Source organism: Juglans microcarpa x Juglans regia, chromosome 1D (assembly GCF_004785595.1).
Source record: "Juglans microcarpa x Juglans regia isolate MS1-56 chromosome 1D, Jm3101_v1.0, whole genome shotgun sequence".
Taxonomy (NCBI): domain Eukaryota; kingdom Viridiplantae; phylum Streptophyta; class Magnoliopsida; order Fagales; family Juglandaceae; genus Juglans; species Juglans microcarpa x Juglans regia.
Window position 1 is genome coordinate 4,355,624 of NC_054594.1, and position 144,179 is coordinate 4,499,802.

Sequence of the window (144,179 nt, forward strand, 5' to 3'; positions counted from 1 at the left end):
CATATATATAACAAAAACACAAGAAAAATATCATAAAATTCAAGAAAATACAAAAGACAAATAATTTTTCCTTACCAAAATCAATGGAACTAGAGGTGCAAAATATTAATAAACCCTCCCTCACTCAACTCTCTCTCACTCTAACACTCCCTCACTCTAACTCTCTCTCTCTAACTCACGACCCTCTCTCACTGTCTCTCACTGTCTCTTTCTCTGTTGTGCGCACGGGAGACGCAGAAATGAGTCTGCTGCCTCCCGTGCGTGTATTCATTAAATCACAAAATCTTTAGTAGTCTTAGTTAGAATTGTCAGTGTAAATGATAGGCTGAAAAAATTACAGTGACCCCAGTAAGAACTGTAAATGCAATGTATAGCCAAAAGACCACAGTGACCCCAGTAAGAACTGTAAATGCACTGATGGAACAAGAAAAATGGATTGTAATGGTCTTATATAAACCATCTTTATAGACTGGCCCAACAGGTTGCTGTGGTTGGAGTAGTTGTCCTTGTAGACTGGCCCAAAAGGTTACTGCGATTCTAGTAGGTTATGTCTTTACATGTGACTAGGACTAGATGACAATTTAAGATAGTGGGAGTATGGTTGAGATTTATGATGATTAATTCTCCCATATTTTTTTTAAATTTGCTCGGGAATTAGGTTAGAAATTTAATAATTGGATATTGTGGCGCAAGAGATGATTCTGAAGCCTAGCAATTTTTCAATCTTGCGACATGTCTAAATTATTCTTTTTCTAGCTTGAATGGACGTGGCAGATTTCTTAGGTGTGTGTGTAATATCCTTTCTTTGCGTATTGTAGTGAAATGGCATCCAAGAGTATAGTTGCCGATTTAAACAAAGGGGAGAAATTGGATGGGAAGAACTACGACCTTTGGCATCGCAAGATCCAATATGTCTTAGATGAGCAAGACGTCTTGGGGGCCTTATCTCACTCCCTTACTGCGCTCGGGGAAGGGACCTCGGAACAATACAAGATAGATCAACTAGCCTATACTCAATGGGCTAAGAAAAGTCAGTGCACGCGCATAATAATGTTAAGCAGCATGCACAATGATCTAATGTGTGAGTTCGAAATCTATGACACTGCCCAAAGCATGTGGAAGGCTTTGAAGTTAAAGTTTGGTGGAACTTCAACCACTAGGTTGCGTGGGTTAACCATGAGGTTTGATTCCTATAAGATGCGCTCTAACCACACGATGAAGCAGCATCTTAGGGCTATGTCGACCATGATCCGCGAACTTAAGTCGATAGGAAACAACCTCACTGATGAACAGCAAGTCCAGGCAGTGATAAGATCACTGCAGAATTCTTGGGAGAATATGAGCCAGAACCTGAAGCATAACGAGAATATCAAAGACTTTGATGATGTCTCGCGTCACTTGGAATTGGAGGCTGAGCGCCTAGAGGCTGCTAAGCTCAATCATACGGCCTATGTGGCTGATTCTGGTTCGCGTAAGGCATCAAGGCCTAAGCGCAAGAAGTCCAAGAATGGGGTAGCTGCTGGACAAATTAAGAAGGTGCCAGGAACTTCTCAGCGCAGCAAGAGGGGCAAGCGCGGGAAGAACAAGTCAAAATTAGAGTGCTTCAACTGTGGAAAGAATGGCCACTTCGCTCGTGACTGCACTGAGCCGAAGAAGATACACTCTGACTTTTCTCGCATTGTTTTTGTAACTAGCCATGTGATGGTTGATCACTCCTATCTTGTGTGGACTGTTGATTCAGGAGCGACCGAACACATAGCGCGAGATAGAGTCGGATTTGTGGAGTATCGCCGGATTCCAGCTGGGAGCCGTGATATCAAGGTGGGGAATGGAGCTAGCGTGGAGGTACTGGGTCTTGGTACCTACAAGCTGGCGGGGTGGCCGCACTCTTTTCCTTCATAATGTGCTATATTCTCCCCAGATCCGACAAAACTTACTATATGTAGTCACTCTATTAAGACTTGGTTTTCGAATTGTATTTGAAAACAATTATGTTTCCTTTTATTTGGGCCATGTGTTTTATGGCAATTCTTTTCTTCAAGACGGTTTTATGATATTAAATTTGGATTATTCAAATATAAATGAGTCTATTGCTTTTCTTTCTACATCTGATAATTTGGATTCATATAAATGGCATGCTAGGCTTGGCCATATAGGGCAAGATAGAATGGCTAGGTTAGCTAGAGAAGGCCTTATAGGTAATCTCGCTAAGGTCATCTTGCCCACATGTGAACATTGTCTAATGGGAAAAGTTAAGAGAAAACCGTTTGGAAAAGTCACTAGGGCATCTTTTCCATTGCAATTAGTCCACTCAGACATCTGTGGTCCAATGAGTGTGAGGGCAAGACACAGAGATGTCTACTTCATCACATTTATAGATGATTTTTCACGTTACGGTCATGTCTACTTAATCTCCCGCAAGTCTGAAGCATTGGAATGCTTTAGGCGATATCTAAAAATGGTTGAGAATCAGTTGGACAAGAGTTTAAAAACTCTAAGAACTGACCGAGGATGAGAATATCTCTCTGAGCAATTTAAAAGGCTCTGTGATGAAAAAGTAATCAAAAGACAGTTGACGATGCTAAGTACGCCGCAGCAAAATGGCGTGGCAGAAAGGAGAAATCGAACACTGCTTGAGATGGTTAGGTCAATGATGGCGCAAGCAAACCTACCAATTTCTTTTTGGGGGATGCACTTTTGACTGTTGCCTACATTCTTAACTGAGTGCCTTCCAAATCAGTAACTTCCACCCCATATGAACTATGGACCGGCGAGAAATCCAATTTGAATAACTTGTGGCCATAGGGTTCAACGGGTTTTGTTCACGATCTTTTTCATAAGTATGGGGAGTTAGGCCCTAGAGGAAAGAAGTGTATATTTATAAGGTACTCAGAACACTCTAAAGAGTATGTGTTAATAGGTGAATAATCTGATGGAAGTGTGACTGAAATTGAATCACGAGATGTGGATTTCATTGAAGATGAGTTTCTAAGTAGAGGTGAGGTTGATAGGAGCTTAGAACTTCATGAGATTGTGGAACAAGAGGAAAGTGCTCCAAAGAATTTAGTTGAGAATGAGAAAGAAATTCTTCAAGCTCCTACAAATTATAAAAAGGATTTGAATCCAAGTGGGAGCACACTATTTGTCAATCAATCACAACAACCTCAGCCGCATAGAAGCACACGTGAAAGTATTCCCCGTCGTCGTTTTGAGATTGAAGGGGAAGCTTTTATGGTAGCTCTGCATGATGATGACGAGCCTAGGACAATTCATGAGGCTCTCTCATCTTCTACTAAAGATGAGTGGATGAAAGCTCTTAATGATGAGATTGAGTCTATGAAGACTAACCAGGTCTGGGATCTGGTTGATCTACCGACAGGGTGTAAGACTATTGGGAACAAATGGGTTCTTAAGGTCAAATGCAAGTCGGATTGATCAATAGATAAGTACAAAGCTCGCTTAGTGGCGAAAGGATATACCCAACAAGAGGGTATAGACTATGAGGAAACTTTTTCACCAGTGGTGAGTTTTGCCTCAAGTCGCCTAATTCTAGCTATAGTAGCAAACATGGATTTGGAACTCTACCAAATGGACGTTAAAACAGTATTTCTCAATGGAGAACTAGATGAGGAGATCTGTATGGATCAACCAATGGGTTTTGTGGTCAAAGATCAAGAGCACAAAGTGTGCAAACTCAAACGATCTATATATGGCCTAAAGCAATCATCTAGACAATGGTACCTCAGATTCCATCAAGCCATTCTCTCGAATGGGTTTACGATGATCACAGAGGACCATTGTGTCTATGTCAAAAGGTCCAAGAAGAGTTTCATTATATTGTCATTGTATGTTGACGACATCCTACTAGCTGGAAATGATAAAGAGTTGATAGTCGTCACAAAAGAGTGGTTATCCTTCAATTTTAAGATGAGGAATATGGGTGAGGCAGAATACATTTTGGCAGTTAAAATCTACAGAGATCGCTCAAAATCTACTAGCTGGTCTTTTTTTTATCTCAACATCAATATATTCGTGACCTGCTGTCCACCACGAATATGCTTGGAGCCAAGGATGTGTCCACCCCTTTATCCACAATTGATTCTCTGAAATTGATTGATGGCACAACACCAATTGACAGCACTAAATTTCATCGTGTCATCGACAGTCTTCAATATCTCTCATTGACGCAACCGGACATCTCGTTTGCTGTCAATAAGCTATCTCAATTCATGCACAAGCCGACCCAACATATTGGACAGCCACAAAGAGGCTGCTTCGCTACTTGAAACAAACCATCTTTCATGGTATTCAGCTAAATAAAAATACAACTTCAGTTTTAATAACTTTTTCTGATGCAGATTGGGTAGGGAATGTTGATGACAGGACCTCTACTTCGGCTTATATTAGTTTCCTTGGCACAAATCCCATTTCCTGGAGCTCAAAGAAACAACGAGCTATTGCACGCTCATCGATAGAAGCTGAATACCATGCCCTTACCAATGCAGCATCTGAAACAGTGTGGCTGAATTCCTTACTCCATGAACTTGGATTTCCATTAAAGGTGCCACCATTGTTACTGTGTGATAACCTTGGTGCTACACATTTGAGTTTTAATCCAGTCAATCACTCTAGAATGAAATATATTTAGATTGACCTACACTTTGTTCGAGAACTCGTTCAAAGTGGGACCCTTCAAGTTCGGCATGTTCACACTCAAGATCAACTTGCTGATCTGTCGACAAAGCCTTTGTCACGACAACGGACTGAAATGCTACGCACCAAGATTGGTCTTGCCGATGGAAGCTCAATCTTTAGGGGGTGTATTAAGGAAGATTGCAAAATCAAGATCAAGTCAAAATCTCATGATTCTTGCCTCAAATCATGCCATGTGAATAAAGTCTCTGATCTATTATGATTGTGTAATCAGTAGCCAAGATTCTTGTATAGATTAATTGTCGAGTAATTGCTGTAATTGTTTCCTAAAATAGCTTTCTAAGGATGTTGTATATATACACATGCTGATCATCAAATGAAATAAGTGAGTGAATATTTTTATTCAATTGTGCATTGTATTTCCTTAGAATAACTTGCTGGCAATCATTGCCTTTTCTCCGAACGGTTCTAAAACCAAATTTTAAAATCGGAACGAAAGCTCCCATTGTTTCATTCTTTGTGACTCATTTGCTTGTCGGGGATCAACCACACGGCTTTAAAATTTTAGATTGAAAGAAGTTTTTCTATTGATGAACAATGTTAACGACATTCACTACAACAAATTTTAGTTTTAGGGATGAAATTATTTAGAGACGAACGAAATTTCATCCCTAAAAGTAATTATTGGAGACGTCTCAAAAAATGGATGACTTTATAAAAATGTTCAAGCGCTAAATATCCTTTCGAACTAGATCTTCTGTGACGAATTAGGTCATCTCAAAAAGTCAAACTCGTTCGAATGGCAAAAAATCCGTTCGAATATAGAATTAATGTTTGTTCGAATGGTTTATAATTTGTTTGAATAGTAATCTTGGTGGGGAAGTAATTTATTTTTCCGGAGAAAGTTCAAATCCATTCGAACCTCAATTGGTTTGTTCGAACGGAAAAGATTTGTTAGGAAAATTTGGCGGGAAGGTTGCAAGATTGTTTGAACTACACATATTGCGTTTGAACACAACACTTATGCATTCAAACAGATCATTTGGTGGGAAATTAAATTAAAATTGGCGGGAATTTTTTTAAACCTTGTTTGAACGGAACATAAAATATTTACGAATTCATAACTTAATTTTATGTAATTAATGTAAAAATATTTTAGTAATTTATTTAATGTTAAATAAGATTTTTAGTTAAATAAATATTACTTATAGTGTCTTTTTTTATATTATCGTGAACGTTAAAATGAAAAAAAAAACATAATTAACAATAAACAAGCTAGCAAACATTAAAAATAAAAACCATACATTAATTGCATCCCAAAAATATAATGTATGGCGGGTATATAATGTATGACTATTTGAATATTTAAATTAATGATACAAAATACAAATAGTCATGATTGTCCATACAAAAAAGCTCATTTAATGCAAATAAAAGATATACACTACTGGGCCAGATCGTGTAGCACTACCTCGACTCCAGCAAGGCATGTCTCAATATTAGTCACTCGAGACATGAGCTTTAACTCAGTCTTTGCGAGGGTGACCCGGACTGCATCAATGATCTTTGATGTCTGTGCACGTATCTCTACACACGATATCTGCAATCTCCTCACGAGTAGCACTATGTGATGCACCCTATGTAGATGCCTCGCCAAAAATGCCATGTGCACCTCCCTGAGTGTTGATTGCCTCTGTAGTGGATGCACAAATACGAAATCTGGAGTGTCCGGTGCTACGAGACAAGGTTATCAAGTTGATCGGTCTAATCGGCTCCTGAACACGCTCAAACGCATCTGTCATGACTCCTTTTGCTAAAAGAAATCGTGTGAGCAAGACTCCGAACGACAATATATCTATCATAAAATCTTTTTCATAAGTAAAAGTACTATATATATCAAAAGGAGTAACCAAGTATACTGAATAAAATAAAACTCTACCTGTCGTAGTATAGGTGGCCTTTGAAATTATCCTACTGAATATATGTCTCACTAGGTCGTTAGGCACCCTACGAGCGACCCGAACATAAATCATGCTCGGAACATGCTCACCTCAGTCTTGTGCAGTCGTGGATCGATGTTGTTGGCTATTATAATGTTCATAATCTTGAAAAATTTAGATAAGTCCACCTGTTTGATGCTCTTGCTCCCATCATAGGAAGGAGCATCTGGACCCACAACCAACTGACAAACCTCATGATCAGCAAGGCCATCTATCTCATCAGGCATCACAGTATCTCATCAAGACAGTTATGCCATTTGAATGGTTTCCATAAATATTTTATCCGTTTGAACATCTTACGAATATTGTTCCAACAGAAAAAAAAAAATATTAAGTTAGTTATTATTATATTTGTTATATAAAATAGTATATTTACTTATACTGCTTATATATATAGTTATATTACTTATATAATACTTATGTAATACCAATATAATTATATACTACTATATATATAATATACTTGTATATTTATAACTATCATATAATATAGTATATACTTTTGCTAATACTATATAGTATACTTATATATAATATACTTATATAATACACTTATAATACACTACAATATCCTTATCTTCTACTATATATTTAGACTAATATATATTCTTAACTTATATTATACTTATGTATACCTATACTTTTATATATATAGTTATAAAATTAGATATATAATATAATTAGATACATATATATTGTACGTTCAAACGGCCTATTATTACTGTTCGAACGGTTTAATTACATGCAAATGGAAATTTATAGCATTTGAACTTATAAAATATGTTGGCGCCATTGATAAGCTGTGGCGGGACCAATTTGCGCCATATTACACTTTCAATTATCAGTTCGAATGTATATAATTGACGTTCGAACAGGTGTGAGCTGAATTGATCCAAGTAGGAAATGTTTCACGCTTCTCTGTTTTTGGGTTCGAATGGTTAGTAAATTTCGTTCGAACGAGAAAATAAGAAATAAGACGTCCAGAAGCACAAATGTGCTAGACATTTGGGAAATTTGTTTTTGAGATACAGAGAGCATGAGAGAGATCATGAGCGTGAGAAAGGGACAGACCATGCTAACATCAACTCTTTATTTCTCTTCAATTTGCTAAGTTTTTTTTAGTTTGATATTCTATTTCCATGGAATTTTTTTTATTAAAAAAACTCAAATTTATGTCTTCAATTTAATTAGTTCTTTTCCTTTTTGTTTTTGAACAAAAGATTAAGGTTAGAATGATATATTTGTATTTGGATGTGAGAAACATGTAAATATATTTGTATTTGGATGTGGGAATATATTTGTGTTTTTGAACAAATATGAAAATATATTTGTGTTTTTACAATGTTTGTGAAATATGCATCTTATGAGATTGTGTTTATCCCATGAATGTATTCTCTGAGATTGTGTTTTATCTCTGTTTCGTGTTTGGAATCTGGGTTGCAACCGTTCGAACATAATGATTTCCCGCGAAGGCATTATCCTGTAGAACAGAATTTGAAGTGTTCGAACGGTTGTAATCCTTTTTTTATTTTAAAGAAGACAAGAAGTCACATGTCCAATAGTGACTCATTCTCAAGTTTATTATTAATGCCCTCACTTATGGCGGAGGAATACTATGGTAACAAAAATGGCCCATGGGAAAACCCATCAAGACCGTAACCAAGAAAACAATCTATGACAATCTTATGTAATGAACGGTTGTACTCCTATCTTGTAATACTTAAACTCAAATTTAATACTTAAAAGATAATTTATTAAAAACTATAAGGTATAATTAAAAAATAAGTAAATTTAAATTATAATTAATACTTAAAAAATAAAAAACATAAGATTTATTAATACTTAAATTAGAATTAATACTTAAAAGATAATTAGGTTAAAAGCTATAAGGTATAATTAAAAAATAAGTAAATTTATATTATAATTAATACTTAAAAAATAAGAAACATAAGATTTATTAATACTTAAATTAGAATTAATACTTAAAAGATAATTAAGTTAAAAGCTATATGGTATAATTAAAAAATAAGTAGAGATAAATTATAATTAATACTTAAAAAATAAGAAACGTATGAATGATCTCCCACTTAAACATAAGAATTAAAAAAATACGTAATACTTAAATTTAAATTAAAACTGAAAATATACTAAACATAAGAATTATTAATACTTAAATAAAAATTTGTACTTATAAAATAAGAATAATATTGGTGATTTGGAATGTGATTTGATTTCAAATGTAATAATTGTAAGAGTTGGTTTACTAGTGGCATGGTTTACTAGTTAAGAGTTAGATGGATTTCAAAGTTATTTTTATATGCAATTGAACCTTAGACCCGTTTTAGAGTTGTGGCCAAATATTCTCTTAAAGAATGTTTGGGTACAACTCTTGAATTGTCCAAAGTGGACAGTTTGTGATTCTATCATCTATATGGCAGATATATTCAGTTTAAACTCTTGTGTTAGTCAATTAAAATTTGGTTCAATGGTTCCTTACATTTTTCGGGTATGTGGTCTATAAGTTTTTCAGCCCACGAATAGGGTTGATGACTTATCGTGACTAGCATACTTGGAGAATTGTAGGGAAATGCTACCTAAATTGTTACTAACATTAGAATTTAAACTGAGTATATATGCGATATTGATTATAGTCTCTCGAATGGGATATGACTAACTATCTTATCAAAATAGAAGTAGTAAATATGAAAAGACTCTTGTAAATATTTATCCCTTGAATTAGGTTTTTTTGATAGACAGCCGACGAGTAAGGAAAATACAATGGAGAAGAGTTGGATGCTGTTGGGAGATGGACTTTGGTGAGACTATAAGGAATATGCACAAGGGGTGAAGGTTTTTATAGAGTTTGCTTGCATGAGTGTTGGCAGTTGAGGATTTATAAGATGTCCGTGCAAGAATTACAAAAATCTTAGTTCTTATAATTTGGTAGCAGTGGAGAAGCATTTATTTGTAAATGAAGTCGATCCTCAATACTCACCTTGGGTCTTACATGGCGAACCATTTCCTAAAAGAGTTAGATTTAGTAGCCAGTCCAATCAAATGGTGGAAGATAATGACATCGACATGGACGACATAAATATGAATGCTTCTGATGACAGTGATGATAATGGAGAAGATATGACTGAGATGTTAGGCGATCTGGGTGCAGGAATATTTGGGACAAGAGATGGAGAAGGAACATCTACACAATCATTTAAGGGCTATGGAAACTTTGGAAGACTGTGGGTGGATGCAAAACAAGAGTTGTACAAGGGGTGCACCCTTCATAGCAAGTTGTCTTTTATGGTGAGGCCGCTCCATATTAAGTCTATTTGTTGTATTTCTGCAAAGGCCATCGACATGTTGCTAGAATTATTTAAATAGGCTCTCCCTCAGGATAATGTAGTACCGCGTAATTTTTATGAAGCGAAGCAATTGAAGCGAGGGGTAGGATTTGATTATAATATCATCTACGCTTGTAAAAATGATTTTGTTCTCTTCTGGCAGTAATATGCAGAATTTGATTCATGTCTAGTATGTCATGAGTCAAGACGGACATCCAATAAGCGTAATGTATCCCAAAAAGTGTTAAGACATTTTCCGTTGATTCTTCGACTTCAAATATTGTTTACGTCCAAATTGACTATGAAAGATATGTCTTGGCATCACACAGAAAGAGTCAAAAATGAAAACTTCCTTTGGCATCTTGTTGATTCCTTACAATGGAAGGAATTTGACGTTGAGTATCCACGGTTTTTCGAAGAACCTCACAATATACGTCTTGGTTTAGCAACGAATGGTTTTAATCCATTTGGCAACATGAGCACTTCTCATAGTACTTGGTCTGTCATATTAATGCCCTATAACTTGCCACTTTGGAAGTGTATGAAGGATCCGTATTTTATGATGACTTTACTAATATCAGGGCCAAGGTTACCAGGGAACGAATTAGATATATATCTACAACCACTGATTGCAGAGTTGAAAGAGTTGTGGAATTAGGGTGTCAGTATATATGATGTGGCCTCGTCACGAGAGTTTAAGATGCATGCTGCAATGATGTGGACAATAAGTGATTTTCCAACATATGGAAACTTGTCTTGGTGGAGCACAAAAGGTAAAATGGTTTGTCCTGTTTGCAATAAAGATACACAGTCTCAGTAGTTGACAAATGGTAGGAAATTATGTTTCATGGGACACCGTCGATATTTACCACATGATCATATATGGCGTTCAAATAGAACGATGTTTGTTGGAAAGGTTGAGCGCAGGTCATCACCACCAGAGTTGTCTGGGAATGATATTATTATGCAGTTAGGGATGTTTCAGAAAATAGATTTGGTAAAGATGCAAGAGTTTGAAAAAGAAAACGACAAGCATTAGAGTTTGTACCATCCTTCATTCTTTGATGTAATGGTTCATTTGGCTATGCAATTACCTCGTGAGGCTTTAGTCGCTGGCCCGGTTCAGTATAGATGGATGTATCCTATTGAACTATTTTTGGAAAAACTTAAGCGATCTATGGGGAATAAAGCTCGTTCAGAAGATCCAATGGCAGAGTCATACATTGATAATGAGTGGTATACCTTTTGTTCAATATATTTCCATGGGGTTGATACTAGATTTACGACACCGGATCGAAATTATGAAGGTGAATAAATGGGAGTCTTATCAACATTTACCGTATTTTTCCAAATTGTACGTCCCATAGGCGCACAAGGGGACTATGACCTATGTAGACAAGAGTTTGAAAAAGTTTGACGGTATGTCTTGAATAATTGCGTAAAGATTGACCACTACTTGAGGTTAATGATGATCCTCTAAATCAATACTATCTTTAAGTTCATGTATAATAACATAGTAGAACTTGATAAAAATTAATAATTCACATGAACATGCGTAGCGAACATATACAACTACTTCGCATGAATGGTATAACTGAACATACGGTATTACTGTAAAACCCCATATTATAATACAAACTTCATACCACTAAACTCCACTTTTTTTCTATCTAACATTGAGATAACTATAATAATATTTATTGATGTAAGTTGTATTGAAATATGGTGAAAATTCAGAAGAAATCTCATCAGAACTTATGTTCTGGCACGTGGTCCATCCAGGCAGGCCATCCAATACTTAGGATGTTTGATGCGTGGATATAGATTTCACACAACTGACAGAGAACGATATAGGAAAACTCAAAATTGTGGGATTGTAGTCGAAGGAAGCCTATCAAGAAAATGAATCAGACATTAATCTATTTGTTGATCTAAGCCAATATGACATGGTCCCATTGAGGGTGAAATGTCGGAAGAACATGAATCAACTGAAGTGTCTAGTGAGGATGAGGGCGACCGATCCAACAAAACTGATAGTGAATGAATTTCAAATCGATATTTGTATAAGTATCATTGTGACGCCCCAACTCCCACATACGGAAACGCGGGACTCATGACGTCGAGATAATGACAACACGGGTCAAGCATCCCTACGATAAGTGCTAAGTGTGTGTACATGCAGAAAGTGTGCAACAAAAATGCACCGGATAAAATAAATAAGTCAACTAAATACCAAAATTTTAAATACAAGACTACCAAAATAAAAGCATTATTGAGAATTATACAGTTATCCGTGAAAATAAAGTAAAAAGCCAAATACATAGACAGAAGGGAAACAAATCCCATAAAAAACATAATAATACCAAATACATAATTCAAAACGGGAACAATTCCCAAACAAGCGAGTGATCCCAAATCACTCCTCCGACAGAGCCAATTCCTCAGGCTCAACGTCAGCATCTATATCAAAATCTGCGATACCATAAAACGGTACCGCAGGGTATGAGATGTGAATTTCAATAAGTAATCACCCAAACAAACCAAGAGATAAAAATACAATAATGCATCCAACAAACATGTGTACACATGACGAAACTCGAATGTGATCCAAAACCCCCATTTTCCTGAAAATGATTATTTTTCAACGCACGTAAAAAATCTCATTTGACCCAAAACACGCCATGAATCATATATACCATTTTCCTAGAAAATGACCCAAACATAAACCAACTATTTTTCCATAAAATGGTGCTCGTAATCATTAAATATGCCATCTTCTAGGAAAATGGCCCAACATAATCATTTATTGGACACTGCAATCGAGAATCACAGGCGGGACTCTACCACCATCCCTACCGCATGCACCGTAGGCAGGAATCACAGGTGGGATTACCACCATCCCTGCTTACCACCATCTCTACAGCTCACGCTGTAGGCGGGACTACCACCATCCCTACCGCGTGCACCGTAGGCGGGAATCACATGCATGACTCTACCACCATCCTTGTTTACCATCATCCCTACAGTTCATTTCCACACAAAGGGTACCTATCAGAGCATTATAGGCGGAAATCACAAGCATGACTCTACTACCATCCCGGCTTACTACCATCCATACAGCTCGCACTACAACAGAAGGTACAAAAGTTCATTCCATGCAATGCCACCAAACGAATGAGAGAAGATTTGTGATATGTTTGAAAATCCTGCTTATCAGGTAATTTCACTGCTATCTTTTTTTAATAGTGTATAATAAATGTATTAAACATATAGACATAATATGTTTTTTAGCAACGGACTATTGTTAACAAAGTAAATAGATCAAATTTAACGATACATCATCATGCGGGTTCTCGATCTTTTCATCGTTTGTCTAATAAAATGGTAAGTTATTATAGTCCCTGTTAAAATATTAACATATAATACACTTTTCTGATTTAAGTTCTAATATAGATTTTCCTTTGGCAGAAAGAAGAAAATCCTGCTGACTATGATCTGATCCAATTATATGCTAAAGCACATAAAAATCGTGATGGTATTTGAACCAGTCCCGAAGCAGAGGCAAATTATGTAAGTTTAAATTTCTTTAATTCCATTGTCTAATAATATTTTTGTTACTTATACTAACTTTAATGTTTTTATTTTTGTAGGACAAGATGATTTCTCTTAAGAAAACTGATGCGGATCCATTTGATGAATCATCTGTTGACAATGCTCAGATCTTTTTGCAAGTTCTTGGATCACGTTTTGGATATTTGAGGAGCTTAGGACGTTGCGTGAAGCCATCATCAACATCATCATCCTCTTCTCGAGGTAGATCGAATGACGATAAGACTAAGGAATTGGAAGAAGCAACACTTGAGATAGAATGATTGAGGTCTAAGGAAAAGGAGTTGCTGACCCGATTAGATCAAACAACGGATCTTAAGGCGAGATTAGAAAAGAGGCTATAGTTGAATAACCAACAAATGTTTGAACAGTTCCAGTCAATCGTGATGTTCCAAAACTCTATGCCACCACTACAATTTTAAAATTTATTTTTTCTTTAATTGTCTTTCTATTATAATGTTCCAAAACATTTGAATAATTGTGATGCTTGAATTAAAATTTGTGTAATATTAGTATGAGATTTTTAATAAAATTCTATTATGTATGATTAATACTGTTCGAATGGTAAATAACCTGTTTGAAAAGTTAATTACTATTTATAAATCCATTCGAACAAAAATTAACGCATTCGAACGACAACTGAGAAATACAGTCCGTACATCCGTTTGAATAATAAAATATTTGTTTGAACAATATTTATATGTAAAACCTCGTTTGAACGGAAAGAATTTCAAAAATAATTAGTCGGTTCAAACAGTTGTAGTTTATGTTCCAACACAAATTATTTAAAAAATTTATTTGCTCAAATGCATAAAAGGTTGTCGGAAGAAGTGCATGGATTAAACAAGCTGATTAGAAATCAAGACTAAGAAAGTTGACCATATATATATATATATGTATGTATATAAGAAAATTACAGATCTTCGGGTCCACCAAATATTGGTACTTGACTTCCGGTAAAAAGCTTGTTGAGGCTTGATTTCAAGCAGCTTCCTATTGTACTGTATCTCGATTCTTTACAGCTTGCTCCTTTGACTCTGTGTCAATATTCTTTAATTTACAGCGTTGATCAGACTTTTAAATATACAACAGAATCTGATCTGGATCCATCTCAAACTACATGCACTTCAAGCCTCATCAGTCATGATCTAATCCAAATTCTAATCCCCTAATTGCTTTTTCGAGTGACTTAAGAGTCTAACCAATTGCCGCACATAACACGATAATATTAAAAATGGAGTCGATCACCAAAAATCTCATTTATAGTCTTTGGCGCCGTAGTTGTGGGGTCATTTGAATAACTTTCAACAAAATATTGTGATAAGAGTTATTGTATTCTTCGATTTAGCAATCTTACACCACACAATCGTTAAAGAAAAGCAAGTAGGCGGTGATGTAGAGCTTCTGATTAAGTTTCTTCTTGTGCTAAGGACGTATGAAAGCCCCATCCCAAGTTGCACTTAAGCCTCAGTCAACTAATCCCCTACATGGCTGCAACTACGTCATACGGCTCCAAATACTAATTAATGATCCCCTAATTTCTACTCATTTTTAACAGTGCTTGACTTAGATCGACTAACTGGACCCCGGCGAGATAGCTTTCTTAAGGATTGGCTGTCCTACTTACCAAGCTTTCCATGCCTGATTGATTGGTCGACTGACTTGCGTCTGTTTTGGGCCATTTGAATCACCAAAAATTTCATTAGTCTTTGCCGTAGCCCGTAGGTCATTTGACTGACTTTGACTGACTTAAAGTGTGCTCATAAGAAAATTATAGATTTTCGGGTCCACCAAATATTGGTCCTTGACTTCCGGTCTATCTGATCATAACTAAAAGGGTAAATTATTACAATGTATTATTTCCACACATATTCAAGTGGAAAGACTAAGAAAGTTGACCACATATATATAAATATAAATATATATATATATATATATATATATATACACACTATACTAGGAAAGTAGATAGCGTAAGCCGTGTATCTTTACTGCTTCCTGCTTCCTCCTTTGACTCAAAGTCTTGAAAAAATATGTACATATATATTATTATTTAAAATATTAAATAATATTAATATAAATTCATTATTTAAATATTATGTATCAAACAATGTTTACACTACAAAAAATTACTTATTTGTGATCTGTTATATCTTGCAGAAATTATTATTTCCTACTAAAATGAATTTGTTTTCGTCGTAAATAATCATTATTGTCTCAAATAATCTGTCGCAAATATTCATTTTTTCTTGTAGTATTATTTATAAGTTGTTTCACATGTTGTGGTAATTTATGCTCTCGTAGCCAAAGGTACTCAAGTCCGTATAATTTTCTAAAGTAAATTACAATATTAATTAAAAAATAATATAAACTTATTTCAAGCGAGGTTGGCATGGATCGAGGAGATTTATGATATGGGTCACTTGTGGCATTCTGATCAACCTCGTGGGGTATATATTTGAGAGGATCCGATCAGAGATTCAGTACATTACAACAGATATACAGCCGTTTGGAATCCTGATGACTCGATTTTTGCTATATTTCGGGGTTGTGACAGAAGTTGCCGAGCGTGCAAGGGAGTCGATGAGACCAATCAACAGCACCACCCTGTCACGGAGCACGGGACACTCGAGATTTCATTTTTGTGGACATGTTCCTGACAAAGCTGATATTTAGAGAGATGTATAGTCGGGAGATACTGGAGTATCGACTGGTGAGGTATCTACACAGGCCAAGGCATCACGCATATTTACTCGTGAGGAGATGGCTGACATACTGCATGCTAAGATCGGCATACACACATCAACGTTGATCGATGCAGTGCATACTGCCATGTCTGGGTTGCATACAGAGATTACTGCTAGCGTCTCTAAGTTACGTACAGAGATTAATGCCAATAATGCAACTCAGGTCACGCTCAGTACTCGACTGACACAAGTACAGAGACAATTAGCTACAGTCGATAATGTGTGCATAGACCTCGCATCACAGTAGTTTCTATTTTTTATTTTTGTTATAGTTATGGACATTATATATGGTGTTTTCATAATTTGTTTTAGTTGTAAATTAAATATTTTATCTTTTCTGGAGTAATTATTGATTTATATTATGTGGTGTATGGCTGATAATATTTATTTAACTAAAAATCTTATTTAACAAAAAAGAAATCATTAAGATATTTTTAAATTAATTACATAAAATTAATTAATAAATTTGTATATATGATATATATATTTTATATTTTGAGTTATGTACCGAGATTAATATTATACGTTCAAATGTATAAATATGGTGCTTGAATATGTTTGAACTAAATATATTCCGTTCGAACAGTTTAGAAACCTTCCCGCTAGGTTTTGCCACCAAATATTTTCCGTTCAAACAAAAATAATTATCGTTCGAACTGTTTTGAACTTTCCCCAGCATAATAAATTACTTCACCGCCATGAATTTTCTGTTCAAACGTATTTTTTTTTCAGTTCTAGCGAAAAAAAGCTTTTTGAGATGATTTAATTCGTCACAGAAAATACTGTTTGAACGGATATTTATCCGGTCGAACGGTTTTGTAAATTTATTAATTTTTTGGGAAGAAATTTAAATTTCACCCCAAAAAATGACTTTAAGGAACGAAATTTAGTTAATCTCTAAATAATTTCATCCCTAAAAATCAATTTTGTTGTAGTGACTTCCGGTCTATCTGATCATAACTAAAAGGGTAAATTATTACAATGTATTGTTTCCACACATATTCAAGTGCAAAGACTAAGAAAGTTGACCACATATATATAAATATATATATATATATATATATATATATATGTATTCACTATATTAGGAAAGTAGATAGACGTATGCCGTGTATCTTACTGCTTCCTCCTTTGACTTAAAGTCTTGAAAAAATATATACACATATATTATCATTTAAAATATTAAATAATATTAATATAAATTCATTATTTAAATAATACGTACCAAATAAGTTTATATATTTATAAGTTATTTTACATGTTGCGGTACTTTATGCCCTCGTAGCTAATGGTACTTAAGTCTGTGTGAGAGCACCCACATGCGATGGAAGCGAAGCTGCTTGTTGTTCCTTGCCTCTAGTATGTTCGATAGGAATGTTAACATTCGTCTTACCCACTTTACGATATTTCTCCAACGTCACGCCTCTAGTAGTGTCTCGACCTTGATGAGATTGTACTGTTAACTCTATAAAATATTTAGTTATTTACCTTATATCAATTATCAATTATCTTAATTGAAAAAAATGAGTATTAGAGTAGATATTTACCTTGTTCTATAGAGTCAATTTCTAGTGGTGAATTAGATGGAGAGCTAGGAACAGATGGAGATAGGATGAGAATTTCCTTCCTCTTCAATGACATAATTTTGAGATACTGCGTAAAGTGAACACCAAACCGGTCAATCATCTGTATCAGTTTCATTTGTAGATTCGCTCTCATCATCTTTAGAAACTTTAGATAACTCAACGTTTTGCTCAACTGTCGCATCAACAATTTCAACCTCAATGTATTCCCTATGTAATGGGATCATCTCATTGGATCAAATCTACAAATAAGTTAAAGATGGGTTGACTCTCTAGGTATGCTTCTTGAGTATAGGGATCATCTTTTTTATCATCTTGTCACTCCACCTTAGGGATAACGTCATATATATTTATTGGAGAAAACTTTTTTATTACTCATCATTGATTTCCTAACTCAGGATCTTCTAAGTAGAACACTTGAGATGCTTGGAAGTCAAAATAAAAAGATCATCTTTATACTACTTTTTTGATGTATTAATACTTACAAAATATTCAACATGACGTTTTTCCCTTCAATGATTGTTTAAATCCCACCAATCACACTTAAATGGATACACCACAAGCTCTCCCAAATATCTCATTCCAATTATATCGACAATAACCTCATAGAAATCAACGTTGTCTCCGTCATGACTTCATTCGACTAGGACACCACTATTCTGTGTTTTCCTATAGCGTCTTCGATCCATTGTGTGATACTTACTTCCTCGAGAAATACATACAGAATATTGAGTAGCGCGTCTCGAGGGGCCACGTGCTAGTGCATACAGTTCGTCCGATACATCGTTTGGATTACTTGCATGCATTTGTACAACCTACATATTAAATAAAGGATAAACATCCAAAAATAAACAATCCAATGTATTTTTTAATTTAGTGCAAACTCGCATCTGTAATGTCATTACCCGTTATTCAAACCATTCGGGAACTCATCTTCATGTTTCTGGTCTATATCATTTACTCACAGTTCTTTGAGCATGTTAATATGATCACTGAAATTAAATATTACCAAAAAATTATATTCGTATAATTTTCTAGAGTAAATTACAATATTAATTAACAAATAATTTGAACTTACTTCAAGTGGTTTTCTATCTCAAGGCAATTGTTTATCACGTATCACTGAGCTTTCTTGAACTCTCTTCCACACAAATCATAATCACACATTGCACTAACTAGACGTACTTGTTGGGAAAATACAGAAAATCCGTTTCGTTGTCTTGTTTGGTCAACTTCAAAGTTTCTTACGGCCGATCAAATCTCGTGTCAATGCCTTGGAAGTATTTGGAACAAAATGTATGCCACTCATCATCAATATATGTTTATGCAATTGATTCTTTTGGACGAGCCTTATTTTTTAAATATATTAATTATAATTTTTTCGATAATTATTTTTTTATACTATTCTTATTTTAAGTATTTTATATTTTTACTATGGTTTTATACTATTTTCATATTTTCATATTAAGTATTTTTTAAGACTATTCTCATTCTAACTATTCTAATTAAATATGTTAAGAGTTTTTTAATATTTTTTTTTTACTATTACTATGTTTAGTTTTTTTTTTAAGTAATTATTTTAATTTAAATATTAATAATTCTTATGTTTATTATTTTTTAGGTATTAATTATAATTTAACTGCATGAATTAAATGTTTTTGAATACTCAAAAGCATTTCGGAAGAAGTGCATGCAGGACTAAACAAGATTAGAAATCAAGACTAAGAAAGTTGACCATATATATATATATAAGAAAATTACAGATTTTCGGGTCCACCAAATATTGGTCCTTGACTTCCAGTACTCTGTCTGATTATAACTTTTTGTTTTTGAAAATAAACTATTTCATTCATCATAGTAGTTGCTTGATACAAGGGGGACAGTCCTCAATCATTATGCAATCCTCCTGGCAACTAAGAGCAAATTTTGCCAAGTGATGTGCAATTACATTAACTTCCTTATGGACGTGTAAGACAGACCAAGAGAGGAACTTAGAAAGCAAAATCTTAATATCTCTAACGATAAGGCCAGAATCACTCCAACTATCTTCCTTGATTTGGATTGCCTTCACCACCAGCAAGGAGTCACCTTCGAGTATGACATGCTGAAAACCCAGATCTGCACAAAAGGAAGAGGCTCTTCGAGCTGCTATGGCCTCACCAAGAAGTGGATCCGGGAACAGGTCCATCGAAGAACATAAGGATGCCATAACAGCTCCTTCTGAGTTCCTAACAATTACACCAATCCCCACCCTTGAATTGATTTTATCAATGGCAGCATCCCAGTTGGCTTTGAACATATCTAATGGTGGAGCAATCCATCTGTTAACTCTAGCAGCTTGGGTTACTTTCTGTTGAGTACCATTCTCAATCCACAATTTAATAGAACTCAGTTCTGATTGGATAAGATTTGATAACTGATAAGGGGATTGGAATTGCTGTTCAAAGAGCCAATTATTCCTCCTACTCCAAATAATTTTTGCAGTAACAGCAAATTCTATGAATTCCAATGGAGAAAAGTGATCCAATAAAAATGATAGAATATCTTTAAAAGATCCTTCATGCAGGCTTGATTTCTGAATTCTTTTTGAACTCATAGACCATACATCCATTGAAGCACCACAAGACCAAATAGCATGAGAGACTGATTCTGGGTTTAAAGAGCAAATTGGACAGAGGGGTGAATCTACTATCTTTCTTTTATGCAAATTCAGCTTAGTGGGAAGGGACTCACAAGCAGCTCTCTAGAGGAAAGATTTTATTGCTTGAGATGCTTGGATACCCCAAACTTTGTTCCAAAATCTTGAGCTTGAACTTTGAGCTGAAGATTGCCCCACTCTGTCTTCTATCAAAGAGCCTTGAAGGTGATAAGCACTCCTTACAGAAAATTTTCCATTGCTCGAGCACCTCCATTATCACAATGTGTTATTTCCACACATTAAAGTGCAAAGTAGATAGACGTAAGCCGTGTATCATTATTGGTGCGGCTTTATCTCGTGGCTTCATTCTTGGCAGCATTGATTGGGTTCACGAGGAATAATTAACACTTGGAAATTAAGAAAAGAAAGAAAAAGTTAATGTAGTGGACAGCGCATTTAGAAAAATATTGGCATGATTGGATTAAATATTGTAAGCATTTAGATGGCCCCGTTCTTTGAGAGGCCACGCGTTTTTAATGCTAAACCTTATTAGGGGCCACGCGTTTTTAAGGCCAAAAAAAGTAATTTTTTTACACTGAAAAAAAAGTACTAAAAAGTGTCATACGCTTCTACACTTTTTTCCGGATTTTGGAGTCCATGCACCGAATATAGGTCATTGACTTGCGGTAGTCTATCCGATCTTAATTAATGTTTGACATTGTAACACTAGAAAATTAGGGAAGGAAAGAAAATTTTTTTATTTTTTATTTTTTATAAGAAATAGACTTCATTTCAACCATAAAGGAAGTTACAGCTATGACAAGTTAATACAGAGAAACTCTGAATATATACAAGTCAAACTACACATCTATTATACGCCTTCCCGCACAGAAATTTCTTTGCGACGGATATTATCTTAACCTCTAGAGACTCTCATAAGAGATTATCACTCTCTATAATAAATAGAGATAAAGCCATCTCCCACCTCCAAAAGAGATGGAGTATCCAACCACCCCATCCGAAAGGAGTTTCCCTGCTATGAACATAAGTTTAATAGCCTATTTCTTTTATTAATAAATAAACAAACCAACAATACAAAATTACAAAGAGCCATCATCCTCCTTGGAGGAGAAGGAGATAAAACACACAAACTCTAAATAAACTACACATGGGCTGAAGAAACACATGACCCTTTTGTTTAGGAAAGAAAGAAAAAGTTAACGTAGTGGACATCGCATTTTAAAAAATATTGGCAATATTGGATTAATTAATGTTAGCATTTAGAAGAAGCTTACATTATCGATCGTTAACTTCTCTGACTTCCATCAGCAATGGTTCACTTCACTTTCCTTATATAATTAGTAGCTTAACACCGGCCCGTTATTATCCTCACTACTGTCATCATTTCACGCTTCTTCATAAACATTCTCCTAATTCTCTATACTGCACTCATGGTGCTCATAGGAAATCTGTTCCCTCTATTGCTATTGGGTTTTCTGTTTGTGCAGTACTCATGCATGTTTCAATTGATCCAATCTTTAAGCAATTTTACTGACCAATCTGCTCTCATTGCATTTAGATCTCGAATCAGTTCTAGTCCAAATGAAACCCTCTTGGCTACTAACTGGTCCACCGCACCAAACTCGATCTGCAATTGGATTGGGGTCTCGTGCAATCGACGTAGGCAAAGAGTCACTGCTTTGCACCATTCCTACATGGGTCTCCATGGCACCATTTCTCCTCATATTGGTAACCTCTCATTCCTAGTCTCACTTGATCTTTCTAACAACAGCTTCTTTGGTTTTATTCCGCAAGAGATCAGTCGTCTACATCGCTTGAGAATACTCTTGTTGGATTCCAACCAATTGGAAGGAAGCATCCCTCCTACTATTCAGAATTGTCGAAAGCTTCTCAAGGTAAGTTTTGGCATGAACCATCTTATTGGTACAATTCCATCGTCCCTCGGCAACCTGTCCACATTAAAGGTCTTGGATTTGCAGGACAATAGTCTCACTGGTCCACTTCCTTTAGTCATCTTTAACATATCTTCTCTAAACGTTTTTGCTGTTACGTCTAATCACGTCTTGGGAGCTCTTCCGAATGATCTTTGTAGCCACTGTCCCAATCTTAGAGGACTTTATTTCTCTTATAACAAATTTGGCGGTCAGCTCCATTCTCAATTTAATAATTGTGGGGAGCTTGTAATTTTATCTTTGTCATTCAATAAATTCGATGGGAGTATTTCAAAAGCTCTAATTGGCAGTTTGCAAAAGCTTGAAGTCCTATATCTTGGAACTAACAGTTTCACCGGTATCATACCTTCTACCATATGTAATTTGTCAAGGTTGCAAGAATTTGGAATTGAGCAGAACCACATCCAAGGAAGCATTCCGACTGATTTGTGGCATCTTTCGAAATTAACTTCTTTGTATTTGGGAAGGAATAACTTCAAAGGGGCGGTACCTCAAAAAGTCTTCAACCTTTCTTCTTTAAAACTTATCTCCTTCCAGGAAAATTCCCTATCTGGTTATCTTCCATCACTAGATTCGGGGCAATCTTGCCCTAATCTTGAAATAATCGCACTTGGTATCAACAAACTCAGTGGTCATATCCCATCCTATCTTTCGAATTGTTCCAATCTCATCGTTGTAGACTTTGCTGGAAACTTCTTCTTCGGACCAATTCCCAAAAGTCTTGGAAACTTGAATTACCTCCGACAACTTTCTTTGGGTGGAAATCAATTAATAGGCGGAGTGGCTAGAGATCAAGAGCCGAATTTCATTTCATCTTTATCCAATTGTAGATCTTTGAGAGATTTAGACATAAGCTATAATCCATTGGATATAATAATTCCAGATTCCATTCAAAACTTTTCGGCTTCCATTCAAATCTTTGTTGCAAACAATTGCCAAATAAGGGGTCATATTCCTATGGGATTGAGTTTTTTGAAAGGCTTGAGCTGGCTTGATTTGGGAGGTAACAATTTGATTGGAAATATCCCTTTCACATTCGGTGGTTTGGAAAGATTACAAAGATTGCATCTTTACAGTAACAGGATTGAAGGATTGATTCCACAAGAGATATGCCAATTAAGGAATTTGGGAGAGCTAGATCTCTCAATCAACAGAATCTCTGGAGTCATCCCAAATTGCATTTCAAACCTCAATCTACTAGTACAGCTAAACTTGAGTTTTAATAAACTCAAATCGTCAATACCATTAAATATATGGGGCCTCGAAAATCTATTTTTCTTGGATTTGTCATCGAATTCCCTTAGTGAACATTTGTTTTCGAACATGACAAAATTGGACACTCTCGAATATCTGAATTTGTCAAGAAATGAAATTACTGGAGAAATTCCAAGTATCATTGGATCATTTGAAAGCTTGAGGTATCTTGACTTTTCAAACAACTCCTTTCAAGGAGGCATTCTGCAATCTTTTGGTAACTTAAAAGGGTTAGATATCTTATATCTTTCTTACAACAATCTTTCTGGTGTCATTCCTAAATCTCTTGAGGCACTTCCATATCTCAAATACTTGAATTTATCTTTCAACAAGATAGTAGGAGAGATTCCATCCGGTGGTCCTTTTGTGAACCTCACGGCGGAATCATTTTCAAGAAATAGTGCACTTTGTGGGAATCCAATTTTGGGAGTTCCACCTTGTCCAACGATTCCTACTTACCAACAATCAAAGATGAAAAATATTTTGATCAAATGTATTCTTCCTGTGATTGCGTCAATTATAACCGTGGTAATGTTGGTTTATTTGTTGAGAAGACTTCGGAAGAGTAACATGGAGATACCGACTTCACTTAATGCATTTCCTGCATTGGAACATAGAATGATATCATATCAAGAGCTTTGCCAAGGGACAAACAACTTTTGTGAAAGCAACTTGCTTGGAGTCGGAGGTTTTGGCTCTGTGTACAAAGGAATACTTTCTGATAGGACAATTGTTGCAGTAAAAGTTCTAAGTTTGCAATTGTCGGGTGCTTTCAAAAGTTTTGATGCAGAATGCAAGGTGTTATGTACGATTCGACATAGAAATCTTGTTAAGGTCATCACTACATGCACTAATCCCGAGTTTAGAGCGTTGGTGCTAGAATACATGTCGAACGGTAACCTTGAAAAATGGTTATACTCTCATAACTACTGCTTGGATCTTCTACAGAGAATAAATATTTTGGTTGATGTTGCGTCAGCCTTAGACTATCTCCACCATGGTCAGACGGAATCTATATTACATTGTGATTTGAAGCCTACAAATATCCTTTTGGATGAGGGCATGGTTGGACATGTGGGTGATTTTGGCATTGCAAAGATTTTAGTCAAAAACAAAGACGCAACATACACCAAAACTCTTGGTACCATTGGCTACATCGCACCAGGTACGTACCTACATGAATTTAATTTGCTTTTTTAATTATCAAAAGGATAAATAACAGGATGCTGATCTTACAAATTTTTGGTAACAACTTGCTTGGCAATTTTCCTCATCTTAGTATAGTCGATAAACTCATATGAATATGAACTAACATATATATTCATATGACACGAATCCCAAACAAATTTAACAAGGTGAATATATGTTTTCATAAGGTAGTTTTGGTCAAACATCACCTAGTATGCTATGAAAAACTCTGGTTTAGCTCCATGTGCAATTGTTTTTTAGTAATAAACCTATGTGGGATGCTTTTATTAGGAGGATACTCTGTTAATTTTTCCATCCATAATTAATATTCATATACACTGATCAAGACACATGTGAATTATTACTTAATTCCTATGATTTACCCACTCGATCTCTATCTACAAATTAATATAGTTATCTATAAATTAATATTGTAGGCTTAGCTTTTAATGCTTTACATGTCACAAAATGTTCTCTCATGCATAAAAAATATGCATTTATTTACTTATACGCATGAGTATATATACACTGATCAAGACACATGTGAATTATTACTTAATTACGTCATTTTATTAAGACACAAATCTCTAACTTAAATGCCTTCTTGACAATTTGTGAGTATTTTTAGAATATGGATTTGAAGGGAAGGTATCCATCAAAACCGATGTCTACAGCTATGGCATAACATTGTTGGAGATGATCACGAGGAAGAAACCCACAGATGACATGTTCGCTGGAGACTTTACTTTGAGGCAGTTGGTAAATGCATCCATTCCAGATAGAATGATGGAAGTTGTGGATGAAGGTTTACTAAGAATAGAAGATGGAAGAGACACCATTGCCTTGCAAAGTATCCTTTCATCAATCTTGGACTTAGGCTTGAGGTGTTCTGAAGAATTACCAGATACAAGAATGGATATCAAATACGTGTTGGTCAAGCTTAATAAAATCAAGTCGACTTTCTTTGAGAACAGAAACAGGGTTACTAGACATACTTGACCTTAACTAATTTGTTTCGCATGTTTTATGTCTTTTTAATATCGTGAAGTAATTATGAGTGGTATGTATGCAACAAGTTTGTATCAACATTTATGCTTAAAGTAATGGCTTGAGACTCTACTCTTCTTCCATCTCCGTACACTTTTTATTTAGCTCATTTCGTTTATTACCTTACGTAAATCCCGGCCAGAAGGTGCACAACCAACATTCTTTTGTTTAAATTATTTTCTGTTACTCTTAGTTACCAACGTTCATTTGCTTGTGAAACTTCTTTAACCAGGAGAATCGTCTTCAAATGGATTGAAACTTGAAAGTGGTAATCTTTACGCTACCTTCTACTTCTTGTTTAATCCTATAACTCTCAGAGAACCAAACAAAGAAAAGGAATTGAATTGGAAAAGAGTTTCCGAGAAAATAGTAGAGGAAATGAATCCAAATTGAATGAGAATATTGAACTTTCAAATCAGTAACAGTATGTTGGTCATGCTTAATAAAATATACAAGAATGGACATCAAAGACTTGTTGGTCAAGCTTAATAAAATCAAGTCAACTATTTTTTAGAACAGGAATAGGGCTACTAGACATACTTGACCTTAATTTGTTTCGCATGTTTTATGTCTTTTTAATATCGTGAAGTACTTATGAGTGGTATGTAACATGTTTGTATCTTTAAATTCTGTTTCTGTTATTCTTAATTACCAACATTCATTTGCTTGTGAAACTTCTTTAACCAGGAAAACTGTCCTTAGATGTGTTGAAACTTGAAAGTGGTAATCTTTACGCTACCAGCTTGTACTTCTTGTTTAATTCCAAAATTCTCAAAGAACCAAACAAAGAAAAGGAATTGAATTCGAAAGGAATCCAAATTGAATGAGAATAATGACTATTGATCAATTTCTTATTTCCAAGTGACAGAGCAAAAAGAGAGAGAGAGAGAGAGAGAGCACCGACTTGAGAAGAATGAGAAAATGGTCCTTTTATTCAAAGAATCAAAATCTATCAAAGTACTTTTATTGGGAGATTGTTAGAGATTGTGTTGTTAAAATCATAGGGATGAGATTCTCAATTTGTCAAAACCGATGGATCTGACTTGAGAATACTTAGAAAATAGATGGAGCTCACCACGTTTTCTCCCAACGGTTTGTAACAAAAAATTTCAAATCGGAACATAATTACTAGTTGGAAAATGAAAAATATAGTACTAATCTCAAATATGTCTACTAAATGTGTCCACTGATATTTTTTTTTTCTTAATGGTTAAAGAAGTGACTAGGGGTGAATTTGGTCGGGTCCGGTCCGGTCTGTCCTAAGGAGGTTTTGTGGACCGGACCGGACCAGACCAATTTGTTCCAGGGTTTTCTCACCTTGGACCGGACCGAATAGGCATAAGGACCGGTCCGGTCCGGTCCTATGTGGTCCAACCCTATACTAGATGGGCCAATAGCCCAACCTTATTCTTCTATTTTTTCGGCCCAATAGCGAAAGCCCACTAACATTTTATCCAATTTGAAGCAAAAAAATACAACTTATAAAGCCACCCACAAAATGCTTATAAAAAAAAATGCAAGTTACAAAGCTCTTCACCGATAGTCTAAAAAGGAATAAATTACAAAGCAATATGCTAACTAAATTACAGTGAATAAATTTAAATAAAAGGTTTTACTACAAAAAATAAATTTTATCTATATCCATCATAAACTTCAAAAAAGGAATAACTACTTGATTTTCTTACTACTAATCTATTCAAACAATTTAAACATGGTTAAAACTAAAAATTATACTAGATAATGAAAGAAAATTGAAAAAACATTCCCAAGCAAATTTGGCTTCTAAAAGAAAGAAAGAAAAAAAAAACCATTCACAAGCATAGATAATAAAAACTAAAAATTATACAGGTCCCAAATAACTAAAAAATTAAAAGCTCTAAATACAAATTACAATTTACATCAATACAAATTATACAATTATTCTCCTGGCAGCTCCCAAGTCCTAGCTTCCTACATCTTTTGGCTTGGCATACTTTTCAGTTTTCACAATACGCTGTAAAGTGTAAACAAATGAATTATTAGCAAATAGCAAAAATGAAAGTTGAAAACTAACGAGCTAAAATACAATTCACCTCATTAACTTGCATTGGTTGTAGACATTGTATTTGAAGCCTCCATAGAATTGTCACCATCCCGAACAAGTTCTAAACAATAAAGAAATAAAACAAATTATATAAATTTACATAACATATAGTACTGTAGATCATAAAAGTTATAAAATGAAGTACTTATAAAAAAAAGTTATAAAATGAAGTACTTGTAAAAAAAAAAAAAGTTATAAAATGAAGTAAGTAAGAAACATACCCAACTGCCTCTCAAAATCCTCCACCTCATTCATTAAAGTCCTAAGGTTGATTGGAGTAGAAGAAGAACGAAGTCAATTCTGTGTACAAATGAGAGCCTCAACCATAATCGGAGATAAATTACTTCGAAAAGGATCAAGGACAGGACCCGCCGTGCTAAATGTAGATTCAGAGGCCACTCTAGATACCGGTATTGCGAATATATCTCATGCAACTTTTGAAAGTACACGATATCTAACTGAATTAACTCTCCACCAAATAAGAATATCAAAACTTGGGAATGTCTCCTTACAACTTTCAGCTAAGTATTTATCAACCTCGTTCTTGCTCCCCAAAGTGTTTTCTGACTGTAATCGTTGCTTGAATATGGTCATTCTTTTTGCCATCCTATCAACTCTATCACTACCAGTACCATCTGTAGAATTTACTTCTTCATGTGCGGGAATTGTGCGCTGCGGTTGTAGATCAGAATTGTTGCCTCCCTCATTATCAGCGTATGCCTCATACATGCGAATTAAAGCATTTTTAACCTTCCAACTCAAATCAACAGCTTTTGTGGGATCATTGGCATACATGCATTCTAATGCAAAGTTAAAATATCGCATCTTATACCGAAGATAAAGAATAATCCCAACAAACAACAACATATTCATATTATCTAAGTCGCCCCAATATTTGTCAAATTTTTTCTTCATATTTGTAGCCATTAATCCCACCACAGGGCTTCCTATTTCACACTCCACTTTAATTACATAAGATATTTTAACTAACTCCAGAAAAAATGAGTTGCAAGTTACATATTCATTCCCCGAAAAAGATAAAGTTGCATCATGAAATAATTCAAGAAATCTTACAAACAACTTTACCTTATCCCAATCGTTATTATTGGGAGGCCCTAACTTCTTTGATGTTCTCCTATTCACCACATCACTAATTTGATCATCATCGTTTCCAACACTACTAAGGAACTCCAAATCTTCTTCTTCCAACCGTTCAAAATCTTTTCGAAATTTTAAAACCCCTTCCAACATAAGATAGGTGGAGTTCCACCTAGTCGGTACATCTAAATAAATGCCAGTTTTGCTTGCAATTTCTTCAAACCCAATACATTTCTTAAATGTAGTCCACCTTTGAGGTGAGGACTTAACATATTTCACAATACATCTCACCTTCACAATAGACTCATCAAATTCCTTCAACCCCTCTCGGACAATGAAGTTTAGGATGTGGGCACAACACTGAACATGCAAGAATTCATGTTCCAAAATAGTGTCCTTCCTATACTTGATTTTTTTCTTCAAATAAGAAACTGCTCCGTTATTAGAACTTACATTATCAAGTATGATTGCAAGTACTTTCGGTCTCCCCCAATTATGCAAGCACATCTCTAAGGCCCTACCAAGTGTATCACCCTTGTGATTCTCAACCAAACAAAAAGAAAGAATTCTTTTGTGTAGTTTCCAATTGTCATCAATAAAGTGTGCCATGAGACACATATAGTTGAAGTTTTGCACGGATGTCCATGTATCCCTGGTGAGGAAAACTTGTTGCCCTTGAAGAGTACTTATTAACTTACTTTTTTCCTTTATATACACACTAAAGTATTCGCAACCGTAACACGGGATGAAATCCCTACCCACTTAGGGCAAACAATGAGTATAAACTTTTTGAAACCCTCCATTTCAACGAACCTAAAAGGTAACTCATCAAGAATAATCATTTCTGCTAAGACTTGTCTGCAAGCCTCAACACTAAATGATATGGGCACAAATCCTCCACTATCACTTCCTACACCCGCCTTCCAATCGAGAGTAGTTTGGGACTTATCCGTCTGTCTCAATGGACATTTCTTACATTGTTTTTCAATATGATACTTCATGGACTTTGTACCGTTGGTTTTCATATCACATGCATACGAAGCACCACAATAATTACATGCAACCCTATGTTTACTTGGATTACCTTTTGGTATTATTGTAAAGTGATCCCAAACCATTGACCTATGTCTACCACTACCACTTAGTTTAGTATTAGCACTTACATTGGGTGGAAATGGAGAAATGTCTTGCCCATGTGTAGCCTGTGTTGACTCTACATCATCTGTAGTAGAATCCTGTGGAATCAATTATGGAATAGTGTCTATCTAGAAAAGAAAGAAAGGGAATTAAATGAAAATAACATACTGACTTGGCAAAATAATTGCCAATGATAACCCATTTTGGCTACAGAATAATCAATAATGCTGATCTATAAATAATTTTGATGCATCATGTTGGCTCCTAATTAATATGATTTGGACAAATGAGCCTGCCACCCAGCCAGCCAGCAGGCCGCAAACATATATACTCAAATCATGGGATCCAAGGGGTGAACTACGTACGTACAGATATTGTTTGTTTAGAATTAATTGATCATTTGTAGGCTTATATTAATAAATCCAATCCCAAATAGCATATTTAAATTTGAACCATTAACTTCATTTTTAATTTTTTTTATATATACTCTTAAGAATTCTAAAAATATGATAAAAAAATATATATGATGCACCACAAATTAATTAATACACACATGACACACAAAAAATTGGATATATATTTCAAGTTGAATTTTCTTGTTCTTTGTCATTTGTCGGCCTCCAATACTAGAAGTTTAGAACTAGAAGAGTAAAGTTGACGTTTTATTTAAATAAAAACAGTACATCCAGAGGATCAGAACGGATCGGTTTTTTTCTTCCAATATTGCACCCAAATTTATATTGTTAATCTCATATATAAGTAATTCTTATAAATCAGTAATCCTAAAATTACAAGTAGATGAAATGAAACTAACATACCGAGAGTGAGGCATTGAGGCAGCACCGGACCGGTTGAGTGGGGCAGATTACAGAGACTAGAGAGACAGAGACAGAGATGAGGTCACGGACTCACGAGACCAGTGACTCAGTGAGGCAGAGACGACTCAGACGAGGGACTGTCAGCTGGAGGGCTGTCGCTCGGCTGTTAGGGTTTTCGAATTGGGACTTTAGTTTTCAGAAAACTGGGGATGTGTGGCCTGTGGGGTGAGGGGTAGGGGGCAACTGGGGGAAGTGGGGGTGACGAAACGGCGCCGTTTAAGTAAGCTTTAGTTTTTTTTTTTAAAAAAAAAAAAGGTTACGTGAAACGATGCCATTTCACGCAACCAGTGAATACATTTCATCCGGTTGGGACTTAAACGGCGCCGTTTGATGTTTGGCATATTTGATGTGTTTTTAACTTGTGATTTTTTTATCTTTTTGGTACATAAATTAATTAAAAAAATTATTTAAATTAGTAAAATTAATTAAACTATTTAATGGTGATTATTCTTTTAACTCATTAAAAAAATAATTAATGATAATATTATATATTATACTCTAATAGTGATACTAATAATATATGTTATATATTATGGAATAAATATTATATATTATATAATAAGACGTTGATATTAAATTATGGACTATACTATACTAAATTACTGATAGTAAATTAGTAATATATGCTCGTAGAGTCATAGTGAATCAGTGATATAGTCATTACTCATTACTCATTAGTCATTAGTAATACTCATTAGTCATAGTATTAGTGGTATTGATATTATATATAGACTTGTAGAGTTGTAGTTATAATAACTTATAGACTTACATTGATTTAGCTATAAATTTGGTTTAGTTATAATTATATTGATGATGTTAATTGTTACTTTATTACCAACATTGAGCATGTCAATGTATTATAATTTATGATAGTTCTAACTTATAAGTTAAAATGCATAATGAGTTAGTCTTGTAGATGTTTAGTAATTAGTTAGTGGTGAATTGATGATAGGTTAATTGGACCATGGGGTAGGTTAGATGAAAATTACCTAATTTATTATACAATTATTATATAAAATTTAAAATTTTATTTTATTTTTTTCGGTCGGTCCGGTCCGGACGGAAGACCGAAAACCCTATTTTGTGAGGACCGAAACCTAGAGTGCCTATTTTCAGTTCGGTCCGGTCCGGACCGTACCAGTCTGTCTGATTAGTTTTCTCGGTCTGGACATGCCAACTTACAACCCTAGAAGTGACTATTAGTGAATTTATATTTTTTTTTCTTAATAATTAAATATGTTTAAAAAAAAAAAAACCTCATTTACATATTTGGAATGCACATTTTTTGTGCACCCTAGAATTATCCTTTTATTTGAGCCCCGTATAGCCATGGAGTTCCATTTACCGACGTTAGCTGGGGTATATTGTCAAGATCGCCCCGACACAGGCAAGGCCCAATTCAAGGCCCAAGCCCAATATTTACATAGAAACATTCTTTCTAGCAGCGTTTAATTGACAAGTGTACAAACTACTAGGACAAAAGAAAAAGGAAAGCTCCTTTCCTCTCTCTACAGCCAAGTCTTGGAGTACTCGAAAGCCTCATCTACAGGAGGAGCGTGAAAGAAAGAAGATATAAGAAGATGTCTACCAACAGTTCCGCATTTACGGTACATTTCTTGCACCGTACATGATTTTCCCAACCTCTTTGTCTGTCTTCCCTACATGACAATAGGAAAAGAAAGAGAGGAAAAGAGTGCCCAAAATACCATTGTTGTTGTGCCGCAAAAGTATCGTACAATATTGTCTATTCGTTTGAACTTATGTAGCTTCTATAAAGATACGACAAACTCTTTTGTTATGATTATTGTACTTCTTTTCGCTAACGTTTTCCTGATTTCAAAATGGTCGGATTAGCCAGAGATTAAAGGCTGTTACTTTTTTTTTTTTTTTTTGTGTCTTTTGTTGAGCCCCCGGGGGGGGGGGGGGGGGGGGGGGGGGGGGGGGGGGGGGTGGGGTGGTGGGGCGGGTTTATAAATGTTATTTTTCACTTGGTTTTATGACAGATAATTTTGGGTTCATCGTCGATGGCTCGCCGACAAATTTTAACGGAGATGGGATATGAGTTCACTATAATGGTATGGTCATATTAGTGAAAAAAAGCTTTCTTTATCTGGGATGGAGCCTGTTAGAATATTTAATGAACTGAATAAATTTATTCTTCCATATCTTGTAAACTTGAGCAATGAGCACGGTACAAAGCAGTTTCCTATGTTTTGATCCTTTCTCTTAATTTATTATTCCTTCCATTCAGTTAAGTAATCGATAAATTGAGTTGATTTAACAGAGCTTCACAAGATTAACCGGGCTTGTGAATTAGAGTGCAGACATAGATGAGAAAGTTATTAGGAGGGAAAAGCCAGCAGATTTGGTAATGGCTCTAGCTGAAGCGAAGGTATATTTAATTCTTAGCTCTCTCTAGCTATTGAACCTCTAGGAATAGGAGCTCAATGTTAATTGTATGCATCTGTGTGTAGTTACCCTGTAGTTGTATAATTTGAACTCCTTTCCCTGTAATTTCGTTTACATAAATTAAAGTTTTCAGCCCCCATAAATTATCATGGGAACGTCATTTGTTCCCCATCTTTCTGTGATTTTGGGTACATTATTTGTGTTATATACTTGTATGATGATTTTCTTCTTAGGCAGATGCCATTGTATCCAGGCTCAAAAGTACAGCTCAATTTGAGGTGGAGGCTCATTCAACACTGTTGATAACTGCAGATACAGTATGCCTTGATTCCCCTTTAGTTACTACCTTTTTGATAATTTAACTGATTTTAGCATAAACTAGATCCTTCTACTTTCTCTCAGGTAATACCTGAACAACTGGTTTTCTTATTTTTCTGTGCCATGATTACCCATAAGTGACAGTTCTAGTAATTGATGAATCTATCTACTTTTAAGAGCTGAATGGGGACCAGGTCTTTTGATACCTACGTACTTGAGTTGCAATGCAGTTGAACTTGCACTGAGCTTGATTTATAAACTACTTGATACCACACCTATTATATGAGATGGCTCTGTAAGATGAGTATGGGAAGAATATATGTTTCGAGCCTATTCTCCCTGTCTTGTTCATGCAGTTTGTCTAAATTGCCAAATTTTATTGGTTTTTCATGAATAATCTTCTTGATAAGTTTTAATCATAAATCCTACTTCTAACTGCTCATTGTTTTTCAAACACAATTAAAACTTTAAGGGGTTATAATCACCTTATAACCCCTTAAAGGCGTCCAAGTTACAAGAATGTATAATAATCCAGGCAATGGAATTTTCCTCAATCCCATGCAAGATTGACACTTCTTTTGAACATATTTTCTCATATCTAATCTACACACAACCTGCTGGGTTTTGGGCTAGCATATTCTTCTCGTTCCTCACAACATATACATCCTTTGCCTTTTATGATTATGAAGATGCCCCTTACTATTTATAGAGCCTCTTTGGCTTCTGTATTTTTTGCATGTAGAGATCATTCAAGGTTATTTCTTACTGCTCCATCTAATTGATTTTGAGGTGGTGGTGTATGAAGGGATAATCAGAGAAAAACCATCCAGCAAGGAAGAAGCGCGGGAGTTTATCAAAGGTTTGCTTAATGCTCTTCACTCTCACCATTTCTCATTCAAAAGTTGAGCTCGATTTGATGGTCACATTCCTGTGGGTTGCAGGATATTCTGGCGGTCAAGCAGAGGTGGTAGGATCTGTTCTTGTAACCAATCTTAAGACGGGAAAAAGAAAAGGTGGATGGGACAGAGCCGAGGTAATGGTTTCTAGCACTTTTATTTGGATGTGCTCTTCCTGATGAGTGAATATTACATGATTTTAAGCCCACCTAATCTCAGAACAAGTTAAAAATGTATTTATCTACGTATGAAAAGGGTATTGCTGCTGTTTTACATCATATCTCCTTTTCTTTACTCAGTTTCTGTCGGATTCACCTGGGTTTTTGTTATTGTAAAAAATTCCGTTATTGTTTTGCATATGGAGATCTAAATTTTAGCATGTCTATTTACTTCCCTTTTGAAGTAACCATGTAAATTAGCTTTGGAAAATTAATATTTTTCTGCATGGTGATATAGGTTTATTTTTATAACATACCAGATGAGGTCATTGATAGCCTGGTAAAATTCTTAAGATCCATATTCTCTTTGCTATTTGATATTTTTTGCCAGGAATCTTTCTTTTCAAATACTGTTTATTAACTCCGTCCTTGACTTCTTTGTTGACGAACGAGCTGCCCTCAGATCAACGAGGGATTTACACTCAATGTTGCGGGAGGTTTGATGCTGGAACATCCAATGACATTGCCTTTTGTGGAAGCAGTGGTCAGCAGAGCTTCCTGTCTCTCTCTCTCTCACACACACACATGCCCACACTTTGGAGGAGCTAGTTTTAGGCACCACACTGTTGTGGATGGCACCCAGACTATTCAAGTCTTTCTGACACTTAGCCACTCCAAAGAACTCGCCTGACTAGTGATCCACATCCCCAGTCAAAACCTTCTTCCTTATGCTCCATCAATGAGTTCTAACATTCTGCTTTATATTTCTGGTGTTCTAACTAACGGAGTTTCTGCCAGTCTCTCTATCAGGCATTGGCATGTTAACTCTTAACCAATGTTGTTGATTTGGACCATATTATGGTTTTGTTTGGTCTATCAAGGAGGCTGAACTGATTTGCATTTCTTCCTGAGCCGATTATAACATGCAAACGCTACGATACATTAAATAATTTTTCTTGTCACTTGCTAGGAGTTGTTGCCTTCCTCCAATTCTTGTGACATAAGCTCTGCTTTTGATATTTGGCAGGTGGGGACAACTGATACCGTTATGGGACTTCCTAAAGCTCTCACAGAAAAATGCATACTCGAAGCCCTATGGTTGTAGTGGCCATAGATTCTCTGTCAAAACCCCTCGTGGGATGGAGCTGAATCTGTAATGTTTTCCACCAGCATTTCATAGTGGTCTTCAAACCCTGTTCTGATACAAAGCTACAGATTGTTTGGTCATCAATTTTAATCTAAAGTTATAGTTGAACTTTCAACTTGAACGCACGGTATGTCTTCTGTTTCCTGTTCACGAGGCTCTGGGCTAAGCCAAACTTCAGAAAATGTTTGACTATGTCATCCATGGGATCATGAAACGCGTGGCACTACACCCATAGGAGGACCCAGGAATCGAGGGGCAGTTCACTTTGGTTTCCATAATGTAACGAAAATGATAATTAGAAAAGAGAATAATTAGAAAATGATAAAAAGAAAAACATTTAACAAAGCTTTTCAATGTAACGAAATTTGTGCATCAAGAAAAGAGAATAATTAACGTTTTCGTAGGTGGATTTCTGAAACTAAATATGCTCTTTATCAAGGTATATTTAGATGAAATATGGATAAATTTAGTTCTGCATTTTAGAAGAAAGGATTAGTTTTGTAGGATACAAAATCAAAACCCAAATAATAGGTTTAAACATCAACATTGACGGACTAACCTAATAATTAAGAATAATGCTATAATGCCTTTTAATTTGTACCACTCATTTTGCCTATTTGATATAAGATGGTGCTCGAAACACAAAAAGATGAAGACGAAAATCCTAAATTTGCTCTACTATTATATGTTTGTATTTTTACTTTTTTTAGTAAGTCATGTGACAGTGTATTAACACTACAAGAAATAAGGATTTTTGAGGCCAAAATTATTTCCAGCAACTAGTATTTTGTCACAAGAAGTAAATAATTACTGTTGCAAGGCTTCATTTCCGGTGAGTGGTTGAATCGCCGCAAAAACCACACTTTTCCCTGCATAAATTTAGCACTGCAAATACAATTGTTGCAAAACGTCAATACAATTGATGCAAAAAGACATTTTGCGACAATTTTTATTTGTGGCGATTCTAATTTTGCCACAAAACTCAAGTTTTGACATTTCCGTTCCTTTATTTCCAGTGAACAAAAAGTTGAGGCTAAAAACCACTTTTTGAGGGCAAGTCTATTGCGGCGGAATAAATTTTGGTCGCAAAAAGCCATTCTTCTTATTTGTGCATCCTTTATTTGCAACGATTAGGAATTTGTACCCTACTAGCTAGCTTGCGCGCATATCTTCAGCTAGCAACATATCTGATTGATTCTTTGAGGGTCAGTTCGATTACAGTAGCTTACAATCCCCAAAAATGAATCCTTTTCCCCGTTCCACTTTCTCCTCTTCTACACCGAGAAACTCAGGCTCATTTATCCATTTGGTATCAAGAGTCCGTCACATGAGCATTTTCTCAATCAATTTGAGATAATTTATTTTTTTAGATGACTAGTTTGGTTATCATAGGCTTGAATCCCCTTGATTCTATCCTCTCTGAATATTTCAATTAATGTTTAATAGTTTGACATGACTTGTAATCCACTGCTTGCAACTTTACTGTCTATATTCATTTCTTGGCTAATCGTAAACTTATTAAAAAGTCATTAATTAGAAGCAATTTGGTTTTGCTAAATTGGATTATTTTATAAAAAATGGATTATTTTATAAAAACATTCGAACGGCTAAATATTTGTTCGAACTAGATCTTCTGTGATGAATTAGGTCGTTTCAAAAAGTCAAACTCGTTCGAATACAAAAAATCTGTTCGAACGTAGAGTTAATATTTGTTTGAATGGTTTATAATTTATTGGAGACGTCTCAAAAAATGGATTATTTTATAAAAACGTTTGATCGGCTAAATATTTGTTCGAACTAGATCTTCTGTGATGAATTAAGTCTTTTCAAAAAGTCAAACTCGTTCGAATGCAAAAAATCCATTTGAACAAAGAGTTAATATTTGTTCGAATAGTTTATAATTTATTCAAATAGTAATCTTGGCGGGAAGTAATTTATTTTGCCGGAAAAAGTTTAAATTCGTTCGAACCTCAATTGGTTTGTTCGAACGGGAAAAATTTGGTGGAAAAATTTGGCAGGAAGGTTGCAAGATTGTTCGAACTACACATATTGCGTTCAAACACAACATTTATGCATTCGAACGGATCATTTGGTGGGAAATTAAATTAAAATTGGCGAAATTTTTTTTTAACCTTGTACGAATTCATAAATTAATTTTATGTAATTAATGTAAAAATATTTTAGTGATTTATTTTATGTTAAATAAGATTTTTAGTTAAATAAATATTACTTATAGTGTCATTTTTTATATTATCGTGAACATTAAGTAAAATGAAAAAAAAAAACATAATTAACAATAAACAAGCTAGCAAACACTATAAATAAAAATCATACATTTATTGCATCCCAAAAATATAATGTATGGCGGGAATATAATATATGACTATTTGAATATTTAAATTAATGATACAAAATATAAATAGTCATGATTGTCCATACAAAAAAGCTGATTTAATGCAAATAAAAGATATACACTACTGGGCCAAATTGTGTAGCATTGCCTCGACTCCAGCAAGACATGTCTCACTATCAGTCACTTGAGACATGAGCTTTGACTCAATCTCTGCGAGGGCAACCCGGACTGCATCAATGATCTCTGATGTCTGTGCACATATCTCTGCACACACGATATCTACAATCTCCTCACGAGTAGCAATATGTGATGCACTCTGTGTAGATACCTCATTAGACACGCCCTATGCACCTCCCTGAGTGTCGACTGCCTCTGTAGTGGGTGAACGAATTCGAAATCTAGAGTGTCCGGTGCTACGAGACAAGGTCGTCGAGTTGATCGGTCCAATTGACTCCTGAACACGCTCAAACGCATATGTCCTGACTCCTTTCGCTAAAAGTAATGGTGTGAGCAGAACTGTAACGCCCATCCTTGTGGTGGGACTTTTTATAAAATATTTGTAAAAATGACGACGGGAATTACCGTCCGATTTAAAACTTTTCACTTGCATACCGAGGGTGCAAGACTTTACGTTTATAAGATAAAATGTACTTTTAGAATTTGAGAGGTTTACAGCGGAAAACATTAATCTTAAAATAAAAGGCCTTATACATTTAAAATTCATGCCTAGTCTTACGTGCTCTTCCCCATGGGCCGCGTCCGTCCTAGCGCGTGCTTTTCATTCCGTCCTTTTGAGGGGGGAAGGACATGTATAAAAACTAAATGAGTCGATGACTCGTAAGCATTACTTCATACAGTTAAAATATAACAATATAGGTTTTCAATCATGCATTCATCATTCCATACATACTATACATACATGCATATGTGCGTTCTTTTGAAAACATCACTGGACGGGATTTTCTTTTAAAATGAGCTTTCCTTTCTTTAAAACGTGTCCCCCGTCACTGCCTTCATTTCTTCAAGAATACGTGCATTGATACATTCATGCATACATACATTCTTTCTTATCACTTTCATAGGCCGATACACACTGTTACGTCCCGTGTGTTAGGGTTAGCGGCCCTATGGCCAATGGATCCGCCCGTGGCCGTAGGTTGGAATCCCATTCTGTTAGGGTGCAGCACTGGGTGCACTACCAGCACTACTACTCGGCATTGCAATCTGCCCATTCATTCATTGGGTACCCTTTTCTATTCATTCATATGGCCGTTACGTATTTTCATACATTAAACGTTCAGTTCTTTCAGTCCTTTCTTACAGTCCATTCATTCATTCATGCCAGCTCGAATGAGCTGGAGCTTTCATTCTTTTCTTATATTTCATTTAACAGTCCTTTCATGAGAAAACATCGTTTCATGAGCATGGGTTTAAACTTCGTCTTTTCATGACATTCGTAAAAAACATCCGTTTATGACATCGTAAAACATTTAAAACATCGGCTTTCATGGCATCCATAAGCATCACCTCAAACGTCGTCTCTCATGGTGTCCACGAGCATCACCTCATAGTATCCATAAGAGCATCGGTTCGTAGGATCCATAAAAACATCCGTTTTCATGCCTTTCGTGCATTTACATCAGTTCGTTGATTTCTTAGAAAATACATACAATAGATAAATCGTATAGTCATCCATTCACATACGTACAATTAATACTTTTGGTTGCGTAAACAAGGGCTGCCAAGGAGGGCCGTACATACGTATACCATTGAACACTTAGCATTTTCTTCGGTAAAACTTCTTTCGTTTCGTGTCGTAAAGCATATTTAAGGAAAAGTGTTTCGTTTTCGTTTCTTTATACTTTAGAAGACTGTAGAAGAGTATGAACGTAATACTTACCTGGACTCCATGCTATTCGCATATCGTACAGTCCATTCATGTGCTTGTCAGATGGCAACCTACATACATACACATACCTTAACGTCATTCTCTATCTAGTACATAAATAACTTAAACTTAGAAAGCACAAGCTACACTTCACTTAGAACACTCTCCTTCTATCCCGTGCACTTACGTGCTCTTTACAATGTTAAAACCTTCGAGGACCACTTACGGTCACCACATCTTCCAACTCAACGTCTTGCCTCGAGTGCTCATTCACTAAAGTGGACCCATGATTTACCTTAGGATTAAGACACTAAGACATTCGTCTTATTCTTCTTACTAACCACATTCAACGCATGATTCCGACCGATGGAATCACGCATTTCAATCCTAGATAATACACCCATCACTGCTTTCATGCATCTTAGCCTATACTAAATTCTCATTCCCATCCATACAAGCTACACGGCTCTAAGCCAACCCTGAGGCTTAAACACCGCGTAACTATGCTTATGACAAATCACCCATTACATATGGTGAATCCGTCTAGTACATGTGTCTCACCAGTTAACACATGTACCTTACCCCCTTTATCACCTAAGATCAACATATAACACGTTGATCACCTGCTTGTGTAAACAAGTACCATACTCTGATACCAACCTTCTCTTAACTCGGCTAGCATGACTCCCCATGCTACCTGTATTTTTTGACAGTTCATCCCAACACTTGACATGACAAGACTCCATTCACAACCACGCCTTATGTCACATCATATAGCTCAAAACTATTCCCAAGCTACACAGTGACCTTGTCACGTTACTTGACATCCCACTACGTCATTTATCGCCAACTTCTAACTCATCACGAGTACGGTTCCTCACGTATTCTTGTCACATCGTGACATCTCTTCACGATCCTGCTACATCATTTCTACACTAATTCCTCACCTATCATAAGCATGACTGTCAGTAACCACGTCACTTCGTGACGTTGCCCAGTCATGCTTTCGTTGCGTACTCTTATACTTGTTCTGCTACTTCACGCGTACTCTTAGCCATAAGTCCATCACGGTGACACTTGTCACCTTAGACTACAGGCTACGCCATAACTACTTCGGGACACTGTCCCACAGTTCCCGACACTACTCATCACGTTCCACGCCCATCAATCATATAACCATCCTTATTTTTGCGACACGCCATACGGAGTGTCACTGCCTCGTGGAGTACACTCCACGTATACTCCATTTTCACACACTAGGTCACATCACCATTATGGCATACCCACCATATGGTGGTGCATCATTCCACTCCATGGAGTACACTCATCGTGTACTCCCTTCATACACACTACGCCACATCACTATTATGGCATATTTGCCATATGGTGCATCACTCCATTACATTGAGTACACTTCACGTCGACTCTATTCACATGCACTACGCCACATCACCATTATGGCATATCTGCCATATGGTGCATCACTCCACCATATAGAGTACACTCCACATGTACTCCCTTCACATACGCCACATCACCACTATGGTATACCCGCCATCTAGTGCATCACTCTACCATAAGTGACAGCTCTAGTAATTGATGAATCTACATTCTATTTTTAGAGCCGAATGAAGACCAGGTCTTTTGATACCTACATACTTGATTTACAATGCAGTTAAACTTGCACTAAGCATGCTTTATAAATTACTTGTAAGATACCACAACTATTATGTGAGATGGCTCTGTAAGATGAGTATGGGAAGAAGATATGTTTCGAGCCTATTTTCCCTGTCATGTTCATGCAGTTTGTCTAAATTGCAAAATTTTAATAGATTTTTCAGTCAATAATCATCTTTATAAATTTTAATCACAAATCCTACTTTCTAACTGCCCTTTTTTCTTTCCAAAAACAGTTAGAACTTTGACGGGTTATAATGACCTTATAAAGTTTATCTTCTGGACAATAATCTCTATGTTCATTGAGTAAAAGCTTCCAAGCTACAGGAATGTAGAATAATCCAGGCAGTGATTTTTTCCTCGATCCCATGCAAGATTGACACTTCTTTTGTACATAATTTTTTATATCTAATCTACACACAGCCTGATGGGTTTTGGGCAGGCGTATTCATCTCGTTCCTCACAGCATATACATCATTTGCCTTATATGATTATGAAGATGCCACTTACCATTTATAGAGCCTCTTTGGCTTTTGTATTTTTTGCATGTAGCGATCATTCAAGGTTATTTCTTACTGCTCCGTCTATTTGATTTTGAGGTGGTGGTGTATGAAGGGATAATCAGAGAAAAACCATCCAGCAAGGAAGAGAAGCACGGGAGTTTATCAAAGGTTTGCTTAATGCGCTTCACTCTCACCATTTCTCATTCAAAAGCTGAGCTGTATTTGATGTCACATCCCTGTGGGTTGCAGGATATTCTGGCGGTCAAGCAGAGGTGGTAGGATCTGTTCTTGTAACCAATCTAAGACTGGAAAAAGAAAAGGTGGATGGGACAGAGCCAAGGTAATGGTTTCTGGCACTTTTATTTGGATGTGCTCTTCCTGATGAGTGAATAATTCATGATTTTACGCCCACCTAATCTCAGGACATGTTAAAAATGTATTTATCTACATATGAAAAAGGTATTGTTGCTGTTTTACATCATATCTCCTTTTCTTTAATCAGTTTGTGTGGGATTCACCCGGATTTTTGTTATTGTAATGAATTCCGTTAATGTTTTGCATATAGAGATCTAAATTTTAGCATGTCTACTCACTTGCTAGGAGTTGTTGCCTTCCTCCAATTCCTGTGACATAAGCTCTGGTTTGATATTTGGCAGGTGGGGACAACTGATACCGTTATGGGACTTCCTAAAGCTCTCACAGAAAAATGCATACTCGAAGCCCTATAGTTGTAGTGGCCATAGATTCTTTGTCAAAACCCCTCGTGGGATGGAGCTGAATCTGTGTAATGTTTTCAACCAGCATTTCAAAGTGGTCTTCAAACCCTGTTCTGATACAAAACTACAGATTGTTTGGTCATCACTTTTTAATCTAAAGTTACAGTTGAACTTTTTAATCTAAACTACGAAATTTGTGCATCAAGAAAAGAGAATAATTAACGTTTTTGTAAGTGGATTTCTGAAACTAAATATGCTCTTTATTGAGGTATATTTAAAAGAAATATGGATAAATTTAGTTCTGCATTTTAGAAGAAAGGATTATTTTTGTAGGATACAAAATCAAAACCCAAATAATAGGTTTAAACATCGACATTGACGGACTAGCCTAATAATTAAGAATAATGTTATAATGTCTTTTAATTTGTACCACTCATTTTGCCTATTTGATATGGCACTACATAGCTTATTAAAAGAAGTTTAAAAATATATATTCAATATAAGATGGCGCTTTTTTTTTCTTTTTTATTTTTTTTTTAAATAGCCGGTAGCCATTCGCGACGTGACCCCAACCCAAGTTTATTATACAACCCTCACTTCTGGCAGAAGAATACCGTGGTAACAAAACAGACATAAGAAAAACGAACCAAATACAGATCACCCAAAAAATAAAACCACTCTCAAACAAGAAAGAAAACCACACATGCTCACTAAATAAGCCTATTTACGAAAGGATGGAAGACCCCATCTATCCAAACGAAGAATCCCCTTAAGATAAAGGGGTAACGAGTGCCTGTCTTCGTAAATCATGCTCTTACCCATTTCTCCCTCTCTAGCAAGAAAATCAGCCGCACTATTACCTTCCCGATATTGATGTATCACCATGAAATTCACCCCTTCTAGCTCCGCCCATAAATCCTCCCAAAAATCCCAAAGATACCATAAGGAGCATGTGCCTTTCCGAAGCCAGTCCACGACAATGCGCGAATCACTTTCAATTATCACATTCAAATACCGAAGCCATTTGCACAACCGAATTCCGTTCAAGATAACTTTTAATTCTGCACTATTATTCGTGCCTTGCCCAAAATGACTAGAAAAAGCCAATCGTACCTCACCACGACAGTCTCAAATGACACCACCACCTCATGAATTACCGGGATTTCCCCAACAGCTACCATCACAGTTCAGTTTAACCCAACCAGAAGGAGGCTTAACCCACGAAATCAGTCTACTTGGTCTCACACAAGTAGGACGATTCGGTAATTGGAGTTCCCGCACAATCTCCAAATCTGGCTGCATGAGCTTTCGCAAGGCTTTAGAGTGCTCTGCAATAGCACTAACCCAGTATCTAACTTGCCTCCAAACCTAGACCGCATTCAATTTCACACCCTCCATTCTTGCTTTACACCTTCTCTTCATATACACCATGTAATCACACACGGTATCACCCAAATTAAAATGCCTTTAATAGTTTATTTCCCGGCATAAGCAAACCGAGATCCCCAACAGCACACTAGCCCGACGCCAAACTTCCGCAACAACTTCACCTAATGATAAAATGTGATCCATATCCTCCTGACACCTCTGCGCACAACAGTCACATGCCGAAGCCATTTGAATTCCTTTGGCCTGCACTCTATCATCTATAGCTAAACATCGGAACCATACTTTCCATAAACAAATGGAGATTCTTTTAGGCAGTAAAGGGTGCGACAGCCAATTATGCCAAACCAGATTTTCTCTTCTACTTCTCACTGCCTCCCACGCTATTCTTGTGGAGAATTTCCCATCAAGAGCTGGCTTCCAAATGCCAAAATCCACACCTCTTTTACCAACCAGGACATTTTGCAAAATTTCCATTGTTTTTCCAGCTCCAACCAACTCTAGCAAAAAATCTGAATTCTAGGTGTTCTGCTGCCAGCAATCACGAATGCAAAGCTTCGTATTTGACATCACCTGAGTGCTTACCGACAGCTGGCCCGAAGCCAACCACCTATCAAAGCAAAAAGAAGAGTTCCCACTGTTGAGTATTTGGAGTCTGGTTCACGCCGCTCGAGCGAAGCGTCTAGCCGCTCGAGCGAATACAAGTCAGAGAGCTTCGCTCGAAGAGAGCTCGACAGACTGCTCGAGCAGAAGCAAGTCAGAGAGGTTCGCTAGATGACCGCTCGACTCACGGCTCGAGCGGAGGGAATTCAGAGAGCTTCGCTTAAGGAGCCGCTCGACTCACGGCTCGAGCGATTGCGGGAAACAGGTTCGCTCGACGCGGGCTCGACACGCCGCTCGAGCGAACATCATTAATTCTGCTATTTTAGGGTTTCCGCCGTATAACATATATATAGTGTTGTTGTTTGATTTGTACAGTATGACAGTGAACAGTAGCCGTTCTACACCATTGTATTGTGATTCCTCAAGTAATACAAATCCTCTGCAACTCCCGTGGACGTAGGCACTTTGCCGAACCACGTAAATATTGTGTCGTGTGTGATTGCTTATTTTTCTCGTGTCTATATTCACTTTATTGTCATCGTTTTTCACAACACCCACCGCACACCACGTTTTCATATTGTCCATAACTTCCGGGATTGTAGCCACCATAGCTCTCCAAAACCTCGAGTCAACTAGCCTCTCCATCCGGGTAAGAACATGGTTATTCCTGCAATATTTGGCCCTAAAAAAATCCGCCCATAAATTGTTAGAGGTGAGTAATCTGAAAGCAAGTTTCATATGGAGCGATTTCTGAACTTCTTTAAGATCTCGTACGCCCAAACCCCCTTCCGAAGTTGGTTTACACACTTTCCCCCAAGAACGCCAATGGATTTTCTTTTTTCCTTCCATCTTTCCCCACCAAAAATTAGCCAAAAGAGAATTAATGTGAGAGAACATGCCCAACGGAACATTAAGAACCGACATCAAATGAATGGGCAAGCTAGATAGGACATGTCTAAGCAACACCAAACGTCCACCTTGCAAAAGCAATTTATATTTCCACCCGGCAATTTTCTTTCGGATCTTATCCACCAGCGGCTCCAATATCCGAGATGTTAGCTAGCTTGAAACCAAAGGTGCACCCAAATATGTAACAGGGAAACTGCCTTCCGAGAAGCTTGGGGGCCATTGAAGGGCCTGAGCAAAAGTACGTCCACCCCCCCCCCCCCCAATGCAAAACTCGCTCCTTTTCCACCCCCATCCTCACCAAATCCATCTCCTGACCCCTCTCCCTTACCCCTCACAAGACTCACCCCTCCAGCAACACCCCCACTCCAACACGCCAAAACCCTAGCAGAGAAAATAAAATCGCCCGCCACGTCACTATTAATTAATGTTGAAGTATATTTCTCCTAGATTATTATATAAGATGGCGCTTGAAAAACAAAAAGGTGAAGACAAAATCCTAAATTCCCTCTACTGTGTTATGTTTGTATTTTTAATTTTTTTAGTAAGTCATGTGACAACGCATTAACAATATAAGAAATAAGGCTTTTTGCGGCCAAAATTATTTCCTGCGACTAGTATTTTGTTGCAACAAGTCAATGATTACTATTCCAATGCTTCATTTCCAATGAGTGGTTGAATCGTAGCAAAAACTGCACTTTTTCCGGCGTAAATTTAGTGCCGCAAATACAATTGTCACAAAATTTCAATACAATTGACACAAAAAAGACATTTTGCGACAATTTTTATTTGTGGTGATTCAAATTTTACCATAAAAACTGAAGTTTTAACATTTCCGTTCCTTTATTTCCGGCGAACAAAAAGTTGAGGCTAAAAACCACTTTTTGGGCCGGAATAAATTTTGGTCGCAAAATGTCATTCTTCTCATTTGTGCATCCTTTATTTGCAACGATTAGGAATTTGTACCCTACTAGCTAGCTTGCGCGCATAGAAGCAATTTGGTTTTGCTATGGCAAGAAGAAATTAGTTTTTGAAGATTTTATATCCACTAAATTCTCATGTTGTTGACATCACATATTTTCCAAGAGTAAACATAGGGAATTGAAGCCTTTTGACGTAGATAAGGATCAATATGTAACGTAGATCAAAATAAGTAATCATATCAAACCAGACCTTCTGATCACTTGAGTCTTGAATGAATCCAACAAATGATGAATGTTACGAACTTAGTCAATAAGGTGATGCATGAGAGCACGTAAATTTCTAAAGGCATTGGTTCTTCGAGATTTATATTAGTGTATTTTTACTTAAAAGTGGGGATAAATAAACATATGGATCGAGTGAGTTTTGCAGTATTTATTATTGTTAGTCATGTGAGTCTCACAAGGAACATTAAATAATCAATAAATATGGTGAACCAATTTTATATATGTATTGATGATCTTGTTCATTTACTCTAATCATGCTGTGAAAGTCACCAAAAATTCATTTAGATTCTAGCTAGCAAGCTTGTAGAACAATGTTAACGACATTCACTACAACAAATTTTAGTTTTAGGGATGAATTAAATTTCATCCCTAAAAGTAATTATTGGAGACGTCTCAAAAAATGGATGATTTTATAAAAACGTTCGAACGGCTAAATATCCATTCGAACTAGATATTCTGTGACGAATTAGGTCGTTTCAAAAAGCCAAACTCGTTCGAATGGCAAAAAATCCGTTGAAACATAGAATTAATGTTTGTTCGAATGGTTTATAATTTGTTCGAATAGTAATCTTGGCGGGAAAGTAATTTATTTTGCCGGAGAAAGCTCAAATCCATTCGAACCTCAATTGGTTTGTTCGAACGGTAAAGATTTGGTGGGAAAATTTAGCAGGAAGGTTGCAAGATTGTTCGAACTACGCATATTGCGTTTGAACACAACATTTATGCATTCGAATGGATCATTTGGTGGGAAATTAAATTAAAATTGGCGGGGATTTTTTAAACCTTGTTCGAACGGAACATAAAATAATTAGGAATTCATAAATTAATTTTATGTAATTAATGTAAAAATATTTTAGTGATTTATTTTATGTTAAATAAATATTACTTATAGTGTCATTTTTTATATTATAGTGAACATTAAGTAAAATGAAAAAAAAAAACATAATTAACAATAAACAAGCTAGCAAACACTACAAATAAAAAACATACATTAATTGCATCCCAAAAATATAATGTATGACTATTTGAATATTTAAATTAATGATACAAAATACAAATAGTCATGATTGTCCATACAAAAAAGCTCATTTAATTGAAATAAAAGATATACACTACTGGGCCAGATCGTGTAGCACTGCCTCGACTCCAGCAAGATGTGTCTCAATATCAGTCACTCGAGACATGAGCTTCGACTCAGTCTCTGCAAGGGTAACCTGGACTGCATCAATGATCTCTGATGTCTGTGCGCGTATCTCTGCACACACGATATCTGCAATCTCCTGACGAGTAGCAATACATGATGCACTCTGTGTAGATGCCTCATCAGACACGCCATGTGCACCTCCCTGAGTGTTGACCGCCTCTGTAGTGGGTGAACGAATACGAAATCTGGAGTGTTCGGTGCTACGAGACAAGGTCGTCGAGTTGATCGTTCCAATCGAGTCCCGAACACGCTCAAACGCATCTGTCCTGACTCCTTTCGCTAAAAGTAATGGTGTGAGCAGGATTCCAAACGACAATATATCTGTCATAAAATATTTTTGATAAGTAAAAGTATTATATATATCAAAAGGAGTAACCAAGTATACTAAATAAAATAAAACTCTACCTGTAGTAGTATAGGTGGCCTCTAAAATTATCCTAGCGAATATATATATCGCTAGGTCGATAGGCACCCCACAAGCGACCCGTAACGTAAATCGTGCCCGGTCCATTCTCACCTCAGTCTTGTGCAGTCGCTAATCGATGTTGTTGGCTATTATAATGTTGGTGATCTTGAGAAAACTAGATAAGTCCACATGTTTGATGCTCTTGCTCCCATCATAGGAAGGAGCGTCTGGACCCACCAGCAACTGACGAACCTCATTATCAGCGAGGTCATCGATCTCATCAGGCATCACAGTATTTCATCAAGATAGTTATGCTGTTTGAATGGTTTCCATAAATATTTTATCCGTTCAAACGTCTTACGAATACCGTTCCAAAGGGGAAAAAAATATTGCGTTAGTTATTATTATATTTGTTATATAATATAGTAAATATAAGCTTATACTACTTATATATATATACTTATACTACTTATATAATACTTCTACTTAATTATTATACACTTATATTTATACTAATATTTATATACTACTTATATATACTAATATACTACAATATATTATACTTATATATACAACTATATAATTATATACTACTATATATATAATATACTTATATATTTAATATACTTATATAATATACTCTTATATAATATATTTATAATACACTGCAATATCCTTATCTTCTACTATATATTTAGACTTATATATATTCTTAACATAATAAATATTATACTTTTTTTTTTAATAAAGAGTTAGGGCCACATGTCCAAGAGTGACCCATTCCCAAATTTATTAATAACAAACCCTCACTTATGGTAGAGGAATACCTTGGTTATAAATCAAGCATATCCAAAAATACACAACAAGCAATATGCCACAAAAAAAAAAAAAAAAAACCAAATCTTCCCAAGAAAGACTAAAAACAAGAATGATATAATAAGACCAACAATTCAAAGACCTCTCAGATAAGGCAATGACAATTTATCTGTGCGAAGCAATCCTTTCCAATGCTTTGGAACTCTCAATAAAGAACGCCAAACATAGGTCGAGCCTTGAGCTCCCATTTTAGCTAAATAATCCGCTGGTGCATTTCCTTCTCGATAAATATGGGTTATACCATAATCTCCACCTTCAAACAAGCCCATAGCCTCCTTCAAAAAATCTTCTAAATACCACACTCCACAACGCTTCTTCTGAACCCAGTATACACAAACCAAAGAATCAGATTCAATGTCCACATGAAGCAAGCCCAAAGAACGGTAATATTTTAACCCAATTAATAATCCCTTCAACTCAGCAAGATTATTGTATCCAACCCCAAGATGACACGAAAAAGAAAGCACCATATCACCCTTAAAATCCCGAATTACTCCTCCTGCACCTAAACTCCCAGGGTTGCCAAGGCTGCTTCCATCAATACTTAATTTGAATCTATCATATGTAGGCTTCACCCAATAAACCAATTTAACCGGCGTCGATTTGATCGGACTAACTGGAATATTCAATTCTCTCAACCTCTCCTCGTCAGCAAAAGCAAGCTTGCTTTGTAAAACTAGACATGCTACTTTGTATTTTCCTTATCTGCACACAAATAGACCTCCAAAGCACTTCCACCGATAAGCATTTATCTTCCATCCTTGCCTTACACCTACGTTGCCACAACTTCCAAATAATAATAGAAGGTAGCAGGCCCAACATACAACCCACCTGGGATTTGGTAGATGCACGTCGAAACCAAAGTAACACCAACTCAAACCAACGTTTATACCTATACTTTTATATATATAGTTATAAAATAAGATATATATAATATAATTATATATATATATATATTGTACGTTCAAACGGCCTATTATTACAGTTCGAATGGTTTAATTACCTGCAAATGGCAATTTACAGCGTTCGAACTTATAAAATATGTTGGCACCATTGCTAAGCTGTGGCGGGATCAATTTGCGCCATATTACACTTTCAATTATTAGTTCGAACGTATATAATTGATGTTCGAACGGGTGTGAGCTGAATTGATCCAGGCGGAAAATGTTTCTCGCTTCTTTGTTTTCGGGTTCGAACGGTTAGTAAATTTCGTTTGAATGAGAAAATAAGAAATAAGACGTCCAGAAGCACAAACGTACTGGACATTTGGGAATTTTTGTTTTAGAGATACAAAGAGCGTGAGAGAGATCGTGAGCGTGAGAAAGGGAGAGACCATGCTGACATCAACTCTTTCTTTCTCTTCAATTTGTTAAGTTTTTTTTTTTTTACTTTGATATTCTATTTCCATGGAATTTTTTTATTCAAAAACTCAAATTTATGTTCTCTTCAATTTAATTAGTTCTTTTCCTTTCTATTTTTGAACAAAAAATTAAGGTTAGAAGGATATATTTGTATTTGGATGTGGGAATATATTTGTGTTTTTACAATGTTTGTGAAATATCCATCTTATGAGATTGTGTTTATCCCATGAATGTATTCTCTGAGATTGTGTTTTGTCTCTATTTTGTGTTTAGAATCTGGGTTGCAACCGTTCGAACACAATGATTTCCCGCGAACGCGTTATCCTGTTCAAACAGAATTTGAAGTGTTCGAACGGTTGTACTCCTATGTTGTAATACTTAAACTCAAATTTAATACTTAAAAGATAATTTATTAAAAACTATAAGGTATAATTAAAAAATAAGTAAATTTAAATTATAATTAATACTTAAAAAATAAGAAACATAACATTTATTAATACTTAAATTAGAATTAATACTTTAAAGATAATTAGGTTAAAAGCTATATGGTATAATTAAAAAATAAGTAGAGATAAATTATAATTAATACCTAACAAAGAATAAACATATGGATGATCTCCCACTTAAATTAAAACTATAATGTATAATAAAAATTTAGTGAAATTAAATTATAATTATTATTTAAAGGATAATAAACATAAGAATTAAAAAAATACGTGATACTTAAATTTAAATTAAAACCTAAAATACACTAAACATAAGAATTATTAATACTTAAATAAAAATTTGTACTTATAAAATAAGAATAATATTGGTGATTTGGAATGTGATTTGATTTAAAATGTAATAATTGTAGGAGTTGGTTTACTAGTGGCATGGTTTACTAGTTTGGAGCTCGATGGATTTCAGTGTTATTTTTATATGCAATTGAACCTTAAGCCTGTTTGAGAGTTGTGGCCAAATATTTTCTTAAAGAATGTTTGGGTACAACTCTTGAATTGTCCAAAGTAGACAGTTTGGGATTTTATCATCTATGTAGTAGATATATTCAGTTTAAACTCTTGTGCTAGTCAATTAAAATTTTGGTTTAATGTTTCCTTACATTCTTCGGGTATGTGGTCCGTAAGTTTCTCGGCCCATGAATAGGGTCGACAACTTATCGTGACTAGCATACGTGGAGAATTGTAGGGAAATGCTACCAAAATTTTTATTAATATTAGAGTTTAAACTGAGTATATATGTGATGTAGATGATAGTCTCTCGAATGGGATATAACCAACTACCTTATCAAAATAAAAGCAATAAATATGAAAAGAATCTTGTAAATGTTTATCTTGTAAAAATGATTGTGTTCTCTTCTGGCAGCAATATACAAAATTTGATTCATGTCTAGTGTGTCATAAGTCAAGATGGACATCCGATAAGTGTAATGTATCCCAAAAAGTGTTAAGATATTTTTCGTTAATTCTTCGACTTCAAAGATTGTTTATGTCCCGATTGATTGCAGAAGATATGTCTTGAATCACACAGAAATAGTCCAAAATGAAAACTTCCTCTCACATACTACTGATTCCTTACAATGGAAGAAATTTGACATTGAGTATCCATGGTTTATCTAAGAACCTCACAATGTACGTCTTGGTTTAGTAACGGATGGTTTTAATCCATTTGGCAACATGAGCACTTCTCATAGTACTTGACTTGTCATATTAATGCTCTATAACTTGCCACCTTGTAAGTGTATGAACGATCCATATTTTATGATGACTATACTAATACCAAGACCAAGGTCACTAGGGAATGAATTAGATGTATATCTACAACCACTGATTGCAGAGTTGAAAGAGTTGTGGGATCAGGGTGTCAGTATATATAATGTGGCCTTGTCGCGAGAGTTCAAGATGCATGCTGCAGTGATGTAGACAATAAATGATTTTTCAGCATATTGAAATTTGTCTTAGTGGAGTACAAAAGGCAAAATGGCTTGTCCTATTTGCAATAAAAATACACACTCTCAGTGGTTGACAAATGGTAGGAAATTATGTTTCATGATACACCATCAATATTTACCACATGATCATAAATGACATTCAAATAGAACGATATTTGATGAAAGGTTGAGCGCAGGTTATCACCACCAGAATAGTCTGGGAATGATATTATCGTGCAATTGGGGATGTTTCAGAAAATAGATTTGGTAAAGATGCAAGAGTTCGAAAGAGAAAACAACAAGCATCGGAGTTTGTACTCTCCTTCATTCTTTGATGTAATGGTTCATTTGGTTGTGCAGCTACCTTTTGAGGCTTTAGTTGTTGGCCCAGTTCAGTATAGATGGATGTATCCTAGTGAACTATTTTTTGGAAAAATTAAGCAATCTGTGGAGAATAAAGCTCGTCCTGAAGGTCCAATTGCAGAGTCATACATTGATAATGAGTGTCATACATTTTGTTCAAAGTATTTCCATAGGGTTGATACTAGATTTACGAGACCGGATCAAAATCATGAAGGTGAATAAATGGGAGTCTCATCGACATTTACCTTGTTTTTCAAACCGTACGTCTCATAGGCGCACAAGGGGGCTATGACCTATGTGGACAAGAGTTTGAAAGAGCTCAACGGTATGCCTTGAATAATTGCGCAAAGATTGACTACTACTTGAGGTTAGTGATAATCCTCTAAATCAATACTATCTTTAAGTTCATGTATAATAATATAGTATAACTTGATAAAAATTAATAATTCACATGAACATGCGCAGTGAACATATACAACTACTTCGCATGAATGGCGTAACTGACGTAGAAAAGGCGCACGAAGAGGAATTCGCCTCGTGGTTTGAACATACATATTACTGTAAAGCCTTATCTTATAATACAAACTTCATACCACTAAACTCCACTTTTTGTTTCCTATCTAACATTGATATAACTATAATAATATTTATTCATGTAGGTTGTATTGAAATATAGTGAAAATTCAGAAGAAATCTCACCAGAACTTATGCTTTGGCACGTGGTCCGTCCAGGTGGGCCATTCAATACTTAGGATGTTTGGTGCGTGGATATAGATTTCACACAGCCGACAAAAAACGATATAAGAAAACTCAAAATTGTGAGGTCGTAGTCGAAGGAAGCCATGGAGATTATAACATTGATTTCTACGGAATTGTATAATATATCATAGCGTTAAAGTACGTGGGGGGATAAATAATCTGGTTGTTTAAATGTAATTGATGGGATGTCTCAAATCCTAGATTGGGAGTGCATAACAATGAATATTTTATGTGTCAATACATCTCGCACATGGTATGAGGATTATCTTTTCGTTCTCGTTTGCCAAGGGAATCAAGTTTTTTGTTTAGATGATTCGGAGTACGGGAACCCATGGTGGGTAATGAAGAAGTTTGCACCAAGAAATGTATATGATTACATTCCAGAGGTAGACAAACCATGTGAAGAAGTTGATAATTCAACAAATGAATAAGCCTATTAAGAAAATGAATCAGACATTAATCTATTTGTTGATCTAAGCCAATATGACATGGTTTCATTGCGTAGAGAAGATGTTCAACCCGAAGTAATTAAGGGTGAAATGTCGGAAGAACATGAATCAACTGAAATGCCTAGTGAGGATGAGGGTGACTGGTCTAGCAAAACTGATAGTGAATGAATTTCAAATAGATATTTGTATAAGTATCATTCTTATAAATATCCGTAATGTTTGTTTGAATAATAATTTATTACAATTTCAAACAGATATGACTCACAAGCGCAAAGCAACACGTGCGCCATCCCCATCCATTACCGACTCCTCGTGTGGTTCATTTGTCATCAATAGTGGGCCAACATCACCAAACTGAGAATAAGGTATTTTATCAAATTAAATACCTTATTTAATGCTCGATTTAAATAATATATTTCTATAAAATAAAAATAACTTAATTAAAATATGTACTTTAATTACTGTAAATATAGCTGTTGTAAGTCAACCCCGAGGTCGAGGCACTACAAGGGGTGTCTGCATAGAAAAAGTAAGGAAAGTAGGTAAAATTAAAGTTGATATTCCTAATGATCACACCGATGGCTCCGGAGATTCGACAGCGTGGCTTGCTAAAGTTTCCCAAGACGTGAAAGACCACATCAAAAATCGTTGCGTGGTAATAAGCTACATCCCAAGAAACTGAGTATAACATGTTAATTTAAAGTTACTGTGTATTTATACTAATTGTTTATAATTTTTGAAAGGACGAGTTTGAACTTAATTTTGGCCTACGAGAGATCGAAAAATGGTTAAGGAATTGATGTCGAATGCATTCCAGAGGTATAAAGGTCGATGCCATGCATACTATCAAAAGTTCAGTACTACAATAGAGGCGCTCCAAAATCCATTCCATGCAATGCCTCCAAACGAATGAGAGAAGGTTTGTGATATGTTTGAAGATCCTGCTTATCAGGTAATTTTGCTGCTATCTTTTTTTAATAGTATATGATAAATGTATTAAACATATAGACATAATATTTTTTTTAGCAACGGAGTACTGTGAACAAAGCAAATAGATCAAATTTAACGATACACCATCATGCAGGTTCTCGATCTTTTCATCGTTTGCCTAACAAAATGATAAGTTATTCTAATCCCCGTTAAATATGAACATATAATTCACTTTTCTGATTTAAGTTCTAATATAGATTTTCCTTTTGCAGAAAAAAAGAAAGTCCTTCTGACTATGATCTAACCCAATTGTATACTAAAGCATATAAAAATCATGATGGTATTTGAAACAATCCTGAAGCAGAGGCAAATTATATAAGTTTAAATTTATTTAATTCCATTGTCTAATAATATTTTTGTTACTTATACTAACTTTATATTTTTATTTTTGTATGACAAGATGATTTCTCTTAAGGAAACTTATGCGGATCAATCTGATGAATCATCTGTCGACGATGCTCAGATCTTTTCTCAAGTTCTTGGAACACATTCTGGATATTTGAGGGACTTAGAACGTTGCGTGAAGCCATCATCAACATCATCATCCTCTTCTCAAGCCATATTGAATGACGACAAAACTAAGGAATTGGAGGAAACAACACTTGAGATAGAACGATTGAGGTCTAAGGAAAAATAGCTGCTGACCCGATTAGATCAAGCAGTAGATTTTGAGGCGAGATTAGAAGAGAGGTTGCAGTTGAATAACCAAAAAATGTTTGAACAGTTCCAGTCAATTGTGATGTCTAAAAACTCTATGCCACCACAACAATCTTAAAATTTATTTTTTCATTACTTGTCTTTCTATTATAATGTTCCAAAACATTTGAACAATTGTGATATTTGAATTAAAATTTGTGTAATATTAGTATGAGATTTTTAATTAAATTATGTTCTATATGATTAATACCGTTCAAACAGTAAATAACATGTTTGAATGGTTAATAAACATTTATAAATCCATTTGAACAAGAACAAACTCATTCGAACAAAAATTAACGCATTCGAATGACAACTGAGAAATACAGTCCATATGTCCGTTCGAACAATAAAATATTTGTTCGAACAACATTTATATGCAAAACCTCGTTCAAACGGAAAGAATTTCAAAAATAAATAGTCGGTTCGAACAGACATAAATTATGTTTGAATACAAGTTATTTGAAAAATTTATTTGTTCGAACGCATAAAATTTTTTCGAACACTCCGTCTGTTCGAACAGGTTCAAATATAGTCATTTGTTTGAATGAATTTCTTTTAGTTCAAACGGTAAGTATCGGTTCGAACTGTACATTATTCCATTCGAACAACTTACTGAGATGAAAATGGTTCGTTGAAAAGAAATCTCGTTCAAACAATTTCGACTGATTCTATCCAATTTCATCCTTGAAAATAATATTTTGAGACGAAAATTTTGGAAGAAGTGCATGGATTATACAAGCTGGTTAGAAATCAAGACTAAGAAAGTTATATATATATATATATAAGAAAATTACAAATTTTCAGGTCCACCAAATATTGGTCCTTGACTTCCAGTACTTTGTCTGATCATATCATTACAAGAAATTAGGCTTTTTCTAGCGATCTTTAGATCGTCGCAAAAAAAATAGTCGCAAAAAGTCATTATTTGCGGCGATTTTTAATTCGCCGCGTAATTCCAACACAATTCATAAAACAATCTGAAGCTGAAATCACTTTTATTTATTTGCGGCGATTTTTTACCTATTGCGGCGACTTTTCTCGTCACAATAAACTATTTTAATTGTAGCAGCAATTTTATTTCCATCAAAATCAAAATCGCTGCAATATTCTCTTGTGGCGGAAAAAATAGTCGCCATAAAACTCATGTGTCCAAATTTATTATACTATTTGCGGCGAAGTTTAGTCGCGGTAAATGAGAATTCGCAACATTTTCTAAATTGTCGAATGAGCCTCGCATATTTTGCAGCGAAACTTTTAGTTTTTGCGGCGATAATAACTCACCGCAAAAAACTGCCAAAATTTAATTCGCCCACATTTTGCCCTTTTTCATTTCCTTCCAGCCGCTCCCCCTTCTCTCCCCAATCTGTCTTCGTTTCTCTTACGGTAAACAAAAAACCTAGAGGTATTTCTCACCATCTCTCTCTCTCTTCACAGTAGACCCTCTCTCTCTCTCCACTGCAAATTTCTTGTGGGTTTGCTGCTTCGCGTTTGTGTTCATTGTTGGAGTTCTGAGTTGCCAGTCGGTGGTAAGTGCCTTCTTCTTCTCTGCTTCTCACGAACCCACCCACATTCACTTCAAGTTAATTTCCACTCCCATGAAATTTCTGTGAAATGAATTTTATTTGTGCAGTCTGTGGGTTTTGGGAATTTTTCCTACGTTTTGTGAGGTAAGCTCCCTCCTATTTCTCCTCTGCTCACGCAACACTCATTTAACTTTATCTTATGTTTATCCTTTATCTTGATATTTCCCATGTTAAATGGCTAGGTACATACGGAGGGGAAAACAAGAATTTGGTTTTCCTCTGTTTGAGTCCGAGTCTCTGAAATGGCCCGGATAGAGTTTGATGATGATAATGGAAAGATGCTAACCTACTCTGCACAAGACAGGTACTTTGTTGGTGTTTATACAGTTTATTTACGGTGCCAAATGCACAATTAAATTGTGCATTTGGCACACAATCCCTTAAAATGAATATTGTCAGTATATACAAGGTGTTTGACTTGAGAATTTGGGTTTTGAGAACTTTTGGTTGAAATTGACTTGAACTTTATAATTCTTTTTGTTATTTGTTTTGCTTGCTGTTTTTATGTTATGTCTACCCAAAAATCATGCTTATTTCCAATTTTTAGTTTGAAATGTTTGAGTTTGTCATTTGTATTTATTTGTTTGCTTTTTTGGGTCGATGAGTTTGTGCTTTTTTATTTATTTATTTTGTTAGTTTGTCATTTATATTTATTTGTTTGTTGTTTTCCGTTTCAAGTTTTACGTGAGAAACAAAGTAAATTTATGAGTCTGTGTTGAAGTTGGTGTGATGATTGTGAGCACCAAATGTTCTGTTGTCATGTGTTGGTATAGCTGAAGTTGAAGTTGGTGTCACGAAATTCTGCTTGGAGAGTTTCATTGTCTGGTGCAGTTGTAGAAGTCTTAGGTTTGATTGGAGCAAGTACATGATGGGTATGAGACTTGAGTCTTATTCTTGGTCCCGTGCTATTTCTTTTTTATCAATCAAAAGAAAAAAAAAAAAAAGAAGCATGAATATGAATGTGGAAAATGCCATGGTTTTAATTTAGAGAAAAGTACATATGCCATGGTCGTTAGTTTACATTGGTATAACCAATCAATGTGAGCTTGTGGTTATGAAATCAAACTTAAAATTCATCTCTTTTGCGGGATGAATTTTGTTGACAAACACTTTCCAAATTAATTTAGAGTTGAATAGACTGTCATCAACCAAAAACCAGTCATATATGAAGATGTGTCTTTGGAGAGAGGGGCTTTCTGGGTGCAACAAGCCATGAGGGTATGTTTTGCTTAAATTCTATTATTGAGTTTCCCTTTAAGATTATATTAAATAACTTATCACATTGTTTCAAAATGCAGATTTGGTGCTTTCAAATAAGCTAGTTTTATATCATCTTGTAGAGCTGGCGATTGGATGGACTAAATACAACTGTGAGTACTATGTCGTGATTTAATTTTGTATGATTTTATGTTTATGGTTTCTTCCCCTATAATTTTTTTTATGTTATTGTCTTATGTAAATGTTCTTATTTTCATTTTCATGCCTGAATCTTTAACTTATATCTTCATTTGAGTATTTATTTTCGTTGATAATCTAAATTAGTTCTCTTCATCTTGATTGCACCCTATATTGAGAGAGATTTGTGTGGTAAAACTATCATTTGTCCCCTCTCCTTGAAGAGAGTTTATGGATTGCATGTCCATATATAGCTTGGGCATTGTTCATCTCTATTTTTGTGCTTTTTTTTTGCTTTTTGGAAAACTATTTCTGGAGAGTAAAATTCGCCGGAAATAAGTTAAATTTTGTCAATAGTACTTATTTGCAGTGAATTTTAATCGCCGCAAATAATCCATTTCCGCGACATTAGTTTTAATCGTTGAAAAAATATGGAGTCTTTTGCGGCGATTTTCAAGTTTTTGCAACGATATATATCGCCGTAATTAATTTTTCTCAACGATTTAATGGTCAATGGAAAAGCCATTTCCGTCGATTTTTTGGACAGTTGCGATGCACAAAACTCGCCGGAAATTGTTGTTTTTTTGCGGCGATTTTTGCCTATGGCTGAAATTGATCAAAGAATGCACTTTAATTTCGTCGAAAATGCAGCAGATTAAAAATCGCTAAAAATAGTTAAATGTAGCAATTAATAGAAGTATTTGCGACGATTTTGCACGCTGAAAAAAACTTGATTTCTTGTAGTGGGTAAATTATTACAATGTATTATTTCCACACATATTCAAGTGCAAAGACTAAGAAAGTTGACCACATAAGTAGATAGACGTAAGTCGTGATTCACGGATGCTGGTCTGGAGGAAAGTAGATAGACGTAAGCCGTACGTGTATCTTTACTGATTGCTCCTTTGACTTTAAGTCATCCTTAAAAATATATATACACAAATATTATCATTTGAAATATTAAATAATATTAATATAAAATTATTATTTAAATATTACATACTAAATAATGTTTACATTAAAAGAAAATTGTCCTAAATACTCATTTTTCTTATAGTGTTATTTATAAGCTTTTTCACATCTTGTGGTACTTTCTACCCTCATAGTCAAAGGTATTCAAATATGTGTAAGAGCATCCACATGCAATGCAAACGAAGTTATTTATTGTCTCTCGCTTCCAGTATGTTCGTCAGGAACAATATTAAACGACATTAATTTTAAATAGCTAGCCATTAGGTGAAAACATAAACAATAGGCCAGTAATTGCATGCAGTGGATAATTGCAAGTCACGTAGATCCAGAAGTACTAATGATCATACTTTAGTTAATAAAAAACTGTTTACCGATAAAAAAAAAAAAGTTAATAAAAAACTGTGGCGCATTAATTTAAATATTTTTTAATACTCAAAAGCTTGTTGGAAGAAGTGCATCCAGGATTATTAAACAAGCTGATTAGAAATCAAGACTAAGAAAGTTGACCATATATATATATATATATATATAAGAAAATTACAGATTTTCGGGTCCACCAAATATTAATCCTTGACTTCCAGTCTATTACAATGTATTATTTCCACACATATTCAAGTGCAAAGACTATAAGAAATTATTTGACCTATAATAGGAAAGTAGATAGACGCAAGCCGTGATTCACGGATGCTGGTCTGGACTCTGGAGGATGTCGAGGCTTCGTCTAATTTTCTTATAATTCGAAGAGGGCAGGTTTGAAGAGCGACGTAAGAATTTTTAGTTTTAAATAAAATTTTTTAATATTATTATTATTTTAAGATTTGAAAAAATTAAATTATTTATGATATTTTGTATAAAAATTTATGAAAATTATAATGATTAAATGAGATGAAATGAGAATTTTATATCTTATCCCATACCCCAAATTATCTGCCGCGTCTAACCAACTGCCGTACATAACACGATAATATTAAAAAGAGTAATTTTATTTATTATTTCAATTTTCATCATGTTTTTATTATTTACGATGTAATATTAGATGATTTGAGATTATTTATTATATTTTACTTGTGAACCTATCATCAAATACACATCATAGAATGATAAAAAAATAGATGATAAATAGATTAATTACTCTATTAAAAATGGAGTCGATCACCAAAAATCCCATTTATAGTCTTTGGCGCCGTAGCCGTGGGGTCATTTGAATGACTAATTTCAACAAAATTTTGTGATAAGAGTTATTCTATTCTTCGAGTTAGCAGCCTTAACAACACACATGACTTGTTGAGAAAAAGCAAGTCATGTGTGATGTAGAGCTGCGGATTAAATATTTTTTCTTGTGATTATAATTGCAGATGAAAAGTTAAAACAGACTACGCGTTGGCCGGAGTGGAAGGTGACCTAATAAATCACCTTCAACCATTCATCCCTGGCTAGATAGACAAAGCACTGACACACAACTTATAATATTTTTAAAAGTAGAATATTTATGTTATAAAAATATTTTTTATTAAATATATTGCATGTCTATTATTTTCTAAATAAAAATAGAAGATTTTAAAACAGCCTTACATACTTCATATCTCCATGCATTCGATCCACTTTTATATAACGTTATCAGTGTTGACTTCATGATTGTTAAAGACAAGCTTAATTATTTTAATTATATTTTAACACTTCTCGGATTAGACTACCATAAATAAATAAGTTATTAACATAAGAAATATTTAGTTTAACTGAATAACGTCGGGTAGAACCAAGATTCGAACTTTGTATTTTTACTACGATACTTTGTTAAATCATCACTTTATCGATATAATTAATTACTTAAATTACACCTTAACAATCACGAAATTAAATCTTAAATTTCGTTTAAAGATTCTAAATAATCTAATTAGTTGTATGTTCAGGAAACGTTGAATATGATAAATTATGAATCACTTATGACCATAGGTTGTATCCGACTAATTATTATGTCCAATGTTTTATAAGAAATGCCCGATCTAAAAAAAAATTATAAAAATAAACTTATAAATTAATGTGGCTAATGTGGCTCAAGTTGTGTCACATCAAATTGTAAAATTCTTTTCATAGCAATACAGATGTTTTACATTGAGTCATATTAAATTCTAAATTTATTTTTGTAAGATCTAATTAGAAAATGATAAAAGGAAAAACATTTAACAAGGCTTTTCAATGTAACGAATTTTGTGCATCAAGAAAATTAGAGAATAATTAAAGTTTTTGTAGTACGATTTCTGAAACTAAATATGTTCTTTTTCGAGGTATATTTAAAAGAAATATGGATAAATTTAATTCTTTAACATTTTATCAGTTTTTTACCTATTTTGGAAAATTTAGTTCTGCATTTTAGAAGAAAGGATTATTTTTGTAGGATACAAAATCAAAACCCAAATAATAGATTTAATTAAACATCAGCAATGACGGACCAATCTAATAATTAAGAATATGCTATCATGCCTTTTAATTTATACCACTCATTTTGCCTATTTAAATGGCTCTGCATAACTTATTAAAAAAAATTTAAAAATATATATTCATTATAAAATGGTGCCCGAAACACAAAATGAAGATGAAAATCCTAAATTTCCTCCACTATTTTATGTTTGTATTTTTAATTTTTTTAAATAAGCCACATGACCGTGCATTGTGGTGCCACATTATAAAAGAATAAAGTGAATTATATAAATTAGGAAGAATAATAGCATTACTCAATGATAAAAGACAAGTCATTTAAAAAAAAAAATGATGAAAGACAAATGACGGCTAATAGCCGGACCTATATTGACTTGCATGAACAATGGTTGACTTCACTTGATCACATATGTTAGTAGCTTAACACCCATTATAGTCCTGATCACTACTGTCATCATTTCACGGTTCTACATAATTAACATTCTCCTAATTATTCTCTCCCCTGCACTCATGGAGCTGATAGGAAATCCATTCCCTCTATTGCTATCGGGGTTTCTGTCTGGCCTTACTGCAAATTGTTGGTGAGAATTTATTAGCTTCTCGCATTTGATTTTCTATGAGTTTAGACGTGGCAATATATATATATATATATATATATATATATATATATGTACTAGGTCAAAACAACGTGCAAAACACGTTTGTCTAGTTAGATCAAACAGTTGTTTTACAAAAATAATATATTTTTTCACAAAACTTGTAAAAATAGTTGATGGCATGTATAGCTTAGAATAATATAATTAATAGAATATTACAAAGGAACTTTAACAAACAAATTAACTACTACGATCCGTACTTTAATTCTTGCTAGCACACATGCAACAAGAATTTGTTTGTTGCCCATCCTGTCCCAACATAGTAAAGTTCAAGGAAAACTGTACCAACAGGTTGGATTAGTGCTTCCTTGCCGTCCCAACATAATCGCTTCTTTTGTGATATTTGGTATTTTCGTGTGTTTTAATTAAATAATTATTTTATTTATTAGTAATATTGGTTCTCTTATTTTAAATTTAACGTGATTTTCGTTATATTATTTTGTGATAATGAAATTGTGAAATTTATTTTGATGTGGTTTCTTGATATTAATTATTATTTAATATTTAAATTGCTCTCCATTTTAATTTATTTCACTGTTGGGCTTTATTGTTTTATTTTATTATATATATATATATATATATATATATATATATATACCGATTCTTGGAAAAGAGATCAGATAGAACGCGGTACATACGTACGTGCCTTTATACTTGATCTTGACTGTTCAATTTTGCGTGGAACGTCGTATGTTGATGTGGACACAAAGTCCCAAAAATTTATTTACGGACGTGTTGGCAAAAGTTAACGGCCAGAGTTAACGGAAACAAGAAAAATTAATGGAAAAAAGTACTGTATCAGTTAGATAGACACTTATATAATAGAGAGAGATAAGATTTGCATATTTTCGATGACGAACACGTTAGGAAGAATAAGAGAAAAAGGTAAATAAAAAATACGGAATCAATCACGTACAACATATGGTTTACCTGGTTTGGTAACATGCCTATATTCACGAAGCTATACAGGATTTTATTCAAATAAAAATTAAAGATACCGTGTGGCCATACAAGGGTTTAATACAATATGTATATATATATATATATATATTTATATATAGTAAACCCTAATTATTTGGTCAGAGGATACTAATAAACCCTAGTCAGTGGGTCGGGTCAAACCAAGAGCTAAAACGGACAAAAGAAATTATCGACCCAAGTCTTCGCTCCATGACTCAAGTCTTATTGAAAATCTATCAAAATATCGTAATGCAACCTTATCGGATTTAGTCATCAAACTGAACCGTACACAAACAGAACCTATTTATAAGCTCCATACAAAGAAGCCCAACAAAACGATGGATATATGGCGTGTATATATAAGTTCTATAGCCTGGTCTCTACTCCCATGAATCACCCCCTACCCCTTTTATTATCTGTTCCTTACCATCAAGTACAACCTTGAATAACAAAATTTGCAGAGGAAAAAAATAGTCAATTGGATTACAACTATAGGATAATATCATCAATCAGGCCAACAATACATTCGCATTTCTCTTTCCGAAAGACATATTATCATTGATTTATTATTCACTTTTTTTTTATTAATTTATTATTAATTAAAAAATCCAAAATTAAAAATAGCTACCTTTCATAAAATTCCCTAAAACCAAACTGCACGCATTCGATTATTTCACATGTCAAGAGAAAAACATCACTAGTACTCATATTTCATGGGGTTATTCAAAATAAAAATAATAAAATTATAAAAAGTCCAGAAATAATACACAATGCACAATTTGGCAAAAGAGATACTTAAGTTAAGGATATCAAATTAATCTCACATGTCTAGGAAAAATTTGCACATATAGTGAGAGAATGATGTATAGTTAAAAGCGTGCATGACTCCACTAGCTTATGCCTACGAGTAGTACTACGTCATACGGCTTCAAAATTCTAAGAATCTAATCCACTAATTTGCTTTTTGAGTGTGTTTTGTAGTCAATGGAGTCAATCACCACGGGCGCACATCACACGCGTACGGCGTTTAAAAGCGTGCATGACTCCACTAGCTAATGGCTACGAGTACCACGTACGTCATACGGCTCCAAAATTCTAATCCACTAATTTGCTCTCTCGAGAAACTTGAGTGTGTTTTGGAGTCATTTATCACCGCGGGCGCACATCACACGCTTCGGCGTACAATAATATTACTATTAAATAATCAATATATATATATCGAAGTTTATTTATTTTTTATTTCGAGTCCAAAAAAATGAAAAATAAATATGGATAAATTTAATTCATTAACATTCTGTCGAATTTTTTACTATTTTGGAAATTTTCGTTCCGCATTTTAAATGACATTAATGACGAACCAACCTAATAATTAACGATAAATGACTGGTAATAGCCGGACCCATATTGACTTCCACGAGCCTTAATGGTTGACTTCACTTCCCTTATATTAGTAGCTTCACACCAACCTGTTATCATCTTCACTACTTCATTTCATGCTTCTTCATAAACATTCTCCTAATTCTCTCTCCTGCACTCTAATTCTCTCTCCAGCACTCATGGTACCGGTGCTCATAGGAAATCTGTTCTCTCTACTGCTATTGGGTTTTCTGTTTGTGCAGTACTCATGCATGTTTCAATTGATCCAATCTTTAAGCAATTTTACTGACCAATCTGCTCTCATTGCCTTCAAATCTCGACTCAGCTCTAGTCCAAATGAATCCCTCTTGGCTACCAACTGGTCTGCACCAAACTCGATCTGCCATTGGATTGGGGTCTCCTGCAGTCGACGTAGGCAAAGAGTCACCGCTTTGGACCTTTCCTACATGGGTCTCCATGGCACCATTTCTCCTTATATTGGTAACCTCTCCTTCCTAGTCTCACTTCATCTTTCTAACAATAGCTTCTATGGTTTTATTCCGCATGAGATCAGTCGTCTACATCGCTTGAGAATACTCTTGTTGGCATCCAACCAATTGGAAGGAAGCATCCCTCCTACTATTCATAATTGTCGAAAGCTTCGCAAGGTATATTTTAACAAGAACCGTCTTATTGGTGCAATTCCATCGTCCCTCGGCAATTTGTCAATGTTGGAGTTCTTGAATTTGGACTACAATAGTCTCACTGGTCCACTTCCTTTAGTCATCTTTAACATATCTTCTCTAAACTTTTTTGGTGTTACGTCTAATCACATCTTGGGAGCTCTTCCGAATGATCTTTGTAGCCACTGTCCCAATCTTAGAGGACTTTATTTCTCGTATAACAAATTTGGCGGTCAGCTCCATTCGCAATTTAATAATTGTGGGGAGCTTGCTGTTTTATCTTTGGCATATAATACATTTGAGGGGAGTATTTCAAAAGCTCTAATTGGAAATTTACAAAACCTTGAAGGCCTATATCTTGGAGGTAACAGTTTCACTGGTATCATACCTTCTACCATATGTAATTTGTCGAGGTTGCAAGAATTCAAAATTGAGGATAACCGCATCCAAGGAAGCATTTCGACTGATTTGTGGCATCTTCCGAAATTAACTACTTTGATTTTTGGAACGAATAACTTCAAAGGGTCAGTACCTCAAAAAGTCTTCAACCTTTCATCTTTACAACTTATCGACTTCCAGGAAAATTTCCTCTCTGGATATCTTCCATCACTAGATTCAGGGCAATATTCTTGCCCTAATCTTGAAGAAATTATACTTGGTGGAAACAAACTCAGTGGTCATATCCCATCCTATCTTTCGAATTGTTCCAACCTCATCACAGTAGACTTTGCTGAAAACTTATTCTCCGGACCAATTCCTAAAAGTCTTGGAAACTTAAAGTACCTCCAACATCTTTCTTTGGGTGCAAATCAGCTAATAGGCCAGGAGGCTACAGATCAAGAGCCCAATTTCATTTCATCTTTATCCAATTGTAGATCTTTGACAGTTTTAGAATTAAGCTCTAATCCATTGGATATAATAATTCCAGATTCCATTCAAAACTTTTCGGCTTCCTTTCAAACATTTCATGCAGAGAGTTGCCAAATAAGGGGTCATATTCCTATGGGAATGGGTTTTTTGATAGGTTTGATTTGGCTTGGCTTGGGAGGTAACAATTTGATTGGAAATATCCCTTTCACATTCGGTGGTTTGGAAAGATTACAAAGATTGCATCTTTACAGTAACAAGATTGAAGGATTGATTCCACAAGAGATATGCCAATTAAGGAATTTGGGAGAGCTAGATCTCTCAATCAACAGAATCTCTGGAGCCATCCCAAATTGCATTTCAAACCTCAATCTACTAGTACAGCTAAACTTGAGTTTTAATAAACTCGAATCGTCAATACCATTAAATATATGGGGCCTCGAAAATCTATTTTTCTTGGATTTGTCATCGAATTCCCTTAGTGAACATTTGTCTTCGAACATGACAAAATTGGACACTCTCGAATATCTGGATTTGTCAAGAAATGAAATTACTGGAGAAATTCCAAGTATCATTGGAGCATTTGAAAGCCTCAATTATCTTGACTTTTCAAACAACTCCTTTCAAGGAGGCATTCCGCAATCTTTTGGTAACTTAAAAGGGTTAGATATCTTAGATCTTTCTTACAACAATCTTTCTGGTGTCATTCCTAAATCTCTTGAGGCACTTCCATATCTCAAATACTTGAATTTATCTTTCAACAAGTTAGTAGGAGAGATTCCATCCGGTGGTCCTTTTGTGAACCTCACGGCGGAATCATTTTCAAGAAATAGTGCACTTTGTGGGAATCCAATTTTGGGAGTTCCACCTTGTCCAACGATTCCTACTTACCAACAATCAAAGATGAAAAATATTTTGATCAAATGTATTCTTCCTGTGATTGCGTCAATTATAACCGTGGTAATGTTGGTTTATTTGCTGAGAAGACTTCGGAAGAGAATCATGGAGATACCGACTTCACTTAATGCATTTCCTGCATTGGAACATAGAATGATATCATATCAAGAGCTTTGCCAAGGGACAAACAACTTTTGTGAAAGCAACTTGCTTGGAGTCGGAGGTTTTGGCTCTGTGTACAAAGGAATACTTTCTGACAGGACAATTGTTGCAGTAAAAGTTCTAAGTTTGCAATTGTCAGGTGCTTTCAAAAGTTTTGATGCAGAATGCAAGGTGTTATGTACGATTCGACATAGAAATCTTGTTAAGGTCATCACTACATGCACTAATCCCGAGTTTAGAGCGTTGGTGCTAGAATACATGTCGAACGGTAACCTTGAAAAATGGTTATACTCTCATAATTACTGCTTGGATCTTCTACAGAGAATTAATATTTTGGTTGATGTTGCGTCAGCCTTAGACTATCTCCACCATGGTCAATCGGAATCTATATTACATTGTGATTTGAAGCCTACAAATATCCTTTTAGATGAGGGCATGGTTGGACATGTGGGCGATTTTGGCATTGCAAAGATTTTAGTCAAAAACAAAGATGCAACATACACCAAAACTCTTGGTACCATTGGCTACATCGCATCAGGTACGTACGTACATGAATTTAATTTGGTTTTTTAATTATAAAAGGATAAATAACAGGATGCTGATCTTACAAATTTTTGGTAACAACTTGCTTGGCAATTTTCCTCATCTTAGCTAGTCTTATAGTCGATAAACTCATATGAATATGAACTAACATATATATTCATATGACACGAATCCCAAACAAATTTAACAAGGTGAATATATGTTTTCATAAGGTAGTTTTGGTCGAACATCACCTAGTATGCTATGAAAAACTCAGGTTTAGCTCCATGTGCAATTGTTTTTTAGATAAACCTATGTGGGATGCTTTTATTAGGAGGATACTCTGTTAATTTTTCCATCCATAATTAATATTAACAAAAAGCAAATCGCCCAATCAGTGACCGGCGGCTCGCTTTTTTTTTTTTTTTAAATGTGATCAGTGGCTCAATTCTGGCCATCTCACAACCACAAAGGTGGCCTTCAAGATTTTCTTAACATTTTTTTAAATGTAAGATATTTTTTCTTATAAAAATTTAATTTCCTCTTTTAAAACAATCAAACTAAAGTTTTTTTTTTTTTAAAAATAAAAAATAAAGTCTATATGTCATTGCTGCCTAGGATTAAGTTATGTGCTTTCTGTTAACGTGTATGGCTGGAAAAAGTAACGAATAGTTCTATAACTCTATTTCTAACAAAAATATACCAACGAGAATTATTTCTCAAAAAAAAAAAAAATACACAAGGTGATAAACCTAAGTATCCCATATCACAGAGACTGTTTGACCATAATTCCCTTTTAATAAAAGAACAGTGAATTTAAAAATATAGCACATCAAAGTATCAAAGAAACCATAAATATTAAACCAAGATCTATGAAAGCAAGTAAAATAATGAACACGGATTTTGGTTATTTCTCAATCACTGCTTATAAATTCCTATGATTTACCCACTCGATCTCTATCTACAAATTAATATAGTTATCTATAAATTAATATTGTAGGCTTAGCTTTTAATGCTTTACATGTCACAAAATGTTCTCTCATGCATAAAAAATATGCATTTATTTACTTATACGCATGAGTATATATACACTGATCAAGACACATGTGAATTATTACTTAATTACGTCATTTTATTAAGACACAAGTCTCTAACTTAAATGCCTTCTTGACAATTTGTGAGTATTTTTAGAATATGGATTTGAAGGGAAGGTATCCATCAAAACCGATGTCTACAGCTATGGCATAACATTGTTGGAGATGATCACGAGGAAGAAACCCACAGATGACATGTTCGCTGGAGACTTTACTTTGAGGCAGTTGGTAAATGCATCCATTCCAGATAGAATGATGGAAGTTGTGGATGAAGGTTTACTAAGAATAGAAGACGGAAGAGACACCATTGCCTTGCAAAGTATCCTTTCATCAATCTTGGACTTAGGCTTGAGGTGTTCTGAAGAATTACCAGATACAAGAATGGATATCAAAGACGTGTTGGTCAAGCTTAATAAAATCAAGTCGACTTTCTTTGAGAACAGAAACAGGGTTACTAGACATACTTGACCTTAACTAATTTGTTTCGCATGTTTTATGTCTTTTTAATATCGTGAAGTAATTATGAGTGGTATGTATGCAACATGTTTGTATCAACATTTATGCTTAAAGTAATGGCTTGAGACTCTACTCTTCTTCCATCTCCGTACACTTTTTTATTTAGCTCATTTCCTTTATTACCTTACGTAAAGCCCAGCCAGAAGGTGCACAACCAACATTCTTTTGTTTAAATTATTTTCTGTTACTCTTAGTTACCAACATTCATTTGCTTGTGAAACTTCTTTAACCAGGAGAACCTTCTTCAGATGGGTTGAAACTTGAAAGTGGTAATCTTTATGCTACCTTCTACTTCTTGTTTAATCCTATAACTCTCAGAGAACCAAACAAAGAAAAGGAATTGAATTGGAAAAGAGATTCCAAGAAAATAGCAGAGGAAATGAATCCAAATTGAATGAGAATATTGAACTTTCAAATCAGTAACAGTATGTTGGTCATGCTTAATAAAATATACAAGAATGGATATCAAAGACTTGTTGGTCAAGCTTAATAAAATCAAGTCAACTATTTTTTAGAACAGGAACAGGGCTACTAGACATACTTGACCTTAATTTGTTTCGCATGTTTTATGTCTTTTTAATATCGTGAAGTACTTATGAGTGGTATGTAACATGTTTGTGTCTTTAAATTCTGTTTCTGTTACTCTTAATTACCAACATTCATTTGCTTGTGAAACTTCTTTAACTAGGAAAACTGTCCTTAGATGTGTTGAAACTTGAAAGTGGTAATTTTTACGCTACCAGCTTCTACTTCTTGTTTAATTCCAAAATTCTCAAAGAACCAAACAAAGAAAAGGAATTGAATTCGAAAGGAATCCAAATTGAATGAGAATAATGACTATTGATCAATTTCTTATTTCCAAGTGACAAAGCAAAAAACAGAGAGAGAGAGAGCACCGACTTGAGAAGAATGAGAAAATGGTCCTTTTATTCAAAGAATCAAAATCTATCAAAGTACTTTTATTGGGAGATTGTTAGAGATTGTGTTGTTAAAATCACAGGGATGAGATTCTCAATTTGTCAAAACCGATGGATCTGACTTGAGAATACTTATAAAATAGATGGAGCTCACCACCTTTTCTCCCAATGGGTTGTAACAAAAAATTTCAAATCGGAACATAATTACTAGTTGGAAAATGGAAAATATAGTACTAATGTCAAATATGTCTACTAAATGTGTCCACTGATATTTTTTTTTTCTTAATGGTTAAAGAAGTGACTTGGGGTGAATTTGGTCCGGTTCGGTCCGGTCTGTCCTAAGGAGGTTTTGTGGACCAGACTGGACCAGACCAATTTGGTCCAGGGTTTTCTCACCTTGGACCAGACCGAATAGGCATAAGGACCGGTCCGGTCCGGTCCTATGCGGTCCAACCCTATACTAGATGGACCAATAGCCCAACCTTATTCTTCTATTTTTTTGGCCCAATAGCGAAAGCCCACTAACATTTTATCCAATTTGAAGCAAAAAAATACAACTTATAAAGCCACCCACAAAATGCTTATAAAAAAAATGCAAGTTACAAAGCTCTTCACCGATAGTCTAAAAAGGAATAAATTACAAAGCAATATGCTAACTAAATTACAGTGAATAAATTTAAATAAAAGGTTTTACTACAAAAAATAAATTTTATCTATATCCATCATAAACTTCAAAAAAGGAATAACTACTTGATTTTCTTACTACTAATCTATTCAAACAATTTAAACAAGGTTAAAACTAAAAATTATACTAGATAATGAAAGAAAATTGAAAAAACATTCCCAAGCAAATTTGACTTCTAAAAGAAAGAAAGAAAAAAAAAACCATTCCCAAGCATAGATAATAAAAACTAAAAATTATTCAGGTCCCAAATAACTAAAAAATTTAAAGCTCTAAATACAAATTACAATTTACATCAATACAAATTATACAATTATTCTCCTGGCAGCTCCTAAGTCCTAGCTTCCTACATCTTTTGGCTTGGCATACTTTTCAGTTTTCACAATACGCTATAAAGTGTAAACAAATGAATTATTAGCAAATAGCAAAAATCAAAATTGAAAACTAACGAGCTAAAATACAATTCACCTCATTAACTTGTATTGGTTGTAGACATTGTATTTGAAGCCTCCATAGAATTGTCACCATCCCGAACAAGTTCTATAAAATAAAGAAACAAAACAAATTATATAAATTTAAATAACATATAGTATTATAGATCATAAAAGTTATAAAATGAAGTACTTATAAAAAAAAAAGTTATAAAATGAAGTAAGAAACATACCCAACTGCCTCTCAAAATCCTCCACCTCATTCATTAAAGTCCTAAGGTTGATTGGAGTAGAAGAAGAACGAAGTCAATTCTGTGTACAAATGAGAGCCTCAACCATAATCGAAGATAAATTACTTCGAAAATGATCAAGGACACGACCCGCCGTGCTAAATGTAGATTCAGAGGCCACTCTAGATACCGGTATTGCGAATATATCTCATGCAACTTTTGAAAGTACACGATATCTAACTGAATTAACCTTCCACTAAATAAGAATGTCAAAACTTGAGAATGCCTCCTCACAACTTTCAGCTAGGTATCTATCAACCTCATTCTAGCTCCCCAAAGTGTTTTCTGACTGTAACCGTTCGTTGAATATGGTCATTCTTTCTGCCATCCTATCAACTCTACCACTACCACTGCCATCTGTAGAATTTACTTCTTCAGGTGGGGGAATTGTGCGTTGCGGTTGTAGATCAGAATTGTTGCCTCCCTCATTATCAGCGTATGCCTCATACATGCAGATTAAAGCATTTTTAACCTTCCAACTCAAATCAACAGCTTTTGTGGGATCATTGGCATACATGCATTCTAATGCAAAATTAAAATATCGCATCTTATACCGAAGATCAAGAATAATCCCTACAAACAACAACATATTCATATTATCTAAGTCGCCTCAATATTTGTCAAATTTTTTCTTCATATTTATGGCCATTAATCCCACCACGGGGCTTCCTATTTCACACTCCACTTCAATTACATAAGATATTTTAACTAACTCCAGAAAAAATGAGTTGCAAGTTACATATTCATTCCTCGAAAAAGATAAAGTTGCATCATGAAATAGTTCAAGAAACCTTACAAACAACTTTACCTTCTCTCAATCGTTATTATTGGGAGGCCCTAACTTCTTTGATGTTCTCCTATTCACCACATCACCAATTTGATCATCATCATCTCCAACACTACTAAGGAATCCCGAATCTTCTTCTTCCAACCGTTCAAAATCTTTTCAAAATTTTAAAACCCCTTCCAACATAAGATAGGTGGAGTTCCACCTAGTCGGTACATCTAAATAAATACCAGTTTTGCTTGCAGTTTCTTCAAACCCAATACATTTCTTAAATGTAGTCCACCTTTGAGGTGAGGACTTAACATATTTCACAATACATCTCCCTTTCACAATAGGCTCATCAAATTCCTTCAACCCCTCTCAGACAATGAAGTTTAGGATGTGGGCACAACACCGAACATGCAAGAATTCATGTTCCAAAACAGTGTCCTTCCTATACTTGGTTTTTTTCTTCAAATAAGAAACTGCTCAGTTATTAGAACTTACATTATCAAGTGTGATTGCAAGTACTTTCGGTCTCCCCCAATTATGCAAGCACATCTCTATGGCCCTATCAAGTGTATCACCCTTGTGATTCTCAACCAAACAAAAAAAAAGAATTCTTTTGTGTAGTTTCCAATTATCATCAATAAAGTGTGCCATGAGACACATATAGTTGAAGTTTTGCATGGATGTCCATGTATCCGTGGTGAGGGAAACTCGTTGCCCTTGAAGAGTACTTATTAACTTACTTTTTTCTTTTATATACACACTAAAGTAATCATTCGCAACCGTAACACGGGATGAAATCCCTACCCACTTAGGGCAAACAATGAGTATAAACTTTTTGAAACCCTCACTTTCAACGAACCTAAAGGGTAACTCATCAAGAATAATCATTTCTGCTAAGACTTGTCTGCAAGCCTCAACACTAAATGATATGGGCACAAATCCTCCACTATCACTTCCTACACCCGCCTTCCAATCGAGAGTAGTTTGAGACTTATCTGTCTGTCTCAATGGACATTTCTTACATTGTTTTTCAATATGATACTTCATGGACTTTGTACCATTGGTTTTCATATCACATGCATACGAAGCACCACAATAATTACATGCAACCCTAGGTTTACTTGGATCACCTTTTGGTATTATTGTAAAGTGATCCCAAACCATTGACCTATGTCTACCACTATCACTCAGTTTAGTATTAGCACTTACATTGGGTGGAAATGGAGGAATGTCTTGTCCATGTGTAGCCTGTGTTGACTCTACATCATCTGTAGTAGAATCATGTGGAATCAATTATGGAATAGTGTCCATCTAGAAAAGAAAGAAAGGGAATTAAATGAAAATAACATACTGACTTGGCAAAATAATTGCCAATGATAACCCATTTTGGCTACAAAATAATCAATAATGCTGATCTATAAATAATTTTGATGCATCATGTTGGCTCGTAATTAATATGATTTGGACAAATGAGCCTGCCACCCAACCAGCCAGCAGGCCGCAAACATATATACTCAAATCATGGGATCCAAGGGGTGAATTACATACGTACAGATATTGTTTGTTTAGAATTAATTGATCATTTGTAGGCTTATATTAATAAATCCAATCCCAAATAGCATATTTAAATTTGAACCATTAACTTCATTTTTAATTTTTTTTATATATACTCTTAAGAATTCTAAAAATATGATAAAAAAAAAATATATGATGCACCACAAATTAATTAATACACACATGACGCACAAAAAATTGGATATATATTTCAAGTTGAATTTTCCTGTTCTTCGTCATTTGTCGGCCTCCAATACTAGAAGTTTAGAACTAGAAGAGTAAAGTTGACGTTTTATTTAAATAAAAACAGTACATCCAGAGGATCAGAACGGATCGGTTTTTTTCTTCCAATATTGCACCCAAATTTATATTGTTAATCTCATATATAAGTAATTCTTATAAATCAGTACTCCTAAAATTACAAGTAGATGAAATGAAACTAACATACCGAGAGTGAGGCATTGAGGCAGCACCGGACCGGTTGAGTGGGGCAGATTACAGAGACTAGAGAGACAGAGACAGAGACGAGGTCACGGACTCACGAGACCAGTGACTCAGTGAGGCAAAGACGACTCAGACGAGGGACTGTCAGCTGGAATTTTCAGGGGACCCAACGGAGGGGCTGGGCTGCTGGAGAGGAGGGTTGTCGCTCGGCTGCTAGGGTTTTCGAATTGGGACTTTAGTTTTCAGAAAACTGGGGATGTGTGGCCCGTGGGGTGAGGGGTGGGAGGTAACTGGGGGAAGTGGGGGTGACAAAACGGTGCCGTTTAAGTAAGCTTTAGTTTTTATTTAAAAAAAAAAAAAAAAAAGGTTACGTGAAACGACACCATTTCACGCAACCAGTGAATACATTTCATCCGGCTGGGACTTAAACGGCACCGTTTAAGTCCAATTTTGTACTTAACGGCGCCGTTTGATGTTTGGCAGATTTGATGTGTTTTTAACTTGTGATTTTTTTATCTTTTCGGCACATAAATTAATTAAAAAAATTATTTAAATTAGTAAAATTAATTAAACTATTTAATGGTGATTATTCTTTTAACTCATTAAAAAAATAATTAATGATAATATTATATATTATACTCTAATAGTGATACTAATAATATATGTTATATATTATGGAATATATATTATATATTATATAATAAGACATTGATATTAAATTATGGACTATACTATACTAAATTACTGATAGTAAATTAGTAATATATGCTCGTAGAGTCATAGTGAATCAGTGATATAGTCATTACTCATTACTCATTACTCATTAGTCATAGTATTAGTGGTATTGATACTATATATAGACTTGTAGAGTTGTAGTTATAATAACTTATAGACTTACATTGATTTAGCTATAAATTTGGTTTAGTTATAATTATATTGATGATGTTAATTGTTACTTTATTACTAACTTAGAGCATGTCAATGTATTATAATTTATGATAGTTCTAACTTATAAGTTAAAATGCATAATGAGTTAATCTTGTAGATGTTTAGTAATTAGTTAGTGGTGAATTGATAATAGGTTAATTGGACCATGGGATAGGTTAAATGAAAATTACATAATTTATTATACAATTATTATATAAAATTTAAAATTTTATTTTATTTTTTTCCGTCGGTCCGGTCCGGACCGAAGACCGAAAACCCTATTTTGTGAGGACCGAAACCTAGAGTGCCTATTTTCGGTCCGGTCCGGACTGTACCGGTCTGTCCGATCAGTTTTCTCGGTCCGAACATGCCAACTTACAATCCTAGAAGTGACTATTAGTGAATTTATATTTTTTTTAATAATTAAATATGTTTAAAAATTACTTTAAAAAAAAAAAAAAAAAAACCTCATTTACATATTTGGAATGCACATTTTTTGTGCACCCTAGAATTATCCTTTTATTTGAGCCCAGTATAGCCATGGAGTTCCATTTACCGACGTTAGCTGGGGTATATTGTCAAGATCGCCCCGACACAGGCAAGGCCCAATTCGAGGCCCAAGTCCAATATTTATATAGAAACATTCTTTCTAGCAGCGTTTAATTGACAACTGTACAAACTACTAGGACAAAAGAAAAAGGAAAGCTCCTTTCCTCTCTCTACGGCCAAGTCTTGGAGTACTCGAAAGCCTCATCTACAAGAGGAGCGTGAAAGAAAGAAGATATAAGAAGATGTCTACCAACAGTTCCGCATTTACAGTACATTTCTTGCACCGTACAACATTTTCCCAACCTCTGTCTGTGTCTTCCCTACATGACAATAGGAAAAGAAAGAGAGAAAAAGAGTGCGCAAAATACCGTTGCTATTGCGCCGCAAAAGTATCGTACAATATTGTCTATTCGTTTGAACTTATGTAGCTTCTATAAAGATATGACAAACTCTTTTGTTGGGATTTTTATACTTCTTTTCGCTAACGTTTTCCTGATTTCAAAATGGTCGGGTTAGCAAGAGATTAAAGGCTGTTACTTTTTTTTTCTTCTTTTGTTGGGGGGGTTATAAATGTTATTTTTCACTTGGTTTTATGACAGATAATTTTGGGTTCATCGTCGATGGCTCGCCGACAAATTTTAACGGAGATGGGATATGAGTTCACTATAATGGTATGGTCATATTAGTGAAAAAAAGCTTTCTTTATCTGGGATGGAGCCTGTTAGAATATTTAATGAACTGAATAAATTTATTCTTCCATATCGTGTAAACTTGAGCAATGAGCATGGTACAAAGCAGTTCCCTATGTTTTGATCCTGTCTCTTAATTTATTCTTCCTTCCATTCAGTTAAGTAATCGATAAATTGAGTTGATTTAACAGAGCTTCACAGGATTAACCGGGCTTGTGAATTAGAGTGCAGACATAGATGAGAAAGTTGTTAGGAGGGAAAAGCCAGCAGATTTGGTAATGGCTCTAGCTGAAGCGAAGGTATATTTAATTGTTAGCTCTCTCTAGCTGTTGAACCTCTAGGAATTGGAGCTCAATGTTAATTGTATGCATCTGTGTGCAGTTACCCTGTGGTTGTATAATTTGAACTCCTTTCCCTGTAATTTCGTTTACATATATTAAAGTTTTCAGCCCCCATTAATTATCATGGGAACGTCATTTGTTCCCCATCTTTCTGTGATTTTGGGTACATTATTTCTGTTATATACTTGTATGATGATTTTCTTCTTAGGCAGATGCCATTGTATCCAGGCTCAAAAGTACCGCTCAATTTGAGGTGGAGGCTCATTCAACACTGTTGATAACTGCAGATACAGTATGCCTTGATTCCCCTTTAGTTACTACCATTTTGATAATTTAACTGATTTTAGCATAAATTAGATCCTTCTACTTTCTCTCAGGTAATACCTGAACAACTGGTTTTCTTATTTTTCTGTGCCTTGATTGCCCATAAGTGACAGCTCTAGTAATTGATGGATCTATCTCCTTTTAAGAGCCGAATGGGGACCAGGTCTTTTGATACCTACACACTTGAGTTGCAATGCAGTTGAACTTGCACTGAGCAGCTTTATAAATTACTTGATACCACACCTATTATATGAGATGGCTCTGTAAGATGAGTATGGGAAGATGATATGTTTCGAGCCTATTCTCCCTGTCTTGTTCATGCAGTTTGTCTAAATTGCCAAATTTTGTTGGTTTTTCCTCAATAATCTTCTTGATAAGTTTTAATCATAAATCCTACTTCTAACTCCCCATTGTTTTTCAAAAACAATTAAAACTTTAAGGGGTTATAATCACCTTATAAAGTTTATCTGGTGGACAATCTTCTCTAAGTCCATCAAGTAAAGGCGTCCAAGTTACAAGAATGTATAAGAATCCAGGCAATGGATTTTTCCTCGATCCCATGCAAGATTGACACTTCCTTTGAACATATTTTTTCATATCTAATCTACACACAACCTGCTGGGTTTTGGGCTGGCATATTCATCTCGTTCCTCACAACATATACATCCTTTGCCTTCTATGATTATGAAGATGCCCCTTACTATTTATAGAGCCTCTTTGGCTTCTGTATTTTTGGCATGTAGAGATCATTCAAGGTTATTTCTTACTGCTCCGTCTAATTGATTTTGAGGTGGTGGTGTATGAAGGGATAATCAGAGAAAAACCATCCAGTAAGGAAAAAGCGCGGGAGTTTATCAAAGGTTTGCTTAATGCTCTTCACTCTCACCATTTCTCATTCAAAAGTTGAGCTGGATTTGATGGTCACATCCCTGTGGGTTGCAGGATATTCTGGCGGTCAAGCAGAGGTGGTAGGATCTGTTCTTGTAACCAATCTTAAGACGGGAAAAAGAAAGGTGGATGGGGCAGAGCTGAGGTAATGGTTTCTGGCACTTTTATTTGGATGTGCTCTTCCTGATGAGTGAATATTACATGATTTTAAGCCCACCTAAACTCAGGACATGTTAAACATGTATTTATCTACGTATTAAAAGGGTATTGCTGCTGTTTTACATCATATCTCCTTTTCTTTACTCAGTTTCTGTCGGATTCACCTGGGTTTTTGTTATTGTTAAAAATTCCGTTAATGTTTTGCATATGGAGATCTAAATTTTAGCATGTCTATTCACTTCCCTTTAGAAGTAACGATGTAAATTAGCTTTGGAAAATTAATATTTTTCTGCATGGTGATATAGGTTTATTTTTATAACATACCAGATGATGTCATTGATAGCCTGGTAAAATTCTTAAGATCCATATTCTCTTTGCTATTTGATATTTTTTGCCAGGAATCTTTCTTTTCAAAAACTGTTTATTAACTTCTTCCTTGACTTCTTTGTTGACGAACGAGCTGCCCTCAGATCAACGAGGGATTTGCACTCAATGTTGCGGGAGGTTTGATGCTGGAGCATCCAATGACATTGCCTTTTGTGGAAGCAGTGGTCAGCAGAGCTCTCTCTCTCACATACACACTTGCCCACACTTTGGAGGAGCTAGTTTTAGGCACCACACTTTTGTGGATGGCACCTAGACTATTCAAGTCTTTCTGACACTCAAGCCACTCCAAAGAACTCGCCTGACTAGTGATCCACATCCCCAGTCAAAACCTTCTTCCTTATGCTCCATCAATGAGTTCTAAAATTCTGCTTTATATTTCTGGTGGTCTAACAAACGGAGTTTCTGCCACGCTCTCTCTATCAGGCATTGGCATGTTAACTCTTAACCAATGTTGTTGATTTGGACCATATTATGGTTTTGTTTGGTCTATCAAGGGGGCTGAACTGATGCATTAAATAATTTTTTCTTTTCACTTGCTAGGAGTTGTTGCCTTCCTCCAATTCCTGTGACATAAGCTCTGGTCTCGATATTTGGCAGGTGGGGACAACTGATACCGTTATGGGACTTCCTAAAGCTCTCACAGAAAAATGCATACTCGAAGCCCTATAGTTGTAGTGGCCTTAGAATCTGTAATGTTTTCAACCCGCATTTCAAACCCTGTTCTGATACAAAACTGCAGGTTGTAATGTTGTCAACCAGCATTTCAAAGTGCCATAGATTCTTTGTTTTTTTTTTTCAAATCAGTCGAACTTTCAACTTGAACCCACAGTATGTCTTCTGTTTCGTGTTCACTAGGCTCTGGGCTAAGCCAAACTTCAGAAAATGTATGACTATCTAATCTTACTGATCAAGAAAAATATGTATGACTATATCATCCATGGGGTCATGAAACACGTGGCACTACACCCATAGTAGGAGCCAGGGATCGAGGGGCAGTTCACTTTGGTTTCCATAATGATCTCAATTTTAAGGTAAAGTTTCCATACGTTTTACATTGAGTCATATTTATTTATTTTTGTAAGATCTAATTAGAAAATGATAAAAAGAAAAACATTTAACAAGACTTTTCAACCTAACGAAATTTGTGCATCAAGAAAAGAGAATAATTAACGTTTTTGTAAGTGGATTTCTAAAACTAAATATGCTCTTTATCGAGGTATGTTCAAAAGAAATATGGATAAATTTAGTTCTGCATTTTAGAAGAAAGGATTATTTTTGTAGGATACAAAATCAAAACCCAAATAATAGGTTTAAACATTGACATTGACGGACTAACCTAATAATTAAGAATAATGCTATGATGCCTTTTAATTTGTACTACTCATTTTGCCTATTTGATATGGCACTACATAGCTTATTAAAAAAAGTTTTAAAATATATATTCAATATAAGATGGCGAAACACAAAAAGGTGAAGACGAAAATCCTAAATTTCCTCTACTATTTTATGTTTGTATTTTTAATTTTTTTATTAATCCATATGACAGTGCATTAATTCTACAAGAAATAAGGTTTTTTGCGGCCAAAATTATTTCCGGCAACTAGTATTTTGTCGTAATAAGTCAATAATTACTGTTGCAAGGCTTCATTTCCAGCGTGGTTGAATCTCTGCAAAAACTGCACTTTTCACGACATAAATTCAGCGCTGCAAATACAATTGTCACAAAATGTCAATACAATTGACACAGAAAAGACATTTTGCAACAATTTTTATTTGTGGTGATTCTAATTTTGCCGCAAAGCTCAAGTTTTAACATTTATGTTCCTTTATTTCTGACGAACAAAAAGTTTAGGCTAAAACCACTTTTTGCGGCCAAGTAAATTGCTAAAGGCGTTGGTTCTTCGAGATTTATATTAGTATATTTTTACTTAAAAGTGGGGATAAATAAACATATGGATCGAGTGAGTTTTGCAGTATTTATTATTGTTAGTCATGTGAGTCTCTCAAGGAACATTAAATAATCAATAGACATGGTGAACCAATTTTATATATGTATTGATGATCTTGTTCTTTTACTCTAATCATGTTGTGAAAGTCACCAAAAATTCATTCAGATTCTAGCTGCCTCGCCCGTAGAACAATGTTAACGACATTCACTACAACAAATTTTAGTTTTAGTGACGAAATTATTTATAGAAGAACCAAATTTTGTCCCTAAAAGTAATTATTGGAGACGTCTCAAAAAATGGATGACTTTATAAAAAGGTTCAAACGGCTAATATCCGTTAGAACTAGATCTTCTGTGACGAATTAGGTCGTCTCAAAAAGTCAAACTCGTTCGATGGCAAAATATCCGTTCGAACATAGAATTAATGTTTGTTCGAATGGTTTATAATTTGTTCGAACGGTTTATAATTTGTTCGAATAGTAATCTTGGCGGGAAAGTAATTTATTTTGCCGGAGAAAGTTCAAATCCGTTCGAACCTCAATTGGTTTGTTCGAACGGAAAAGATTTGGTAGGAAAATTTGCCGGGAAGGTTGCAAGATTGTTCGAACTACACATATTGCGTTCGAACACAACATTTATGCATTCGAATGGATCATTTGGTGGGAAATTAAATTAAAATTGGCGGGAATTTTATTAAACCTTGTTCAAACAGAACATAAAATATTTACGAATTCATAAATTAATTTTATGTAAATAATGTAAAAATATTTTAGTAATTTATTTTATGTTAAATAAGATTTTTAGTTAAATAAATATTACTAATAGTGTCATTTTATATTATCGTGAATGTTAAGTAAAGTGAAAAAAAAATTAACAATAAACAAGCTAGCAAACACTAAAAATAAAAATCATACATTAATTGCATCCCAAAAATATAATGTATGGCGGGAATATAATATATGACTATTTGAATATTTAAATTAATGATACAAAATACAAATAGTCATGATTGTCCATATAAAAAAGCTCATTTAATGCAAATAAAAGATATACACTACTGGGCCAAATCGTGTAGCACTGCCTCGGCTCCAGCAAGGCATGTCTCAATATCAGTCACTCAAGACATGAGCTTCAACTCAGTCTCTGCGAGGGTGACCCGGACTGCATCAATGATCTATAATGTCTGTGCGCGCATCTCTACACACACGATATCTACAATCTCCTCACGAGTAACACTACGTGATGCACCCTATGTAGATGCATTGCCAAACACGCCATGTGCACCTCCCTGAGTGTCGACCGCCTCTGTAGTGGGTGCACAAATACAAAATCTGGAGTGTCCGGTGCTACTAGACAAGGTCGTCGAGTTGTTCGGTCCAATCGGCTCCCGAACACTATCAAACGCATCTATCCTGACTCCTTTCGCTAAAGGAAATCGTGTGAGTAAGACTCCAAACGACAATATATCTGTCATAAAATCTTTTTCATAAGTAAAAGTATTATATATATCAAAAGGAGTAACAAGTATATTGAATAAAATAAAACTCTACCTATCGTAGTATAGGTGGCCTCTGAATTTATCCTAGCGAATATATATCTCACTAGGTCGATAGGCACCCTACGAGCGACCCGTAACATAAATCGTGCCCGGTCCATACTCACCTTAGTCTTGTGCAGTCGCGAATCTATGTTGTTGGCTATTATAATGTTTGTGATCTTGAAAAATTTAGATAAGTCCACCTGTTTGATGCTCTAGCTCCCATCATAGGAAGGAGCATATGGACCCACAACCAACTGACAAATCTCATGATCAGCGAGGCCATTGATCTCATCAGACATCACAGTATCTCATCAAGATAGTTATGCCATTTGAATAGTTTTCATAAATATTTTATCCGTTCGAACATCTTACGAATATCGTTCCAACAGAAAAAAAAAATTAAGTTAGTTATTATTATATTTGTTATATAATATAGTATATATACTTATACTACTTATATATATACTTATACTACTTATATAATACTTATACTTAATTATTATATACCTATATTTATACTAATACTTAAATACTACTTATATATACTTATATACTACAATATATTATACTTATATACACAACTATATAATTATATACTACTATATATATAATATACTTGTATATTTATAACTATCATATAATATAGTATATACTTATGCTAATACTATATACTATACTTATATATAATATACTTATATATTTAATATACTTATATAATATACTCTTATATAATATACTTATAATACACTACAATATCCTTATCTTCTACTATATATTTAGACTTATATATACCTATACTTTTATATATATAGTTATAAAATTAGATATATAATATAATTAGACATATATATACTGTACGTTCGAACAGCCTATTATTACTGTTCGGATGGTTTAATTACGTGCGAATGAAAATTTATAGCGTTTGGACTTATAAAATATGTTGGCGCCATTGATAAGTTGTGGTGGGATCAATTTGCGACATATTACACTTTCAATGATCAGTTCGAACGTATATAATTGACGTTCGAACGGGTGTGAGCTGAATTGATCCAAGTGAGAAATGTTTCTTGCTTCTCTGTTTTTAAGTTCGAACGGTTAGTAAATTCCGTTCGAACGAGAAAATAAGAAAGAACACATCCAGAAGTATAAACGTGCTGGATATTTGGAAAATTTTGTTTTTAAAATACAGAGAGCGTGAGAGAGATTGTGAGCATGAGAAAGGGAGAGACCATGCTAACATCAACTATTTCTTTCTCTTCAATTTGCCAAGTTTTTTTACTTTGATATTCTATTTCCATGGAATTTTTTTATTAAAAAACTCAAATTTATGTTCTCTTCAATTTAATTAGTTCTTTTCCTTTCTGTTTTTGAACAAAAAATTAAGGTTAGAATGATATATTTGTATTTGGATGTGAGAAACATGTAAATATATTTATATTTGGATGTGAGAATATATTTGTTTTTTTGAACAAATATGAAAATATATTTGTATTTTAACAATGTTTGTGAAATATGCATCTAATGAGATTGTATTTATCCCATGAATGTATTCTCTGAGATTGTGTTTTATCTCTATTTCGTATTTGGAATCTGGGTTGCAACCGTTCGAACACAATGATTTCCCGCGAAGGCGTTATCCTATTCAAACAAAATTTGAAGTGTTCGAACGGTTATACTCCTATTTTTATTTTTTTTTAAAACAAGAGCATGAAGTCACATGTCCAATAGTGACCCCCTCCCAATTTATTAACAATGCTCTCACTTATGGCGGAAGAATATTGTTGTAACAAAAATGGCCCCTGGGAAAACCCATCAAGACCACAACCAAGAAAACAATCTATGACAATCTTATGTAATGAACGGTTGTACTCCTATATTGTAATACTTAAACTCAAATTTAATACTTAAAAGATAATTTATTAAAAACTATAAGGTATAATTAAAAAATAAGTAAATTTAAATTAGAATTAAAACTTGAAAAACAACAAACATAAGATTTATTAATACTTAAATTAGAATTAATACTAAAAAGATAATTAGGTTAAAAGCTATAAGGTATAATTAAAAAATAAGTAAATTTAAATTATAGTTAATACTTAAAAAATAAGAAACATAAGATTTATTAATACTTAAATTAGAATTAATACTTAAAAGATAATTAGGTTAAAAACTATATGGTATAATTAAAAAATAAGTAGAGATAAATTATAATTAATACTTAAAAAAGAAGAAACATATGAATGATCTCCCACTTAAATTAAAGATATAACTTATTGTGACTAGCATACTTGGAGATTGTAGAGAAATGCTACCGAAATTTTTACTAACATTAGGGTTTAAACTGAGTATATATGCGATATTGATGATAGTCTCTTGAATGGGATAGGACCAACTATCTTATCAAAATAGAAGCAGTAAATATGAAAAGACTCTTGTAATTGTTTATCCCATGAATTAGGTTTTTTTTATAGACAGCCGACGAGTAATGAAAATACAATGGAAAAGAGTTGGATGTTGTTAGGAGATAGACTTTGGTAAGACTATAAGGAATATGCACAATGGGTGAAAGTTTTTATAGAGTTTGCTCGCATGAGTGTTGACAGTCGAGGATTTATAAGATATCCGTGCAAGAATTACAAAAATTTTAGTTCTTATAATTTGGTAGTAGTGAAGAAGCATTTATTTGTAAATGGAATCGATCATCAATACTCACCTTGGGTCTTACATGGCGAACAGTTTCCTAAATGAGTTAGATTTAGCAGCCAGTCCAATCAAATAGAGGAAGATAACGACATTGACATGGACGACATAAATATGGATGCTTCTGATGATAGTGATGATAATGGAGAAGATAATACTGAGATGTTAGGCGATCTGGGTGCAGGAATATTTGGGACGAGAGATGGAGAAGGAACATCTACACAATCATTTGAGGGCCATGGAAACTTTGGAAGACTGTGGGAGGATGCAAAACAAGAGTTGTACAAGGGGTGCACCATTCATAGTAAGTTGTCTTTCACGGTGGGGCTGCTTCATATTAAGTTTATTTGTCGTATTTTTGCAAAGGTCATCGACGTGTTGCTAGAATTATTTAAAGAGGCTCTCCCCCAGGATAATGTAGTACTGCATAATTTTTATGAAGTGAGGGCTAGGATTTGATTATAATATCATCTGTGCTTATAGAAATGATTTTATTCTCTTCTGGCAGTAATATGCAGAATTTGATTCATGTCTAGTGTGTCATGAGTCAAGATGGACATCCGATAAGCATAATATATCCCAAAAAGTGTTAAGACATTTTCCGTTGATTCTTCGACTTCAAAGATTGTTTACGTCCAAATTGACTACGAAAGATATGTCTTGGCATCACATAGAAATAGTCCAAAATGAAAACTTCTTCTCGTATCTTGCTGATTCCTTACAATGGAAGAAGTTTGACATCGAGTATCCATGGTTTGTCGAAGAACTTCACAATGTACGTCTTGGTTTAGCAACATATGGTTTTAATCTATTTGGCAACATGAGCACTTCTTAGCCTGTCATATTAATGCCCTATAACTTGCTACATTGAAAGTGTATGAAGGATCCGTATTTTATGATGACTCTACTGATACCAGGGCCAAGGTCACCAGGGAACGAATTATATATATATCTACAACCACTGATTGCAGAGTTGAAAGAGTTGTGGGATCAAGGTGTCAGTACATATGATGTAGCATCGTCGCGAGAGTTCAAGATGCATGCTGCAGTGATAGGGACAATAAATGATTTTCCAAAATATGGAAACTTGTCTTGTTGGAGCACAAAAGGTAAAATGCTTGTCCTGTTTGTAATAAAGATACACAGTTTCAGTGGTTGACAAATGGTAGGAAATTATATTTCATGAGACACGTCGATATTTACCACATGATTATAGATGACGTTCAAATAAAACGATATTTGATAGAAGGGTTGAGCACAGGTCATCACCGCCAGAATTGTCTGGGAATGATATTATTATGCAGTTGGGGATGTTTCAAAAAATAGATTTGGTAAAGATGCAAGAGTTTGAAAGAGAAAACAACAAGCATCGGAGTTTGTACCCTCCTTCATTCTTTGATGTAATGGTTCATTTGGTTGTGTAGCTACCTCGTGAGACATTAGTTGTTAGGCCGGTTCAGTATAGATGGATGTATCCTATTGAACTATTTTTAGGAAAACTTAAGCGATCTATGGGGAATAAAGCTCGTCCAGAAGATCCAATTGCAGAGTCATACATTGATAATTAGTGACATACATTTTGTTCAATGTATTTCCGTGAAGTTGATACTAGATTTACGAGACCGGATCGAAATTATAAAGGTGACCAAATGGGAGTCTCATCGACATTTATCGTATTTTCCCAAACCGTACGTCCCATAGGCGCACAAGGGGACTATGACCTATGTGGACAAACGTTTGAAAGAGTTCGACGATATGTCTTGAATAATTGTGTAGAGATTGACCACTACTTGAGGTTAATGATGATCCTCTAAATCAATACTATCTTCAAATTCATGTATAATAATATAGTATAACTTGATAAAACTTAATAATTCACATGAACATGCGTAGCAAATATATACAACTACTTCGCACGAATGGTGTAAATGACGTAGAAAAGACGCACGAAGAGGAATTCGCCTCATGGTTTGAACATACGATATTACTGTAAAGCCCCATCTTATAATACAAACTTCATACCACTAAACTCCACTTTTTTTCTATATAACATTGATATAACTATAATAATATTTATTGATGTAGGTTGTATCGAAATATGGTGAAAATTAAAAAGAAATCTCACCAGAACTTATGCTCTAGCACGTGGTCCATCCAGGTGGGCCATCTAATACTTAGGATATTTGGTACGTGGATATAGATTTCATACAACTGACAGAGAACGATATAGGAAAACTCAAAATTGTGGAGTCGTAGTCGAAGGAAGCCATAGGGATGATAACATTGACTTCTACGGAATTGTATAAGATATCATAGTGTTAAAGTACGTGGGGGATATATAGTCTGGTTGTTTAAATGTAATTGGTGGGATGTTTCAAATCCTAGGTTGAGAGTGCGTAACGATGAATATTTTATGAGTGTCAATACATCTCGCACATAGTATGAGGATGATCATTTCATTCTCACTTGTCAAGGGAATCAAGTTTTTTGTTTAGATGATCCGGAGTACGGGAACCCATGGCTGGTAATGGAGAAGTTTGCACCAAGAAATGTATATAATTACATTCCAGAGGCAGACGAACCACATGAAGAAGTTGATAGTCCAGCAAATGAAGAAGCCTATCAAGAAAATGAATCAGACATTAATCTATTTGTTGATCTAAACCAATATGACATGTCTCATTGCATAGAGAAGATGTTCAACCCAAAGTAATTGAGGGTGAAATGTTGGAAGAACATGAATCAACTAAAGTGTCTAGTGAGGATGAGGGCGATTGATCCAGCAAAACTGATAGTGAATAAATTTCAAATAGATATTTGTATAAGTATCATTGTGACGCCCCGACTCCCACATACGAAAACGCGGGACTCGTGATGTCGGGATGATGACAACACGAGTCATGCATCCCAACAATAAGTGCTAAGTGCGTGTACATGTAAAAAGTGTACAACAAAAACGTAGTGGATAAAATAAATAAGTCAACTAAGTACCAGAATTTTAAATACGAGACTACCAAAAGAAAAGTATTATCGAAAATTATACAGTTATCCGTGAGAATAAAGTAAAAAAGTCAAATACGTAGACAAAAGGGAAACAAATCCCATAAAAAACATAATAATACCAAATACATAATTCAAAACGGGAAACAATTCCCAAACATGAGCGAGTGATCCCAAATCACTCCTCCGGCAGAGCCAAATCCTCATGCTCAACATCAGCATCTGCATCAAAATCTGCGATACCATAAAACGATACTGCAGGGTAAGGAATACCACATGAGATGTGAATCTCAGTAAGTAATCACCCAAACAAACCAAGTGGTAAAAATACAATAATGCATCCAACAAACATGTGTGCACATGACGAAACATGAATGTGATCCAAAACCCCCATTTTCTCCAAAAATGATTATTTTCCAATGCACATAAAAAATCTTATTTGACCCAAAACACACTATGAATAATATCTACCATTTTCCTAGAAAATGGCCCAAACATAAACCAATCATTTTCCCAGAAAATGGTAGTCGTAACCATTAAATCATAAACCGCCATTTTCTAGAAAAATGGCCCAACATAATCATTTATCGGACACTGTAGGTGGGAATCATAGGCGGGACTCTACCACCATCCCTGCATACCACCATCCCTACATACTACCATCCCTACTGCATGCACCGTAGGCAGGAATCACAGGCGGGACTTCTACCATACCTACAGCTCACGCTGTAGGCGGGAATTGTAGGCAGGACTACCACCATCCCTACTTACCACCATCCTTACCGCATGCACCGTAGGCCGAAATCATAGTCATGACTCTACCACCATCCCTATAATTCCTTTCCACACAAGGGGTACCTATAAGAGCACTATAGGTGGGAATCACAGGCGGGACTCTACCACCATCCCTGCTTACCACCATCCCTACAGTCCCTTTTTCCTCTCTCTCTCAAATCATTCAATCCATTCATTTCAAACATACACAAAATCATCTCTCACATGAAAATCGAGTTTTCATTCACAACACATGAGCATGCATGACATGATGCAATAAATGCTATGATGCCAAACACAACATAAATGCACGCAAGCATAATTCAATTAAATAAACAACTCGTCCTCACATCCAATCAACCCCAATACTCCTCGGACTCAGTGTTAGGCACAACCAACCAAATTGCAAAAAATTTGTTAATGTAAAAATATATTTAAATCTCCATAAACTCTTTGGAAAATTACTTACAGTGCTAAATATAATTTTTGAAGAATCAAGGAGGTGCAAGAGATGGTGGCACAACAACGTAATAGTGCAAAATGGACAAGGGTCGTGGGTCTCAAAAACTCAACTTTTGAACGGGGACAAACGAAGACTTGGGATGGCTAGGGAAGGGCTTATAGGTGTTGGTGAGGCTAGTGGTGGTGGTCGTTGGCCGTGGGTGGCGATGTGGGCGGCGGTTGGAGGCTAAAATACCCAAATCGAAAATGGGGATGGAGGGGCTTCAAGGGTGGTGGATCAGGGCTAAGGAAGGGAAGGTTAGGTAGCTGGGAGGCCACCGGTGCTGTGGTGAAAAGATGGTACCAAACGATGGAGGCACGGCAGCTCGGGAGCAAAATGAAGCTGTGGCTTGAAGCCGTGCGTGAGGGAGATTGGCGGCGTGGGAGGGGCTGAAAATAGAGGGGGTGGTCGCCGGCTGGTGGGGAGGAGAATGGGAGGAGCGGTAACGGCAACGGGCAGCACACGGCGGCGGGCTGGGGGAAAAACGCACAGAGAGGGAAATAGGGGGAGGGGGTCGCGCGAGAGGCATGGGAGGAAGAAAGAAAAATGAAGAAAAAGAAAGAAGAAGAAAAAGAGAAAAGGAACAGAGGAGAAAAAGAAAAAGGGAAAAAGAAAAAGTAAGGAAAAGAAATGAGGTCTAGTCATTACAACTTGGGTCACAAAATCGATCCAATGAAAATAATTTCAAAACGGCGAGTTAAATAAAATAATTTAAACGTAGTGACTAAATAAAAATAAAATAATTAAATCCAACAATAAACTAATTTAAAATAAAGATCAATTTAAATAATGAACAATAATTATAACAAGAAAACACAATGAATTAACAGTTAAAAATGTTAAAATAATACAACGTAAATCATCTAAAATTTAAAACACGAAAGCCCATAATCTTAAGAGATGCAATAATTACTTAGTCAAAGTACACATAAATACGGGGTATCACAATCATTCTTATAAATATCCGTAACGTTTGTTTGAATAATAATTTATTACAATTTCAAACAGATATGCCTCACAAACGCAAAGCAACACGTGCGCCATCCCCATCCATTATCGACTTCCCATGCGGTTCACCTGTCATCAATAGTGGGCCAACATCACCTGACCGAGAATAAGGTATTTTATTAAATTAAATACCTTATTTAATGCTCGATGTAAATAATATATTTCTATAAAATAAAATTAATTTAATTAAAATATGTGCTTTAATTACTGTAAATATAGATGCTGTAAGCCAGTGCCGAGATCAAGGCACTAAAGTTGATATTCCTAATTATTACACCAATGGCTCTAGAGATTCAACAGCGTGGCTTGCTTCATATGTTGGTACACTTACTTGCACGTATGCACCGATGGCTACATCCTTCTGGGCTAAAATTCCCCAAGACGTGAAAGACCACATAAAAAATCGTTGCTTGGTAATAAGCTACATCCCAAGAAACTAAGTATAACATGTTAATTTAAAGTTACTGTGTATTTATACTAATAGTTTATAATTTTTGAAAGGATGAGTTTGAACTTAATTTTAGCCGACGAGAGAATCAACAAACGGTTAAGGAACTGATGTCGAATGCATTCTAGAGGTACAAAGGTCGATGCCATGCACACTATCAGAAGTTCAGTACTACAACAGAGGCGTGCCAAAATCCATTCCATGCAATGCCACCAAACGAATGAGAGAAGATTTGTGATATGTTTGAAGATCCTGCTTATCAGGTAATTTCGTTGCTATCTTTTTGTAATGGTAAATGATAAATGTATTAAACATATAGACATAATATTTTTTTAGCAACTGAGTACTGTGAACAAAGCAAATAGATCAAATTTAACAATATACCATCATGCGGGTTTTCGATCTTTTCATCGCTTGTCTAACAAAATCGTAAGTTATTCTAATACATTTTTCTGATTTAAGTTCTATTATAGATTTTCCTTTTGCAGAAAAAAGAAAATCTTGATGACTGTGATCTGACCCAATTGTATGCTAAAGCACATATAAATCGTGATGGGATTTAAACTAGTCCCGAAGTAGAGGCAAATTATGTAAGTTTAAATTTCTTTAATTGCATTGTCTAATAATATTTTTGTTACTTATACTCACTTTAATGTTTTTATTTTTGTAGGACAATATGATTTCTCTTAAGGAAATTGATGCGGATCCATCTGATGAATCATCTGTCGACGATGCTCAGATCTTTTCTCAAGTTCTTGGATCACGTTATGGATATTTGAGGGGCTTAGGACGTTGCGTGAAGCCATCATCAACATCATCATCATCTTCTCTAGCCAGATCGAATGACGACAAGACTAAGGAATTGGAGGAAGCAACACTTTAGATATAACGATTGAAGTCCAAGGAAAAAGAGTTGCTGACCCGATTAGATCAAGCAGTGGATCTTGAGGCGAGATTAGAAGAGAGGCTGCAGTTGAATAACCAAAAAATGTTTGAACAGTTCTAGTCAATCATGATGTCCCAAAACTCTATGCCACCACCACAATTTTAAAATTTATTTTTTCTTTATTGTCTTTCTATTATGATGTTCCAAAACATTTGAACAATTGTAATGTTTGAATTAAAATTTGTGTAATATTAGTATGAGATTTTTAATTAAATTCTGTTCTGTATGAATAATATCATTCGAATTGTAAATAACCTGTTTGAACGGTTAATTATCATTTATAAATCCATTCGAATAAGAACAGACACATTCGAACAAAAATTAACGCATTCGAACGACAACTGAGAAATACAGTTCGTACGTCCGTTCGAACAATAAAATATTTGTTTGAACAACATTTATATGCAAAACCTCGTTCGAACTGAAAAAATTTAAAAAATAAACAGTCGGTTCAAACGGACATAAGAATTTAAAAAACCAACTTTGTGATTCACAACCCACACACAGAGTAGAAAGGAGAACAAACACCATACCCACTATGCACCGTGCCGAATATCTTCAACCAGCAAAATCCAAAAGCATCAACCGGAAAACAAGAAACAACTGGGAAAAAATGAATTTAGTCTAGCAAAGAAATATTCGAAAAGATACAAACCTACAACTGGGAAAAAATAAGAATAAAAGAAAAAATTCGAAGAAAAGAGAACAAAATCAACAACAAAGAAAATGAATCTAGAAGTGACACTCAGATTCACAGCCCACGCATTGAAAAAAAAACAGAGAGAACCGAAAAAGAGAGATAACCTTGGAACGGGGCAGTGAAACGAAGGCCTGGAAGCTCAAAGTAGGAGAACGGTTATGGCGACAACAATGGTGACGGAGAACGGCGACGGAGACTAGGGTTTACGCAATGGGGAGAAGACTTTTCGCCTTTCGTCTTTCAATTTCGATGGGATTCAAAAGAGAGTGATGAATTAGTGATGAAGAGGGGGCTTTCGATTTCGATGGGTTCGACGGGTTGATAGTTTAAAACCTGTTATTAAACTTTGACCCAATGAACCTGTTTTTATTCCCGTGGACCAAGTCGGTTTTGACGGACAGATCGGGCCCAAGGCCTTTTCTGCACAGCCCTACTACTGATGATCATACTTTAGTTGATAAAGAACTTTGGCGCATTAATTTAGATATTTTTGAATACTCAAAAGCTTGTTGGAAGAAGTGCATGGATCAAACAAGCTGATTAGAAATCAAGACTAAGAAAGTTGACCATATATATATATATATATATAAGAAAATTACAGATTTTCGGGTCCACCAAATTATATTGCTCCATGACTTCCAGTCTATTACAATGTATTATTTCCACACATATTCAAGTGCAAAGACTAAGAAAGTTGACCATATATGCTATACTAGGAAAGTAGATAGACGCAAGCCGTGATTCACGGATGCTGGTCTGGAGGATGTCGAGGCTTGATTTCAAGCAGCTTCCTATTGTACTGTATCTCGATTCTTTACAGCTTGCTCCTTTGACTCTGTGTCAATATTCTTTAATTTACAGCGTTGATCAGACTTTTAAATATACAACAGAATCTGATCTGGATCCATCTCAAATCACATGCACTTCAAGCCTCATGCATCAGTCATGATCTAATCCAAGTTCTAATCCCTTAATTTGCTTTTTCGAGTGACTTAGCGTCTAACCAATTGCCGCACATAACACGATAATATTAAAATGGAGTCAATCACTAAAAATCTCATTTATAGTCTTTGGCGCCGTAGTCGTGGGGTCATTTGTGATAAGAGTCCAAAAATTTCATTAGTCTTTGCCGTGTAGCCCGTAGGTCATTTGAATGACTTTTAGCAAAATTTTAGGATCTTGTGATAAGGATACGAGTAATAATATATGTATAACCTTTTTTGATAAATTTTTTATATAATTATATTCTAAAATGAAGATATTTATATAAATACTCTTAATTTAAAATATAATTATATAAAAAATTATCAATTAAAAAGAATTGTATGTCTATCATTTCTCCAATATTGAGCTAGCCCCGTGTGGATAGATATATCCACAATGATCATTTATTAATATTTTTTTAAAATATGGACATTTATATAACTTAAGTGATGTTATTTTTGTTATTTTTGCTCATTCTCGAAGTTTATTAATTTATTTTTTATTTCAAGTCCACAAAAATGAAAAAGAAATATGGATAAATTTAACAACAAATGACTGGTAATAGCCGGACCCATATTGACTTCCATGAGCCTTAATGGTGACTTCACTTCCTTTATATTAGTAGCTTAACACCGGCCTGTTATCATCTTCACTACTTCATTTCATGCTTCTTCATAAACATTCTCCTAATTCTCTCTCCTGCACTCATGGTGCTCATAGGAAATCTGTTCCCTCTATTGCAATTGGGTTTTCTGTTTGTGCAGTACTCGTGCATGTTTCAATTGATCCAATCTTTTAACAATTTTACAGACCAATCTGCTCTCATTTCCTTCAAATCTCGTATCAGTTCTAGTCCAAATGAAACCCGCTTGGCTAATAACTGGTCAACCGCTCCAAACTCGATCTGCAATTGGATTGGGGTTTCTTGCAGTCGACGTAGGCAAAGAGTCACCACTTTGGACCTTTCCTTCATGGGTCTCCAAGGCAATATTTCTCCTCATATTGGTAACCTCTCCTTCCTAGTCTCACTTAATCTTTCTTTCAACAACTTCTTTGGTTTTATTCCGCATGAGATTAGTCGTTTACATCGCTTGAGAAAGCTCTTGTTAGCATCCAACCAATTGGAAGGAAGCATCCCTCCTACTATCCATAATTGTCAAAAGCTTCGTGTGGTAAGTTTTGATACGAACCGTCTTATTGGTGCAATTCCATTGTCCCTCGGCAATTTGTCAATGTTGGAGTTCTTGAATTTGGAGCACAATAGTCTCACTGGTCCACTTCCTTTAGTAATCTTTAACATATCTTCTCTAAATGTTTTTGCTGTTACATCTAATCACATCTTGGGAGCTCTTCCTAATGATCTTTGTAGCCATTGTCCCAATCTTAAAGGACTTTATTTCTCGTATAACAAATTTGGCGGTCAGCTCCATTCGAAATTTAATAATTGTGGGGAGCTTGCAGTTTTATCTTTGGCATATAATACATTTGAGGGGAGTATTTCGAAAGCTCTAATTGGAAATTTACAAAACCTTGAAGTCCTCTATCTTGGAGGTAACAGTTTCACTGGTATCATACCTTCTACCATATGTAATTTTTCAAGGTTGCAAGAATTCATGATTGAGAAAAACCACATCCAAGGAAGCATTCCGACTGATTTGTGGCATCTTCCAAAATTAACTACTTTGGTTTTGGGAGGGAATAACTTCAAAGGTTCAGTACCTCAAAAAGTCTTCAACCTTTCTTCTTTACAACTTATTGACTTCCAGGATAATTTCCTCTCTGGATATCTTCCATCACTAGATTCAAGGCAATATTCTTGCCCTAATCTTGAAGAAATTACACTTGGTGGAAACAAACTCAGTGGTCATATCCCATCCTATCTTTCGAATTGTTCCAAGCTCATCACAGTAGACTTTACTGAAAACTTATTCTCCGGACCAATTCCTAAAAGTCTTGGAAACTTAAAGTACCTCCAACGTCTTTATTTGGGTGCAAATCAGCTAATAGGCTAGGAGGCTACAGATCAAGAGCCCAATTTCATTTCATCATTATCCAATTGTAGATCTTTGATGAATTTAGACGTAGGCTATAATCCATTGGATATAATAATTCCAAATTCCATTCAAAACTTTTCGGCTTCCTTTCAAATCTTTTTTGCAGGCAATTGCCAAATAAGAGGTCATATTCCGATGGGAATGGGTTTTTTGAAAGGCTTGATCTTTCTTGATTTGGGAGATAACAATTTGACTGGGAATATCCCTTTCACAATCGGTGGTTTAGAAAGATTACAAAGATTGTATCTTTACAATAACATGATTGAAGGACTGATTCTAGAAGAGATATGCCAATTAAGGAATTTGGGAGAGTTGGATTTCTCAAACAACAGAATCTCTGGAGTCATCCCAAATTGCATTTCAAACCTCAGTCGTCTACAAATTCTATTCTTAAGTTCCAATAGACTCAAATCGTGAATACCATTAAATATATGGGGCCTCGAAAGTCTATTATTCTTAAATCTGTCATCGAATTCCCTTGGTGGACATTTGTCTTCGAACATGACAAAATTGGACACTCTTGAAAGTCTGGATTTGTCAAGAAATGAAATCACTGGAGAAATCCCAAGTATCATTGGAGCATTTGAAAGCCTCAATTATCTTGACTTTTCAAACAACTCCCTTCAAGGAGGCATTCCGCAATCTTTTGGGAACTTAAAAGGGTTAGATCTCTTAGATATTTCTTACAACAATCTTTCTGGTGTAATTCCTAAATCTCTTGAGGCACTTCCATATATCAGATACTTGAATTTATCTTTCAACAAGCTAGTAGGAGAGATTCCATCCGGTGGTCCTTTTGTGAACCTCACAGCGGAATCATTTTCAGGAAATAGTGCACTTTGTGGGAATCCAATTTTTGGAGTTCCACCTTGTCCAACAATGCCTACCTACCAACAATCAAAGATGAAAAATATTTTGATCAAATATATTCTTCCTGTGATTGCATCAATTATAACCGTGGTAATGTTGGTTTATTTACTAAGAAGACTTCGAAAAAGTAACATGGAGATACCGACATCACTTAATGCATTTCCTGCATTGGAACATAGAATGATATCATACCAAGAGCTTTGCCAAGGGACAAACAACTTTTGTGAAAGCAACTTGCTTGGAGTTGGAGGTTTTGGCTCTGTGTACAAAGGAATACTTTCCGACAGGACAATTGTTGCAGTAAAAGTTCTAAGTTTGCAATTGTCGGGTGCTTTCAAAAGTTTTGATGCAGAATGCAAGGTGTTACGTACAATTCGACATAGAAATCTTGTTAAGGTCATAACTACATGCACTAATCCCGAGTTTAGAGCGTTGGTGCTGGAATACATGTCGAACGGCAACCTTGAAAAGTGGGTATACTCTCATAACTACTGCTTGGATCTTCTACAGAGAATAAATATTTTGGTTGATGTTGCGTCAGCCTTAGAATATCTCCACCACGGTCAATCGGAATCTATATTGCATTGTGATTTGAAGCCTACAAATATCCTTTTGGATGAGGGCATGGTTGCACATGTGGGTGATTTTGGCATTGCAAAGATTTTAGTCGAAAACAAAGACTCAACACACACCAAAACTCTTGGTACCATTGGCTACATCGCACCAGGTATGTACGTATATGAATTTACCCTACTTTTTTAATTATCAAAAGGATAAATAACAGGATGCTGATCTTACAAATTTTTTGTAACAACTTGCTTGGCAATTTTCCTCATCTTAGCTAGTTTTATAGTCGATAAAACATTTGCAAACTGATCAAACACCAATTAATTATAATTCTTGTGATTTACCCAGTACTCGAACTCTATCTACAAATTAATATGGGTATAGAATTTTGTAATTCTTCTATTGATTCTCTCACGAACGACCTCATTTGATCTATTAGAACTTCAATAACACTATTAATAAACTCACTTGCACACTAATGAACTCACTAACTCTTGAAGGACAAGATGATGAAAAGATTAAGAAGGTGAAGCTAGGGACGAAGTTAGGATTATAAGTTTGGAGGACCCGAGTATTTTTAGGTTAGAATAAATAATTCAATTGAAAACTTTTAGGAATACCATTAAAAAGGTAACACAATAAAAAAATTATGTGAGTAGAAATATAAGAAAGAAAAATATATAAATTTTGAAATTTCATGCTTCCAATAATTTTGGAAATTTAACATTTAAGCTTTTTATATGTTGCAATTAAACAAAAGAGACTAAACATTGGTAACAAGTTATATATGAATTAAAATAAAAGATAATTATATGCAAAGGATAAACTAAGTTTTGGGTTTTCTAAATAATATATAACAATAAACTAGATTAAAAGGAAAAACAAAAAAATATATTTCATTAAATATATTTCATTCAACTAACTATAAATTTTAAAAGAAAAATAATATAATATTAAATTATAATTTTCTTCAAATTAAATACTATAGAAAAAAATTAGTAGAGACCAAAAGCTAATTTAATGATACAAAAATGGCTCACTTAAGAAATTATGGACAATATACACCACTTAGTTTTTTACAAGAGATTGGTCACGATATTATAAACTTATATGAGCAAAATTATCATATGTCGAAAAAACGGCTTAGCTTTTATGCTTAACATGTCACAAATTGTTCTCTCATGCATAAAAAAATATGCATATATGAAAATAATGCTTGAGACGACCTTCAAAAAATTGTGGTGGGATTCATAAGGGCAGGTTTGGTTACACAAAATCAGGCTATCTCATCTCATATAATCATTATAATTTTTTCAAACTCTCACACAAAATATAATAAACAATTCAAGTACTTTTTCAAATTTCAAAACAAAAATAATATTAAAAAATAATATTATAATAATATTTTATTCAACTTTCGACAAAACATCACATCTCATCTCCTCTCAACTGCATAACCAAACTCACAATAACTTGAAATTGCAGTTCTGGTTTGGTTTGCCTTCTGTAAGATATATATGTACTTATTTATACGCATGAGTATATATGCACTGATCAAGAGCTTGCTTATAGTTCGGATATATACTCTTTGTTTTTGGATGGCACATCTGAATTATTACTTAATTACGCCATTTTATTAAGATTCAAGTTGCTAACTTATAAAATGCCTTGTTGACAATTTGTGAGTATTTTTAGAATATGGATTTGAAGGGAAGGTATCCATCAAAACCGATGTCTACAGCTTTGGCATAACATTGTTGGAGATGATCACGAGGAAGAAACCCACCGATGACATGTTCGCTGGAGACTTTACTTTGAGGCAGTTGGTAAATGCATCCATTCCTGATAGAATGATGGAAGTTGTGGATGAAGGTTTACTAAGAATAGAAGATGGAAGAGACACCATTGCCTTGCAAAGTATTCTTTCATCAATCTTGGACTTAGGCTTGAGGTGTTCTGAAGAATTACCAGATACAAGAATGGATACCAAAACAGTGTTGGTCAAGCTTAATAAAATCAAGTCAACTTTTTTTTAGAACGAGAATAGGGCTACTAGACATACTTGACCTTAATTTGTTTCACATTTTTATGTTTTTTTAAAATCGTGAAGTACTTATGAGTGGTATGTAACATGTTTGTGTCTTTAAATTATGCTTCTATTACTCTTAAATTACCAACATCCATTTGCTTGTGAAACTTCTTTAACCAAGAGAACTGTCCTCGGATGGGTTGAAACTTGAAAGTGGTAATTTTTACGCTACTAGCTTCTACTTCTTGTTTAATTTCAAAATTTTCAAAGAACCAAACAAAGAAAAGGAATTGAATTCGAAAGGAGTCCAAATTGAATGAGAATAATGACTATTGATCAATTTCTTATTTCCGAGAGAGAGAGAGAGAGAGAGAGAGGACTTGAGAAGAATGAGAAGATGGTCCTTTTTTTCAAAGAATCAAAATCTATCAAAGTACTTTTATTGGGAGATTGTTACGGATTGTGTTGTTAAAATCACAGGGATGAGATTCTCAATTTGTCAAAATCGATGGAGCTCACCACCTTTTCTCCCAACGGTCCGTAACAAAAAATTTCAAATCGGAACATAATTACTAGTTGGAAAATGGAAAATATAGTACTAATCTCAAATATGGCTACAAATGTGTCCATTGATATATATTTTTTTCTTAATGGCTAAAAAAGTGATTATCTGTGAATTTATATATTTTTTTCTTAATAATTAAATATGTTTAAAAAAATACTTAAAAAAAAAAAACTCATTTACACATTTGGAATGCACATTTTTTGTGCACCCTAGAATTATTCTTTTATTTGAGCCCCATATGGCCATGGAGTTCCATTTACCGACGTTAGCTGGGGTATATTGTCCAGATCGCCCCGACACAGGCAAGGCCCAATTCGAGGCCCAAGCCCAATATTTATATAGAAACATTCTTTCTAGCAGCGTTTAATTGTAAGTGTACAAACTACAAACTACAAACTACTAGGACAAAAGAAAAAGGAAAGCTCCTTTCCTCTTTCTAGTCTCTACGGCCAAGTCTTGGAGTACTCAAAAGCCTCATCTACAAGAGGAGCGTGAAACAAAGAAGATAAAAGAAGATGTCTACCCCAACAGTTCCGCATTTACGGTACATTTCTTGCACCGTACATGATTTTCCCAACCTTTTTGTCTCTGTTTTCCCTACATGACAATAGGAAAAGAAAGGGAGAAAAAAGAGTGCGCAAAATACCGCTGTTGTTGAGCCGCAAAAGTGTCGTACAATATTGTCTATCCGTTTCAACTTATGTAGCTTCTATAGAGATACGACAAACTCTTTTGTTACGATTATTATACTTCTTTTCGCTAAAGTTTTCCTGATTTCTCAATGGTCGGATTAGCCAGAGATTAAAGGCTGTTACTTTTTTTTTCTTCTTTTGTTGGAGCGGGGGGGGGGGGGGGGGGGGGGGGGGGGGGGGGGGGGTTTGGGGGGTTAGTGGGTTATAAATGTTATTTTTCACTTGGTTTTATGACAGATAATTTTGGGTTCATCGTCGATGGCTCGCTGACAAATCTTAACGGAGATGGGATATGAGTTCACTATAATGGTATGGTCATATTAGTGAAAAAAAAGTTTTCTTTATCTGGGATGGAGCCTGTTAGAATATTTAATGAACTGAATAAATTTATTCTTCCATATCTTGTAAACTTGAGCAATGAGCATGGTACAAAGCAGTTTCCTATGTTTTGATCCTGTCTCTTAATTTATTATTCCTTCCATTCAGTTAAGTAATCGATAAATTGAGTTGATTTAACAGAGCTTCACAGGATTAACCGGGCTTGTGAATTAGAGTGCAGACATAGATGAGAAAGTTATTAGGAGGGAAAAGCCAGCAGATTTGGTAATGGCTCTAGCTGAAGCGAAGGTATATTTAATTGTTAGCTCTCTCTAGCTGTTGAACCTCTAGGAATTGGAGCTCAATGTTAATTGTATGCATCTGTGTGCATATATTTTATGATAAAATCCTGTGAGACAGAACCCAGGTCATTTTTATATGTTGCGATTCCTGTGAATGGAATGTGAATTATGTTTCAAATCTTGCCTCAAACTGATATGAAAATAGAATACTCACCATTGCAATTCATCGAGCTTTGGAGGCAGGAGTGTATCTAGGGGGTTCGGAGGGATGTGCCCCTGAAACAGCTTAATCAACATTTAGGTTTGGGAGCAACTTGAAAGTAAGGAAAAAGACTTCAAAACAGAATTTGGAATGAATTATGGTGGGTTTATTCTGTGGTGGGTTGGGCCATGGGTAGTACACCTCATCCTCCACTAAAACATTAACTCTGGCAGCGGAGGGTGTTGTGAAACCAATGATAACAAACAAAGTAAAAGGAAACAATCACATGACACAAAATTAATGTCTTCCGGTAACGTGCCTACATCTACAAAGGTGCAGAAGATTTTGTTATGCTAGAGAATCACAAAATACACTTTGGGGCGAAATATTACTGTTCAGAACTCTCATTAAGTACATATTTAGAGTGTCACACAGCAAAAACCCTAGTTTTTACTTTTATGCATTATTCGCTCGAGCGGCGTATTAAGCCCGCATCGAGGAAACTCTTTGTCCGAGCAAACTCTTATTAGAGCTTCGCTCGAGCGGAGTGTCAAGCACGCGTAGAGCGAACTCTCTGTACAAGTTTCGCTCGAGCATCCTGTCGAGCAAGTGTCTAGCTAATTTTCTGTCTGGCACTTTTTCTGATAGCCCCCATAACTTATCATGGGAATGTCATTTGTTCCCCATCTTTCAGTGATTTTGGACACATTATTTCTGTTATAACTTGTATGATCATAATCTTCGTTGAACCTTCTTATTCTGATTTTCTTCTTAGGCAGATGCCATTGTATCCAAGCTCAAAAGTACCTCTCAATTTGATGTGGAGGCTCATTCAACACTGTTGATAACTGCAGATACAGTATGCCTTGATTCCCCTTTAGTTACTACCTTTTGATAATTTAACTGATTTTAGCAAAAACTAGATCCTTCTACTCTCTCTCAGGTAATACCTGAACAACTGGTTTTCTTATTTTTCTGGGCCTTGTTTGCCCATAAGTGACAGCTCTAGTAATTGATGAATCTACCTCCTTTTAAGAGCCGAATGGGGATCAGGTCTTTGACACCTACATACTTGAGTTGCAATGCAGTTGAACTTGCATTGAGCATGTTTCGAGCCTACTCTCCCTGTCTTGTTCATGCAGTTTGTCTAAATTGCCAAATTTTATCGATTTTTCATCCATAATCTTCTTGAAGTTTTAATCATAAATCCTATTTCTAACTGCCCTTTTTTTTTCAATAACAATTAAAACTTTAAGGGGTTATAATCACCTTATAAAGTTTATATGGTGGATAATCTTCTCCAAGTCCATCAAGTAAAGGCTTCCAAGTTACAAGAATGTATAATAATCCAGGCAATGGATTTTTCCTTGATCCCATGCAAGATTGACACGTCTTTTGAACATATTTTTTCATATCTAATCTACACACAACCTGCTTGGTTTTGGGCTGACATATTCATCTCGTTCCTCACAACATATACATCCTTTGCTTTTTATGATTATGAAGATGCCCCTTACTATTTATAGAGCCCTTTTCACTTCAGTATTTTTGGCATGTAGAGATCATTCAAGGTTATTTCTTACTGCTCCATCCAATTGATTTTGAGGTGGTGGTGTATGAAGGGATAATCAGAGAAAAACCATCCAGCAAGGAAGAAGCACGGGAATTTATCAAAGGTTTTCTTAATGCGCTTCACTCTCACCATTTCTCATTCAAAAGTTGTGCTGGATTTGATGGTCACATCCCTGTGGGTTGCAGGATATTCTGGCGGTCAAGCAGAGGTGGTAGGATCTGTTCTTGTAACCAATCTTAAGACTGGAAAAAGAAAAGGTGGATGGGACAGAGCCGAGGTAATGGTTTCTGGCACTTTTATTTGGATTTGCTCTTCCTGATGAGTGAATATTACATGATTTTAAGCCCACCTAATCTCAGGACATATTAAAAATGTATTTATCTACGTATGAAAAGGGTATTGCTGCTGTTTTACATCTTATCTCCTTTTCTTTACTCAGTTTCGGTCAGATTAACCTGGGTTTTTGTTATTGTAATAAATTATGTTAATGTTTTGCATGTGGAGATCTAAATTTTAGCATGTCTATTCACTTCCCTTTAGAAGTAACCTTGTAAATTAGCTTTGGAAATTAATATTTTTCTGCATGGTGATATAGGTTTATTTTTATAGCATACCAGATGAGGTCATTGATAGCCTGGTAAAATTCTTAAGATATATATTCTCTTTGCTATTTGATATTTTTTGCCAGGAATTTTTCTTCCAAATACTGTTTATTAACTTCTTCCTTGACTTCTTTGTTGATGAACGAGCTGCCCTCAGATCAACGAGGGATTTACACTCAATGTTGCTGGAGGTTTGATGCTGGAACATCCAATTACATTGCCTTTTGTGGAAGCAGTGGTCAACAGAGCTTCCTCTCTCTTTCTCTCTCTCACTCATATACGCACATGCCCACACTTTGAAGGAGCTAGTTTTAGGCACCACACTATTGTGGATGGCACCCAGACGATTCAAGTCTTTCTGACACTTAAGCCACTCCAAAGAACTCACCTGACTAGTGATCCACATCCCCAGTTAAGACCTTCTTCCTTATGCTCCATCAATGAGTTCTAAAAATCTGCTTTATATTTCTGGTGTTCTAACAACGGAGTTTCTGCCACTCTCTCTATCAGGCATTGGCATGTTTAACTCTTAACCAATGTTGTTGATTTGGACGATATTATGTTTTTGTTTGGTCTATCAAGGGGGTTGAACTGATTTGCATTTCTTCCTGAGCCGATTATAACATGTGAAAGCTACGATACATTAAATAATTTTTCTTGTCACTTGCTAGGAGTTGTTGCCTTCTTCCAATTCCTGTGACATAAGCTCTGGTTTGATATTTGGCAGGTGGGGACAACTGATACCGTTATGGGACTTCCTAAAGCTCTCACAGAAAAATGCATACTCGAAGCCCTATAGCTGTAGTGGCCATAGATTCTTTGTCAAAACCCCTCGTGAGATGGAGCTGAATCTGTAATGTTTTCAACCAGCATTTCAAAGTGGTCTTCAAACCCCGTACTGATACAAAACTACAGATTGTTTGGTCATCAATTTTTAATCAAAGTTATAGTTGAACTTTCAACTTTGTTTTTATTTTTTCAAATCAGTTGAACTTTCAACTTTGTTTTTTTTTTTTTCCACATCAGTTGAACTTTCAACTTGAACCCACAGTATGTCTTCTGTTTCCTGTTCACAAGGCTCTAGGCTAAGCCAAACTTCAGAAAATGTATGACTATCTAATCTTACTCATTAAAAAATATGTATGACCATATCTGTTGAGAAGTGACTTGAATCATGTTGATAAAGTGCCTCTTCAGTTTGGTCGCTCGAGTGGTGTCTCTACCGCTTGAGCGATGCCTCAACCCATGACTTCGCTCGACACCTGCTCGACACCGGCTCAACAATCAGCTTGAGCGAGATGTCAACCCGAGACTTCGCTCAACACCCGCTCGACATACAGCTCGAGCGGGACACTAATCCTAATGTTCAATCGAGCGCTGCTCGACTTCCGCTCGAGCGAATATTTTTTTAAGGCTCCGTGCCGTTTCACTATTTATATACATGTTATTCATTTGTATATTACTTTTGGGTATTATTTTAAGGTTGTCGTATATTAAAGAGAGAGTGAGAATCCTTTTGTTAACGGTCTTGAGAATTCATTGGGTGTATTGGGACTTTGGGATTGTGAGGATTGTGTGGTTGATCTCTTGTACTTCATCTTCGTTGATGGTGAATTCATTCCGACCGACCTCGCCAGTGGACGTAGGCTCACATTGAGCCGAACTACTTAAATCTTGATGTTCTTTGTGTGATTGTCGTATGTTCTTATCGTTTTTGTTTCTATTGTGATACTTCAAATTTACACTTTGAAGGAGCTAGGGATTGTGGGGCAGTTCACTTTGGGATCATGAAACGCATGGCACTACACCCATAGGAGGAGCTAGGGATCGAGGGGCAGTTCACTTTGGTTTCCATATTAAGGTAAAGTTAAGGTAATATGCTATCATCTTATTGTGATATGTTAACATTGTCTATTAATTTTTGAATTACTTTTAGAAAATTCAAAGATGATGAAAAGTGTCACATCTATAAAATTGGATGAAAGTGAGATTGAAATGAATTATATGGTATCACCCTCATTTTGAAACCATCTTTGAAATTAAATCATGCAATATGTTAAATGCAAGCATGTATCCGAGTTCGAATTGAAATTGTAATTAATATATCAAAAGAGTTGAAACTGTTTTCTCTATTTAATTTTGTAACTAAATCTGGGATTGGCTCAAGTGGTTATGGGCTTGGGGTATGCTCCATGCCAGATATATGGTTCAAATCTCCTTAACTGCAAATAATTTTTAAAGACCATTAGACTGGAGGATTTTACTTTTGAATGTAATTGTGGAAAACTCTTTCAAGAGTATATGTGCACTTTCAAAATTAGTCAGGATGTTGTTCTAGACACCCGGTGTCCATAAAAAGAATTGTAACTAAAAAATTTGTAAAATTATTGTATTTTCAATAAACTTTTTTAAAGAGAATTTTCAATGCAAGCATGATAGTCACTAAACAGTAATGAACAATAACAAAATTAATAATTAAAAAAAACTGTCTTCATTCAGCACTATATTTATCTAGACTTTTTGTAGATGAGATGAGATGAGATGAGTTGAGATTAAAGTTAAAAAGTTAAATAAAATATTGTTAGAATATATTTTTTAATATTATTTTTATTTTAGGATTTGAAATTTTTGAATTGTTTATTTTATTTTGTATTGAAAGTTAAAAAAATTATAATGATTAGATTAAATGAAATGAGATGAGATGAAATGTTTTCTCATGCTAAAATAAATTTAGATTGAGATTCGAACCGGAATCTGGTACAAACCATGGAACTACCAGTTTAGTGCTGTCACTAATCCATTTAATAACCCTTTCATCAAGGTAGTTCATAATATTCTCCGGTTGTTCCTCTGCCACCGTTGCTGTTGCCGAGAAGCACTGCCCCCGCTGCCGCTGTGAAGCACTGTTGACATCTCTCCAGGTACACGCTCTCTCTCTGTTTTCGCTTGTAAAATAGGGATTATTGTTCACTTATATATAAAAAAAAAAAATAGGATTATCGTTCACCCGGATCTCTGATGGCTTTTCTGCTCTCGTCGTTGAAAACAAAATCGAAACTTTGCACAATCGGAACCCAATAGAAACGTCGTACTGAAATCCCAAATAGGGTTCTGTTTGGTGCTGATATGAAAAATGTTTTGGCTCTAAAGCAAGCTCACAACTGCTGGCATATGTAAGGATTCTTGGGCTTTGAGGTGGTGCAAAGATATAAGTGTTTTGAAATAAAAAGCTTAATGAAAGCTCGAATTCCAAGATCATATTTGCAAAATTTTGCTGAAAAAATGGCAGCTTTAGCTTGAGTGAACTCCAATTTGTAAACCCTAAGGCAACTATGATTTGTAAAACTCCATCATTTGATGTTGTTTCTTTTTTCCCCACTCTTTCTGAGCAATTTCATGTAGTTAAATATTTTTTTCAGTATAAGTTTGACATTTTAGTGAGAAGCATATAGTCAAATTGATGTAGTTTAGGGAGATACAGATCTGAGCAATTTGGTATTTAGCCAATAGAAGCCCAAAAACACATTTTAAAAACTCGATAAAGCCTGGCCCAACTCGACATGCAAACCCGAAACCAGAAAGCTGTTGCAGAGTTGGAGATGGTGGCTACCGGAGTTGGAATTGGAGTTTGGACAACTCCGATTCTGCATCCTTATCTACAAATGAGATCATCCCTATATCACTATGGATGCACTTGCTGTTATATACATCCTCTTAGGTACAAAGGAAAGGATACGAGCCCCAAAGATTCTGAGTTACATTTTGTTACCAAACATGAACTTTCAAATGACAATTGTAATTCTTACTTCTTGTAAGAAAATTTGTGGTTCCCGTGGTTTTTTATTTCTGTTTAAACTTTTTTGTTGACGCCACTTGTTTATCTCGTGAAGAATTCAGGTGATCATTAATCGGTTTATTCATGATGGAAGCCAAATTTTTTCGCTTTCTTAAGATTGTGGGTGTTGGGTACAAAGCTAGAGCCGAAGCTGAAGGACGCCTCTTGTTTCTCAAATTGGGATACAGTCATGAGGTTGAACTAACTGTCCCTCCGGCTGTCCGTGTCTTCTGCTTCAAGAACAATGTAGTTTCTGCCTCTTTTTCGCAGCTGTAAGCCGCCCGAGGTGTACAAGGGCAAAGGTATTATGTATGTTGATGAAGTAATCAAGAAGAAGCAAGGAAAGAAATCAAAATGATTGCAATCAGGATAAGTTATGTTGGAGAATGTTTTAGATGAACTCATGGATGGACATTCCAAGGCTCGTTTTGTCAAGATGAGTTTGCCTGTGTCCCCAAATCAGACAATTCTTGCAGCATGGTGCTTTTTAAACTGGTAGTGAGAGCTATGTATAGCTGATCCAATTTTATCTGAATCAGTTGGGATTTTTGCTATAATAAGATTACTAAATTGTTCCATGAGTTTCGGTGCAAGTGTTCTCGAAGAAAAGCAAGACTAATCTTTGATCTTATTGTCATCTAGAGTATAGAGCCGCCATCTCTTTTTTAACTGGATGAGCAGGTCAGCCTGTCTATAGCGAAACCCTCTTTAACCTCTCCAGGCTAGAGAAATGGCTAATTTATAGATGTTTTCTCCCCTCGCCCGTGTAAATGAAATTCATTTATTTGCAATCTACGAGCTTTAATCTCTAAGGTGAGGCTTGCTTGGATAGTGTTAAATTTTGAGATTTGAAAATGTTGAATTGTTTATTATATTTTACATGAAAATTTAAAAAAATTGTAATGATTAGATGAGTTGAGATCAACTCTGTATCCAAACAGGATAAGTCTAGTCCTTGCATGTGTTTAAAAGTCTGGTACAGTGCCTAAAAGCACCTTATTGGCTTGGCCAAATGAGAAGGATAGCCAAAATTTGGATAATCTGTACCAAAAAGACTCCAAATTGGATTGGACATATCTAAAATAATTTGAATTTCAGCTACAATATTTGGCCAAAGATAGAAGACTATTATTGGTTCATCAAACATTACAATATTAATTTCTCACTTCAAACGAATTTTAAAATACTAGTTTCTCATTTCAAGCAAAAATACTATTTGGTTTGTAATTAAGAAATTTAGATAAAATTTTAAATGAGTTTAATCAAATATTTTTTGTTATTAACATTAAATGACTTTTAAAAATATGATTTTTTAATATTAATTTAATTAGAATATAATTATTATTAACATTTAATTGGTAGAACTACAAAATGTGATAGAAATAAATTAAATAAAAATTATTAAATTAATAATATTATTTTATTATATAGAGAGTGAATAGATAATCCAACGTGGAGATTGAATTAAAATGAAATAAGTAAATGTGTGTGATATTGGCTAAATTTTAAAAATTGATTTGACCAAGCTGAGGATGCTAAAGCATTGGAAAATGCAGGCTTTCTATTATAAATTGAAGATCTGACAAATGTTCCCTCAAAAAACCCAAATGCTAGTTTAGAGATGCTCAGTAGGATGTCAATCTGAAAAAGGCAACCAAATTCCATTTTGCATTGCTTCCATAATCGCATTTAGGAAACAGAATTGTATCTTGCATTGAATGACGACTCTGGTAACGAGTGCATCACAGATACACAAAGCTCTCATTAAACAGAAAATCTGCTAAAAGCAAGTCCATCGTAGCTGCTGTAGGCATCAGTCAAGCACATAGATTCGAGAGGCTATGTCCTGGACCAACCAATCAAATCCGTCAAGCAGCCCCTCACCAGTGTATGCACTACATCCCACAATGTTCCAGTGCCGGGTTTTGTCCATGGCTTCCAAGTTCAGTACCTGTATAAGTAATTATAATATAACCATTTCAAGATATTAGACGTTAGCAATATAGTAGAAAAAATAAACTAATCAAATATATTTGGATAAATGCCATTCGTTTGAATAGAACAATAACCTCTTACATGAAAAATAAGAGATATTCAGCCTCATAAACTCGTTAATACAAAAACCATTCTGTTGAAAGAACGATCACAAAAACATTGATACAAGCTATATACTGTATAATGCACCACATGCGGGGATCAATAATATTGAAAACTGATACACACTCGAATTCATGACCGACATAAAGATGTCCAGAATAGAAGTATTTATACATGAAGTTCATGCTCAGATGTCAGATGTCGATTAAAAAGAGTGAAAAACTGAGTACATGCAACATTTTGACACGTCAATCTTTCAAGACAGAAACTGATATTACAAAACAAGTTTCACCATGATATAGCATCTCTACAGAAGCCTGTGCCAAAGTAGAAGACAATTCATAGCTCTAACACTACAAAACACAGAATACCAAAAAATCAAAAATAAATCAAGTCTCCAACACTTCATTTGAATTCTAACAAGAGCCATTTTTCAATAACATGAACAAGAACTTTTTTTCAGCTAGCAGCCTTACCTTAGCAATTTCCTCTGGGGCAAGGCACCTTTTATATCTTGCTTATTTGCTAGTATCAGTAAAGATGATCCTGAAAGCCTCTGTCAGATGAATACAAGTTAGCGTTTTACTACAACTCGGAACGGAAAGGGGACCAGGGGACCGGGGGGGGGGGGGGGGGGGGGGGGGGGGGGGGGGGGGGGGGTGGGCGGCCAACTATGTGGATGGACAGAAAGAGAGAAACACGGATCTTCTATTCAATCTAATGTTAGATTGATGAAAAAAACTAACAAATGAGGAGCAAGCCAATAAACAAAAGCATAGAAGATGGATAAGTGAAAGCTCCTAGTGAATGACTCGCATTTCACACAAGTGCAGAGAAAAATCGATATGGGTTTTGTACCTCTTCCTTCAAAAGATTGTCCAGTTCCATTTTGCAGTCGTCTAACCGTCTAAGATCCGAACTGTCAACCACCCATACTAAACCATCAGTTTCCTCGAAGTAGTTCCTCCAGTAAGATCTTATGGTTTTTTGGCCGCCAACATCCCAAATGTTAAGAGTATACCTGCCAAAGTCATATTAAGTGGAACTTCGATTGTAATAAAACAAAAAATTTCCAAAACCCCCTCCAAGCAAGTTTTAATCAAATGAAGCAGTATGCACTAAGAGCCAAGAACAGCTGTCAATAAAATAAAGAGTGATGCTAGGCTGCTGCCCAGCAGTGAGCGCTGGGCGTGCCGCCTAGGCAAAACTCTTCTTTTTTATTTTTTCCCTTTTTATATTTTTTTAACATCTTTAAAACATTTTCAAAAATAAAGAAAAATATCAATATACTAATAGTCACTTTCTTAATAAGTAATTAAAAAAAATTAAATACATGAGCAGTCAAAATGAGGGGCAAAATGAGAGGGCATACTAGCATTATTCTAAAATAAATCCCTCAACTTGTTAACTCTTCCATGAATTTAAAGAACTATTGCTGTTATTACATATCTTTTCCGAGGTATTCAGACATGACCACACCATAATGCACAAAAAAACATCATATAAAACCCCTCTTAAAATTCATTTCCGTATATTGCAGAGATTTATGAGCAACGAAAGGCAGCATAGAAAGCATTATATTGAAATGCCCACTACCTGTATGATAGATTGCCCCATTGGCAAATTTATAAGCAGAAAGACGGATACCTATACTGAATTTTATCAGTTTGAAAAGCTTACTTTTGGTAGGTGAGGGTCTTGATGTTGAAGCCCAGTGTGGGACTGATTACGCTGGTATCCTCGCCATTGATCTTCAACACAATCGTAGTCTTCCCGGAATTATCAAGCCCACTGCGAAGAAGAGTTCAACATTTGGTGTATGTGTATGTATGTCAGTGAGGGAGAGAGAGAGAGAACAGACGGAAAAAAAAAATTGTCAGAAAGAGAGATTGGTGGTTTACATACACCATGAGTATACGCATTTCTTTCTCTTTCCTCTTGATTTTTCGAATTATACTGAGAAGCCCCATGTTTTCGGCCTCGCTCTCCAACTCCAAATCAAGCAAACCGCCGAAACCAGATTCAGTGAGACCTCCCTATTCCTTTCGTTCTTGAATAGAAGAAAATTGTTTAGATGCGAGAAAATTAGAAATATTACTATCGCACAAATCCACCTGACCCAGCCAGTTTACAATACCTTAATCGCACTATCCAGCCCGAGGCCAAGAAGCATTTAATCCATGCAACCAAACAGACGTTTTTCCCATTATTGTAAAGTTATTTTTATTGTAAAATAGTTCTAACGGATGTTATAAAATCATATCAATTTACAGATTTACTTTTATGTGATTATTTTGTGTCTATAATAGTTCTCTAATTATAATATATATAATTATATTATCAAGACCTGTGCAGATTTTTAAATTCTAAATTTGTAATTAACATTACTTATTTTATTAATTCAAATATAAAATCATTGAAATATATTAACGTATAATTTTACTAGATGGATTATCCTTACCCAAGAATACCAATCAATTTTTAATATAGAGAGACTGATATTTTTAATATAAAGAGTTTAATATTTTATTCTTTGAAATACCAAATCCCAAGCATTCAATACAGCAATGAAATGTTTTTCAACAGCTTAATCCAACTAAATTCAAGAAGAAAAATAATAAGATGGTTTATACTGAGATGAAATAAGAAGATTTTAGATTAGTTAAATAAAATATTATTAAAATATTATTTTTTAATATTATTATTATTTTAAAACTTTAAAAAGTTGAATTGATTATTATATTTTATATAAAAATTTAAAAATACTATAAAAATAAGATGAAATAAAATAAACTGAGTTAAAAGATTTTTTATATCCAAACGGATCTAATAAAGTTACCTCTTCTCGGAGGCGGGGGAAGATCCCAAAGGCATTAAAATTATTAGGCCCAGTATCATTTCCTGCACCTATTATTATAGTTACTGAATGGGCTGCAAGCCCATAAAACATGTAACTGAATGGGTTTCATAACAGCAAATTTCTCTTAAAAAATTATAAACTTAAAACTATCTTACAATTTTTTATTACTTTATTTTAAATAAATGATATTCTTAAGTCTATCTATTCCCAATCTTCAGTAATTAAAAAAAAAAAAAAAAAAGATCGATACATTTATAATCTTCCATTGGTTGAATTAATGAATCAGCCAATTAGAAATGATAATAGAATGTATAAGTTATTAGAAAAAGTTCTATGGTACACATAAATATAATGTACCATGTAATTATCTTATTTTCTCTTTAAGAGAGAAATAAAATTAAGGGACCCACGAATATTCGTAAAACTACCACTATTGTTAATCAGAAAAAATAATTCGTAACAAAAATTAAAATTAATTTTTCATAAGGTGGTTGTTGCATTAATTGATTGTGAAACTAATTATAAAAGAGTTGTAGGTAATATCGTACGAGTCCAAATAAAAATAGAAAATTGAAGAAAGTCCATACCGAAAGAAAAGAAAATAGAAAAACCTCATAGCACAACTTGCATTTTTTTTTTCAAATAACTCCCTCAAGTTTTTTATTATAGCGATCAATTACTACTTAAAATTTCCCAATTCTCAATTGATTCACTTTCCATATTGCTTGATTTTGTGTTTTAATTGCAATCTCAATTATGCACCACGATGTTTTTAATTAAAAAATCAAACACAAAAAAAAAATGATGAACAATTAGGCTATCTTCTAACAAAAAATATCAATATTTTTCAGATTTTAACCTATAATAAAATCAAACTTAACAATAAAAAATATGAGCATATGTCTAAAATTACAATCCCAACATTAAAAATATAAAAATATTGAAAAATACTAATATTACAACCCAATAATAATAAAATTATAATTTTGAAATAAAATTTGAATGGGTTATTGTGAATTGATTTTGGGTTAACCAGGTTGACCCATTTATTAATTTTGTCTTAACGAGTCAATTTGTTTTGACCCGATTGAACTCATTTATATCAAATTCAAACTCATTAATTTTGTATCGTATTCATATTGAATTCACGAATTGTGTTACATATTATCACCCCTAATGTGGATGAGTCCGGAGGGGCGGGGGGTTTTTGGCCAAAAAAGTGACACCCCACCTAGGTGGGGATGGTGTGTGGCCGTGAGGGTAACGTCCACGGTTAACCGTGGTATTAATTTGGACTGTAAGTTACCATAAATGACACCGATACAATCAATTCTGTGAAAATATTATCCACAATTTGTAATGCCCACATCGTGAACTAAAGAAATCAGACAAAAGAAGTCCATCGCCTTCAGATCGTCAGGTTCAAAAGAGATTCAAAGACACAAGAAAAGGCAATAATATTAGAAGGAGAAGACTAGCAAAGCTAGCTAGATTCGAGCCAATGATTGTATTTATTGTACTATACTACTCCTGGCGTTGCTTTTGGACAAACTGCATGGCATGTCGGTGTGCATGCTTTAATTTTTGAAAAATGATTTTCCTAATATTTTTTACAATAGATTTCATAACAATGTCTTAAAGGAGTATTTTTATAAATTTTCTACCTCTCTGATCATCTTCCTTCCATAAGCATTGAGAAATCAGTTCCCTAAGATGCACTTATTAACTTCTTGTTCAAAAATAAAAGCGTTGGTACGCATAGATATATATACACACACACACATACACACATTATCACAGATATTAATATGAGTTGGCGTTGTAATTGGTAGAGAACTAGTTAGTTACTTAGTTACTAATTTTAGTTACTAACTTTACTTTTATTTTCACTTTAATTACTCTTTCGGTATAAATATTGTACACTCTCTCTTTGTAAAGTTAAGTTTGAATAAAAGAATTACAGATTCCTTCTTTTAAGTCTTTCCAAGATTTGTTCAATTTGTTTCATAGTATCAGAGCGGATACTTTAGGGTTTCACTCTTGTCCATTGCTAAATGGCTTCAATGGCCTCTGTCTCATTAAATGTTGAAGATTCAAGTACATACCATTTACAAAATGGAGATTTGCCTGGATCCATGCTAGTATCTAAGGTGCTTAAGAGAGACAGCTATCACAGCTGGTGTAGATCGATGGAGACAGTTTTGAAGGTCAAAAATAAGATGAGGTTCATCAATGGAGCAATTGTTCAATCAATTGACATAGACCCCCTATATGTTGTAGGGTTGTACAGAAATCAATGAGACCGGCCATCATCAACATGAATCAGCTGTCAAAGTCCAGAACTGGCCAAAATCGATAGAAAAATGATCGATCAGCAGTAGGAAATTGATGAAACCGATATCGGTCGGTTCGGTCCCAGCTTGAATCAAGTTGAAACCGCCCAACCATTTGATACAATATATATATATATATATATATATATATATATATATATTAGGTAAAATAACGTCGTTTCATTTAAGTTAAACACAACTTAATATACGTTTCAGATTTATGATGATAATATTTCATGGAATAATATTCATCCATTATTACTTTTGTAATGAAATATTTAGAATTTATTTTTTTCATAAAATCTATCAAGTGATCTTTTAGAAGACAATCTTTCATTCTAGTGTGTAATCTAGTTTATTAAATTTAATTTAGATATTTTTGTGTTACATTAAACATATAATAATATAATTGAGATCTTAAATAAAACTTTTCTTACTCAATGAAGTCTAGAGAATAAAAGCTCTCAACTATTTTTCATATAGATCATCAATTTTAAATGATTTTTCTTGTATTTTCACTTTGGATTCCATATTAATAAGCATAATATTGTATAACAAAAAATTTTGAGATCCATATTAATAAATTTATTATTTTTTTCTAAACTTAGTTTAAATGAATCTTAGTGAAGCCACATCAAATGATAATAGATAGATATTATACAAAATTTTGGTACTATGGGAAAAAATTGGAGAGAGACATTTCTAGGTATATTGCAATTTTAAAAAATTCTAGAGAGCATATGGTTATTATAAATTTTCTTTTTACGGGTGGGGGGTGGGCGTTCTATATATTTATAGAATTATAAATGAAATGTAGGGCGATTTTGGAATTTCAAAAAAAAATTGGGGGGCCATGCCAGCGTGGGTCCACCACTAATCGCACCACTGACAGGACATCAAGGAACCGACTAGAATCATGCCAAAACCAAACATGCCAGTTTTCTCCCTCTTAATCAACCAGTTCTAAACATATATGAAACTTGTTGGTTTGGTTTTGGATTTGGATTGAAACCAAACCGCATCTGTAAGTTTTCACCCCTAATATGTTCTGTGGGAACCTCGTAATAGCATGGTGCTTTCGTGGATCTTGAATTTGATATTTAAAGACATTGGAGAAACCATCATTTATGTGAAAACAATAAGAGAGACGTGGGAAGATTTACGAAATTAATTATGCCAAGGAAATGAGCCAAGAATCTTCCAATTGCATAAAGAACTTTCTTTTTTGACTCAAGAACAAAACTTAATAAGTATTTACTATCGAAAATTCAAATGTTTGTGGGTCAATGAATTGTTGAATTGCAATCAAATACTTAACTGCACATGTGGAACATATAGAAACTATAGCTGTGGTGCTACATGCATGTTTTTGGAGTATCAACAGTGTCAACACATTATCATGTTTCGTATGAGATTAAATGAGAATTTTTTTTACCAAGTGTCAACTCTGTATCTGATTCAATGTTTAAACTTTGGCATAATAGGTTAGGTCATCTATCATCATCTAAATTGTTTGTTCTTACTAAATCCATTCCAAATATTGTTTCTTAGAATAAAGTTGTATATGAAAATCATTGTACTAGTGTCTTTTTTATATTTTTTACTTAATGATTAAGAAAATATTTTTTTTAACGATATTAAAATTTTTTTAAAAGATATTTAAAAATATAAAAATATGTATATATATATATATCAAAAGAAGAAAAAAAAAAAGACGTTTAACATTCTCGAAACAATTGTCAAACTGCACTCTCAATACGGTGTAGGCAACTGATCTTCGTATAAATCTACTTCTTCCTTTCATTTGATCAAAAAGTTTCACATATCACATCCTTCAATATCGATCACTGCGCAATTGATCTGCAGACCAAAACCACCAAATCAAGAAGAAGAATGGATGGATGGAAACAAAATGATGGGTATATAGAATATATAAACCCGTGGATGTAGCTTTTGAGAAGATGCATGCACATGGGAATTGTGGCTAAAGATCATCAGTAGCTGAGCCAAAGCAATTCCTAGCTATTCAGCCAATAATTAGTAGTACTAGAGAAAAAGCAAGCTGGCTGATATTGGCCGTTCGAATAGGCCGTGCCATAAATGCATGCTCGAGGAGATCAACACACACATATATTTATACGATCCTGCATGTAATAGTAATAAGGTACATTTATATATATACGTTCTGACACTAAGTAATTATTGAAACTCGTTCTATATATTTGAACTCCAGATCATCATCATCAATTTATATCCACGTAACTATTCCACTGTATCGTTTCTTACATATTGTATGCCCACCAAATAAGGAAAATTGGTGATGAAAAAAGGGACAGACAACTTTGTTTTTAATAATTTTAAAAAAATACAAAACATTAAAACTCATTAACATTTAAACAAAGTTCCTGACCATATGAAAAAGTAGGGAAGAGAGAGAGAGCTAGAGGTTATTTCCATTGGCTATAGGTCTAAAGTGGCTAGACCTCCTTAGAGGAGACAATTAGGGGGTACAGTGTTTCTTTGGTCATCACACTGACAGGAACTTATCTTTCATATTATATATAGGACGGCTTATGTATTAGAGGCTTCTTCTCCTACAATTCCCTTTCTAAATGCTGGTCCACAGCTAGCTAGCCACATCTCTCTCATTTTTCGCCTTTTTCTTTTCTCTACAGCACTTAAATAGTATTACTTTCCCCAAATCTCAGTCAACAACAAGATCACTAGACCAATCCCAGACCACCTAGCCAAATATAAAAGAGAAAAAACAACATATGCATGAGAGAGAGAGAGAGAACAGAGAGACAAACATTCCAGTTGTATCTCGTTGCTTTTGAGGAATGTAGTTTTTATGTCTTCCAAAGCTCATTAATTATAAGAATAATATTAATAATTATTTTATATGGCTTATACCTCTACGGCTCCAGTAATTTAAACGCATTTGCATGCATGCATGCAAGCAAGGAAAATATCCCCTTCACGAAGCCCACGTGGCGCCTTTGATTAGCGATAACATAATTATTATTTCTGTTTATTTATTGGTTTTCGTCGGCTTTAGGCGGCAGATACGATCTGCTTATACCTTGGAAAAGTGGAAGGATTAGGAACCAAAACCAAACGGGTCCCACCAAATCCAACGAGCCACATTACATCATGATTAAGCAGTACCATCTAAATCAACGTGCGTCCAAATCCATAGTGGGGCGTGATCGAAGAGGCGGAGAACCTTAATTAATTACTTCTTGTTGCTTCAGATGATCAAATCCCAGAGTTTCATTAAAAATAGTACAAACAGAGATCCTCATTAAGTACTGAGATTTTTATTGGCATCAGAGCGTATATAGGCCGAGAGATCGAGGAGCGTACGTACGTGTACGTGTCGAACACAGCCATGCATGAGCGAAACGAGAAGAAGGGAACTTAGACTCACGTGGAATGAGGTCGCGTAGGGATGCGAGCAAATGCATGTGAACCATGAAATGGCTATATACAAAACGCTCTCAAGTGGCTTGGGTTAATCGTAGTTTATGCTTAGTTCGTTGTTTACAAAGCGAAATTGAGGGGCATCTTTTGGAAAGCGGTAGGTGGTCGTTCCCGTTTGTCGAACTGTACATGGCTCACCAATCTCTAGACGATCTGATTCTCTTCTCTCTTCTCTCTCTTCCAGCATTTTTTTTTTTTTGAATCTTTTGATCGAATGGGGTCGATATTCCAGAGAAGTTTGTTCGGACTTGGCCATGATGAATGTGGGGTCGTCGTCTTTTTATAATTTCTTTACTGTTTTTTAGTTTGGTTTTAGCTAATTTTTTTGTATTTTTTTTGTTCAAGAAATTTTTGACCATTTTCTCTTTTGACCCAAGAGATCTCCCACTCTCACGCTAAGCCAAGAGGAAGAAACAGATGTTGCTTTGATGATTGCAGAGTATCACATTTGGATACCTTTTATGCTTTCTCTCTCTCTCTCTCTAATCTTTTTTGTTTCAATTCTCTCTGATCAAAATCTTCGGATTTTCCACTATTACTGCTGCGACTACCCACAAAAAGCTAGAATAACTTGTTGTGATGGGGATATTGGAATCGGGAATTGGGGTGGGATTATGATCATGATCATGACCAAATTGGCTTTGCTCGGTTTCACGTGATTCCCACGGTACGGCTACTGCTTGTGGTAAGCTCAAAACTGGCTGTTGTTGTTCTTTTGTTTGGGATTTTGACCGATTTGACGCCCTATAACAACTTACGGAGTTGTTGGTTGTACTCACACTGTTCTATAAATAAGAGGCCATTGTTCTGTTTATTAAAAAAAAAAAAAAATACTTCAGTTGTTCAGCCTTACACATGAAATTATTGCCATTCCACGAGCGTCCAAAAGAGCGTCAAAATGACCACTTTACTACAGCCATTTTTTTGTTTTCCCTTCGCTCTTTTACTTTATTTGTCCATTTAGGTATAGAAATGTGGATGCATATGATCCCCGGATTTTAGCCCCAAAATGTTTACACTTACAACGAGTTGTATTTCCTTGCATTATGTCTCGTAATCTAATTGAAGGAATCATCTCTCTCTCTCTCTCTCTCTCTGGTCTTTAAGGCCCACTTCTCTATGTACGAACACAATCTCCTTGTGTATTATTCCAAGTATACTAAAAAATGAGAACAAATATACTGTGGGCAGGGGCAAATTTGACATCTGGGTGGGGGGAGGGAGAGGACTATTCCATTTTCCATGGGAGGGTGGCAGTGACAGAAGAGAGAGAGTGAGAGAGAGAGAGGCAGAGATACGGATACGGACAGAGGTTTTGATGTATTGGGTTTGAGACTCTCATTAGTCCTCGTGATCGGAGAAGGCAGATCCATGGAAGACTGTTCCCTCTCCCCCCCTAGTCACGTGGGCTCTTTTGACTATCCAATCACCTCTCTCTCTCTCTCTCTCTCTCTCTCATACAAGCATTGTTACGAGCTCTTCAATTCTTCTCTATCTTTGTATATAAACGATCACACAGCCTCTCGGGTATAAATTGAATTGAATCGCAACAAGTGATAAACTTATGCGAGTTACAAAACACTGTCACAGATCTAAAGATAAGATTTTTACATACACTTGTTCATATACATCTGCTGCCTGCATATATATGCCCACGACCACCACCACTACACTGACTGATCACCACTGACTAGATAACTCAGTAGTACTCCCCGCTTTCTATCTCTAACACTCTCTCTCCACAACACATGCAAATTGGGTCCCTCTCTCCCTCTCTCTCTCTCTCTCTCTCTCTGGCTTATTATATCACACACACACTTCTCTCTCTCTCTCTCTCTATACTTGTGTGTATATCGCTCTATTCGCATTTCACGACAACCCTGGACTGCAGCTGCTGACTCGTATTTCGCCATTTTATTATTGCTAGCTTATAAAGCTACCGGACATCTCCCCTTCCTGATCATCACTTCTCATCCCCTCTCGTACCATTCAACCTCTTTCGCATCTTAAGGCTTTTCAAACTTAATATTATTACATCTACCTATATCAACAGTAACTCTTTTGGTTCGTACTACTCTTTCCTGAAACTCCTACTATAAACTCGGTCTCGATCCCCATTGTGATTGCCATTCCCTTCTCTACGGCCTCCTCCTCCTCTTCACAACCCTTCTCTTTGTACCTTTGCTTGCGTTCTAAAAGATCTATTTGATCTTCATTTCTTTGCATAGTTTTGGATTTGAGAGAGAAGAAGATCGGTCCCCGTTGCCATTAACAGATACTGAGATTAAGAAAAGAAAGAAATGATGCACCGCTGCAGCAATGCTCAGGGGAACATGGTGGGGCCTTGTTCTTGTGGTCTGTTTCACAGCCAAAGCAATTCCTTCTCCATGCTATTCTCCATGCCCGACCATATTCCTTATGAGGATTCCGAAACGTATTCCTTCACTTCGTCGTCTGCTTCAGTGGATTGCACCCTCTCTTTAGGAACCCCATCTACTCGTCTAACCGAAGATGACGAAAAGCGACGTCGCTCTGGTTCCTCAGTGTCCAAGTACTCTTGCTGGGACGTGTTACAGAACAAACATTCACCTTCATCAGCACCTCAAACTTACAAGACTTCCCGTGCAGGCAATAATGCTAGCAGCAGCAACTCGGTCAATGATTCTCTCCTCGCTCGCCGTTGTGCTAACTGTGACACCACTTCCACACCCCTTTGGAGGAATGGTCCAAGAGGCCCAAAGGTGCTCTTATCATGATCGCTTTGTTTCTTGTTTGTGACAAAAAAGCTTTTTCATTATGCTCATCTACTTGACTTTTGTCTACTGGTTTTACAATATTTTCAAATTTTCACTTTATTGATTTTTGAGGAATATCTGTTTGTGAATTGCAGTCGCTATGCAATGCTTGTGGGATTCGATTCAAGAAGGAAGAGAGGAGAGCCACTGCTGCGGCCACCAGCAATGGTGGTTCCCCAGGACTAATGGAGCCAAATCACATCCTCGGCCACCACAACAATTCATGGTATGCCCATTCACAGACCCAGAAAATGCCGTGCTTTGCCCCAGCTGCCGTTGGCAACGAGTTCCGTTTCATCGAAGACAATGACAGGGATTCCGATGCCGGCATTCCCTTCCTTTCTTGGCATCTCAATGTCACCGATCGGCCGAGTACTCTCGTCCATGACTTCACTAGATGAATAAATTAACGGCGAAGACCCTGCAAGTTTCTTATTACCCATAACGTATCACGATGATCATGGTGTTGAAGATGTTGATGGCGATGGTTTATAGATTTGTCAAATTCTTTTTTTTCCCTTTTTTGTTTTAATCTCTTTGTTGCTGCTTCCTTTTCTCCCTCTTAGATAGATGAAGTGAGAACGGGCTTATTCTATGTTCTTTGTTTGCTTTTGATCTTTTAAGTTTCTTTCTATAACGTCTTTCTCTCTCCCAGTTTCAAAACTATATACCTGGCTACCTTTTGTTGGTTTAGTACTTTCCTGACTACCTGATCACGATGATCATACATATATATATATATGTATGCTGATCGCCATGATCATTTTGGTGTTTGATAACGACACAGACCCTATTGCCGATCGAGGAAAAATAAAGAAGAAGAAGAAGAAACCAACAAACCCCTATAATTGGTACTAATTAAATCTGAACTGCAAGTTTAGCTTACCTGAATCTGTAGCTGCCTATATTTGTACTGCATTCATCATTTATCTCTTTCCCTCGATTTCATAACTGAGCGAGATGGCGATTGTGCTCTACATTTAATTCTGGGTTGCAAATATTGATGGTCCAATGCCCATGTTCGATCACTGTGTGCTGTGTTCTTTCTGAAGGGAACACTGTGCGGTCCCGGAAAATGAAATCTGTTTGTCTTTTAGGTGTAGCGTCAAAGCTTACCGTCCAACTGGTTCAGTACTCTATATATATATATAGATACAGGTTGGGACCTGGCCTCTTAGCAATTCTCGTTGACTGTTGTATATACATATGTTTTAGATGTGGAAATAATTAATTTCTAGCTTAATTCTCTAGCATTATATCATGCTCTGACTAGTACCATTAATTATAATATGTATATATTAACAGATATTCTGTAATTTGACGTTATATATTATTTGGGTGATAATCGATCAAAATGAAACTACTTTAGATCGTTTTTTCATGTTTGGCAGTTTAAGAACTGTTATGTTTATAAGCACATACATTATTTAGGATAAAGTACTACTGAATTAAGCATGCATATATGCACTAAACAGCTAGCATGATTGTGTTTAGATACGTACATGAGTGGTTTACAATTTTGAACCTACTCATGTTAATTATCAAAGTATGGAATTGGATATTAATTCATATGATCTAAGCTAGCTGTATTGTACTTTGGCATGTGCTTCGCTTGATATGAATTAAGGTTTAATTTCTATCCTCTTAGAAGTAACACATGAGCTAGCTAGGCGGGGCTCTTTTTAAGTTTTTAGCAGTAATTGTTAGAAAGATTAATAAAGTATTCATGAAATTCTTAATTGTTAGTGCATTAATTCAGCTGCATATGTAGCCTTGATGTGTAGTACATAGATCGATCATGCATTGCCACTTCATATATGTTTGGTGCTATATGAAAAGCTAGCCTTCCAAGGAATTAAGCTCCATATATCATGACTTGGGTTCTGTGTTTAATCAGCAACAACTGTGAAAATTTTCTGAATCACGTGTTCAAATTATGAGTAATTTCCTCCATTTAAAATATAATTATAAATGCCTTGTTTCCTAAGTTTATATTTTGTTATTTTCAATCACATCTAAGGCAGAGCACCGACAATATCTCTAACTCCGACTTTGCTGGAGGTCGGATTCAACCTCCGACTTTGACTCCGATTCGCATGGCCTTCGATCCGACTCTGACTTGTAGGAGCGGAGTTAGATTTGAGCATTTTTATTAGGTTTTTTTTTTTTTAAGGCTCTCAGTTATTAAATTTGGCTTCTAGATTTCAATTTTTTTAAAATATTTTTTCAAATTTCAATTTTATTAAAACATAACCAAAATTAAAAAAAATAAATAAATCATTGTACAAATTAATGTTATTATATGTATTATATGTTATTATATATTTATGTTTATACATTAGTACTACATGTTATTACGCATTGATTAGTATATATTATTATATATTAATGTTTATACATTAGTACTACATGTTATTACGGATTGATTATTATATATTAATGTTTATACATTAGTACTACATGTTATTACACATTGATTATTATACATTACTAGCACATGTTGTTATGCTTTAGTTATTATACATTAGTATTACATACTATTATAAATTTATATATTTGTGTTTATACATAATACACTAGCTAGTATTAAATATTATTATACATTAGTTATTATATAATTAGTATTACATGTTATTATATATTAGTGTTTATACATTAGTTGTTATTATACATTAGTGTTACATGATAGTAATAGTTAATAGTACGATATTTACATATACTAAACTATTATTAGTCAGTTTATATTATAGTATAAGTATATTATTTTATAATAATTTACTCATACTAGTATATTATTGAATTTAACTAACTAAATAATTATAAGTTATAGTTATATAATATATATGATTAATATATAAAAAAAACATATATTTTTATAAAATATGTATAATATCGAAGTCGGAGTCGGACAATCGGAATCGGAGTTAGAGTCAGTACTACATCACTACCTCCGACTCCGACTCCGACTCCGACTTATCAGAGCAGAGTCAAATTTTTAGATTTTTATTCAACCCTAATCACATCTATAAAAGTTACACATTTTAAATATTTGTCTATTTAAGTGTCGAGCCTGTAAGTTTAGTTAAAACATGTCATGATTATATTAAAATAACAAAATATAAGATAACTAATAACATTATTCTAGATCATTACGCTTGAAACACAATCTAATTGGAGAGAGAGAGAGAGAGAGAGAGACAGTTACCTGAAAAAGGTTGGAGGACAGTGGGATAGCAAGGCCCATGGGCCATGATCAGCTGAATAGAGAATAATCCAAAAGAGAAGAAAATATCTCACCTGAGTCAAGCCCAACCATTTCACTTTTTGAACCAACAAATTACCTCAATTGAGCCCACGTACGTCTGGAAGACAGATTGGTCATCAAAGCGTCTTTCACCCGATCGACCACTGAATCCATATCAAGAGTCATAGATATGATCTTAATTATATATGATTTCAAATCAAAGTGTTGGACCAAAACCCCATCTCACACTTTAATTTTCGTTTCCTTCTCTCTCTTATTTAATGCATAAATTTGTTACTATTCACTCCTATATACCACACCTATAGCTCTTTTATAGGATATGAGGATGTTTTTCATAGGGTGTGGGGTAATGAATAGTAACTAATGAGAATAATTTTTCTTTTGGTAATTGGTATAAAGAGTCATTCTACTCATCATTCATACATTACACACAACATTTGATTATTTTTTAATGAGGGATGTTACTCATCATCTCACACCACACATTTTACATATTTTAAAATTATTTTTTATTTTATTTTATTCTTGTTAAATTAATTGAGTTGTTCTACTTATAATCCATACACCACATACTTGTTATAGGAAAAATGCACAAAAAAAAAAAAATTAAATAAAAAAAACAAATAGGTGCGGCGTGTGGTATGTGAGGATGATAAATAGAATTATTCGTTTTATATTCTTATAAAGGAATTCTTCTACTCATCATCTCTCTGTACACCACATATTTCATAAAGGAAAAAAAATCATGTGTGATGCAGAGATGATGAGAAGAATTTTTCTTGGTATAAATACTCATTGGTCATATTGGGTCAAAATAATTTTAAACATGGGACAAGATTAGTTCCTCTACTCATAAAAGTTATACATATTGTTGAGTCTAAATCACTAATATTATATTAAATCATTATTTACCTCAAAATTTTAAAGAGATAATTTAATTATTTGTATTATATTCATAACATATTAAACCTTACAACATTATGGAATTGCTAAGAAAAGGCAAACAAAATAAAATGAAAATGAAAATTAGAATAACCTAGCTCCCTGCACCAAGTTAAACCTTCCGTTCTTGTTTTTATTTAATAAACCTTCCGTTCTTGTTTTTATTTAATTTGCCTTATCCTTTTGTGTTTCACCTACTTTACTCTTCTTGTACTTAAAGGACACAACTTTCTTAGATTCGTTGATTGCTCAACTGAAGAAGAGAGAAAGGGAACAGAAGAAGAATGCAAAACAAAAAGAGAAAGCTAGACATCGATAAGATTCACCGCAGAGGCCATTCTTGCATGGATTAATAAAGATTGCAGGGGTTAAAGCCTACAAGTTGGAGATCGAACCAAGAACTTTCATGAACTTTTGGGTTGCATTGGAGACCCTCAAGACACCTAAAAAAGGCCTAAAGCCAAAGCCCTGACAAACCTAGCAAGCCCGTGGTGGTCCTGATCCACAATTTCACCACCAAAGGCATCGTGACTTGGCAATTCTGTAACACACCTATTGGGGTTCACACAGAAAACTAGCTCACTTCGAGGGAAGCACCTCTAGATATATAGAGGAATAGAAGAGAATAGAAATAAAAGGGAAAATTAGGGTTTTTTTTATTACTTTTCAAATGTTTTACAATATTTCCCATTTTGTACATATACTCAGAAATTGAAAAAGGCCGTGGGCTTACTACTAGACTCAAATAAAGACTAGACTAATGGACTAATGGCAAGAAATCAAATAAAACTGAAAAATAATGGATAATGGCCCACACAACCCAAGACTCTACTAGGACTCTCAACAATTGACTCTGGCCTCAGACCTTACAAATTAACCCAACGAATGCTGACTCAATAACCCAACCCATTGACTTAAACTCCCTTTCAGTTCAACACTTCACTTTCGTTCCCACCCATCTACACTTCACTTCAAACACTTACTTCACACACGTGCACTCGGTTTCTTCATCCTCACTTTCAGCCCCTTCATTCGACAGAGCTTTTCCCCTAGGGTTCTGCCGCCCCTGTTACATACCCTTCCTCTTTTAAAAAAATCGTGCCCTCAAGGTGGGGAAACATCTCCTTAAGCTTCGAATATCCCTCCCAAGTAGTGTCGATGTCGTCTTGGCTGTACCACTTCACCAGTAATTCCACCCGTGCCCTATTTCCCTCCTTAATCATCCTTCTACGGAGCACTTCTTGTTGTAGGCAAAGAATTCCATGGTCCTCAATGGAAGGCAGTGAAGATATGGCCACTGCTTTTGACCCTATTTTCTTCTTTAATTGGGATACATGAAATGCGGAATGAGTTCTTGATGTTGTTGGCAGATTCAATGTATAGGCCACGACTCCTACTTTCTTCAACACCTTGTATGGCCCAAAATACTTGGGAGCCAATTTGAGGTTCTGTTGATGGGCCACTAAGGATTGACAGTATGGCTGTAACCTTAGGTATTCGCAATCCCCTTCCTCAAATTGTTGTTCTATTCTTTTGAGATCTGCATACTTTTTCATTCTGTTTTGGGCCTGTTGCAAGTTCTGTTTAAGAATATTGAATATCTGATATTTGTTGTATAGTGTGTGGTCCACTGTTTCCATGTTTGAGGTGTCGGGATGTAGTCTAGTATATGGGGTGGGGGGTACCCATAGAGTGTGACTTTGGTAGACAAATGTTGAGTGGAGTTGCACCACCACTCAACCAGTGGGATCCAAACTGACCAATCCTTAGGTCGATCTCCCGTAAAGCACCGCAAGTAATTCTCCACTGTCTTGTTTATGACCTCGGTTGACCATCAGTTTGAGGATGGTATGAGGTGCTCATGTTCATCTAGACCCCTTGCAACTTCAGAATTTCTTGCCAAAATTGACTTGTAAAAGTAGTATCCCTATCGTACACAATCGATTGGGGCAGACCGTGTAGCTTAAAAACGTTTTTCATAAAAGAATCAGTCACTGTCTTAGCTGTATAGGGGTGTTTCAAAGGTACAAAGTGGCTATACTTAGTGAAACGGTCCACTGCCACCCACAAGCTGTTATAGCCTTGGGATTTGGGTAAGCCCTCAATAAAATCCATGGATATATGTGTCCACGGTTAAGAGGGAATGGGTAATGGCTGCAACAAGCCATTTGGCAAACAATTATCAGCCTTGACCCTTTGGCCTAAGTCACACTTTTTAATAAACAATTTGAGGTCTCGCTTCATTCCTAGCCAATAAAGTCTCTTCTCATCCTTTGGGTAGACTTATCATAGCCTGAATGACCCCCCCCCCCCAGGGGCTGTTGTGGAATAGCTCCAGCAACTTATTTTTAAACTCTACATTATTAAGGATGTAGAGTTTGTTCTTATATACCAATAGCCATTCCCTAACTGCATAATTGGGGCCCAACTTTTCCTATAAACAGCTTTGTAGCATGGTCTTCAAGTGCTTGTCAATCTCATAGCCATTTTCAACTCATCTACTCACTCTACACTAGGAAAAGTGATTAGCATCAACGTCCCTTCTTCACACTTGTCCTTCTTTGATAAGGCATTTGCAGCCCAGTTTTCAGCCCCTCTCATGTACTCCACAATAAAGTCATAGCCTAAAAACTTGGTAATCCATCTTTGTTGCATGAGAGTACCCACTTTTTGGTCCAGCAAGTGCTTGAGAAGTTGACATTGAAAGATCTCTCCCTTTAAAGCTTAGGTGAAAAATGCAATTGGCTGCCCTTTTTGCATTAAAATAGCTTCCATTGCTGTTCCTGATGCATTATACTCAATTGTAAAAGGTAGAGTGAAGTCGGGTAATGCCAATACTAGAGGTTTGGTAACAACCTCCTTAAGCTTGTCAAATGATACTTTAGACTCTTTGATCCATTGAAATTCATATTTTTTAAGCATTCTGGTCAAAAGGGCTGCAATTTCTCCATAGCCCCTTATAAATCTACAGTAGTAGCCTGTTAGCCCCAAAAAATCCCTCAAGACTTTTAAGAATTTTGGTAAGGGCCACTCAACCATGGCCTATAGCTTGTCAGGATCCACTTTGACCCTCGTTTTTTAAATTACATGGCCTAAATAGGCTACCTCCTTACACCCAAAGTAGCACTTGGATTTTTTTTGCAAACAACTGGTGTTGTTTTAGAGTCTCCAAAGTTACCCTCAGGTGACTGACATGCACCCTCATTCATGAGACTTTGGAAGGTGGATGGAGCTTTGATAAGCCCAAAGGGCATTACTAGGAACTCATAGTGTCCCTAATGAGTTTTAAAAGTAGTTTTTGGCACATCCTCGAGTTTAACCTAGATTTAGTGATAGCCGGACCTCAAATCCAACTTTGAAAAAATGATTGAACCTTGTAACTCATTCATTAATTCTTCTACCACCGAAATATGGAATATATCTTTAATAGTGATGTTGTTCAAGCCCCTATAATCAACACATAGCTGTCACGTCTCATCTGCCTTTTTTACTAACAATGCCGGGAAAGTGTAGGGACTTCGGATTTGTTTAATTACCCATATTTTCAACAATTCTTAGACAATCTTTTCAATATCATCCTTTTGGTAATAAAGATAATGGTAAGGTCGTATAGAGATAGGTTTGGACTTGGGTAATAGGTTGATAGCGTGGTCATGGGTATAGGGAGATGGGAGCCCTTTAGGTTCAGAAAATATATCATCAAACTGCAGTAACAGATTTTGTGTTATGGTTGGAATCTCATTTCTAGCTTGTCACCCAGTGGGGTATTCTTCTTCCAATAATTGTAAGATTATATCATTGCTTTCAAGTTTATTCAACTTGTTTAGAGTTCCTTTCTCAATCATCTTAGCTATTGTCAAACCATGTAATTTAACCTCTTGATCCCCATAAGAAAATTGCATAGTAAGCTTCCCAAAATCCCACAACACATTTCCTAACTCCCGCAACCACTTAATCCCAAGCACCATATCACATCCAGCCAGCACCAACACTTGTAATTTTAAGGAAAAAACAGTTCCTTGGATTATCACTTTCACTCCACTGCAGCTCCCTTCACTAAAGATAATTTCCCCATGAGCAACTCTTACTTTTACCACGTTCTTGTATTTCAACTGTAAGTTGGTTCTTTTGAATATGGCGGTGTCCAGTAAATTATGGGTGGAGCCCATGTCAATGAGTATAGTCACCCACTGAGTGCCAATTCTCCCATTCACTCTCATTGTCCTCATGTTGTGGGTTCCAGTTATGGCGTGCAATGAAATATCTGGGTTGGGTTGAGCAGTACACAAGTCTAAGGGCTAAATGAGCTTTTCTTTAGTTTCACAAGGTTCTTCTTCAATTTGGCCACTACTCTCACTGTCTCATACTACATCCTCCAATATGTAAAGCTTTGGGTTTTGACATTTGTCTTTGTACCCATTTGGCATTACAATGATAACATAGACCTTTTTTTTGCCTCTCTTTCATTTGGGTTTGGTTTATTTTGTGTATGGTAAAATTTGATTTGGGTTTGAAACTCTTAGCTGGTTGGTGTGAATTTTTTAAATTTCCTGGATCTAGTGAATACATTAGGTTGGATCTTGGGTGTTTTTTTGAGATGTTTAATTTTTCTTCTTGAATCTTTGCTAAACTGAAGGCCGAGGTAAGATTGGTGGGATTAAATATTCTCACTGTTAAACGAATCTCGTCCCTTAACCCACTAAAAACATAACTAAGTTTGTAGGCATCAGGCAACCCACGTAATCTGTTTGACAGTGTTTCAAACTTGGCTTGGTAATCTTCCACAGTACCCGACTATCTCAACCTAATGAGTGCTTCCATGGAATCGTCATAAGCATTTGGACTGACCAAATAAGCAAAGACTTCGCAAAGGCATCCCAATTTGGAATTTGGCCACTGTCCTCCATATCTTGGAACCAAATTAATGTCTTACCCTCCATGTGAAAGGAGGCCAATCGTACCCTTTGTTGTAAAGCAGTGTGCCGGTGTTATAAAAAAAAAAAAAAGTGATTAGCCATGTAAATCCAACCTGTAGGGTCATCTCCACTAAAAAATAAAAGGTCAAGCCTCATTGTTCTTGGTTGAATATCACCCATGTGCATGTTGTGCAGGTGTTGTTGCTGTTGATGTGGATGGATTTGCTGCGGTTGATGTGGATGGATTTGCTGCGGTTGTTGAAATGGTGGCTGAGAATAGGTCTACTATTGTTGTTGCAATTGCAGGGATCCCGATTCATCCCTTTGGTGGGGCCCCGTCAGAAGCCTCACTATTAAGGCTGTTGTTTGTCTTTCTTTTCTGCATTTCTACTGTAAGGATGGCCAGCTATTGTACTATGACCTCATTTTGTCTCTTGAGGGTTGCCATGTCGATGTCCATATGAGAAAACCTAGCATCAGTAGACTTTTTCAGTTCTTGATTTCTTTTTCAGATATAGAGAAGAAGGGAAGAGATTAGAAAGAAGGGGAAAATTAGGGTTTTGATTACTTTTCAGGCCTTACAAATTAACCCAACGAATGCTGACTCAATAACACCCATTGACTTAAACTCCCATTCAGTTCAACACTTCACTTCCATTCACACCCATCTGCACTTCACTTCAAACACTTACTTCACACACTGCACTCAGTTTTTTCATCCTCACTTCTAGCCCCTTCCTTTGACAGAACTTCTCCCTTAAGGCTCCTCCACCCCTGTTACATATTCCAAGCGGGAGCTCTCACTTAGAAATACCCCGTTTACATGAAGGATGTTGTGAAAACAATGACAAACAAAGCAAATCAAACCAAACATAATCAAATTAATCACACGACACTTAACGTGGTTCGACAACGTGCTTACATTCATAGAGTTGCAAATGTTTTTATTATACTAAGAAATCACAAATACACTTTGGAGAGAAATCTCAATGTTCAAAACACTCATGGTGTACTAAACTATTCATTAAATACATATTTATAGTGTTACACAACAAAAATCCTAATTTTCACTTTTCTGCATTATTTACTCAAGTGGAATGTTGAGCGCGCCGTGAGCAAGATCTCTGCCTGAAGTTTGCTTGAACTACCTGTTGAGCGAGACAAGAGCGAATTCTACTTGTCGAGCGAGACTTGAGCGAATTCTCTGTCTGAGTTTTGAACAAGCCATTTGTCAGCGAACGTCAACTAAACTTTTTGCCTAGCGCTTTTTCTGACTGCAAACAGTGCCGAAACTTATCGGCCCAAGCCTCATTGAAAATCTACCAAAAACCAGTAAAACATTTTTGTCGAGTCAGGTCATCAAATCGGACTGACACACCAATAAACCATGCTCCACAAATTTAACATACCTCATCTTCTTTGACAGCCCCATCATCTATAAGACCGATAGTTCTCCAGCTTTCCAAGCCGAGTGCTTGGCTACGGGGTTGAGAGGCACCTTGGTTGGGTTAAGCTATTAAGGAATGGTGGTGTTCAAAATGATTGAACTACACCTTGATCTGGTTCAGGTCGTGGTGGCATTCGGCTCGGTTGTGGCCATGACCGAACACCCCCCCTCCCCCAAGCGCACACACAAAAAAAAAAAAAAATCAAAACACAAAAATTCCTAGATTTTATAATTAATTGTATAAATATAGAAAATGACCCTCCCAAAAAATTTATAATCTCCATATGCTCTGTAAAATTTTTAAAATTTTCAATATACCAAGAAATACCTCTCGCCATTTTTTTTTCCCTATAATCCCAAAATTTTGTTTAATTTCTATATATTATCTATTTTCAACGATGTGACCTCTCCAAAACTAAAATTAAAACTAAGTTTAGGTGAAATAATAAAATTATTAATATGAATCCCAAAATTTTTTGTTGTACAATAGTGATATTCTTAATATGGAATCCAAAGTGAAAATACTAAAAAAAACATTTAAGGTTGATGATCTATGTAAAAAATAGTTGCGAGATTTTATCCTCTAGACTTCATTGAGCAAGAAAAAAAATTAATTAAACTCTCAATTATATCACTATATGTTTAATGTAGCACAAAAATATCTAGATTTTGCACAAAATTTGATAAAGTAGCATACATATTTGAATAAAAAATGACATTCTAAAAGTTCCCTTGATAATTTATATAAAAAAATAAATTCTAAATATTTAATTACAAAAATAATAATGGATGAATATTATTCCATGAAACATTATTATCAGAATTCTGAAACATATATTAAGTTGTGTTTTTAGAATTTTATTTCTACGTGTATATAACAAATTATTGAGATATAATCTTATATATAGTTATGTTTTGTTTTTATTTTTCAATCTCTTTTCAGTTTACATAAGAGAAATGTTATTTGCAATTTTAGGATATGCAAACTCCGTCCACTCCCATTGAAAAAAAGTAGGTAAATTTAGGACCCACATGAAAAAATTATTTTTTAATAGTAGACCTCATTTTGTTTCAAATGGAGTGCATAGAGCTTGCACACCATAAGACTATATCTAACATTATTCTTTACATAAATATGTCACACAGTAAAAAAAAAGCTAGCTACCATCAAATCAATTGGTGGATCCGCCACTGCCGGCACCATTAATGAAACAATGCTGAAAAGCATGGGGTTTTCTTCTTCATCGGAGTTCCTGTTGCCTACCTTGATCAAAGGTTTGAAAGCGCTTTTCTTTGTTGCTGTTCACAAGAAGCTGTGGTTCCTGGACCAGGTCCACAAAGACTTCCTTGAGGTTAATTTGCACCATCACTAATCATGTTATATATCACTTTTCCTTTACATTAATTTCCACTGCAATATCTTCTTCATATGGCAGTCACATGTGTAGTTTTGTATGGATGAACTCGAACTGGACGAAATATAGTTGGGTTGGAACCAGAGTCGAGGGGCCGCAGGGCAACACCGGCCCCTAGTTATTTAGTTTTTTTCCCAATTATGTAAATGTTATATATAATATATAATTCTTTCTACTTATCATCCCTACATCACACCACACTTGATTTTTTATTTTTATTTTATTTTATTATTTCTAAACTAGAAGATTAATTCTTCGACTTATGATACATACATTACATATTTGGTAAGAGAAAAGAAAAAAAAAAATCATGTATGGTATGTGATATGTAGTATAAGAATTGTAGGTAAGATTTTTCATAGAGTAATGCTATACACCACACTCTCATCTTATTTTGATCATACTAATTAGTATATGACACATTCATCACCATTAGATGATAAAAAACATGTAATAAATGATCATTTAATGGTGATAAATGTGTCACATCTTACTTAGTATGATAAAAGTGAGATAACAGTATGGTGTATAGAATTTTCTTTTTTCATAATATATAATTGAAAAATATTACTTCAATATGTATTTAATGTATACAATTAAAACAAAAATTAAATCTGACCCAGCAAAATTAATAGCCATATATATATATATATATATACATAGGTGGCAAAGTTTTTGAATTTTTTTTATAAACCATGTATAAAAAAGGGTCAATGTATGGCATTGGCCGGGCATGTTTGTTTATTTCATGTGTTTCTTAAAATCTTCAAATGAATTTTGATCCTATTAAGTTGGTTTGTTCTGATCATTATTAAATACAATTGGATTCAGACATCTTAAATGTTGATTGATTTTATATTTACACTTCCCAAATCTTGGAATTTGATAATTGCATGTGTTATTATAGTACTGATCATGTTATGCATATACATATTTTATGTTCTCTTTAATTAAATGCAGATATACATACTTACATTATGGAAAATAGTAAAAAGAAACTAGATAATAATTTCATATAAAAATGAATTTTTTCACTTAAAAAAGTAGATCACTATCTCCTATCTATAATATTCTTTTATTTTTTGAACTCCACGTGAACTAATAGATTGAAGTTACGGACGTTTAATACCCTTACAGAATTAATACAGTCTAAAAAAAACTAGAAAAATCGATTTGCCATTGTATTTCAGCCTTAGTTTTTCCACTAAAAATATATTCTAATAAATATACAATGTGGGATTAATAAAAATACATTATATTATATGCACTATATAATGTATATATGCTTAACTAATTACCCAGTTTGATTTGAAATATAATACTAAATCATGACAAGTCTGAGCTCAAATGAGCCAAGTCTCTGATGTGATTTTTGTTCATGAGCTTTTTAGCCATGTTTGGGATCGAGGCTCGTATCAAAATTTATCATTATTTCATTTTCAAATATTATTAAAATATAAAATACTTTTCAATTTCAAATATTTAATTTTTTTATCAAATGCTGGTTTGGTTACACAAACTAAACTATCTCATCTCATTTAATCTAATATAATTATTACAACTTTCTCAATCTCCCACACAAAATATAACAAATAATTCAAAATTTTCAAATCTCAAAATAAAAATAATATTAAAAAATTATATTGTAACAACATTTTATTCAACTTCTAACAAAATATCTCATCTCATCTAGATAACTAACCGAGAGCTTAATTTTTTCAAACTTTCAAAATAAATACAAAAAATATTACAACTTTTTCACGAGCATGACTTATAATTTACGAGCTGCTCTAATCATTTGCATCGATAGATGTAACCTTTCGCGGAAGATCAAAAATCAAATCCACGTGACCATTGAGCCAGAAAACAATGATCGAAATTTTCAGTTCGGTCATCATGATTAATTACCCTACGAAATTTAGAGTATCTTAACTCATAATGTTTTTATATATAATATTATATATACCACTCGAAATCCGGTTCTAATTAATTTTCGAGGATCGATCTCTGATCTTCTCATGTAATATTCATATTTATTTGCGAACACTAGTGTCTCTAAGTTTTCAAGTTTCAGGATAAATATTCCTTAGAACTCTTGTGATATTTATCATTCTTAAGGCCATGATTTTCAAATGGAAAAAAGTACTACTTTACCTCCTAATTTGACCGCTCAAGTTGACCGCTTGACAAATTTTTATTTTTTATTTATTTTTAGTTAGTGATTAAGAAAATGATTTTAAGTGTATTGAAGTATTTTTATTTTTTAAATATTAAAATATATTAAAAAATATGAAAAGAAAAAAAAAAAGAACAAAAAGTGAAAAACAGTCAAGTTGAGCGGGCTACTCTGCTGGCAGAGTAGAGTAGCCCGACTTTCTTCAAATTATCTTGTTGAGATTTCTCTACTTAATTTAAGATTAATTTATATGGTCTTTGTGAACGTCCCGTTCAACATCTTATATATAATTATCATGTCCATCGATCATATTTTACCATAATAAATTGAACAAATTGTATATTTTCTAAATGACGTTGATCCCAAATTCAACTTATATACCAGCTTGGAAGAAACAGAGAATTCATTCGTTTAGTCGATCTTGCTTAATGTGGCGTGTTTGATCAGCACGTAATTAAGGTTACTGGAAAAAAAGTCACTCCTTCATTATAAATACAGCTTAAAAAATATAAGCAACTAGGGACATGAAGAGAATGAGCATTTGATCTCTTCGATTATTGGTGTGATACAGTTCGTAGATAGAGGCCAGGTTTCCTTAAGACTGAGGATCATCAGCACTTTGTCACGATCATGTGTCGAGTAATAATACATGTCACATGGTAGCTAGATCACATAACAACACATGACTAGCTATAGCTAGCACGGAACTTTCTAAGGGTGCGTTTGGTTACCAAACTCACCTCAACTCATCTCAACTCATCATTACAACTTTTTCAAATCCCAATACAAAATATAATAAATAATTCAACTTTTTCAAATTTCAAAATAATAATAATATTAAAAAATAATATTCTAACAATATTTTATCATCACAACTCAACTCAACTCAACTCACTTCAACATCCACACACACCCTAAAGGTTCTTTTCGTCCGTGGAATAAGGCTGCTTTTTTAAGAAGAAAAACGCACCCCCGTACATTAATATACACAGGGAATTACGAGGTTATGGAGCGCTAGCTGCTGGCCGGGATGATCAGGCAATTCAGGCAACGCCTACTCCTCCTGATCAAATTCTTACAGTTTTCTCCAAAATCTTATGAGTTCACGTCTGCAAGATCTTATACTTGTCTAATCAAATATATATTATATGCCTCCCCGGCCCCAAGTAGCAATGATGCAGGCTGCATATGATATGCACGTCATTTTAAACCACAAAGCTGACACAAAGACGTAGGTAGGATGTGGTTGATCAAATATATATTTAGTAAGAAGCTGGCATGGGCAGTTCATCAAAACCAAACCTAACCTCTGGACATCTATCCACTTATAGATCATGACAACGTGAATAAGTTATATATGCATAACCATATATGATCAATCATGCGACTTTGAGTAAACAAATAAAAACCCTAAAGTTAAAAGTGCCTTTCGTGCAAGCAACCCTATAATCAGCCTCCACCCAATTAACATCATACGTATATGCATGTGCTGCCTTTCACTTTCACTTACCTAATATTAACCCCACATCTACAATATCGCGCGTACGTCATTTATTAATCCTTCTATATACATATTTTCAAGCGGATTTTTATAACACATTTAGTAAAATACTTATATGACATAATTTAATTTAGAATATAAATTTTAAATTTTATAAATTAAATCTTATTGTTTAAGTGATATACTGGATGGTGTCATATATATAATGAACATGACATATATATATATATATATATATATATATATTTATTTATATATACTCCATTAATTAATGCCTTTAGGCCATGCAGTTACCATGTGGCCGTCATGCCCTCGGCCAGCTGCAGGTCCATTAATTCCAGTATTGATTTTGGTATAAATATTATACTCGTAGAGAATATATGCAAGCAGGAGTCGATCAAAATTATAATTTTAAACTTGGGACAAGATTATTTCCATCAGCTCAGTTTATAAAGGAATCTTTAATTTATAAATAAATAAACTTCCATAAATTAAAAGCTCACCTTTGTTGACCTTATAGCATCCCAGAATGAAGGAAAACAAAATAAATTAATGAAAATGAAAATTTGAACCAATTATTAGGTCTCTGTGCCTTACCTTTATTTGTCATTTGGTTTTTTTGTTTTTTTTGTTTTTAACTGCATACACAAATAGATTACATAAAGTAAATTTATAAATTAATATAATTTTATAAAATTCGTTAAATCTACTTTATGATAAAAATAATTTTACAATCTGACATACCACGTCAACCCATATTAACTCATGAGTTTATTTTTATATAATCATATTTTCCTTTTTTTATTATTTCTTTTTTATCCTTCTGTGTTTCAATTCCTATACTCTTCTTACTTAAATGACATCTTACTTAGATTCGTTGATTGCTGCTCCAAAGAAGACAGATTGAGAACTGAGGAAGCTGAAAGCAAGACAAGGAAAGAAAAAGCTAGACATCAATGGTGAATCTTGTTTCAGCACAGAGGCCGTTGCTGCATGGATTAATGAAGATGGCAGGGGTTAAACCCTACACGTTGGAGATTGAGACAGGAACTGTCATGAACTTCTGGGTTCCATTGGAAACCCTCAAGACTCCCAAAAAAGGCCAAAATCCAGAGCCCCCGGCTAAACCTAGCAAGCCCGTGGTGGTGCTGATACACGGTTTCGCCGCCGAGGGCATCGTGACTTGGCAATTCCAGGTGGGAGCTCTCACTAAGAAATACTCCGTTTACGTGCCGGACCTCCTCTTCTTTGGCGGCTCTATCACCGATAAAACCGACCGTTCCCCGGATTTCCAAGCCGAGTGCTTGGCTACAGGGCTGAGGAAGCTCGGGGTGGAGAGATGCATCTTGGTTGGGTTCAGTTATGGTGGGATGGTGGCGTTCAAAATGGCTGAACGGCACCCTGACCTGGTTCAGGCCGTGGTGGCGTCCGGCTCGGTCGTGGCAATGACCGATACCATCAATGAAACAATGCTGAAAAGCATGGGGTTTTCTTCTTCGTCGGAGCTCCTGTTGCCCACCTCGGTCAAAGGTATGAAAGCGCTTCTCTCTGTTGCTGCTCACAAAAAGCTGTGGTTTCCGGATCGGCTTCACAAAGACTTCCTTGAGGTTTGCGCCGATACTCATGCTACATCATTTTTCCTTCACATTTTTTCATTGCAATATCTTCATCATATGGCAATTACGCGGAGCTTTGTGTGGCTGAATTAATGGAACTTGACGAAACAGTTGGGTTCGAACCAGAGGCGGGCGGCCCCCTGGTTATTTTATTTTTCATTATTTATTTAATGTATAATATAATTGAAAAAAATACTTTTATATCATGTATTTAATATATATATATATAATTGAAAAATAAATAAATTTGGCCCCAACAAAATTAAAAGCGATGCATAGACTGCTTAGTCATATAGTTGGTAAGTTTTTGAAAAACTCAATATGTTTAACCTATAATCTATTTATTTTTATAAAATATCTATTAAAAAGTAGGTTTACATTAGGGTATGAGACTTTTTTTTTTTTTTTTTCATTTGTGTTTTTTAATATTTCCAAATGAATTTTGGTCGTACGAAGTTTTTTGTTTTGATCGTTACTAAATACAGTTGAATTTGACTTGGTTAGTGTTATGCATGATATACGTAGTTTACGTTCCGATCTTTAACTAACACTAACTGCGGGTATGCTTATTAAAAATTCTACTTATCAACTATTTACATTTTGGAAAGTTGTTAAAAAAAATGATAGATATACTATCACTTTTACAATATTTTATACAACTATATTTTAAATCTGAAGTATTTTTATAAAATACCTTATAAAAGTAACGTTACTTTATATAAATATCTTCATTTTAAAATATGATTGTATAAAAGGTTGTACAAAAAGTTGTACATGTATCACTGATAAAAAATATATATATAATTGGATGATGAATATAAATTTTCTTTTTCGTAATCTAATAAATACTTAATTCAAATTATTTTATTACTATTCACAAATTATTTTATTATTTATTATTCACAAAATTATTATCTCGTATTCACCAAGCATCCCCTAAATCTTTTTCACGCAAAAAAGCATATCATCATCATTCTATTTTTGGACTCCACGTGAAATATTGTATTGCATATTCCAATCTCCATTGGCCTAATCTATTAACGGTAGAGTTATCATAAAAAACCAGAAAGTCCTTTTTTTTTTTTTTTCATGGTTTCAGTTTTCTTCCAAACCCGAAGGTAAATGTTCCTACTTCTAAATTGATTCATGCATGCATGGATTCTATTTTAATTTATAACACTTTTGCCTAATTTTCATTTTATTTGAGTTGTAAATACGTTCTCTATTAATGATTTTATTTTTGTTAAATCTCAAGGATTTATAGGCTTAAATACTAAATTAATCGGTACCCAATTTGATTTGAAATACAATTAATATATGTTAAATGATGTTTTCTGAAAAAGAAATGATTTGTATAAGTACTTTTAAATAGACAAGCTCATATAAGTTCTTATAAAAAAATAAATTTTACTTAAAAAAATATATAAAAAAATTATTCTTTATTAATAAATTCATATTTAAAAAAAAAATTGTATGAAATTTGTAACTATGGTTACTCTTTTGAAAAAAAAAAAAAAGCATTAAAATCGCCCAACTAATACACCTAACCACCAGTGTCGCAAGTCTTGGCAACGTACGTCCCAAACAGCATGGAGGAGGGTCTTTTTTTCGTACCTAACCATGTATGTCCACTGTCCATGCAATGCTAAATAGATCCCGTTTAAAACTTATGCTGAATTCTTTAGTTCTATCTTATTTTAAATTAAATCTAATATCTAAATATCTAATTCTCAGATTATTAAATTTATTTCAATTTAAAATTTTTTTACACGTAAGGTTCACAACTTTTATCAATTCAACACGTCTTTATATACAAGATTCACAAAATTTTTTAACTTCTCATAAATACATTTAAATTTATCTTAATATCTAAACACATCTAAACTCATCTTAAGTAAGCTCTATAAAACTAATTATACCATATCAACTCACTATTATTCATAAAGAATTCAATTTATCTCAATTTAACTTAAAATTCAAACTGATTAAATTTTCAGGCAACCTAAAAATATGAACTTTGACGTGACCGTTGAGTTTGAAAATAAGGATCGATTGAAGTTTTCAACTCGGTCGGTTACATACCCTACGAAATTTAGAGGACTAGATATTAATTAACCACTAATATGTAGTTTTTTAGAATTTTTCTGATATTAATTTAATGTGTATAATTATTCAATCTTAACCAAATCAATTGGTTTTAAGATTTATGACCCAACATCTGATATCTATGATATTTTACCGTACGTTATAAATTACGTTCATGATACAGTAAAATACAAATTATTAGATGTTATATTTTGAAAAGAGAGAGTGCCTAAGATTTAAAAAAAGAAATTATATATATACAAGATGGTGTTGATCCCAAATTCAACTTTGCCTTTGAAGAAATAGAATTGTTCATTCGTTTAGCTCTTGATTGACGTGGCGTTTAAGCACGTCATTAAGGTTGGTGAAGAAAGTCACTCCTTCATTACTAGTAACTACAGCTTTAAAAATGGCAGAGAGAGAGAGAGAATAAAGGAGCAGTTGATCTCTTGGATTATTGGTGTGATACAATTCATAGATAGAGATTCCTTAAAAAGGACGATAATCGGTACTTTATGGGTCGATCACTCCATGCATGTCACATATATTCATAGATCACGTCACAAAATACTAGCAAAGAAATGTGAAAGCTTTGTTTGGTTGGCTGAATAAGGTGATGATCAAAAGGATTAGTAATTTATTTTATTTTATTTTGTGGAATAGCATATATATTCCGTTTATTTAGTTACCATTTTAGAAGAAGGTTATTATTTATGCCTTCCAACAATGAGAGAAATTTGTATTTTCGTGGGCCAGCCGGCCACAAAAACCTCAGGGGATGCCTGAACCACCCCTAGAATCCAGACACACCGGTGTTCATTTTGCTTTTGGAGGCTGAGCTAATCTCAGTTTATTTGAGTTGATTTATGAATAGTAGTATTTTGTAGATTCCATTTAGATGTGTTTGAATGTAAATATATTGAGATATGTGTTTAAATATATGAAGTATATCAATTGAAATGAATATAATTTTTTGTGGAAAGTTGAAAAGTAGTAAGTCCCATAAATGATTAGTTTGACATAAGTTGAGTTTACTTTGACAACCAAACATAACCTAATTTTTTAATCCTAAATTTTAAAGTCATTATAGCAATTTTTTTAAATATATATATATATATATATATATATATATATATAGGACTTGGATTTTTTAATTAATTTTAGTTCGATTCCTTTAAGGCACTCATCTTTTGTCTCCAAACAAAAAAAAAAAAAGATAACATTTTTGTATGGAAAGTTAGCATTTTTCATAATTATTGTGGATGATTGATTCTTGGAGAAATTATAGGTAATGTTCAACAACAGGAAGGAGAGAGGTGAACTGCTAGAAGCTTTACTAATCTGCAACAAGGATGCCACGGTTCCCCATTTCCCACAGGTATGTTACTCCTTCTATTACTCACTCCAGTTGTCTATCATTCTATTCCCTTCTTGATTTACATTATGCCAGTTTACTATTTATTTCCAGAAAGGATAAGCTTTTGTAGTACCACTTTCTTTTATTTATATTTTTGCAGATGATCCATCTCTTATGGGGTGAGTTTGATCGGATTTTCGACATGGCGATTGCCCAAAGCATGAAAGAGTATGTCTGATCATGCCTGTCTATGAATGATATATTTAGATGAATTGTAACTCATCATCCTTCCACTTATCTGCCAGTCATTTGATGCCACGAGAGGATAATGGTTAAAAAAATATTAATTAATAGCATCATATACACACACACACACACTAAAATCATCACTAGTTCTAAAAGCTTAAATTAATAAATAAAAAATAAATTTAATTATTTATATGATTTCTCTAGAACAATACAGAAGTTTAGTAGTGCATATGTTGGTAAGTTAATTTACAAAAAGAAGTAATTTTGTACCAAGTGATTTTGGGCAATGTGATCACAGGCAACTGGGAGAAAATGCATCATTTCAGGTCATAAAGAAGGCAGGTCACTTGGTTCACCTGGAGCGACCTTGTGTTTACAATAGGTATCTGAAGCGGTTCCTTGCTTCCTTCCATGCAGACAAAACAACAGAGAATACCCAGAAATGATTCTGTCTGCATTATGGGCTCATAATATCTGTACTCATGAGGCACTATTCAATGTTATGTAGAGTGAAGAACTATAGTTCTATCCTCTGATAGGTGTGTCTAAGATTGTTTCATGGAATTGTAGTCTACTCTATTTATATCAACTTATCTATTATTTTTTATATATTTTAATTTATCTTTTTCAAAAAATATTGTAATTGCAAGAAATATAACTAAAGAGAAAGACACAACAAAAAATTATTACATACATGTATATCCAGATGTAGGCAACCAATATAGCATGAATGTATTTTGCATTTAATTTTTTAGAGCATTTTCCAAACCATTGCTGGCCATTTTACAAACAAATGCAAAATGAATAAACCATTGTGATTGCTCTAACACAAAGCAAATATGATGGAAGACTCACACCCCCTATGTTATACACAGGGAGTTTATGGAGCTGCTAGGGAGGCATCCGATCAACTCAAATTCTTGCAGTTTTGCAAAAGAATAAAATAAGGAATATCCATGTAACCCAACCTACATGCGATGACTCCGGCATTATATCCACTTCAAAGCCAGATTAAGATGAATATATGCTTTAGGAAGTAAAGTCATCTAAATGACTGCTGAATCTCTTCCAGAGCTCTGTCTTTAGTTTCTGGAACCCAAAGTGACACAAAGATAACAGTAAAAGCAGCAACCATGGTATAAATTGTGAAGGTAGCTGTTGGAATAAAGGAACTATGTCAGTTAGACCACAGCAGAAGCGTGCACATGCAGCAAATACACCCACACACAGAGAGCCAGACGTATACCTCCACTGTTCCAACTCAACAGCAAGTTTGCAGTCATTGTAATCACAAATGATGTCAGCCAATTTGCCATCGTTGCTATGCTGCCAGCAAGGCCTTTGATATTCACAGGAAGTATCTGAAGTGTGCAATTTGGATATGCCAAAGAAAAATCAAAACAAAGCTTTCTACTATTAAAGATTCATGAATAGAAAAAGGGGAAAACTTCTAATATCATCTCACTCAATCAACCACTTAACTCTTGGACACGTATTTGAATCTTTTTAGTTCTTTCTCATATGAAAGCAGAAAAATTGAAATATTGTAGTGGAATAATCCATAGGCTAATTAGGGAGAATCTAACCAGG

The 144,179-nt window shown here is 34.8% G+C and overlaps 11 protein-coding genes and 2 pseudogenes across 24 annotated transcripts in view; 10 read left to right on the top strand and 3 right to left on the bottom strand.

Annotated features, from left to right (window-relative positions):
• Positions 1-19,785: 19,785 nt before the first annotated feature.
• LOC121239267 lies at positions 19,786-20,544 on the bottom strand. Its single transcript, XM_041136479.1, has one exon. The coding sequence runs from the start codon at positions 20,542-20,544 to the stop codon at positions 19,786-19,788; it is 759 nt and encodes a 252-aa protein (XP_040992413.1).
• Positions 20,545-21,965: 1,421 nt separating this feature from the next.
• LOC121253249 (probable LRR receptor-like serine/threonine-protein kinase At3g47570) lies at positions 21,966-26,115 on the top strand. The gene is made up of 2 exons (XM_041153245.1): positions 21,966-24,963; positions 25,615-26,115. The coding sequence occupies exons 1-2, from the start codon at positions 22,023-22,025 to the stop codon at positions 25,983-25,985; spliced, it is 3,312 nt and encodes a 1,103-aa protein (XP_041009179.1). The 5' UTR covers positions 21,966-22,022; the 3' UTR covers positions 25,986-26,115.
• A 6,589-nt stretch (positions 26,116-32,704) lies between these two features.
• Positions 32,705-80,827, top strand: LOC121253267 (7-methyl-GTP pyrophosphatase-like). 10 transcript variants are annotated; one of them, XR_005938388.1, is made up of 10 exons: positions 32,706-32,836; positions 33,233-33,304; positions 33,547-33,621; positions 33,872-33,955; positions 34,701-34,815; positions 34,898-34,989; positions 35,309-35,350; positions 35,474-35,554; positions 36,038-36,243; positions 80,704-80,827. XR_005938388.1 is itself a non-coding variant. In XM_041153288.1 (10 exons), exons 1-9 carry the CDS (start codon positions 32,810-32,812, stop codon positions 43,304-43,306), a joined length of 660 nt encoding a protein of 219 aa, XP_041009222.1. In that variant the 5' UTR covers positions 32,706-32,809; the 3' UTR covers positions 43,307-43,322; positions 43,371-43,455. The 10 variants fall into 10 exon arrangements, 8 of the variants coding, with proteins under 8 accessions (XP_041009261.1, XP_041009268.1, XP_041009222.1 ...); XR_005938395.1 differs by lacking the exons at positions 36,038-36,243; positions 80,704-80,827 and adding exons at positions 43,235-43,322; positions 43,371-43,439 and having other exon boundaries at positions 35,474-35,570; XM_041153288.1 differs by lacking the exons at positions 36,038-36,243; positions 80,704-80,827 and adding exons at positions 43,235-43,322; positions 43,371-43,455.
• On the top strand, positions 65,993-70,614 carry LOC121239315 (probable LRR receptor-like serine/threonine-protein kinase At3g47570). Its single transcript, XM_041136536.1, has 2 exons — positions 65,993-68,939; positions 70,115-70,614. Exons 1-2 carry the CDS (start codon positions 65,993-65,995, stop codon positions 70,483-70,485), a joined length of 3,318 nt encoding a protein of 1,105 aa, XP_040992470.1. The 3' UTR covers positions 70,486-70,614.
• Positions 77,217-80,578, top strand: LOC121253344 (annotated as a pseudogene).
• Positions 80,828-90,563: 9,736 nt separating the features above from the next.
• LOC121239401 (LRR receptor-like serine/threonine-protein kinase EFR) lies at positions 90,564-96,455 on the top strand. The gene is made up of 3 exons (XM_041136657.1): positions 90,564-90,614; positions 92,484-92,564; positions 95,208-96,455. The coding sequence occupies exons 1-3, from the start codon at positions 90,564-90,566 to the stop codon at positions 96,453-96,455; spliced, it is 1,380 nt and encodes a 459-aa protein (XP_040992591.1).
• LOC121253257 (probable LRR receptor-like serine/threonine-protein kinase At3g47570) lies at positions 96,264-99,978 on the top strand. The gene is made up of 2 exons (XM_041153257.1): positions 96,264-98,094; positions 99,630-99,978. Exons 1-2 carry the CDS (start codon positions 96,999-97,001, stop codon positions 99,968-99,970), a joined length of 1,437 nt encoding a protein of 478 aa, XP_041009191.1. The 5' UTR covers positions 96,264-96,998; the 3' UTR covers positions 99,971-99,978.
• A 1,441-nt stretch (positions 99,979-101,419) lies between these two features.
• On the top strand, positions 101,420-105,889 carry LOC121253318 (7-methyl-GTP pyrophosphatase-like). Of its 3 annotated transcripts, none has more exons than XM_041153353.1 (10): positions 101,420-101,529; positions 101,773-101,847; positions 102,818-102,901; positions 103,649-103,718; positions 103,801-103,892; positions 104,211-104,252; positions 104,375-104,455; positions 104,945-105,154; positions 105,254-105,430; positions 105,516-105,889. In XM_041153353.1, the coding sequence occupies exons 1-8, from the start codon at positions 101,506-101,508 to the stop codon at positions 105,014-105,016; spliced, it is 540 nt and encodes a 179-aa protein (XP_041009287.1). In that variant the 5' UTR covers positions 101,420-101,505; the 3' UTR covers positions 105,017-105,154; positions 105,254-105,430; positions 105,516-105,889. The 3 variants fall into 3 exon arrangements, with proteins under 3 accessions (XP_041009287.1, XP_041009296.1, XP_041009291.1); XM_041153362.1 differs by having other exon boundaries at positions 101,449-101,529; positions 101,780-101,847; XM_041153357.1 differs by lacking the exon at positions 101,420-101,529 and adding an exon at positions 101,623-101,646.
• Positions 105,890-108,041: 2,152 nt separating this feature from the next.
• On the top strand, positions 108,042-108,633 carry LOC121253337 (annotated as a pseudogene).
• Positions 108,634-109,588: 955 nt separating this feature from the next.
• LOC121253307 (ADP-ribosylation factor-like protein 2) lies at positions 109,589-112,282 on the bottom strand. The gene is given in 7 exon segments (XM_041153345.1): positions 109,589-109,674; positions 109,778-110,003; positions 110,626-110,645; positions 110,648-110,705; positions 111,008-111,170; positions 111,830-111,940; positions 112,055-112,282. Coding segments are annotated over 6 exon segments (555 nt in total). The 5' UTR covers positions 112,120-112,282; the 3' UTR covers positions 109,589-109,674; positions 109,778-109,865.
• Positions 112,283-120,380: 8,098 nt separating this feature from the next.
• LOC121253351 (GATA transcription factor 18-like) lies at positions 120,381-122,313 on the top strand. The gene is made up of 2 exons (XM_041153376.1): positions 120,381-121,566; positions 121,716-122,313. Exons 1-2 carry the CDS (start codon positions 121,126-121,128, stop codon positions 122,019-122,021), a joined length of 747 nt encoding a protein of 248 aa, XP_041009310.1. The 5' UTR covers positions 120,381-121,125; the 3' UTR covers positions 122,022-122,313.
• A 15,832-nt stretch (positions 122,314-138,145) lies between these two features.
• Positions 138,146-143,199, top strand: LOC121253373 (epoxide hydrolase 3-like). Its single transcript, XM_041153397.1, has 4 exons — positions 138,146-138,889; positions 142,272-142,361; positions 142,501-142,568; positions 142,888-143,199. The coding sequence occupies exons 1-4, from the start codon at positions 138,239-138,241 to the stop codon at positions 143,033-143,035; spliced, it is 957 nt and encodes a 318-aa protein (XP_041009331.1). The 5' UTR covers positions 138,146-138,238; the 3' UTR covers positions 143,036-143,199.
• Positions 142,749-144,179, bottom strand: part of LOC121253358 (sugar transporter ERD6-like 6) — a 5,977-nt gene continuing 4,546 nt past the window's right edge. For 2 of the 3 annotated variants that reach the window (XM_041153392.1, XM_041153384.1), the window contains 2 exons: positions 143,836-143,950; positions 142,749-143,744 (listed from right to left, as the gene is read on the bottom strand). In XM_041153392.1, coding sequence (XP_041009326.1) covers positions 143,632-143,744; positions 143,836-143,950 — 228 coding nt within the window. In that variant the 3' untranslated portion in view covers positions 142,749-143,631. The remainder of the gene's footprint in view (positions 143,745-143,835; positions 143,951-144,179) is intronic. The other variant, XR_005938399.1, reaches the window with a different exon arrangement.

Coding starts and splice junctions, on each gene's coding strand:
- LOC121239267 (XM_041136479.1), bottom strand. CDS start 20,544: ATGGATGTATGGTCTATGAGTTCAAAAAGAATTCAGAAATCAAGCCTG.
- LOC121253249 (XM_041153245.1), top strand. CDS start 22,023: ATGGTGCTCATAGGAAATCTGTTCCCTCTATTGCTATTGGGTTTTCTG. Junction 24,964..25,614: donor CATTGGCTACATCGCACCAG/GTACGTACCTAC, acceptor GAGTATTTTTAG/AATATGGATTTGAAGGGAAG.
- LOC121253267 (XM_041153269.1), top strand. CDS start 32,810: ATGTCTACCAACAGTTCCGCATTTACG. Junction 33,956..34,700: donor TGTTGATAACTGCAGATACA/GTATGCCTTGAT, acceptor TTGCATGTAGAG/ATCATTCAAGGTTATTTCTT. Junction 35,351..35,473: donor ATGAGGTCATTGATAGCCTG/GTAAAATTCTTA, acceptor AGCTGCCCTCAG/ATCAACGAGGGATTTACACT.
- LOC121239315 (XM_041136536.1), top strand. CDS start 65,993: ATGGTACCGGTGCTCATAGGAAATCTGTTCTCTCTACTGCTATTGGGT. Junction 68,940..70,114: donor CATTGGCTACATCGCATCAG/GTACGTACGTAC, acceptor GAGTATTTTTAG/AATATGGATTTGAAGGGAAG.
- LOC121239401 (XM_041136657.1), top strand. CDS start 90,564: ATGGGGATGGAGGGGCTTCAAGGGTGGTGGATCAGGGCTAAGGAAGGG. Junction 90,615..92,483: donor TCAGGGCTAAGGAAGGGAAG/GTTAGGTAGCTG, acceptor TTATTTTTGTAG/GACAATATGATTTCTCTTAA. Junction 92,565..95,207: donor ATGCTCAGATCTTTTCTCAA/GTTCTTGGATCA, acceptor CTGTTTGTGCAG/TACTCGTGCATGTTTCAATT.
- LOC121253257 (XM_041153257.1), top strand. CDS start 96,999: ATGACAAAATTGGACACTCTTGAAAGTCTGGATTTGTCAAGAAATGAA. Junction 98,095..99,629: donor CATTGGCTACATCGCACCAG/GTATGTACGTAT, acceptor GAGTATTTTTAG/AATATGGATTTGAAGGGAAG.
- LOC121253318 (XM_041153353.1), top strand. CDS start 101,506: ATGGGATATGAGTTCACTATAATG. Junction 101,530..101,772: donor GATATGAGTTCACTATAATG/GTATGGTCATAT, acceptor CTTGTGAATTAG/AGTGCAGACATAGATGAGAA. Junction 101,848..102,817: donor TGGCTCTAGCTGAAGCGAAG/GTATATTTAATT, acceptor TTTTCTTCTTAG/GCAGATGCCATTGTATCCAA.
- LOC121253351 (XM_041153376.1), top strand. CDS start 121,126: ATGATGCACCGCTGCAGCAATGCTCAGGGGAACATGGTGGGGCCTTGT. Junction 121,567..121,715: donor ATGGTCCAAGAGGCCCAAAG/GTGCTCTTATCA, acceptor TGTGAATTGCAG/TCGCTATGCAATGCTTGTGG.
- LOC121253373 (XM_041153397.1), top strand. CDS start 138,239: ATGGTGAATCTTGTTTCAGCACAGAGGCCGTTGCTGCATGGATTAATG. Junction 138,890..142,271: donor TTCACAAAGACTTCCTTGAG/GTTTGCGCCGAT, acceptor GAGAAATTATAG/GTAATGTTCAACAACAGGAA. Junction 142,362..142,500: donor CGGTTCCCCATTTCCCACAG/GTATGTTACTCC, acceptor ATATTTTTGCAG/ATGATCCATCTCTTATGGGG.